At 60.5% G+C, this 110428-nt stretch overlaps 19 protein-coding genes across 48 annotated transcripts; 9 read left to right on the top strand and 10 right to left on the bottom strand.

The window, feature by feature from the left end:
• Positions 1 to 3900: 3900 nt before the first annotated feature.
• Positions 3901 to 10124, bottom strand: RETSAT (retinol saturase). Its single transcript, XM_079328862.1, has 11 exons — positions 9815 to 10124; positions 9362 to 9544; positions 8554 to 8798; positions 7867 to 8068; positions 7194 to 7391; positions 6982 to 7101; positions 6295 to 6433; positions 6038 to 6147; positions 5595 to 5761; positions 5084 to 5243; positions 3901 to 4696 (listed from the first exon to the last, which is right to left on the bottom strand). Exons 1-11 carry the CDS (start codon positions 9999 to 10001, stop codon positions 4551 to 4553), a joined length of 1857 nt encoding a protein of 618 aa, XP_079184988.1. The 5' UTR covers positions 10002 to 10124; the 3' UTR covers positions 3901 to 4550.
• Positions 10125 to 10703: 579 nt separating this feature from the next.
• ELMOD3 (ELMO domain containing 3) lies at positions 10704 to 17069 on the top strand. Of its 3 annotated transcripts, none has more exons than XM_079329004.1 (11): positions 10704 to 10844; positions 11215 to 11274; positions 11548 to 11617; positions 11875 to 11937; positions 12187 to 12278; positions 12400 to 12523; positions 13118 to 13240; positions 13833 to 13963; positions 14465 to 14541; positions 15034 to 15161; positions 15754 to 17069. In XM_079329004.1, the coding sequence occupies exons 2-11, from the start codon at positions 11218 to 11220 to the stop codon at positions 15915 to 15917; spliced, it is 1029 nt and encodes a 342-aa protein (XP_079185130.1). In that variant the 5' UTR covers positions 10704 to 10844; positions 11215 to 11217; the 3' UTR covers positions 15918 to 17069. The 3 variants fall into 3 exon arrangements, with proteins under 3 accessions (XP_079185130.1, XP_079185128.1, XP_079185129.1); XM_079329002.1 differs by lacking the exon at positions 10704 to 10844 and adding an exon at positions 11007 to 11079 and having other exon boundaries at positions 11215 to 11460; positions 15034 to 15404; XM_079329003.1 differs by lacking the exons at positions 10704 to 10844; positions 12187 to 12278 and adding an exon at positions 11007 to 11079 and having other exon boundaries at positions 11215 to 11288; positions 15034 to 15404.
• Positions 17070 to 18401: 1332 nt separating this feature from the next.
• On the top strand, positions 18402 to 26212 carry LOC306813385 (glycerol-3-phosphate acyltransferase 2, mitochondrial-like). 2 transcript variants are annotated; one of them, XR_013776980.1, is made up of 22 exons: positions 18402 to 18423; positions 19096 to 19175; positions 19803 to 19919; positions 19991 to 20064; positions 20910 to 21020; positions 21183 to 21311; positions 21954 to 22053; positions 22125 to 22255; positions 22332 to 22416; positions 22500 to 22706; positions 22920 to 23027; positions 23237 to 23322; positions 23408 to 23502; positions 23602 to 23672; positions 23921 to 24179; positions 24596 to 24807; positions 25149 to 25260; positions 25338 to 25463; positions 25543 to 25663; positions 25766 to 25816; positions 25929 to 25984; positions 26066 to 26212. XR_013776980.1 is itself a non-coding variant. In XM_079328781.1 (22 exons), exons 1-22 carry the CDS (start codon positions 18622 to 18624, stop codon positions 26180 to 26182), a joined length of 2355 nt encoding a protein of 784 aa, XP_079184907.1. In that variant the 5' UTR covers positions 18597 to 18621; the 3' UTR covers positions 26183 to 26212. The 2 variants fall into 2 exon arrangements, 1 of the variants encoding a protein (XP_079184907.1); XM_079328781.1 differs by lacking the exon at positions 18402 to 18423 and adding an exon at positions 18597 to 18628 and having other exon boundaries at positions 24596 to 24744; positions 25182 to 25256.
• On the bottom strand, positions 26210 to 28718 carry LOC306813386 (oxaloacetate tautomerase FAHD2B, mitochondrial-like). Of its 4 annotated transcripts, XM_079328785.1 has the most exons (8): positions 28684 to 28713; positions 27835 to 28016; positions 27240 to 27456; positions 27108 to 27167; positions 26878 to 27037; positions 26577 to 26685; positions 26420 to 26507; positions 26210 to 26340 (listed from the first exon to the last, which is right to left on the bottom strand). In XM_079328785.1, the coding sequence occupies exons 2-8, from the start codon at positions 28011 to 28013 to the stop codon at positions 26278 to 26280; spliced, it is 876 nt and encodes a 291-aa protein (XP_079184911.1). In that variant the 5' UTR covers positions 28014 to 28016; positions 28684 to 28713; the 3' UTR covers positions 26210 to 26277. The 4 variants fall into 4 exon arrangements, with proteins under 4 accessions (XP_079184911.1, XP_079184910.1, XP_079184908.1 ...); XM_079328784.1 differs by having other exon boundaries at positions 27108 to 27456; positions 28688 to 28718; XM_079328782.1 differs by having other exon boundaries at positions 27108 to 27456.
• Positions 28719 to 29080: 362 nt separating this feature from the next.
• Positions 29081 to 33712, bottom strand: LOC306813359 (calsenilin-like). Of its 19 annotated transcripts, XM_079328728.1 has the most exons (8): positions 32679 to 33712; positions 31512 to 31636; positions 31356 to 31425; positions 31183 to 31253; positions 30802 to 30909; positions 30619 to 30723; positions 30474 to 30536; positions 29319 to 30128 (listed from the first exon to the last, which is right to left on the bottom strand). In XM_079328728.1, the coding sequence occupies exons 1-8, from the start codon at positions 32779 to 32781 to the stop codon at positions 30081 to 30083; spliced, it is 693 nt and encodes a 230-aa protein (XP_079184854.1). In that variant the 5' UTR covers positions 32782 to 33712; the 3' UTR covers positions 29319 to 30080. The 19 variants fall into 19 exon arrangements, 18 of the variants coding, with proteins under 18 accessions (XP_079184854.1, XP_079184853.1, XP_079184851.1 ...); XM_079328727.1 differs by having other exon boundaries at positions 29319 to 30536; XM_079328725.1 differs by lacking the exon at positions 32679 to 33712 and having other exon boundaries at positions 29319 to 30536; positions 31512 to 32359.
• Positions 33713 to 33849: 137 nt separating this feature from the next.
• Positions 33850 to 35282, top strand: COX5B (cytochrome c oxidase subunit 5B). The gene is made up of 4 exons (XM_079329054.1): positions 33850 to 34000; positions 34105 to 34178; positions 34772 to 34871; positions 35081 to 35282. The coding sequence occupies exons 1-4, from the start codon at positions 33907 to 33909 to the stop codon at positions 35191 to 35193; spliced, it is 381 nt and encodes a 126-aa protein (XP_079185180.1). The 5' UTR covers positions 33850 to 33906; the 3' UTR covers positions 35194 to 35282.
• A 1348-nt stretch (positions 35283 to 36630) lies between these two features.
• PURB (purine rich element binding protein B) lies at positions 36631 to 41522 on the top strand. The gene has a single exon (XM_079329039.1). It carries the CDS (start codon positions 36785 to 36787, stop codon positions 37784 to 37786), a length of 1002 nt encoding a protein of 333 aa, XP_079185165.1. The 5' UTR covers positions 36631 to 36784; the 3' UTR covers positions 37787 to 41522.
• Positions 41523 to 44252: 2730 nt separating this feature from the next.
• LOC306813559 (histone H2A.V-like) lies at positions 44253 to 50113 on the top strand. The gene is made up of 5 exons (XM_079329051.1): positions 44253 to 44456; positions 47291 to 47368; positions 47867 to 47980; positions 48048 to 48177; positions 48408 to 50113. Exons 1-5 carry the CDS (start codon positions 44268 to 44270, stop codon positions 48467 to 48469), a joined length of 573 nt encoding a protein of 190 aa, XP_079185177.1. The 5' UTR covers positions 44253 to 44267; the 3' UTR covers positions 48470 to 50113.
• MAT2A (methionine adenosyltransferase 2A) lies at positions 49979 to 55001 on the top strand. Its single transcript, XM_079329038.1, has 9 exons — positions 49979 to 50113; positions 51512 to 51589; positions 51667 to 51789; positions 51870 to 51982; positions 52057 to 52200; positions 52279 to 52497; positions 52860 to 53042; positions 53148 to 53281; positions 53618 to 55001. Exons 1-9 carry the CDS (start codon positions 50023 to 50025, stop codon positions 53718 to 53720), a joined length of 1188 nt encoding a protein of 395 aa, XP_079185164.1. The 5' UTR covers positions 49979 to 50022; the 3' UTR covers positions 53721 to 55001.
• A 503-nt stretch (positions 55002 to 55504) lies between these two features.
• On the bottom strand, positions 55505 to 61859 carry GGCX (gamma-glutamyl carboxylase). 3 transcript variants are annotated; one of them, XM_079329016.1, is made up of 15 exons: positions 61824 to 61859; positions 61508 to 61720; positions 60683 to 60841; positions 60311 to 60476; positions 59821 to 59899; positions 59652 to 59758; positions 59026 to 59189; positions 58502 to 58761; positions 58151 to 58282; positions 57633 to 57784; positions 57021 to 57190; positions 56606 to 56736; positions 56391 to 56538; positions 55751 to 55940; positions 55505 to 55683 (listed from the first exon to the last, which is right to left on the bottom strand). In XM_079329016.1, exons 1-15 carry the CDS (start codon positions 61843 to 61845, stop codon positions 55530 to 55532), a joined length of 2247 nt encoding a protein of 748 aa, XP_079185142.1. In that variant the 5' UTR covers positions 61846 to 61859; the 3' UTR covers positions 55505 to 55529. The 3 variants fall into 3 exon arrangements, with proteins under 3 accessions (XP_079185142.1, XP_079185141.1, XP_079185143.1); XM_079329015.1 differs by having other exon boundaries at positions 61815 to 61855; XM_079329017.1 differs by having other exon boundaries at positions 59652 to 59725; positions 61815 to 61855.
• A 296-nt stretch (positions 61860 to 62155) lies between these two features.
• VAMP8 (vesicle associated membrane protein 8) lies at positions 62156 to 65371 on the top strand. Its single transcript, XM_079329055.1, has 3 exons — positions 62156 to 62292; positions 63408 to 63596; positions 65173 to 65371. Exons 1-3 carry the CDS (start codon positions 62260 to 62262, stop codon positions 65314 to 65316), a joined length of 366 nt encoding a protein of 121 aa, XP_079185181.1. The 5' UTR covers positions 62156 to 62259; the 3' UTR covers positions 65317 to 65371.
• Positions 65372 to 66692: 1321 nt separating this feature from the next.
• On the top strand, positions 66693 to 68796 carry LOC306813471 (uncharacterized protein). The gene is made up of 3 exons (XM_079328937.1): positions 66693 to 66823; positions 67534 to 67665; positions 68257 to 68796. The coding sequence occupies exons 1-3, from the start codon at positions 66821 to 66823 to the stop codon at positions 68479 to 68481; spliced, it is 360 nt and encodes a 119-aa protein (XP_079185063.1). The 5' UTR covers positions 66693 to 66820; the 3' UTR covers positions 68482 to 68796.
• Positions 68797 to 69924: 1128 nt separating this feature from the next.
• On the bottom strand, positions 69925 to 71780 carry LOC306813560 (UPF0561 protein C2orf68 homolog). Its single transcript, XM_079329052.1, has 4 exons — positions 71573 to 71780; positions 71335 to 71453; positions 70829 to 70968; positions 69925 to 70144 (listed from the first exon to the last, which is right to left on the bottom strand). Exons 1-4 carry the CDS (start codon positions 71680 to 71682, stop codon positions 70022 to 70024), a joined length of 492 nt encoding a protein of 163 aa, XP_079185178.1. The 5' UTR covers positions 71683 to 71780; the 3' UTR covers positions 69925 to 70021.
• Positions 71781 to 71800: 20 nt separating this feature from the next.
• On the top strand, positions 71801 to 77293 carry USP39 (ubiquitin specific peptidase 39). Its single transcript, XM_079329030.1, has 12 exons — positions 71801 to 72171; positions 72608 to 72677; positions 72764 to 72858; positions 73395 to 73531; positions 73856 to 74008; positions 74544 to 74769; positions 74984 to 75061; positions 75136 to 75203; positions 75714 to 76045; positions 76496 to 76631; positions 76713 to 76799; positions 76937 to 77293. Exons 1-12 carry the CDS (start codon positions 71838 to 71840, stop codon positions 76982 to 76984), a joined length of 1764 nt encoding a protein of 587 aa, XP_079185156.1. The 5' UTR covers positions 71801 to 71837; the 3' UTR covers positions 76985 to 77293.
• Positions 77294 to 77420: 127 nt separating this feature from the next.
• On the bottom strand, positions 77421 to 80368 carry SFTPB (surfactant protein B). 2 transcript variants are annotated; one of them, XM_079329042.1, is made up of 7 exons: positions 80234 to 80368; positions 79597 to 79721; positions 79203 to 79271; positions 78536 to 78634; positions 78085 to 78441; positions 77581 to 77685; positions 77421 to 77509 (listed from the first exon to the last, which is right to left on the bottom strand). In XM_079329042.1, the coding sequence occupies exons 1-7, from the start codon at positions 80328 to 80330 to the stop codon at positions 77474 to 77476; spliced, it is 888 nt and encodes a 295-aa protein (XP_079185168.1). In that variant the 5' UTR covers positions 80331 to 80368; the 3' UTR covers positions 77421 to 77473. The 2 variants fall into 2 exon arrangements, with proteins under 2 accessions (XP_079185168.1, XP_079185167.1); XM_079329041.1 differs by having other exon boundaries at positions 79597 to 79730; positions 80234 to 80349.
• Positions 80369 to 81602: 1234 nt separating this feature from the next.
• Positions 81603 to 90162, bottom strand: MXD1 (MAX dimerization protein 1). Of its 3 annotated transcripts, none has more exons than XM_079328984.1 (6): positions 89640 to 90154; positions 89460 to 89556; positions 86651 to 86680; positions 85510 to 85624; positions 84496 to 84655; positions 81603 to 84417 (listed from the first exon to the last, which is right to left on the bottom strand). In XM_079328984.1, the coding sequence occupies exons 1-6, from the start codon at positions 89956 to 89958 to the stop codon at positions 84230 to 84232; spliced, it is 909 nt and encodes a 302-aa protein (XP_079185110.1). In that variant the 5' UTR covers positions 89959 to 90154; the 3' UTR covers positions 81603 to 84229. The 3 variants fall into 3 exon arrangements, with proteins under 3 accessions (XP_079185110.1, XP_079185109.1, XP_079185111.1); XM_079328985.1 differs by having other exon boundaries at positions 82815 to 84414; positions 89640 to 90162; XM_079328983.1 differs by having other exon boundaries at positions 81603 to 84655; positions 89640 to 90161.
• A 1311-nt stretch (positions 90163 to 91473) lies between these two features.
• SNRNP27 (small nuclear ribonucleoprotein U4/U6.U5 subunit 27) lies at positions 91474 to 93826 on the bottom strand. Its single transcript, XM_079328945.1, has 6 exons — positions 93679 to 93826; positions 92959 to 93079; positions 92662 to 92771; positions 92463 to 92542; positions 92305 to 92369; positions 91474 to 91784 (listed from the first exon to the last, which is right to left on the bottom strand). Exons 1-6 carry the CDS (start codon positions 93713 to 93715, stop codon positions 91730 to 91732), a joined length of 468 nt encoding a protein of 155 aa, XP_079185071.1. The 5' UTR covers positions 93716 to 93826; the 3' UTR covers positions 91474 to 91729.
• Positions 93827 to 94390: 564 nt separating this feature from the next.
• On the bottom strand, positions 94391 to 106161 carry ADD2 (adducin 2). The gene is made up of 15 exons (XM_079329022.1): positions 106088 to 106161; positions 104334 to 104508; positions 103573 to 103711; positions 102847 to 102998; positions 101790 to 101870; positions 101569 to 101718; positions 100932 to 101075; positions 100752 to 100850; positions 99811 to 99990; positions 99459 to 99716; positions 98711 to 98830; positions 98531 to 98620; positions 97841 to 97991; positions 97670 to 97759; positions 94391 to 96867 (listed from the first exon to the last, which is right to left on the bottom strand). Exons 2-15 carry the CDS (start codon positions 104505 to 104507, stop codon positions 96689 to 96691), a joined length of 2007 nt encoding a protein of 668 aa, XP_079185148.1. The 5' UTR covers position 104508; positions 106088 to 106161; the 3' UTR covers positions 94391 to 96688.
• Positions 106162 to 106249: 88 nt separating this feature from the next.
• On the bottom strand, positions 106250 to 110192 carry FIGLA (folliculogenesis specific bHLH transcription factor; the record flags this gene model as incomplete). Its single annotated transcript, XM_079328969.1, has 3 exons — positions 106250 to 106586; positions 108489 to 108632; positions 109422 to 110192. The coding sequence occupies 3 exons, from the start codon at positions 110190 to 110192 to the stop codon at positions 106455 to 106457; spliced, it is 1047 nt and encodes a 348-aa protein (XP_079185095.1). The 3' UTR covers positions 106250 to 106454.
• Positions 110193 to 110428: the final 236 nt, after the last annotated feature.

Here is a 110428-nt window from a genome sequence, read left to right as displayed (position 1 = left end):
CAGCAACAACTGGGAGATGGGAAAGAAAGTGGTGTGGCTGCTGCTGCTGCTGCCAGCCAGCTGTGGAATGGGGAAGAAGAGGTGCCCAATCCCCAGTGGGTGGTGAGGGTACTTCTGCAGAATGTTTCCTGCAGAGGATGGAAGAAACTCCCTCCTTTTCCCTAAAAGGAGGAAATCCCACCTTCCACTCTCCTCTCCAGTCCCCACAGTGGCCAGTAGGTCAGGCTGGGAATAGGGGAGGGCACTGGTTTCCCTGGGGGTGGGGTTACTGTCAGATTACAGGAGGAAAAGATTCCCATGGGCGTGTGTGGTTACACACCCTCCAGTTCCAAGCCTTGCTGCAAGGAGCTCAGAGCACTGCTCTGCTCTGTGTCCTTGGGGTGATTTCCCAAAAAAACCTCACTGCATTGTGCTCCAAGAGCTCCCTGAACCCCTTGTCTGATCTGGCCCTGATCTGAGAGGGCTGGAAAGGTCCCAGAATACTTTGGCAGGGCAGGAACAGCCCCTCGGGTCAGATGCTGTCCCTGGGTGCAGGAACCAGTGGGAGTATGCCCAGTGCCCACGGGGTCAAAGTCCACGAGTGGAAATCAAGTCAGATACAATCAGAAATGCTTTGCCAGCTGGGCTGGGCTTCCTTATCAGGGCTGGATTGCTGAGACATTCCAGTAGAGGCAGTTCAGCAGAGAGGCCCAGAGGGTGCAGGAGGTTTCATGCATGGGAAACTGGGCAAAACTGGGCACTGAGCTGGGGGCTGGGCTTAGGTCTGTGCCCTTCAACACTCCTCCTCCTGCACTGGAGGGTGCTGCCAGCTGGGGATTGTCCCAGGGAACAGGGACAGGACAAGAGGAGATGGCCTCAAGCTGTGCCAGGAGAGGTTCAGGTTGGATATTGGGAAGATTCCTCTATGGAAATGGCAGTTCAGGCCTAGCACAGCTGCCCAGGGCAGTGCTGGAGTCCCCATCCCTGGGGGGATTTAGCAGCTGTGTGGATGTGGTACATGGGGACATGGGACAGTGGTGGCTTTGGCAGTGCTGGGGGAGCAGTTGGACTTGATGGTCTCAGGGCTTTTCTCACCCAAATGATTCCATGATTCTGTGAAATGCTGCTACATCCACTCCCTGACCCCAGTGAACCCAACCTGCAAACCCTGATAACCACCCTGGGTTTATTTGATCTTATTTTGCTGGAAGCTTTGAATCTTGCACGGTCTCCTGAGCAAATAATGTGAATAAGCTAATCTCACAGCAGGTATTTTCCTTATGGGCAGGGCACCAGCCAAGCACACACATCAGCTTTGCCTCTGCAAGACAGATTCCTTGGTATGGGGAGGTTGGTTTGGATTTTGAAAACCACCAAAATGACTGAGATGGCATTTGCAAGGTTGGAGCTTTTTGGGTTGAGAAAAAGCAGGAGGAGAGGCAGATCTGGGTTTCCTCAGAACTGTGGGAGCCATGGGGATGCTGCTGGGGGGAAGGTTGAGTGTCACTGCAATGTTGTGTGCCTAAATCAGGTGGTTTTGCTCTGCAGAGGTCCCTGGAAAGAGGACCTGGCTTGTTAAACCCTTTCCCCAACAGCTCTGGTGCCTCCAGGTTGAGCTGCTCACCTTTCCAGAGAAAATTTTGGTTGGTGTTCCTGTAACTTGTCCCTTTCTCTCCAGGGGCAAGGAACAAGCTGCTGCTGGTCACCCTTCAGATTTTCCCCCTCAAGACTCCTCTGTCCTGAGGAGAAGAGATGTTTCCAGTAGGCTGGTAGTGAGGCAGGGCCTTGGTGCCCACCCTCCAGCACCCTGCAGGAGCATGGATCCCCAGGGACTGGGAAAGGATGCACAGCCTGCAGGGTGAAAGGAAGGACAGGAACATTGGCTGTACCCTGCTCCTGCTTTGTCCTGCTTTATGACAAAAGGAAACTCTTCTGGCTGATACTGGTGCATCAGGGCCTCTTCCTTACCTGGGCTGCAGGTGAACATCCCTGGGATTCAGGGAGGGATGGGAGGGTAATCAGAGGTTCCACCTGGATCAGCCTCCAGGTCTGCACTGTCATGCTCCACAGTGTATGGGGGAAAGGGCCACCTTGAGCTCCCCCAGTTCTGCTCCCTGGGGGCTTCTAACTCCAAACAAGAATCCATGACTTAGGAGAGACCTTACAAACCACCCAATCCCACCCCTGCCTTGGGCAGAGACATCTTCCACTGTCCCAGCCTGCTCCAAGCCCCATCTAGTCTGGCCTTGGACAATTCCAGGGATCCAGCAGCATCCACAGTTTCTCTAAGCACCCTGCGCCAGGGCCTCCTCACCCTCACAGTGAAGAATTTCCTGCCAATATCCCATCTATCCCTGTCCTCTGGCAGTGGGAAGCCATTTGCTGTGTTCTGTCCCTCCAGCTCTTGTCTCCAGTTCCTCTCCAGCTCTCCTGGAGCCCCTTTAGACCCTAGAAGGGACTCTGAGCTCTCCCTGGAGCCTTCTCCAGGTGAACATTCCCAGCTCTCCCAGCCTGGCTCCAGAGCAGAGGGGCTCCAGCCCTTGGAGCAGCTCCATGGCCTCATCTGGACTTGTTCCAGAAGCTTCACATCCCTCTGGTGTTGGACCCAGAGCTGGAGGAAGCTCTACAGGTGAGGTCTCAGCTGGGCTGCAGGGTTGCAGCTGCTGGAGGTGCCCAGAGCAGCCTCCCCAGTTTACTGTTGTGCCCAGGGCACTCCAGCATGGATCCCCAGGGGGTTGACTCTGGGTGATCTCTTTGCAGAGCTCACCTTCTCTGCTAATTCCATCCCATCACTGAATTATCTCTTTGCACAGTGATCTAATCCTCTTTGCCAGATCAGCCTTCAAGCCTCTTTCCAGGGCTCCTTTCCAGCACGGTCACACTATTCCCTGCTCGGTCACCCTGCTCAGCAACTAGCTCTGGGGTTTATTTTTCTCCTACTCCACCAGCAGCTCACAGCTGGGCTTCTCCCAGCCCTGCCCTGGGGGGTTGCTGTCACCAAATGTCACCATGATGGGACTTCAGGTCACCTTTTATGAATTCATTGACATCCAGTTGGTGTCTGGGAGGAATATTTGTTCCCAGTCATGTCCTGTGTCATGGCACACATTGTGATTTTAGCCCCAACAGTTCAAAGGGTACAAACCACTGGGTGAAATGGGGACATTGGGGATGACCAAGGCTGTATGCTGAAGGAGAGACACCTGTAGGGATGGTGGGAGGCTGCAAGAGGGGGCTGCAGTGAGCAAGGAGATTTCAGGATCTGTGAAAGCATCAAAAAGGAGGCATGGAGCATAAAAGAATTGGGATGGAGGGCTGTGGTGGGAAGCTGGGAAGTGAGGAAAGTATCAAGGAGGGACCAAAATCCACAATTGAACCAGATCTATACTGGCAGCAGTTCAAAACCTCATGCTGTGCCAGTCCAATGCTGCCCAAACCCAGCAAAGTGTGGGGAAATTCTTATCTAGCAGCTGCTTTGCCTGGAGAAAGATATTTCAGGGCATTTTGGTGAGCACTGAGCACTTCTGTGATCAAATCTGGAAAACCTGTGTCAGTTTCTTGAGCTTTGAGCCACAGCCCAAGGTGCCCTGATGCCCACAAATGGCTCATGTGCTCACAGCAGTATCCCCCAGTATTGGGAATTCCTTCTTGCCATGGCTGTCAACTCCAAGGAGGTGGGAGGTAAATCCACGTTGGCCAACTGGTTTTTCTCACTTGAGTTCCCAATTTATGGCTGTTTTGCCATTATTTCTCCCCAAAACTTGGCTGGTGCAGGACAAACCCCCAGCAACATGTTCACAACGATTGGGCTGTTGTTGGCTTCCCCTTTCTCTTCCTGTTCCACTTTCTATTCTGCTTTCCCTTCCCCTTCTTTTCTCCCTCACAAACCCCCAGCCCCACTGACCCATCACGAGGCACAAATTCCAGGATCATTACCACTATTTTATTACTTCCAGTCTCACGTGCTTCCCTTCCCATCTGGAGAGGACTTTGATCCTTTTCCCAGGCTTTAACCAGCAGACAAAAGGACTTTGTTGCTGCTAAAGGAGCATGTGCTTGCACCACTGATGCCTTGGGGCAGTGGGGGGAGAGCAGCACCCAAACACTGGGAATACTGTGGGGCTGGGGTCCTGCTGCTCCCAGGAATGACTCTGGAAGTCCTGGACAGCCTGCAGGCACTGCTGCTCTCAGACAGCTCTGGGGCTGCAGGTGGAGCACAGTGATCCTGATGGGATCAAGCAGCTATGGGTGCTGCTGGGACCATGGGTGCTGCTGGGCCATGCTGATACCTGCTGGAGCCACCTGTTTTCACTTCTCTCCTGGCCACAACAGCTCTTGGGGATTCCCTTCATGGCCAAGGACCAGCACTGGACACGATGGTGGAAGGGGATGCATTTTTTTGGTGGGGGTGAGGTCCAACACATCTGTCTGGGAATGGGAACAGCATCTTCCTGGATTGAAATCCCTTGGCATAGCATAGAGACAGATCTGCTAGAGGTGTGCGAGAGCTGAGAGTGAGGTGGGGGTGATGTGGTGGGGAGCAGGGGTTCCTGGAGGTGGGATGGTGAGCTTTAGTCTCCCTTCTTGGAGTTGGTGGCCTGCAAGCGCATCTTCAGCCGCACCACGTCCGCGTAGAGGTTGCGCTTGAGGATGGTGCTGGCACAGATGAGGGCTCCTTGCAGGGCTCCCATGAAACCTCCCAGGCACAAATCCTGCCCTGAAAGGAGGGAGCAGCAGATGTGGTCCCCTTGTAACTCCCCATTCCGTCTCAGCCAACCATCAGTGGTGGTTTGGGCTACACTTTCCTCACCTTCCAGCTGCCCCTGGGGTCTGAACCCACAGTCCCCTCCCTGTCTGACCTTTCCTTGTCTCCAGCAGGAAAAGGGCCTCATCCTGCCCAATCATGCATTGGGCAAGGAGACAAACTCCCAGAGCTGGAGGAGCACAGCCCTTTCCTCCTCCCCTTGGGCCTGTGGAACTCTGCTTTTGCAGGTGTTGCCCCACAGCGGCTCTTCCCTTTATTCCATTTCAGGATTGAAGGTTTTCTCCCCGCCACCCGCTCCCCCAGAGCTGTCCCCATCCGAGGCGCTGGTGGCCCTGTCACCTGTCAGGTAGAGGTTGGGCACAGCCGTTTCTGCCCGCATGGCAGCAATGGCTTCAGCCTGCAGGCGGGGCATGCCGTGGTCGATGCCGTAGAATTCGCCGTGGGGACTGGCGATGTAGTGCTGGTTGGTGAGGGGAGTCCCACCCGACAGGTACTCGATCTGCAGGGGCACAGGGACAGGGTAGTCTGCAGGGGCAGCAGGACGAGGGGCCATTGCAGGAACCTAGGTGGGGGGGGGGGTTCCTCGCAGACCCTGGGGTGGTGGTTCTGGCCAGGTTTTGTCCCTGGATTGTTCTGGAGGATCATCCTGGGAAGGTCATGCAGGTCTGCCAAGGTTGGATGGAGAAACCTGATCTAGCTCATGATGGAGTGCAACTGGATGAGCTTTAAGCTCTTTTACCCAAATCATTTCATGACTCCGTGGTCATTGGGTAGGTGGAGGGGGCCCAGAGAGGAGCTGGAGGACCCCTGAACCCCGAGTTTAGGACCCCTGAACCCTGTGTTTCCTCACCCGGCCCTCAATGCGAGGGTAGAGCTTGAAGACAGTCTGCATGATGGCATCCACAAAAGTCTTCTTCAGGTCCTCATAGTCATCCCCCCGCTTGTGGACCTGCTTGTCCTTCCACTCCTCGAACCACTCATACCTGGCGAAGGTGACGATGGCCAGTGTGGATTTACCTGCAGGAGGACAAGGCTGGGCTGTTTGTCCCTCTGCCCACCCTCATCCTGCCCTGTCACTGCTCTAAACCCTCCTCATCCACACCCAGAATGTCCACTGATCTGTGGGGTTCCATGTCCTTCATCCAGGTATCCCAAAGACTGTATTCCATGACCCCTGTGCTCAGCACCTTTGATAATGAATAGCTGAGTAGAAACTCCTTGTTTGGGATCACCAAACCCCAGCAAGAGTTTTGAAGCCCCTCACAAGCATTTGTGGCTAGGTGTCAGCCTTACCTGGGTGCCTCATTTGCCAGGTGGGGTCCTTGGACGATGGCGAGGTGACAAAGAGGAGAGGGATGTTGTTGGCAGCTTCATCTCTGGATGAAGCCAGGTAGTGCTTCATCCTGCATGAGAGGAAGGGCTGAGCTGGGATTCAGTGCACACCTTCCCCTCAATCCTCCTTATGGCCAAATCCCCATTTTCTGAGTCACTGACCAGGAATTCATCTCCTTATGCTCAATGAGGCACATCCAAAGTAAAGTCAAACCTACATTCCATCCAGGTCGTTCCCTGGGAACATGAAGTAGTTGGTGGGTTCCAGCCCCAGCTCTTCCCTGGAGCCGTTGAGACCAACGAAGACGGTGAAACCGCCCTCACCAGGGGTCACCATGCGGAGCTGGGACTGGATCTCTGCAGTGCGGAGGGAAAAAGGAGAATTAGGCTGCCCTGGGGGAAATAAGGCTTTTCTGGGATCCTCAGATACAAAGAAGTGGTTTCTCCAATCCTGGTCCTTTCCCACCAATCCCTGACCCTTCCCACCCACACAACCATCCCCCTTCCACCTAGCTGGGACCCTTCCCCCTAACTGTGCCCCTTCCCAAGTACCTTCCACTCAACTATTCCCCTTCCCCCCATCCCTGCCCCTTCCAGAAGACTTTCTGGCAATCCAACTTGAAGTGACCATTCCATCAACTTCCACAAATTTTAGGGCCCAGCACTGTGTTTTCTACAAAATCCTCACACAAAGCCAGGACTTTGCAAACTACAGCCAATTTGTGCCAATTAATTCAAGCTTAATAAAACTCCTGTGAAGAAAGGAGCGGCCAGGGCTGGGTTTTGAGGGCTGTGGCACAGGAGCGACAGAGGCTTTGCCTGTGCTAATTGATAAATCTGCTTTCTGATGTGGCTCAGGATGGGATTAAGGGCGGAACCCGCCGGAGCCCGCGCTGACGCCGTACCCGGCAGAGCCCGCGCCTCCGCCGGCAGCAGCCTCTCGTAGGTGTTGAAGATCCCAGCATCCGAAATGACCACGGGAGCGAAGATATCCACCGAGTCTTGGCCTTTTTTGACACTCACGCCTGGAAGGGAAAAGCCAGAAGGAGAAGAATGAGGTGCTGGTGAGAGGAACCCCACTTTGGGGAGCAGCCCCATGTCCCAGGCTGGGGCTCACCGCAGGCTCTGCCCTGAGCATCCAGCAGGATCCTCTGCACCGGCGCCTTCCCAAACACGTTGCCTCCGGCCTTCCGAATCACGGGAATGGTGTGGAAGGCGATTTCTCCGGCCCCACCTTTGGGGTACCAGGCACCTCCGAGGAAGTGACTGACCAGGATGCTGTGCATGGAGAAGCTGGCCTTAGAGGGGAGCACACCTGGGAAAAGAGGCAGTCAAGGTGGGTTTGGGCAAATCATGGGTTTGGAGCTTGTCCTAAGTATTTTAGGATGAGGAACACCCTGGACACAACAAGAGAGGAAGGTGAGGAACCTGGAGGAGTAGGGAGGATATCAGGTGTGGGTGTCCCCATGGCAAAGCCCATGGTCACCAACCTGACCAAGTTATGGGGAGCTGTGAGTAAGCCCAGGGGATGGGGTGGAGGGAAGGGGGAGGCTCAGGAACATTCCCTTGTACAGGAAGGATGTCACCCCATGAGGAAGAAGGAGAATGCAGAAGAAAAGACATGATCACTGGGGACATGTCACCTGCCAATGATTTGGGGACAAGGATGCTGGCCAAGCATTCACCCCAGCATCCCTGCAAACCTTCCAAAAGATAAAACAGGGATTTCTCACCTTTTTTTTCTGTTTCTAAAGGGTTTAGTATCACCCCAGGGCCTCCTGGTCACCTACCATAGGTGGGGAAGATGTAGCTGAGGACAGCCCGGAGCTCAGGGTTGGTGGTGAGACCATCCACCACCTCCTTGACGCTGCGTGAGGCCAGGTGGGAGAAGGAGCAGAGACGTGGGAGCAGCCTGGAGCAGACCAGGAGCCTGGCCAGGAACTGTGGGAGCATCTTCAGGATCCCCAGCAGCACAACCCCACGGCTGGCACTCTGTGGGGAGATCCAGGGGCTCAGACATGCCCCAAAGAAGCTCCAAAGCATTTTTTCCCCTTAAATTCACTGCTAGGCGTCCTGGGGAGCAGTGGGTAAGGGGAGTACTGGCTCCCTCAAAAAGCTTCCCTCAAAAAGCTTCCTTTAAGAAAAGCTCCCCCACCAAAACTCCCCCAAAAACGTCTTCCCAAAAAACTCCCCCAAAAAGCTCCCTAAAAAAAAAATGGTTCTTCAAAATAACTTTCTTAAAGAACTCTGCCCCAATTCCTTAAAGAACTTCCTTATAGAAATCTCCTTCAAAACACCATGATGCTGCATTTTTGAGGCAGAAAGGAGCAATTTTACATGAGTTTCCCAACACTTTTGGGGTGATGCCATTATTTCCTGTGGGTGCCCAGTATCCAAGTGCCAGGGGGTTTCCCCTCCATGTGTGACTCCCCAGATCCAAACTCCCCTGGTTTTATCCCACCCAGATCTGCCTCTACCTTCACCAACCGCTGGAACTCATCAATGGCCGCTGCCTCCCCGGGGAACTGCTCCTTCAGTCTCTGGAAATACTCCCTCTTCCCAGCATGGATGTGGAAGGTCTTGCCAGCACCCTGGGGGTCCCCCAAAACCACAGCATCGTAGGTGGCTGGGAGTGGGGCCCACTCCAGCTGCCCATCTGTCAGCTGGTCCACCAGGAACCGCATCAGGGAGCCCTCCTCCATCTGCCCCACATAGTGGATCCCTAAAAGAGACATTTCTTCCTTTATTTTCATTTTTTTTCTTTTATTTTCACATTTGCTTGGGTTTTTTTAAATTTTCCTACCCCAGGATGCACCAAACCCACCTCTTATTTATCATCCCCAACCCATAAGCTCCATGGGAAAGGGAAAATCTGGGATACACCCACCTCCAAACTGAGGTGAATAGCACTGACCATAGTGTTTTTAGCTGGCAATTTTGGCATTTGTCACAGTTTGCAATTTGTCTCTGCTGTAAATAATTAATCCTGGAAATTCAGAGGCATGCAGAGCCAGACTTTGTCTTGTCACAAGAAGTTTACCAGAAAGATGTGTCCTGAGGTGGCATCCCCCACACAGGGAATTACAGGTGGGGCTGGATATGGGGAATTTGGGGTGTTTGCTACCCTATACCCAGAGGATTTTGGGGTGAAGAGCAGGGAAACGGTTTGTCTAACATGAGGTGTGTGCTGGGGAGTCCTGGTCCTCACCCCAATGGGTGCAGTTCCCACTCGGAGGGTATCCCATGCCCCTCCCTTGGACCTGGGGGGAATCTGGGGGATCGTACCAGTGTCAAACTCAAAGCCCTTCTCGGTGAAGGTGTGGCAGCATCCCCCCAGCTTCCCGTGCTGGTCCAGCACCAGCACACGCCAGCCGGCCTTGGCCAGCAGCGCCGCAGCCGCCAGGCCACCGATGCCGCTGCCCACCACGATGGCATCGAGCTTCTGGGGCACCTTCTCTGCCGAGAACACTGCGGGGAAAGGGGGGGGGGGGGCGTCACTGCGGAGGCACCCCACAGCATGGGGGACCCCCGAAACCACGGTGAGCAGATGGCACCGCGGGGGTGACACTGGGGGGGACGGTGTCACGGCGGGGGCTGATGAATGCTGCCGCAGGTGGAGATGCTGTCCTGGGGCGATGCCGCCCCGGGCTGTTGATGCCACCCCGGGGTTTAATCCCGCCGGGGGGAGGGGGGGGGTTGATGCCCCTGGGGGTCCCGATGCCCCCGGGGGTCCCGTACCTGTCTTGACGACGGTCCTGCGCACAGCCTTGTCGGTGACGAGCGGGGCGGGCGGGCGGCGGGTGTCGGTGGCGAAGGGGTTGCGGCTGCTCGAGAGCAGCGGGAGCAGGAGGAAGAGGAGGAGGGGGAGGAGGACGACGAGGAGGAGGAGAAGGAGGGCGAGGAAGAGCAGCGCCTGCAGCCACATGGTGCTGCGCCCTTCGGCTGTGGGAGCCCCGCGGAGCCGGGAACAGCGGCGGGACCGGCGGGGACAGCAGGAACGGTCACGGCGGGGACAGGGGGTGGCTCCGGCACTGGGCGGGGGGACCGCGGGGAGGGGCGGGGAGCGGGGGCGGGAACTGGGAACTGGGATCTGGGAGCTGGGACTGGGCACCGGGGGCGGGCACTGGGAGCTGGGAACTGGGCACCGGGGCGGGCACTGCGATTCTGGGAGCTGGAAACAGGAAATGGGAAGCAGGCACTGAGCGCTGGGAGCCGGGACTGGGACCTGGCACTGCTATAGTGGGAGCTGGTAGTGGCATAGAGGGACCTGAGACTGGAAAGTGTCACTGGGCACCGGGAGCTGGTCCTGGGCACTGGGAGTTGGGACTGTGCAGTGAGAGCCGACACTGGGCACTAGGAGCTGGCACTGGGAGCTGGCAAGAGCGGGGATTGGCACTGGGATAATGGGAGCTGGGAACTGAAACTCGGCGCTGGCAGCTGGCACTGGGCGCTGGGAGTGGCCGTCCCGGTGCAGATCCCGGAAGCTCCGAGTCCCGCTCCGGGCACCGGCCCCGTTCCAGCTCCGCCGCTTGGGCCCCGCCCCGCCCCCCGAGCCCAGCCCCGCCCTTCGAGCCCCGCCCCTGCCCCTCCCCTCGTGCTGGCTCGCGCGCGCCTGCGTCTCCGGGCGCGCGGTGCACGCTGGGAACTGTAGTCCCGTGTCCGCTCCCGGACGGAACGGCGGTGCTGACAGAGGTACGGACTACAGCTCCCAGTGTGCAGCGCGGCCGCGCCTGCGCAGTGTGGCGGCCTCGGACAGGGAACCTCAAGGGTCCGAGGGGTCTGAGGGGCTGAGCGGGAGCTGGGACGGGCTCCTGAGGAACTGGGGGATGCTAAGGGCAGCAGGAGGCTCCTGAGGGCTTGGGGGGCACTGGGAGGCTGGGGCGCGCTGAGGGCAGCAGGAGGCTCCTGAGAGGGGCTGGGAGGTGCTGAGGGACCAGGGGGACCCTGAGCGGGCTGGGAGATTCCCGAGGAGCTGAGGGAGGCCTGGGAAGGGCTCCTGAGAGGTGGGGGTGCTGAGAGCTTCAGGATGGGGGAGCCCTGAGTGGCCCAGGGCGTTCCTGAGGGCCTGGGGTGGTTCTGGGGGTGTCAGTCATCGGGACACCTCCATTTCCACCAGCTGATCCCCTCCTCTCCCGCAGGCCATGAGCGGCGCCGCGGGCTCGGAGCGGCCGGAGGAGCAGCAGCGCGTTGTCCCCCCGGCAAGTCCCCGCCCGTGCGTGTCCGGCCGGAGCTCCCCCAGCCGACACCCGCGGGGTCCCTCACTTCGGGGGTCCCGGCCTCCACTTCCCCTCATTGCTCCGTTTCTACTGTTACAGCCACAGAAAATCATCTTGGGGATACAGACCCCCCTGAAGGGGCTTGAGCCGCTTTCCCGCGGGGCACAGGTGCTGTTCCCTGGGGGAAAAGCTTGGAGTTCGGGGTCTGTTGATCTGTCGCGGGGGGTGACGCTGTGTTCCCTCTGTCCCACTCAGATTCCAGCTCTGGGGCAGGAGGGTGTCCTGCAGGAGCTGCTGCTCGGAGCGGGTCAGTGCCCAGACCCTGGTGAGCTTTTCCTGCTTCCCTTGGATCGGTCGTGGTGTTTCCTGGTGGGGAGCTCACCTGCGGCGCTCGGAGGGACTCCAGGGGTCAAGTCGGGCGGGTGTCTCAGTCAAATGTGCTAGTTTATTCCCCAAATTCACCCAAGATAAACGTTGTGGTGCCCCGGGCGTCACCAGAAAAATCCCGGTTGGGATTTTCCTTGGATAAGAAAAAATTCAGCCCCATGGTGTACTGACTCCTGTACCCCTTCTCTTGGGCAGGGATCAGCGAGGAGCAGCAGCAGGCTCGGGAGGAATGGGAGGCTCTGGAAGAGATCCAGTCAGGTACTGAGACTAACAGGGGCCTGGAAGCTGGAAAGGTCCCGGAAGGGGGAAATGAGCTGGAGGGAGGACGGGTTGGGGGAGAAGCTGGGAGCTTTATTTGCGGGGGACAGGAGAGAGAGAGGAGACAAGAAGTTCCATTTTCCCCTTGTTCCCCTCGGCTTCATTCTCCTGGAATCAGGGATCATTCGGGGTGGGGGGGGGGGAGTCAGAGCTCAGTGGGGGTCTGACCCATTCCCTGCCTCCCTGCAGGGTTGGGGGGCACCTCGGGAGCGTCCCCTCCTCCGATTTCCTTCACTGAGGCGCTGCAGCACTTCCAGAGCGCGGAGCTCTCCGGGAGCCGGGTACGGCCGGGCTCCGGCTGCCGCTCCTTGCCGAGAGTGTAGGAAGTAGGAGCGGGCGGCACCAACCCCCTCCCCCGCCTGTGGCCGCGCTCTCTGAGGGTTTGGCCTGTTTATCCTGCAGGGGAAGGTTCGGCCGCCGCGACGCCGGGGGATCCTGGGTGCCCTGCTCCGCTGCCTCTGCGGGCCTCCCCGGCTCCAGCCGCAGCTCCGGCAAGAACAGGAGCTGGTGCTGGCCATGGCACACTGTGAGTGGACCCGGGGTCCCCTTTGTGCCTTACTGGACACACTCCAGGGGGGAACCCTCTGCCTCCCATCAGTCCAGGGGCAAATGGGATGGGAATCACCTGAACCCTTGGTGTGCAGGGGTCACACACACATAGAAACCCAGGGCCTGTGGGTTTGGGGGCCCAGTGGCCTTTTCTGGGCACCGAGGTGATTTCTAAGATACTGAGCTGCCTAGGTGCTGCAAGGGCATTTTTGGAGTGTATGGGTTTGGTTTTGGGCACTGAGGGACATTTTCTGGAGCACTGTGGGTTTTTTAGGGTGCTGAGGGGTTAGTTTGGGGTCTTTTGGGTCCTAAGAGGCAACTTTTGGGTGCTGAGGGGTGTTTTGAGATACTGAAGGGATTTTTAGGGGGACGTGGGTTTTGCTGCTGAGGGTTTTATGGTGCCAAGGGGCATTTTTAGGTAACAAGGAGGTTTTTTGGGGGATGTGAGGTTATTTTTTTAGGTGTCAAGGAATGGTATTTGGGACCAAGGGGTGTTCTTGGGGCACTGAGGGCCATTTCTTAAACCCCCAGAGTGTTTTCAGCCAGCTGGGTGTTGGCTCCCTCCCTGCAGGTGCCCTGGATGACTCGGAGCGGGTGCACATGCGGATCCTGCAGACCATCTACCAGCAGCTGACATGCTCCAGGCTGGGCTGCCCACGCTATGGAGCACACTGGGAGGAGCTGGGCTTCCAGGGTAGGAGAGGGAGCAACCCTCTGCCTGGGGGTTTCCCAGGATTCCCAAAATCCGTTCAAACCTCCCCTGGAGCAACTCTGTTCTGTCTCAGCTCCTTCAGCCATTCCCTGTGCTCCAGACCCAGCTCCACTGGCCTCCCTTGGGCATTCTCCAGCACCTCAATGTCCTTTTTGGACCCTAAAACTGATCCCAGGTTTTGATCATCCTAATCCTCCCACTCCTCTTAATATCCCTACAAAATTCCCAAGGGCACTCTAAATCCCTTTATCCCATAGAGGAATTAAACCAAACTGGCCCCAGTACAACATCTGGACTGGGTCATCCTCGTACCATGTTCCTAAAAAAGCTGGTAATTCCTGGAAAAGTGTGGGAAGGGAATAGGAGGAGTGGAGTGGAGCAGGGCCTGGTTAATGCCCAGATGAGTGAGGTGATGACCCCATTAGGGAAATTGCCTGAAAGCTTCCCCTCAGGAAAGGGAATGCCCAGGATTCTTGGACTCTGGAAGTGCAGTGGCAGGGAATCCAGGGATAAACAGCACGTGGAAGTGGGAAGGTGACAGGAAGTGACTCCATGTTGTCGCTCACCTTCCCAGGTGCGGATCCCGGGACTGACCTGCGTGGGACAGGAATGCTGGGGCTGATGCAGATCCTCTTCTTTGTCCTGGATGCCCAGCTGCTGCCACTGGCACGGGAGATTTTCCAGCTCTCCCAGCATGAAACCCAGGCATGACCTTCCCCCTCCTTCCTGCCAGGGGGTTTTCCTTGGAATTCCTAACACTCTGGGAAAGAGAAGAACAAAAACCTTCTGAGGTTTTTTTTGGAATGCAGAACCACCTAGTGTTTGTGTGGGGAAGAAGGAAATGCTCAAGAGCCCTGATGTAGGCTGGAGCTGAGCTCCAGGTGCTTTGTTTATGCTGGGAATGGGATTTTAGAGATTGATACTGGCTTGGAGTAGGATAAACAGGCTGGAGAGTTGGGCCACAGGAAAATGGCCTGTCTTCCTAAATTTTAGTCTGTGTTTAAGCATGGGTACAAGATGGGCTCAACCCTCAGCATCCACCCAAGCCTGGATCTGTAGGGCTGTTATCCCAGTGCACGGATCCCATGGATCCATCCCATGGATTTGCAGATGCATGGATGCAGTGTCAAAGGGCTGGAGGTGCCAGAAGCGAGGAGGATTTTCCAACTGAGCTTCCATAATGCTGGAATTGTGGTTGTTTTCCAGAATTTTCCCTTCTGCATCATGTCTGTGAACATCACCCGGATGGTCATCCAGGCGCTGCAGGAGGAGCGGCTCTCCCGGTGAGGAGGGTTGGTTTGGAGTCTCCAGCTGCATCCTGGGTCCTTGCCCTTCCCAGAAGGTGGCTGAGCCCTCTCCTGTTGTAAAATTAATCAGACAGGACTCAATTTCTTCATGCCCATTCTTTATTCACATAATTCATTTTATACAGTTTTCACAGACCTCCAATTGGCTTAGTAGTTTTCTTGCTAATTAATTAATTGGTTAAAAAGTGCTTATGTGTGTACGTGTTAAGACTCTCCATCTACAAGTGTTTACACATTTCCTTAATGGATTCTTGTGGGACAGATCTATTGTTTATGCAGGTAAATTATGCAGACTTATTTTTCTTTCCAAGAATGGGTTGCTCTATTAACAGACTTTTCACTCCCAAGATTATTTCACATGGGAACTACAAGCAATTGCTAGCCTAGCCAGAGTAGCAGGGCCTAAACTGTATTTTTAAAGACTTGTATAATATCTTTACTTGTCTGCAATACTCTGCCCCTTTGCAGGGAGTGCAACCGGCGGCAGCAGGTGATCGGGGTGCTGAACGACCTGTACGCTGCTGCCTTCCTGCGCCTCTCCTGCCTCTGGAAGCAGCAGCACGGCACTGTCACCAACGCCAGCTTCTTCCTCAAGGGTTTGTCTTCCCAGGTTTTCCTTGCCCAGCTTTCCCTGGGGAGACAGCCCCAGGACAACAACCTCAAAACACCCCCCGCTGTGTTCTCAGCACATCCCAGCCCAATGGCAAGGGCTGTAATGCCAAAGATATCCAGACATTCCCAGTTTGGTCCTCTCACTGAGGTTTTCATTATCTCAGTGGTTCAAGGGGTGTTCCTCCCATTTTCTACCCCAGAGGGATGCTGTGATGGGATGGCTCGAGGTAGGTGATGGATGGGGACATTCCTGGCTCCCCAGGCTCACAGGGAGCCATAGCTTAACCCCTGTCCATGAATTACCTATTCCAGAGAGGATTGCTGTCAGTGGGACTAATATATCCCTCAGAAATCCGGATCCAGCTGGCACTGCTGGGCTCCAGCTTTGCCCTATCTTCCCTGCATTCCAGTCTCAGGGTGCTCAGGCTGGCACTGAGCTTTCTGTGCTCCCTTATCCCAAGGAAAGGGCAAGCATACCCTTTTCCAAGGAAAAATGTGGGGACACCGGATGTATTGGACCCTTGATACCATCCAGGCCCTGCTCCCCTCAACCTTTTCCTCCTCTGACACTTCCAGAGCTGGAATTATCCACGAAAAAGAAGCCAAGGCAGCTGCTGAAATCCTTGGAAGCCTACCTGAGCTGCAGCCGTCGGCCTCCCTCCCCTCCCTCCTCCCAGATCCACTTCAGCAGCATTTGTGACCCTGGGGTGGAGCTGGAGGGAGATTCCCAACTGATCTGACACAGAGTGGGATACTGCATAGAGAATTCTGCTGGTGGATCAGCCCTTGGAGGGAGACACACTGGTGTTTCCCCTGGTTTGGGGCTTGGGAAGGGCTGGGAGAGGTCATGGAGCTGGGATTTTGCCTGCTCCAGGTGGAACTCTCAGGAAGCAAAGGAGGAAAAGGTGGTGGAGCAGGGGATTCCATAAGCCATCCAGCCTGGCACTGGGATAGTCCCTCTGTCTGTCCCAAATCCAGGGTCCCACCTGGGTTCTTACCCTCCCAGGTGGAGCTGGAAGGTGGTGCTGGGTTCCTGCATCCCACCCTGGCCCCAGTAGTGCCTGGAATGGGTAACCCCCCACTTTGGGCTGGGAGAGACCCCCCAGGGTCCATGTGGAGTGTCAGCACTCAAAAAAGTTATTAAAGGGGGAGAGATGAGGGATCTGGTAGAAAAGAGTTTTGGATTTGCCACTGGACTCTGTATCTGAGGGAAGGAAAGGCACACTGGGGTGCCCAGAGTCCACTTTGGGGTGAAAAAGGTGCTGTGGAGGCGAGAAATGAGGGTTGAGAGCTCCGAGGAGGAGGGGAAGGGTTATTTCCTCTGGGAGCAACTCAGGGCCAATGCTTGGGAGTGTTCCCACGCCTCTAAAAATGGGGAAGAGCAGCCCCCAGAGTCCAAATTTGGAGAGAAATGAGGGGTTTGGAGGAGGGAAGTGGGAGCTGGAGGGAGAATGGAGTGTTGTGGCCCTAGCCCCCCTGAGAGGACAATGGGGCTGGGAATGCTTCTGGATGGAAAAAAATAAAATAAATGGAGAAAAAGGAGCCTGGAGTTGGGGTTTGCTCTGCTGATCTTGAATTATTGTGGAAATTGAAGTGGGAATACTTTTCAGGTGTTTTGGGGGAACAAAAATGTGGGGTGGGGATGGAGGTGGTGGGGGGAATGTGGGGGATGCAGGGGGATGGGGAAGTGCAGGTGGGATGCAGGAACCAGGGGGGATGAGGGGAAGAGGTGGAGGTGTCACCTGTTGGGGAGGTCGGGGGAGTCTTGCACCTATGGGAACACATTTAGGAGTGGTATCTGAGATCTGGGATAAGGGGGGGATAGGAAAGACAAAAAGGGAAACAAGAAAGGATGATAGAAAAAGAACGAAAGCAAAGAGACAAGAAAAAATGGGAGGATGGGGGGAAACAAGAAAGAAATAGAAAGGACGAGGGGAAAAGGAGGAAGAAAAAGATGAGATAAAAAGACAAGAAAAAGGAGGGAAAGAGGCCCCATTCTCCTTTTCCTAGTGTCCTGGTTTGAATGACAGGTGTCTGCCAATAAAGGCAGAAGCTTCTCTTTGAAATGGAGAATGTAAACCCCCTCCCTCAAATTATTATAAATTTGAAATTAAGGGGCTCTCAGGCAAAGATATGAATTAAGAATAACAGTTCTTTACTGGGAAAATTAAAATAGAAATACAGTATTACAAAAAACAATCCCAACCCTGACAGAGTCAGAATCCAAGCTGACACCCGTCAGTCAGTCAGGGTGTTGGTAACAGTCCGATCAAATGGTGGCCACAGTCCCCCTGCAGCGGCAGGTGTGGCTCCTGTAGAAGGGTGCCGCCTTCCTCCAAAAGTCCCGGGATGATGTGGAAAGGTCCGGCTTCTCCTCTGGAATCCAGTGGAAAGAAGGAAACGTGCCATCCAAGAGCTCCGTTTTTATCTGGGTAGGAAAGGCTGGGTTCCTCCCCCTGGCTGGAGCATCTCCCAGTGGGGTGATGTAATTTTATCAGTCATACAATGGGATTTAATGGGCCAGCAGGAGATGGTATCTTCCTGGAGGGAGGATGGGCTGTGGAGAAGATAAAGGCGACTGCCCCATCTTAAAGATGGACCATTAGCAGATGGTATGTGCCACGGAGATAAAGGTCACTGCCCCATCCGGTTTTAACAGATGGTGATAGAATACACATTTCTGGCCACATCAAGCCAACACACCTAGTTTGATTGGTTTTGTTTGGGTTTTGTTGTGGTTTTGGTTTTTTTTGTTTTGTTTTTGGGTTTTTTTGGGTTTTTTTGGTTTTTTTTTCTCTCTCTCTTTGCTTGTTTTCCCGCTTTTGCTGCCATTCCCATCCCTCCCTTTCGCGGCTCCCAGGGGTGGTCGCGGAGGTGCCAAGGGCCGCGCAGGTGAATCGGGGCCCTGCTGGTGTCTGCAGGCCGCTGCAGCGCCGCGGGTTCGGGGCGCGGGGTGAGAGCGGGGCGGCGATGGGGCTGGGCAGCGGGGCAGGGGAGCGATGGGGCTGGGCAGCGGGGCTGGGGAGCGATGGGGCTGGGCAGCGGGGCAGGGTGATGCTGGCCCTGGGGGGACAGGGCCAGGGCCCAGGGCGGGGATGGCGCCGGTGTCCCCAGCGGTGTGGTGACCAGGCCCAGGGTAATGGGGTGGCTGAGGTGGGGCCGGGGCTGTCCCGGGCCGGGCCCGGTTCCGGCCGGGCTGCCCGGGGGCGGAGCGGGGCCGGGGCCGGGCCGGAGCGCCGGGCTGCGGTGAGCGGGGCCGGGGGCCGGGGGCCGGGGGCTGCGGCTCCCGAAGCTCCGCAGGGGCGGTGGGGCTGCGCCCCCGGGCCAGGGGGCGTGCGGCCGGTCTGGGGTGACACAGAGGGGCTGTGAGGCCTGTGCGGGACCCGCACCTCGGGCCTGGCGGGCCCGTGTGGGGTGTGTTACTGCCCTCAAACCCTGCAGGACATGTGGGGTGTGAGGGGTCATGTGGGGTGTGTTACCCCCCAAATTCCCTGTAGGGGGTGTGAGGGGTCATGTGGGGTGTGTTACCCCCAAATTCCCTGTAGGGGGTGTGAGGGTCAGTGTGGGGTGTGTTACCCCCCAAATTCCCTGTAGGGGGTGTGAGGGTCAGTGTGGGGTGTGTTACCCCCAAATTCCCTGTAGGGGATGTGGGGTGTGAGGGGTTGGTGTGGGATGTGTTACCCCCCAAATTCCCTGTAGGGGATGTGGGGTGTGAGGGTCAGTGTGCTGCCCCCCCAGATTTCCTGTGGCACTTGTGGGGTGTTACCCCCCCCAGTTCCATAGAAGCTGTGGTGTTTTCCTTCTCTTCCCAAGGTCACTCCAGGCTCTGTGGGGCTCATGTAGGGTCTCTTTACCAGCCCCTGTTCTGTGTGTCCCAAACCTCCCAAAACTGCCCTTTCCACCTGTTTGTGTCTCCAGGATTTTTCCCAGGACCCTCGAGCACCAGTGCCTGTTCTCCCCAGTTTGGGGGTGTCCTCCCAGCCATGACACCCCCCAAGGTATGTGACACCACAGGGGCCCTCTGTGCCACCAGCCTGCTCCTCCTGAATCCCTCCCCAAATCATACTGGGGTCTCCTTATTTTCCCCCTTCTTTTCCTCTCTCTCAACTACATTTTAAACCAAATTTGGATTTTTTCCCCCACTTTTATTTTAGGAAATAAAATTGGTTAACCCCACCCATCAGAAAGAGAGGGGGGGGAATCCCAGTTTGGGGGTGAAGGAATTGGAATCCCAGTGTTCCAGGATATCCCCTGACTCTGGAAGTTGGGGTGGAAAGGGCTGGTGAGGGGTCTGGGGTCTCCACAGATTCCACTGAGCCCCCTCAGGCCCATATTTCCCTGCTGATCTCAGTGGATCTGGGTTAATCCCACTGAATCTGTGTCTGTGAGGGAGAGAAAACCCAGTGCCTGATCCTGCCAGGGTGCTGATCCCCCCGAACCAGGCTGGTTCTCCTGCATCCAGGTTGATCCAGGTCTACACAGTCACCAAAATGTGCCACCAACTTGTCCCAGCTAAAATTCCTTTATTCCTTGCCAAAACCTCCCACTTGGCAAGCGCATTTTGGGATGTATCCACCCACATTTGCCATTCCAGTGCCCTTCCCCGTGTTTCTTTTCCCCCTCAGATTCAAACACGGATCAGCCATTCAGGCCCAAAGCTGGAAGTTTTCATCCCATTCCTGGGCAAATACCACCGGCCAGTTTCGGGGCGCTGCTGCCAGACCTGCACCCCCAGGAGCTGGGTAGGAGAGCGGGGGGTCCCGGGGAGCCCAGGAGCCGCTCTGGCAGGGCTTGATGCCGCTTTTCCTGCCAGGATGGATTCTACCCCGAGCGTCTTGCTGCTCTCGGCTCCCGCGACGTCAGCCGTGTGACGGAGACAGACACGCGGTGAGGATGGATCAGCTCTGCAGAAAACACCTGGAAAAACACTTCCCCCCTACATTTCACCAAAGTGCCTGTGGGGATCTCTCTCCATCCTCCCTGTTGCTCATTATGCAAACCGAGCTCATGAATCAGTTTTGGGAAGCTGGAAGTGGCATCTCCGAAGGCTTGGGCTGTGCTCTAGTCATGGAACTGAGGAGTTGGGGTCATGTCTTTATTTGTTTGAGCAAAAATTGGAATCTTTGTGGGGGAGGTGGAGGTGGAGGGTTGTTCTTCTCTCTGGCTCACAGGGAAAAGGGACAGCCAGTTCCCCCTAGAAGGAAAAATACCAGGAAAGGCAAAATTGTGGTTATCCTCCCTTTTCCTTTTTCAGGAGCTGCCACAGAGCCATTTCCAGATATTTTCATTTTTGAGGTGCCAGATCACTTTAGCTTCACTCCCCTTTAGGGAGAAATCCCTGGATTATCCGTTTTTTGCTTTTTTTCTTCCCAATTCAGATCATTATCCTCCATTCAGTTTCAAGTCTTCCTAGCTTCAGCTTTGAAATGCTTGGAAGAATCCATTGGGATCATGGGGATGTCCTACTCCAGGCTATCCCAAAGCTCCTTCCCACCCTGCCCTTAGTGCAGATTTGGGGATAGATTGGGAAATTTCCATGGTTTGGGAATCCCAGGTTTGAGTCTCAGGTTTCCTTCCTGCTAGGCAGCCTGAAGCATCAATCCACCAGTGCCTCAACATTTCCAGCTGTAAAATGGGGAGAAATGTCCTGAATTTGGCAGAGAGGCAGTCTGGGGGGGCTCTGATCCTGCTGGAAAAGCCCCTGCCAGGATGTTATTGTATGTCCCCTCCAGGTTCCGGGGCTGGCTGGTCCGGAGGATCTGTGGGTTCCTTGCAGCCTGGGAATGGAAAATTCCAGCAGAGACTCCTGGGGAGCTCCTGGTGCGGATCTGCAGCAGCAAGAGGTGGGTGGGAGCAGCTGGGCCATCCCAGGACCACCCTCACTGATCATGGGGATCCTGTTTGGTCCCTGGACCCCAGGTCGGTGTGATCCTGGAATCCCCTGAGGCTCTCTGGACCCCAGCATGTGGATTCTGGGGTGCTCCCTGCTGCTGTCCTCTCCCCAGGGTGCAGGGTGCTGCCTCTGCCCCAGAGCCTGGGTCTGAGGGGGATGAGGGATCCCGGCAGCGCTGGAAGGAGAAGATCTGCCAGATCCTGGGGGAAATCCAGGCCCCGCTCTCTCCTCTGCTGCTGAGGTCATGGATCTTCTGGAGAAATATTCTGGGATTCTCTGGGGGATAAATACAGGTCCTTTTGGAGATATTCTGGGATTTTGGGAGGATGCACATGGATCTCTTGGGTGGTTCTCTGGGATCCTTTGGGGGATGTGCTGGCATACTTTGGGGGATATTTCAGGATCCTTTGGGTGGCTGCCCTCGGGGTCCTCTGTAGGTCCTGGGGCCATTCCCCCAATTCTTTCTGAGGAGCTGGAGCGGGAAAATCCAAACCCCACAGGAAGGAGGGAAGCAGAGAAAACTTTGCTTTTCCCTTTCCCATCTCTGACAACTGGGAATCCAGGGTTTAAGTGCTTGTCTAATCCAGTTGGAATAAAGAGTACTTTTGAGCTGTTAAAGGGAAAGTATTCCCTGGGAATGCGAAATTCCTCATGGAATAAGAGCATCTGGGGATCCCAAAGCAGGACAGGGAGATTGAGGGAATGCAGGATTCCCAATGGCAGCTCTGGTTGCGAATGGAAAGGAGGATGTCTCATCACCTGTAGCCTTTCATGTGTGATAATTTTGAGCAAGGATGGGTTGGTGAAACTGAGGCAGGGAGGATTTGGGGGTTTGGGGGAGCCCCATGCATGGTAGAGTTTCTCATTCCCAGTTTTCCCACAGGCTGTGCCACTGGCTGCTCCCCAAGTTCCTGACCCGTCTGTTCCTGGGCGTGCAGCTGCACCGGGGGCAGCTGGAGATGGTGCTGCGAGCTGCCAGGACGGTACGGAGCCCGGCCGGGCGCTCCCAGCCCCGGCAGCGCTGGCAGTTCACCCCAGGATCCCTTTCTTGCAGCCCGAGGTGCCGCTGGTGTTCCTGTGCAGCCACCAGTCGCAGGTGGATGGGCTGCTGCTGTCCTTCATCCTCCTGTCCCAGGGGATCGGGCTGCCCAGGGTGGCAGTGGGTGCCTGCACCAGCCCCCTTCGGTAAGGCAGCGTGTGGGATGTTCCCAGAGGATCCAGGGGGATGCAGGGGTTGCCCACAGTGTCCTTCCCTCACCAGATCCCTGCTCCAACGCCTGGGAGGGATTTTCCTGCCGTCGTGGAGTGAGCTGGATGAGGGGCTCTCAGGGGCTGTGCTGGATGCGGTGGGTGCAGTTTGGCCTGAAAAATCCCTCTGGAGTGCTTGGGGAAGTGCTGGCAGCTCTCAGCATTGCCAGTCTCCCCGCAGTATGTGCAGGAGGTGCTGCGGAGCCGCCAGCCCCTGGTGCTGTTCCTGGAGGAGCCCTGGGCTGCCCTGCGGCTGGCAGACCCCGCGCGGCGCTGGCTGCTCCGTGTGCTCCGTGCGCTGCAGGACGGAGCCGTGCCCGACGTCCTCGTTGTCCCGGTGGGAATCGCCTATGACGTGGCTCCTGGCAGAATGGAGCAGGATGGAGCGGTGAGAGGAACTCAGGGGGGTCACCTGTGCTCCCCCAAATCACTGGGACTGTCCCTGGCAATCAGTGTTCCCCAAAATCTCTAGGAAGCACTGTTCCCCTAAATACCTGGGAAGATCCCTAGGGAGAGGCATCTCCCCAGATCTCTGGGAGCATCTCTGGGGAGTGACATCTCCCAAAGCTGCCACGAATCCCTCAGTGCAATCTCTTGGCAGCCCCCTCAGCCCCTTGGGATCAGCACGTGTCTCCAGGCAGCATTCCAGGCCCTGCGCCGGCACCGTGGATGTGCCCAGGTGGATTTCTCTCAGCCCTTCTCCTTACGGGTACGGCAGCTGCGGATGCCCCTGGATCCATCCCAGCACTGGGAGACTATTCCTGGGATATTGGTGGGGTTTGAGGTGCCTGGGGGGATCGAGTGAATCCATCCTGGGGAAATCTGCATTCCTCCCAGCCTTGGGGATCCAGGGATCAACTGAGCTTGTGGTGCTGAGGGGGTGTGAGCACCCACAGGCTCCTTCATCCTCATTCCCAGGAATTTGTGAACAACAACCTTGTCAGGCCAGTACTCACAGAGAATTGTCCAGAGCAGCTGCTGCTTCCCACTATCCTGGGCAGGCGGTGAGGAGATGGGCCCTGGGCAGTGTTTCTCCTTGGATCTCTGCTCCCTGCTTCTCTCCTCACCCCTCTCATCCTGACTTCACAGGCTGCTGGATGTTGGGAATGTGGGGACTTTGAGTCCCAGTTTGGGGACTGAAGAGGAGATTTTGGTGACGGCACTGGGGCTGCATGCACTGAGTGGTGAGGGAGGTCCCTGCATCCCTTGGGATGGCAATCCCTGCTCGGGAATGGGGTGGAGATTAATCCCCCCAGATAACAAGTCCCTCTCTCCCACTGCAGATTCCAGAGCTTGCTCTGCCATCATGGCTGTGGGAATCACTGCGGCGCTGCTGCTCCACAGGCATCAGGAGGTGGGATAAGTTTTCCATCTTTCCCTTTCCTCAGAACACCATTCCCAGCAGGACTTCCCCCTCCCCATTCAGCCCAGTGGGAATCACTCTTCTTTCTCTGGGAGCAGCATTCCAATAGCAATCACCCTCCTTTAACAGGAAGTAGTAGTCCTAATGGGAATCACCCCTTCTCAGAGCAGCATTCCCAGTGGGAATCCCCCTTTCCCTCAGAGCAGCACTCGCAGCAGGATCCCCCTCTGTTCCCCCAGGTTGTGCTGCTGCCCCAGCTGATGTGGGATTTCTCGGAGCTGCTGGAGCAGCTCCTGCTGCGGGGCTGTGCCGTGGGGTTCTCAGGGCAGCTGCGGGCACTGGTGGGGCACAGCCTGCGGCAGCTGCAGCCCCCCCTGGCCCTGCACCTGCTGGGGCCCCCCAGGGCTGCCCTGGGGCCCCCCAAGGCCTTGGCTCGGGCACGGCTGGGGCGGCTGGCGGGGGGCGTCCGGCACCACCTGGCTGGGGAGGCCGTGGGCGGTGAGTGGGGACATCGGGGTGGGGATGGGGTGACACTGCTGTTACTGGGAGCAGGGATGCTGTGGGATTCAGTGACACCAGGGCTTAGAGGCACTGGGGGAATTGGGGACACCAGGAATGGGTGATGGCTGCACTTCAGAGAACACCAGGGGTATTGTTTATATTGTGGGGGTCAATGGCATTGGGATTTGGGACACCAGGATCAGTGATGCCAGGGAGATTGGTGATATTGGGAGATTCAGTGACACCACGGTAATGGCACTGGGGAAGTTGGGGAAGCAGGAGATTATTGACACTGGGGAATGGGGATTGGGGATGGAAGAGGTCAGGGACACTGGGCGAGTTGGGGACACTGGGGATTGGGGATGCTGGGGTATTTGGTAACTCTAGGATTGGTGACAGCCCTTTCCCATCAGCCTGTGCCATCCGTGCCCTGCTGCTGGAGGTGCTGCCAATCCTGGGGCACCCCTCCAGCCTCACCAGGATCGTGCTGAGCCGGGACGAGCTGCTCCGCAAGATCCTGGAGCTGCTGCAGCTGCTGCCCCCGACCCTGCTGGGGCTCCAGGTGGGGACACGGGGGTGGCCTGTCATCCCCAACCCTGCTGGGGCTCCAGGTGGGGACATGGGGGTGGCCTGTCATCCCCAACCCTGCTGGGGCTCCAGGTGGGGACACAGGGGTGGCCTGTCATCCCCAACCCTGCTGGGGCTCCAGGTGGGGACACAGGGGTGGCCTGTCATCCCCAACCCTGATGGGGCTCCAGGTGGGGACACAGGGGTGGCCTGTCACCCCCAACCCTGATGGGGCTCCAGGTGGGGACACAGGGGTGGCCTGTCACCCCCAACCCTGATGGGGCTCCAGGTGGGGACACAGGGGTGGCCTGTCATCCCCAACCCTGATGGGGCTCCAGGTGGGGACACAGGGGTGGCCTGTCACCCCCAACCCTGATGGGGCTCCAGGTGGGGACACAGGGGTGGCCTGTCACCCCTTTCCTGTGTTCCCAGCCCTGCCAGCCTCCTGACTGCCACAGCCTGGACATCCTGGACAAGCTCATCCTTGGGGGACTGCTGGAGGAGGAGGTGGGTAACACCTCAAGACCTCTCCTGGAGCACAGGGACAGGGTGGCTTCGAGGTGAGGTGACACCCTGTTGTGCCCATAGCTGGAGAGTGAGCGCTGGGGTTGTGATGTGGCCCCCCGGCGCTTCTTGTGGGGACGTTCCTTGGGATCCTTCTCTGATGACAGCGACAATGACAGTGAGCACGGGGTCCCCAAGCAGTGCTATAAGGTACTGGGGGCTTCCCCCACTGCCCCCCAGGCTGAAGGGAGGGTGGTCTCCCCCAACTCTGACCATCTATCCCCCACAGCTCACTGAGCCCCAGGGCTTCCCTGGCTTCCTCCTCTTCCTCTGCCGCCTCCTGAGCCCCATCCTGCAGACCTACGGCCGGGCTGTGGAGTTCCTGCAGCGACCCCCCTGGCCCCAGCCTGGTAGGAGCCCCCTAAGTGGGGAACCCCTTGGGACTCCCTGGGGCCACTGAGGCAGGGCTGCAGCCCTGAGAAGGTGGGATCTGACACTCTTCCCCATTGCAGAGGCAGACTGTGTGGAAGCACTGCTGGAATTTCTGGCCGAGGATGAGGGTGGTGAGTCAGGGTTGGGGGGTTCTTGCTTTTAGGAGTCAGTGACCCCCAAGCCAGGCTAAGAATTCTGAAGATGTGGCATTTGGGGATTCCCTCGGGATCTCTCTCCACACAGGATATCCCGACAGGAGCCTGGCCCTGAACTCCCTGCAGAGTTTCAAGGACATTGGGGTAAGCACAGCTCCCCCAGCCCCCCACATTTTACTGCCCCCTCTCTCCCCTCCTGACTTCCCTGTGGCCAACCCCCCCCAGGTGCTGGAGGAGCTGCAGACCCCTACTGGACGCCTCCTGCAACTCTCCCAGCCTTTCCAGTCTGCTTCCAACCGGGAGAAGCTGGCAGCCTTTATCCACCAGTTCACTCAGCCATAGCCCCCCAGATCCATAAACAGGGCACAGTGACCCAATGGCTCGTGGATTTATTGACCCTGTGAGGGGGAGGTGGGATCTGGGGCATCTCTCCACTGTCAGACCACTCGGTTGCAGATGGTGCCCAGCTCTTCAATTTCACACTGCACCTCATCACCGCGCTGTAAGGGGGGGACATGGTGGCATCTGTCCCCAGTGGGGTCCACCATGTCCCCCACCTGGGCCCCCATTTCCCCTCACCTTAAGGAAAACAGGCGGTTTCCGAAAGAGCCCCACTCCCGCAGGGGTCCCTGTCAGCAGGATGTCCCCAGGGACCAGTGTCACAAACCTGGAGCACATGAGGTGTCAGCCATGTGGCCCCCTGGGCTTTGGGGGTCCCCAGCTCTCCCATTCCTACCGGGACACCCAGGCGATAAGGGTGGGCACCCTAAAGATGAGGTGGCTGGTGTTGCTGTCCTGCATCCGGTGCCCATTGACACTGCAGCGGATCCACAGGTTGTGGACATCTGTGGGAGGTGACATGAGGGGATGTGGCCACTGTGATAGTGCCACCATGACCCCACCTTGGGGAAAAACACGGGGGAATGGGGAACATGGGGCTGTGGTGGCACCAGCGGCAGCTGAGAAAGAGTCATCATTGCATCCCTGCCTTTATCTCATCCCATCTGTGTCCTGTCCTTATCCCATTACTGTCCCACCTGCCACTGCCTCCCTGGTGACAATGGCCGGCCCCAGGGGACAGAAGGTGTCGAAGGTTTTGCTCAGCAGCCACTGCCGCCCATTGCGCTTCTGCCAGTCCCGAGCGCTGACGTCATTGGCCACGGTGAAGCCCAGCACGTGCTCCAGCGCTGCCGCCTCCTGGGGACAGGGACCCGCTTACAGGGGACACTCACACGCACCCCCCGAAGTGGGACGGGGCCAGGGGTACCTCAATGTGTCGCCCCCTCTTCCCGATGACAGCAGCCAACTCCACCTCCCAGTCCAGCTCCTGTGGGGACAGAAGGGGGGCTGGGAGGGCCATTCCTTGGGGGACTGTGGGGGTGGGTACCAGGCTACCCACGCTGGTGTCCTGGGGGTGCACAATGTCATCAAAGGGCCCGGTGATGGCGCTGGGGAACTTGCTGAAGATGATGGGCTCCTTGGGGACCTTTACAGCCTGCTCCTGGCAGTGGTCGTGGTAGTTGAGCCCCACACAGATCACCTTCTCGGGGTCCCCCACCGGTGCCAGCAAACGTGCAGTTTCCCGGGGCACCCGGTGCTGCCCTGACTCCAGTGCTCTGTGGGGACAGATCCACCCTCAGGATCACTCATATTTTGGGGCACCAGTTTCTCAGGGGATGCACTCTTTGGGGGTCATTTAGAAGGGTCAGCTGTGTTTTAGGGACTTTCCTTTTTGGGGATGTCCACAGTTGAGGGGACCCACTTGTTGGGCTCAGCCATTCTTGGAGGTCACGCATCATTGGGGGTCACCCATGATTTGGAGTGCCCAACTTTTTGGGGGGCCAGCTGTTGGGGGTAAGCCACTTTGGGATCATCCAAAGCAGCATGCAGATTTGGATGGCCACTCTTGTGGGGGTCTATGAGGATACCCCCTTTTGGGGCTCCCTCTTCTTTTGGGGCACCCAGCTTTGGGACCCACCCTTGGCCTCACCCACCTCCGGGCGAGCGCCAGCCCTCGGGGGCCGATCTCCAGGAACTCCCGCATCGATCGGGGCAGCTCCGGCTCCGCCGCGCTCAGATCCACCAGGTCGCCCCCGGGCGCCTCCTCCAGGCCGAGCCGGGGCCCCCCGCCCGCGGCCCCTCGGAACCGCACCAGCCGCAGCGCCCCGCGCATCCCCTGCGGCACCGCGGCTCGGGATCCCGCCGGACTGGGCTCGGATGAACCCCGGCACCGGGGGATCCCTCCCCTCGATCCCCGACCCCCGGGGGATCCCACCCAACCCCAGGGCCCGAGGGTCGCTCCCTCAGCCCCACACGGCCGCGATCCCCAGAATCCCCCCAGTGCCAGGGGTTGCCCTCCTGACCCCGCACCGCTCCGGTCCCCGAGGACATTACCCCCACTCCGACTCTGCTCAGCCCAATCCTAGCGAATCCCCCGATCCTGCACAAACCCAGACCCGAGGGGTTCCCCTCCATTTCTCGCCCACTCAGTCCGAGCCCAAGGAATGCCCCGGTTCCGTGGGACTCTCCACCGACCTCACGCTCCCCCCACCCTGAGTTCCGCACAGTCCCGATCGCGCACAACTCCGACCCCAGGGATCCCCACATTTATCCCACACAGTCCCGATCCCGAGAATGCCCGCGACTCCAGGGATATCCCCCCAGTCCCACAGAGCCTGATCCACGGGGTTCTCCCCGTTCCCAAGGTCACCCCCCAGTCCCACAGAGCCCCGATCCAGGGGGTTCTCCCCGTTCCCAGGGTCCCCCCAGTCCCACAGAGCCCCGATCCAGCGGGTTCTCCCCGTTCCCAGGTTCCCCCCATCCCGGGGTCCCGGGGGTCTCACACACGGCTGTTCCCCCGCTTCGCTAGGGGGCGCTGGCACCACCCACGTCACGTGCCGTGCCGCCCCCACACGCTTGGAGGCCGCAGCGCCGAGACCCCGCCCCCTTCGGGCCGACCAATGGGATCAAACAGGGGGCGGGGCCAAGCGGCCAACGAGAGCGAATGAGTGGCCAGGGCTGAGGGGCGGGGCTGGGACCGGGAACGGGATCGGGAATGAGAGAGGAAACGGGAACGGGAACTGGAATAGGAACGGGACTGGGAGTGGGAATGAGAGAGGAAACGGGAACGGCAACTGGAATAGGAACGGGACTGGGAATGGGCATGAGAGAGGAAACGGGAACTGGAATAGGAACGGGACCGGGACCGGGAACTGAAATAGGAACGGGACTGGGAGTGGGAATGAGAGAGGAAACGGGAACCGCAACTGGAATAGGAACGGGACCGGGAGTGAGAATGAGAGAGGAAACGGGAATAGAAACGGGACCAGAAGTGGGAATGAGAGAAGAAACGGGAACCGGACAGGGAACAGGAACGGGACGGGGAGAGAGAATGAGAGAGGAAACGGGACCGGGAACTGAAACGGAAACGGGAATAGGAACGGGACCGGGAGGGGGAATGAGAGATGAAACGGGAACGGGAATATGAAGGGGACCGGGAACAGGAACGGGAATATGAACGGAACGGGGAGGGGGAATGAGAGAGGGAACGGGAACGAAAACGGGAGAGGCACGGGAGTTCGACTGCTAGCCGGACAAGGACAGGGACTGGAAGACGCACGGAGAATAGGACTGGGAGCGGGACAGGGGCTGGGAATGGGAGAGGGGACTGGGACACGGGCAGGGACAGAGACCCGGACAGGGACCGGGACTGCACATCCCTCATGACTCCATTTCACCCCTAATTCGTCGCTATTTGGTTTATTTATAAAATCCCCCTCTCTCCACGCTGCTGGGGGAGGGGAGTCTGTGGCTTCATGGGGAGGGCACCCCTGAGTGTTGGGGGGAGGAGGGGCTGTGCTTTCAGTTGGTGTTTGGGGGTTCCATTTCATGGCTGCAATACGAAGACTCCCACCTGAGGGGACCCCCCCACATCCTGAGGGGTCCCATCTCTGAGGGTCCTCAGGCAGTCCCCGTGTCCCACCCTGGGGAATCTGGGGTTGGGTGTGTGCTATGTCAGGTCCCTGCACCGCCAAGGGCGGGGGGTCCGTGTCGAGGGGAGGCTCAGCCCCCCAAAATGGGTCTGTCTGGCAGGTGGCAGAGCCATCCCCCGGGGGGCTCTGGTGGCAACGTCGTCCTTGTCCTATCCCACCTCTGGGAGCCACATGCTGGATTTCTTCTGCCTTTGAACTTCTTGTTTGTCTGAAAGAGTAGAAAAACTCCGGGGGGGGGTGGGCAGGATCTAGAGCACGTTATGGAAGATCTGCATGGAGCTCATGATGTCCTTGTCCTGGGGGGGAGAGATCAGAGACCCCGTGTCCCCCTCCTTCCCCCCCCCCCCCAGCTCTCCTTCTCTTGTCATCTTTTTGCCATCTCCCTCCTGTTCCCCTCATCCTGTCCCCTCATCTGGTCCCTCTCATCCCCAGCCCTGTCGCCTGCATCCCACACTTCCCATCACAATCCTTCTGTCCCCCCAGCATCCCTCTCCCAGCCCCAGCTCCTGTGCGTCTCCTGTCCCACTCCCATCCCTCCCGGGGTAAACCCTTTGTTCCCCTCTCTCCTCATGTCCCCAGCATGTCATTTTGGGACAGAACAAGCAGAAGGAGGAGGACGGTGCCCCTCCAAAGCCCCTCACCTCCTGGCACGTGGCCAGGAACTCCTCGAAAGTCACCACGCCGTCCCTGTTCCTGTCCATCTTCTGCAAGGGAATGGCCAGGGCTCAGCGGGGCCACCCCTGGCGGCAGAGTGGCCCCGGGAGGTGACAGTGGGGACTGTCTCACCTGGAAGAACAGCTCCACGTGCTGGGCCGGCGCGCTGGCTCCCAGGGCGGGCTCGGTGCAGCGGCCCATCATAGCATAGATGGATTTCATGATCTCCAGCATGTCCTGGGGGACACAGGGCACTGACAGCTCCCCGTCTGGGTGTCCCCACCCCACCAGCCCCCCAGTGTTCCCCACTGTCACCTCCTTGGTGACGTAGCCGTCCTTATTCACGTCGTAGAGGTCAAACGTCCACTTCAGCTTCTGCTGCTCCGTCCCCCGCAGCAGCACCGAGAGTCCCACCGCGAAATCCTGCCGGAAGGGTCGTGGCCGTGAGCGGGGAGGGACCCTCGCCCCCTGCCCCTCCCTCCCGCGGCCACATCGATCCCGGGCCGCCCGAGGGATTTCATTCTCTATCGATCCTGTTATTTTTACCCCCCGCTGCCGCAGCGCCCGGCGCTCCCGGCACCCGCGAGGGAGAGTTTGGCCACAGCCTGGGAGGGGGAAGAGGAGGAGGAGGAAGAGGAGGGGGAAGATGTGATGAATCACGGTGCTGGCACAGCCATTCCCACCAGGATTTCCCACCTGGAAGCAGAGAGCCCCGTTGTGGTCGGCATCGAAGGCGTCGAACAAGAAGTGGGCGTAGGAACTGGCGTCTGCGGGGAAAGGGGGGCAGTGAGTCCCCAGAACTGGGGTAGGGGGTTTCCCGGATGGGCCCCCCAGACCCTCCTGCCGGGTTTGGGGACCCCCCCACTCACCGCCTTGAGGGAAGAACCGCGAGTAGATGAGCGTGAAGGTTTCCTCATCCACGAGGCCACTGGGACATTCCTGGAAAGGGGAGCGGCGCCGGTGACCCCGAGGAAAGTGTGGACCCACGAATTCGGGGCATCGGGACGACGGACCCCCAGACTCACGTTCTTGAAGCCACGGTAGAGGGATTGAAGCTCCGTCTTGGTGAACTTGGTCCGAGCCAGCAGCTGCTCCAGCCCCTCGGGCTGGTGCCGAATGGTCGGGAGCTCCACGTCGGCATCGCTGCTGTCTGCCAGGAGAGACCCCCGGGCACAGACCCCCCTTAGAAACACCCCTCCACCCCTAAACCCGGCCCCTAAACCCACCGCCCAGCGCCTCGGCGGAGCCCGGATCTCCCTCGGGACCCTGAACACCGCGGGTGTTGCATCCCGAGGGGTTTCCCACATTCCCAAGGCGCAGAAGATTCCCGAGCCGCCTCTTGGCCACCGCTGCTCCCGCCCGGCCCAGCGGAAGGTAATTAATAAATGATGGTTCATTAATAATTTCAGCCTAGGAAGCCCCTGTGGAGCCGCTCAGCACACTGGGGTGTCAGCAATTTTGGGATGGGGTTGGGAGCCCGAAAAATTCCCAGGCGCTGTCAGAGCGGGGAGAACCCTCAGCGCCGGCTGTGAGGGGTCTCAGGGAACTTGGGGGTCCCTGGAGTCCATCTCAGGGGGTCTCAGGGGGCAGTGAGGGACCCTCATGGCCCCTCTGAGGGGAGGTTCAGGGGCTGATGCAGGACTTGGGGCTCCTTGTGTCCCACCTCAGGAGGTTTTGGGGGTCACTGTGGAGTCGAGGTCCCCCAGCACCCCACCTCAGGGGGCTTGTTGGGGGTTAGCGCCAGCTCAGAGCCCTCTCGGCCCACCTTGGGAAGGTTTGGGGGACATTGGGGGTCCCCGTTATCTGCTCCTGGGGGTTGGCAGGGCACGGGAGCCCTGGGAGTGGGGGAGGTCTCTGGGGTGAGGGTCCCCACCCGCCCGAGGGTTTGGGGGCCTCTGGCAGCGCAGCCCCTCGGAAGGCTGGGCCGTGGCGCTGCTGGGGGTGTTGGGAGCCTTGCCCACTCCCCCCTTCCCCCACACTCCCAAATCCTCCCAAAACCTTCACCCCAAACCCTCCCAAGGGGGAACCCCAAAACCAGCCGGTTCTACTCCACATGGGCCAATTAGAGGCTAACAGGTCATTTGGTGCTTGGGGAGGGAAGGGGACACCCCAGGATGGGCGGGGGGGGGGGGACGACAACAACTAATTTATTTAAATAATTTGAATTAATTAAGGTGGGGGGAGGTGGGTACCTTCTACAGAGATGGGCTCCAGGATGCCAAACTGCTTGAGGACGGCGATGAAGAGGAGGATGACCACGGCCACGGCGCACAGCTCCATGCCCTGGATAGCCATGGCCCCCGGGGGGGGTTGGGGGCGCCCCCCCCAGAGCCTGCGGGGGTGCGGGCGCTGGGTGCTGCGGGAGCGCGGGGCGGGAGCTGCCGCCCGTGTCCGGCTGTCCTGCTCTCATCCTCCTCCTCCTCCTCCTCCTCCTCCTCCTCCCTTGGCACGCGCCCACCCCCGGCCCCCCCGGCGCTGCTTGCCCATAGTTTATTTTCAGTTTCCCAAAGAAAGTTGAAGGTCGAGGGGAGGCAGGGGTGCCACCCCTGCTCCGCGCAGCACCCGTGGGTGCTGAGGTCACAGCCGAGGGGGGTCAAACCAGAGCGGGCCTCAAAATTGGGTGAAAAAAACGTTGTTTCACCCCCCCCCCCCCCCCGCCCCGCCACCGGTGGGATCGATGGGATCGATAGGGATGAGTAAGCAGCGAGGGGAGGGGAAACTGAGGCAGGGAAAGCGGCGGGGCTGTCCCTGTTCCCCAGAGCTGTCCCCACCCCACTGTGGGTGTAGGGGACATAGGCCCTATTCCCTGACGACTGTCCCTGTCCCCTGGGGGCTGTCCCTGTGCCCCTAGAGGTGCCATCTCCCCCCATGACCATCTGTACCCATCGCCGCCGGGATGGCGTTCCGCAGTGTCCTGGGCTGGCCTTGTCCCCACGTCTCCAGAGACACCGTCCCTGTCACCCCGGGGTGTCCCCAAGGCCCCAGGAGCATCTGTCACCATCCCGCCAGGGGTGTCCCATCCTCATGGTCCCAGGGACATCACCCCTGTCCCCACGGGGGTCACCACGGGGTGTCCCCGCCATCGCCAGGGTATCCCAGGCTCCGCTCCAGTCCCGAGGTGTCCCATCCCCACCGCCCCCGGGACATTGTCCTTGTTCCCACGGGGGTCCCATCCCCCATCCAAAATCTCAGCCTCCCCTCTGCCCCGCCCACGGCGACCACCGGGCCCACGGGGGGGCGGGGCCCACAGGGGGGCGCACGGGGCGGGGCTCTGCGAGTGTGGGCGTGGTTATGTGGGTGTGGGCGTGGTTATGTGCGTATGGGCGTGTCCGGGGCGGAGCTCACGTCAGTGGCGCGAAGCTCCATCGCCCCGGCAACGTCACTTCCGCCCGTGCAGGAAGTGCCGCTACTCTCGCCGCCATGGCCTCAAGGTTACTGCGGGTGAGCGCGGCCCTGCGGCTCCTGCCCGCGGCCTCTGCCCGCGCCGTGCCCGTCCGCCAGTTCGGCGTGCCCGGTGAGCGGGGAGCGGGGAAACGGGGGGGAGCGGGGGAGGAACGAGCGCGGCCGGGGGAGACCGGGGCGGTGTGTCTGCGCGCGCAGTGTGACGGCTCCCCGCAGGGAACCTGGCCAGCGATGAGGAACAGGCGACCGGGATGGAGCGGAAGGTGATGGAGGCCATGAACAAGGGTCTGGTGAGTGCCGGGGATTGAGCCCGTGGAGGGCTCGGGGTGGGCTGTGGAGGGAGGGGGTATTTCTGGGGTAAGGTGGTATCTCTGCGGGTATCTCTGGAGCATCTGGATGGGGGTATCTCTGGGGAACCCCGCGGTTTCTCGAGGGATGACAGGAGGCTCTGGGGCGGTTTCAGGTTTGACTTGCCATGGAGCGAAGGAGTTTATTGGATGAGTGTTTGGGGAGTTGGAGGGTGTTCTGGGGGGGCTGAGGGGTTCGGGGTTATTTCAGGGTTCTGCTGTCCTTGATGGGGGCAGGGTCTGAGGGGTGAGAAGCTCTGGGGATCCCAGAGACTTTGGGGAGTGCTCGGGTGGTGATGGGGTCATCTGGAGGGGGCGTTTCAGGGTTTTGGTGTCCTTGGAGGGTTGCTGGGTCTAGGGTTGGGGAGTTCTTGGGAGAGTCTGGGGGTGGAACTGGGGGACTACAGAGTGCCTTGGTCAGTTTGGGGTTCTCAGAGACAGGCTGCCCTCAGGGGGTGTTGTGGGTTTGAGGGATGCAGCTGGGGGTTCTGGGGTGCTCACATTCCGGGGCTGTCCCTGCTCCCCCCGTGCCACAGGATCCCTACAGCATGTTCCGGCCCAAGCGCTACATGGGCACCAAGGAGGACCCAAACCTCGTGCCCTCCATCAGCAACAAGCGCATCGTGGGCTGTGTCTGTGAGTGCCCCCACCCCTGCTGTGTGTCTGTGTGTCCATCCTTGCACCCATGCTCGTGGTGTTTGTGTGTCCATTCATGTCCCTTGTCTGTTTGTCCATCCCCTTCTGTCCTTCTGCTTTGTCCCAACCTGTCCATGTCCCCTGTTCCTCTCTGTGTGTCCCTCCCTGTCCCACACTGTTCCTGACCCACGCTGTCCCTGTTCCCCCAGGTGAGGAGGACAACAGCTACGTGGTTTGGTTCTGGCTGCACAAGGGTGAGGCTCAGCGCTGCCCCTCCTGTGGTGCCCACTACAAACTGATCCCCCATGAGCTGCCCCACTGAGGGGGCTGCAGGACCCTCCCCCCTCACCTCCCCAGAATGCCGGGGCCCTGTTGAACCCCGCTGAGCCACCCAGATAAAGATGTTGTGTGGAGAGCCTGACTCTGTCTGTGCTGGGGAGGCAGTGGGGTGGGGGGATCAGGCCACGGGGTGTCACTATGAGTGGGGAGGGGACATGGGCATCTCAGGGGGACACCGTGGCCTAGGAGCAGTATTTGGGGTGGGGGGAGCCCATTTCATTGTCCCTGTGCTCTGGAACTGGGGGGCCCCTGGGGAAAGCCTACTGGGTCCTGTTGCTGCTTTGTCCCTGAGCACTGAGGGGGTGTTGGGTTGATTCCACAGCCTCCTGGACAGACCACCACCCCCCACTCACACAGGGTACAAAGAGAACCTCCCCAGTGTCCTGCTGGGGGCCTGTTAGTCCCCTTGGACATGATCTTGCCTGTCCCATGGGTGACACCCCTATGGCCAGGAGCCTCGTCCTGCTGCTGGAGGGTCCCAGAGTGCTGGTCCTGCCAGGCACCTGAGGCTCCATCTTCCTCTGATGGGACTCAGAAGGTCCCACCAATCCCTAGAGGTTCCCAGGAGATTCTCCTGGGACCTGAGGAAAATTCCCAGGTGATCCCAGTCAGCTGCAGGAGATCCTCACAGGGCCATTTGAGGTCCCCAAAGGTTCCCAGAAGATGCTGGGAAGTCCCTGTTGGTTCCCATGAGATCCCCAGGCACCCTGCATGGTCCCAGGGTGTCCCTGAGGGGTTGCCACATCCCCAACAGGAGCGCTTCCCTCAGGTGGGTCATCCCATACTGCAGGAGAGTATGGGTTCTGCCCTCCAGGCCCTGCTCAGGGGTCTTGAGGCCCAGGGAAGACCGGGAGGCTACCTGTCTGAAGTGTGGCCCCAGTGCTACTGACTAGCTGTGATGTCATTGATGACATCATGCTGACTGCTGATGACATCATGCAATCCTGGCTGGAGGGGGTGGAGCTGTGAGTCTCCCTGGCCAATGGGGGCTGTGCTAATGGTGAATGACAGCTGCGGGCGGGTGGGGCATTGGCGCTCCCGGAGCAGCCGGGGCTGCGGGAGGCTGTGACTGACAGCGGGGAAGGGCGGGAATTGCGCTCAATGGCGAGGGCGCCGGGAAGGGAGGGGCTGGGGGCGTGGCTTCAGCCGTCTATAGGAGCTGCCGGTGCTCGTGACTGACAGCTGAGGGGGCTCTGCCGCGGGAGGGGGTGCGGGGCAGGGCTCATGGGGCGGAGCCCTGGGCCGAATTGACCAATAGGAGCCAGCGATGGCCGCGACTGACAGCCAGGCTGCAGCTCTGCGCTCAAAGACGAGGGGGTCTGCGGGGCGGGGCCTGGGCCCACCGACCAATGGGCGGCATTGCGCTGGTGACTGACAGCTGGGGCAGGACTCGGAGCGATGTCATTGGAGGGGAGGGGCTGCGGGGCGGGGCTTGAGGGGGCGGAGCTTCACCGGGGGCGCGCGGGGACGCGGCGGGCGGGGCTCCGGCGCACGTGACGGCGGCGGTGCGGCGGTGACGTCAGCGGTGTCGCAGCGGGGCCGGAAGCGGGCGGCGCGCGGGGCGGGCGGACAAGATGGCGGACGGGGACAGCGGCAGCGAGCGCGGCGGCGGCGGGTTCGGGACCGCCCGCGGCGGGGCGGGAGGGGCCGGCCCGGCCGCGGGGCCCGGCGGCGGCGGCGCGGCCGGCCCCGAGCAGGAGACGCAGGAGCTGGCGTCCAAGCGGCTGGACATCCAGAACAAGCGCTTCTATCTGGACGTGAAGCAGAACGCCAAGGGCCGCTTCCTCAAGATCGCCGAGGTGGGCGCGGGCGGCTCCAAAAGCCGCCTCACGCTCTCCATGGCCGTGGCCGCCGAGTTCCGCGACTATCTGGGCGACTTCATCGAGCACTACGCGCAGCTGGGCCCGTCCAGCCCCGAGCAGCTGGCCCAGGCCGCGGGGCCGCCGGGCGAGGACGGCGCCGGGCCCCGCCGCGCCCTCAAGAGCGAGTTCCTGGTGCGGGAGAACCGCAAGTACTACCTGGACCTGAAGGAGAATCAGCGCGGGCGCTTCCTGCGCATCCGCCAGACCGTGAACCGCGGCCCCGGCGGCCCGGGGGGGTTCGCGGGAGGCCCCCCCGGGCTGCAGAGCGGCCAGACCATCGCGCTGCCGGCCCAGGGCCTCATCGAGTTCCGCGACGCCCTGGCCAAGCTCATCGACGACTACGGAGGCGAGGAGGACGAGCTGGGCGGCCCCGGCGGCGGCGGCCCGGGCGGTGGGGGGCTCTACGGGGAGCTGCCCGAGGGCACGTCCATCACCGTGGACTCCAAGCGCTTCTTCTTCGACGTGGGCTGCAACAAGTACGGGGTGTTCCTGCGGGTCAGCGAGGTGAAGCCGTCCTACCGCAACGCCATCACCGTCCCCTACAAGGCCTGGGCCAAGTTCGGCGGCGCTTTCTGCCGCTACGCCGAGGAGATGCGCGACATCCAGGAGCGCCAGCGGGACAAGCTCTACGACCGGCGCGCCGGCCCGCCGGGACCCGGCAGCGGCAGCGGCGCCGGTGACGACTCCGACGGCGACGACGTGGACGACGACTGAGCCGATCCCCCCAGCCCTCGACCCCGACGCCGGCCCCCCACCACCCCCTCCGAGCCCCGGGGCGAACGGGTCCCCAATCCCCACTCCCAGTGATGGGGGCAGAGGGGTCCCTGACCCTCCTCCAGCAGCGATGGGGCAAAGGGGTCCCTGAGCCCCCCTACCCCCTCTCAGTTGAGGGGTGAAGGGGTCCCCAAACCCCTCACGTCCCCACTCCCAGCAACGGGACAAAGGGATTCCCGAGCCGCCCCCTCCCCCCCCAGAGCAGCGGTGGAGCACGGGGGTCCCTAAGCCCCCCGAGCCCCCCCTCCTGCCGCCACCGGAGAGAGAGAAACCGGCCCGACCGTGCCGCCCCTCGCGGCTTCCTCGCCCCCTCCCCTGCTCCCACCATGGGACCCCCAGCCCCCGGGACTCGCTGCTTTAGAGGGGGCAGGGGGTCACCCGTAGCCCCCTCCCCTCCCGGTGCCCCCCCATCAAAACCAGCACCCGTGGGCCCCGGAGCCGAGCGGCAGCGACAGAGCCTGGGGGGGCAGCGGAGGCACCTTGGACCAACGGCCGTTCCCTCGGCTTGTGATTTTTCCTTCATTTTCCCTTTTTTTTTTTTTTTTTCCTTTTCTCCTCTTTCCACGTTTTTTTCTGGTTTTTTGGGTTTTGTTTTGTTTGGGGGGGGCTTTTATTTGTTTGTTTGTTTGGTTGGTTTTGGGATGAAAACTCCGGGTGCCCGAACTGGAACCCGCCCCGAGTTGGCGGCTCCCTGATAATTAGGGAAGATTTCCTCGGTTTTGCCGATTTCTGACCGTTTTTCCCTCCCCTCCCCGTTTCCCGCCGGGAAGGGGGAGGCGCCGGCACAAAGCACAAGGAAAAACTCGACGGGGCGAACCATCTTCCCCTTCTCTCCAAATAAGGAGCCTCCGGCCCCGTTTCACCAGGACCCGCCGGAATCCGCCCCTTGGCTTCACCCAATTTGGATTTTCCGGTCCCAAATCCGTGGCCACGCCCGGCCCCGGCACCTTGGGGGTGGATTTTGGAGGTTTATTGTTATTTTTTGCCTCCTTTTGTCTTTTTTTTTGCCTCCATGGGTCTGGCCCTGGCGCCGCCTGGTCCCTCCAGCCACCTCCTATTAAACACATTTTTCCACTCTCAAATAGTCTTTTTTTAAAATTCTTTTTCACTCCCTCAGCTCAGTCCTGCCCTGTCCAGAATTCCATTTTTTCACCCTGTTTTCCCATAACTCTGAACTCCATCGCTCTCATTCCAGGGTTTTGCCTCTTCTTCTCCAACGGTTTCACCACTTCTAGGACTTTCCTTTTTTTTTTTTTTTTTCCTCCCTTTTAATCCATTTTTGGGAGCCCAATGAGCTGTCTCTTTAATTTATTACCACGGATCCGGCATCTCCCTCTCTCCGTATTTATTGGGAAGTGAGGAACAGCCACAGACCCCTGGGGGACCCCCCGCGCCGCAGGGACGCCGCTGTCCATCCGTCCATCCGGCCCCATCCCGCTGCTCCCGCTGCTCCCGCTGCCGTCGCTCTTTTTAAAGGGATTTTTAAAGCGAATTTCTTCCATTTATCCCGTTTTTAAGCCTTCTCCGTCGCAAAGGACCTGGATCTCTCACTCACTCACACGGGAGCAATAGTCCTTCCTCGATGGCCGATGTGTCCGTACTGTATTTTGTACCCTCAGGCAGCTCTTTCCGGTGAATTCCTGCTGTATCCACCCATCCTCCTGGTCCTGTGTTCTTTGCCACGGAGAAAAACCATAAACCACGACGGCGACGATGGATATGGGGGGAAAAGGCTCCCAGCTCCGCGGGACTCACCGGCGTCCAGCCGCGGGACCTCTCCTTTTATTTTTGAAGAGGATGAGATATATATATATATATATATATATAAAAATATATATATATTCCTTTGGGTTTCTTTCTTTTGGCTGAATTACGGTGATTTGGCCTTATTTCTACTTCGGGATAGCGGCGGAATTGCTGCTGGCCCAGCCCAGCTCTGAGGAGCTGGCTAGAAATACATGGAAGAGGAAAAAAAAAAAAAAAAAGGCAAAACCACCAAAATCCAGTAATAAACCCAAAAAAGCAGCTCCCAGCGTTGGCTCAGGGAGCCTTTCCTGGCCAGAGAAGCGCTGGATCCATGGACACAACCTCCCACAGCTCCATTTGGGTGGGAAGAGCAGAGCCCGTCGGGGGAAGACAGCGGAAAAAAGAGCCAAAATGAGATAAAATGGGAAAAAAGGGGATTTGAGGTTCCAGCTGGAGCGAGGGGACCAGCCATGGGGGCTTTCATGGGGAAGGGGATCTTGGGAGGCAGTTTTGGGGTTTTTTTCTCTTGCAGCCTCCTAGGAGCCGTTGGGTGTTTCCCAGGAAAGTGGGACAATGCCGGCATCTCCCCTGAACCCTCTTCCCATCCCTGTGTGTATAGACATGGCTGTGTGTACATAGCTCAGATTTGGTTGGGTTTTGGGTTGAATTCTGTAGAAAATGGGCAAATTGTTTTTTTTTTAATTATTATTATTTTATTTTTAAACCACAAATAGGGGGGAAAATATCCCAGATTCCTGGTACTTCCAGCTTTGCTGCCCCAGAGGGGCTGATGTAGAATGTGATGATGGCTATACAGACATAATATTGGAAGTCTCATACAATGCCCCAAAACCCACTGGAAAATACCCCAAGTGGATGGGTCTGGAGCAGGTGGTGCTTCCAGGGCAAGTTCAAACAGCTTCAATTCTTTTTGCCCTAAAAAATATGGAAGAAAATTTGGATTCTCCTCCCTTGTTTCCAGGCAATTTGGGGGCAGTGAGGGATGGTTTGGGGGGGCTGTGCCAGTGGCGATGCCTCACATTGGTGACAAAACCAACCCAATCCCTCACTGGCCTCTCAAAAAAAAAAGCAAAAAGTGGTAAAAAATCGCACAGAAACCTGGAAATGATTAAAAACAAGCAGCTGAGGGGGCACTGGGGGTATGCAGGGTGGTGCACCATGGGAGCTCAGCAGGTATTCCCAATGGGAAATCCCTGCTGGCTCCATGGATGTTCCCAGATCTTCCTGCAGGGCGGGGCCTGGCCGCGGGTGCCATCGCCCTCCTCATCCTCACGGAGCCGGTAGAGCCAGCGGCAGCGGGGCCAAGCCATGCAGGGCTGGGGTTGGGTGTGGGCAGGAGAACCCAGATCCGGGCGGGACGGCCAGGGAGGAGCGCGGCACGGCCTGGAGCCCCCGGGGGGTCTGGCCTCAGAGCAGCAGCTGGGAGCGGGTCCAGCACGGGTGGCTCAGCACATGGGTCAGCCCAGCCAGGAGGCTGGGACAGCATCAGTGGGGAGAGCACTGGATCTTCCTCCAAGAGCCAGGCCCTCCCAGAATTGGATTATCTGACAGCTGGGTCCTTCAAGAATTGTATCCTCCAAAAGCTGTGTCCTCTGAGTGCCCGATCCTCCTCCAAGAGCTGGATCCTCTCAGCACCAGATCCTTCTCTGAGTGCTAGATCCTCCTCCAGGAGCCAGATCCTCCTCCAAGTTGGATCCTCTGAGAGCTGGATCCTCCAAACACTAGACCCTCCTCTTCGAGCTGGGTTCTTCTGCAAGCAGCAGATCCTCCTCGGAGAGTTGGATCCTCTGAGAACTGGATCCTATGAATGTTGGATCCCCTCCGAGCACCGGCTCCTCCTCAGAGCAGCAGATCCCGGGAGCGCCACCTCCCTCCCCGAGCGCTCGCCATGATGTCCCTTTGCCGAAAAGAGAAAAAAAAAAAAAAAAAGTTTTATTCCTGTTATTTTTTTAATGAAAGAAAAACAAAAACTAAAGCAAACCTGCACTTTAGGCGGCCGGGGGGGCCGGGGCCCCCGTGTCCTTTCCCTGCGGCCGGCGGGGCGGCTCCAGGGGCCGGAGGCAGGTCCTGGGTGTTACCACTAGCGCAGACGAGGCCGACGCGACGAACTCCTCCTGCTCCGAGCACTCCTGACGTAGCAGATTTTTGCAAATGGAGTTTTACAGTCTATATTTAAAGAATTGTATGTTTGTAACAAATAAAGTATGCGGAAAAGTGAATGAAAACCAGCCCGGGCCTGACTTGCTCTTTGGGGGTGCCATGGGGGGCTCTGGAGGGTGGAGCTGGTGCCACCATTGTGGTGAGGGGTGGGGTGGTCACCCTGCGGCATTGCAGGGACATGCAGAATGTCGTGAAGGCATCGGGGGCACAAAGAGGGAGCGTGGAGTCCCTCACCTTGTCCTGAGGGGAACGCCTGAGTCAGAGGCGTTGGGAGTGTGAGGTACCGGCACGGTGGGGAGGGAAGGGGTTTGGTGGCTTAGGCGTGTTGTGTCACGGCTCAGGCTGGTGTGTGCACAGGTATAATGTGTGTGTGGGCGTGTGTGAAGTGAGAGTGAGGTGTGCGTGCCAACACACGGCTGCCTGGTGTGTGTGTGTGTGTAAGGCGTGTGTAAAGTGAGTATAAGGCATTTGTGCCATCACATGGCTGCCGGTTGTGGGGGTGTGTGTAAAATGTGTGTAAAGCATGCCTGCCATCACATGGTTGCCTGCTGTGTGATGGTGTAAGGCTGGGAGGGTTTTGGCGTGGCCAGTGTGTGCCATGGCACGGGGAGGTTCCTGCGCAGGTGTGTGTGCGCAGGTGTGAAAGGGTTGTGTGCCACACACACGACTGCGTGGTGTGTGTGCCATCACACGGCTGTGCCGCACGTGCAGGTGTGCGTATGGTGCTTGTGCACGGTGCCGTGCCCGCCAGGGCTGTGTGCCGAGTCCCTACCGGCGGTGCCGCAGCCCCCGCCCCCCGCGCTGCGGCTCCCTGCGGGCTCGGGCTCATCTGAGGACACGCGGGGACCCGCCTGCGCATGAGCCGCCGTAACCGCCATCACTGTCACCGCCGCCGGGGACTGGCGCGACCCCCGAGACCCCCGCGGCTCCTTCCCATCCCGAGTCCCCGGCCCGCCTATCCCTGAGGCCGGAGGGAGCGGCTCCTCCGGCCCCATCCCCGGCCCCATGCCACCCCGCAGCTGCTCCGGGGTCTCCCCGGCTGGACCCGGGGGTCGGGGGAGCTGGGGACAGCTGAAGGGGCCCCGGGGACAGCCGGGGGGCCCCTGGATGGAGCGCGGGGGGGCGCAGCCCGCGGCAGTTGGTGCCCGGGGCAGGTGCGGGCGGTACTGCCCGCCCGGGTGCCGGGAACAGCTGCGCCGTGAGGGGCTGGGGGCACCCTGAGCCTCCACGGCAGCTGCAGCGCGGGGCGGGGGATGCGCGGTGCCCCCCAGCCCCTGCCCGGAGCTGGGGCGAAAGCCGACGGGGAGGCACCTCGGGAAGGACAGTGACAGATGCCTTCGTCATCCTCCTGCTCTCCCTCCTGCTCCTCCCAGCCCGTGCTCAGCCGTGGTGCAGCCGGGGCAGGGAGGGGGACTGGGGGCCGTCTCAAGGTCCGCGGCAGCTGCAGCGAGGGGCCCGGGCTGCACGCTGCGGGGAAACCGCGACACCGAGGCCGGGACAGCCGGGGGGACCAGGAACAGCTGCCTCCCTCTCGCAGGCAGTGCCTCAGCCTGGAGCAGAGTGGGCGTGGGGCTGGGACGGTGCGGTGCCATGCACCCCGCTCGCTGCTGGAGGGAAAGTGAGGCCCGGCAGCCGGGACAGCCGGTGGCCGTGGGGACAGGGACCGCCGGGTGCAGCCGGGCAGAACGGCCCGGGCTGCGCTGTGCGGGGCCCACCGGCTCCGCAACCGCTGCCCTGTCACCGACCCTCGCTTAGGAATCCCCAGTTCCATTTATAAACCCAGCTCCTCATGCAGTCGGGTTTCATTTGATCTTGAAAAGGGCCCGTTGTAAGAAACTGAGTTTTTATTTACTGTGACATGTTTGTTCGGAAAACGGGCTCTTTTTCCCCCCTAACAGTGCCGTGAATTTTTGGGCTTTTGGGCCACATTTGACATCTGCCGTCACCACTGAGAGTCCTTCCAGCCACTCAAGGTCCGTCCCAGCCCCCAGTTCGGCCCGGGGGCTGCGGAGTCCATGTTACCTCACTACAGCTGCCCTTAGCACTCATCCTACGGGGCAACGCCGGCTTATTTCTGAACCGCCCCGAAGAAACACACGGAGGGTCAGAGGCACCGGCGGGCCTGGGTTTCCCCGGGTGGGCTCCCCTCACGTCGGGGCCTCTCTCAGCCACCTCAGGAGCGAAGTCCCTGACCCCGCGGAACCCTTCCGCAGACCCGCGGCCCTCCCGGGCCCGCCAAACCCCCACCCCCCCACCGGCTCCCCACACAAACACGACACGGGGCGGAGCGATGAAATGGGCGGGAAACAATATCCGCCTTCTAGTGGCTCAGCCCGCTGTCCATCATCATAACACCGCCTCACGTAGCTGGGCTCGTTATTGCTATTCGCCGGGCGGTGACGTCACCGACGCGAGCACGCTCCGCCCTCACCGCGCTGCGTGCCGTGTGCAAAGGCAACACAGCCGTTAAACGAGCCGCGGGGCGGAGCCAGTGATGGACTGGGAAAGAAGCTGGTCGCCCATTGGGTGCCGCGGGATGTTCAAACTAGTATGGGAGGCGGTGATTGGTAGCGACGCGGCGCGGCCCGCCGCCCCTGCCCGGGCGGGTCATTGTCTGGCGGCTCCTGAGGCGGGTCGGGCGCGGCGGTGGCTTTGGGGTTCGGACGGCGGCAGTGATATCATGGTGAGGGCAGGGGCCACAGTGGGGCTCGGGACTCGGGGGGCCGGCCGGGACAGCGTGGCCGGGCTGAGCCGGGCCCCGTGGGGCCGCCAATGGACGCCGCTGTCAGCACAGGCCAGGCGCGGGGAGGGGGCCGGGCCCCGGTCCGTGACCTTGGGTCCGGCCCGGCACTCCCCCGTTGCCCCGTGGCTGCTGCCGCCTGGGTCCTGGGGAGGGGGTTTGTCCTGCCCTCCAGTTCCGGCTCCGCCGGTGCCCTCCAGCGCTGTCAGAGCGGCGCAGTGTCGGCCGGTGTCTGCTCGTTCGCGGTTTGCTCCGGTTGCGGGTCGGTTGGACGGGAGGAAGCGGCTGTCGTGGGGGAAACGTCAGTCGAAGGGCCCGAGCGGCTTCTGTCAAACGCCTGGCGCCTCCTCCGGGGTTACGCGGAATCTAGCTCAGCCCGCTTCCCGGGGAAACGGCCCGGTCCGTGGGGGAGAAAAGGGGGTCATTGTCCCCGGTGCCCCGTTCCTGTGGCCCCTTAGCGGGGACGGGAGGAGCCGGGTCTGAAGCTGTCAGCGAAGGCGGGCAGGGAGAGGTTGATTAACGGGGTTCCGTGGATCTGTGAGAGGCTCTGTGGTTCTGCAGGATGCTTTAGGAGGATCTGAGGATCGATGAGGGGGTTCCGTGGATTCGCAGAGGGCCTGGAGGACTCCACGGATCCGCGGGAGGGTTCTCTGGTTACATAGGGGGTTTCTCTGGGTTTGTAGGGGAATTCGGGGGGTTCTGTGGATCACAGGTGGTTTCCAGGGGGTGCCGTGGGGGGCTCCGGGACCGGCGTAAGGGCCCCGATCCCTCAGCGTTGATGGAAACACCGTTGGATTATGCAACTCATGCTGCCGCCAAGAACTTGTGTTCGGGGATGGCTGGGAATGTGCGGCAGGAGATAAAAAGTTGTTGCTTGGAGGGGTTTTATCCTGTTTGAAGCGATAAGGACAAAACAAAAATAGTTTGCCCACTGTGAAAGATCCAGTGGGTCAGACCCTAGGAAGATTTAGCGTGGGAATGTACTCCCACGGAGGGACTTTGGTGGAGAGATGTCACGAGGATTGTCTGAGTCCCTGGGAGCCTTCACCCGGAGAATGAGGAGAGAATTCCTCGGGATTGCCCCCTCAGGAGGTAGAAGTCCAGGAGCCCTCACTCCCAGCACAGACTGGGATGATCTCCTATAGGGAGCCGGCGGCAACGGGACTGGGGGAACTTCCCACGTTCCCTCTGCAAACCCTGTGGAGGGTTGATGGAAATTGGGACAAACTTCAGGATTTCCATGGCAAGACCTTTCTTGCTCTTCTTGGCCAAACCCCCCGTGAAGATGTATCAGGCATGCAGCTCCAAGCTGGAAAACCTGATGGGGCAGTGGGAAAGTTCACAGCTGGCTGATAAAAGCCCTCAGTGGGAACAGCCAGTGCTTTTCCCAACACTGCCTTTTATTCCTAGAGCAAGGAAATATCCACAAATCCCCCTTGCCTCCCCCTTTCTTTCCCATAAATCTCCTTTTCCACCCCTCTAATCCTCCCTCCTTCCCCCTAAAACACTTTCCCTGAGTTTTGCAGGGATGTTATTTTCTGATTAAACTGTTTTTCCAAGTCATCTCTGAAGACCCTTCCTGTTGCGACTGCCAGGACACAGAGCGGATTTGCTGGGTCCCCCATGGGCTCACCCAACACCCTCTTCTTGTTTTAATCATCTCGGGATTAATTAATGCCTCCTTGTGACTAATTTCTTTTCCAGTGTTTGAACTGAACCTTGTTTTAACTCCTACCTGGCTGGGATGGGGCACAGATCTTGGACATTCCCAGGTTAACCAGCATCTCGTTTTAAGGATTAACATGCTCCACTTGCTCTCCTCGTGTTTCTGGATCCTTTCAGCTCCCACACCATTAGCCAAAATTCTTCCTTTTTAGAGGGGATGGGGATTGTGGAATCAATATATGCTATAAAAACAGGGATTGTGAGTATCCATGGTGTTTTCAGGCTCCCATCTCCTCTCCTGTTGTTTCATGTCTCTCTGTGAGCTGGAAAACTTATTTTTGGGGATTGTTATCCCTGTTTTGTGGGGTTTTTTTTAACCTGGAGCAGATTTTGGATTGCTGGCATCTTTCCTGTGGGGAAGATGCAGCTCCCTCTGCTTTCCTGCGTCACCCGCAGGCCTCACCTTCATTAGGAACAGCTCTCATTAGTGATTACTGACATCATGGGGTCTTCCCATATCCCTGGAACCCATGGATTTCCTGACAGCGGATGGGAGAGCCCAGCAAACCTGTGCTCGGCTCTTTTTACTCAGCAACTCCCAAACTCTTGGATTTGGCATTCCCCCCCCCTTCCAATGTGAGTTTTCATTACATCCACAGTTTCTGGGAGTCCTGGGTGATTTCCCACACTGGAGTAGGAAGAGATTAACCCCTGAGTCCTGCAGGATTCACATTCCCATATACAGGAACTGTGTCCTGCCTAGTGCCCAGTGTCAGCATGTGGAGAAATCGAATCTGAAAACAAACTGGGCTCACAACTGCTGGGAAAAAATGCACATGAATGGGATTTTGGGCTGGTTCCCCCCCCATTTGGCATTTTCTGGAAAGTACTGGGAATAGTGGCAGCAGGAATAATATACCTGGGTGAGGGAGCAGCTGCTGCACCTGATAACCTCCCTTGTTTATCCCTTTGAATCCGCACTGTTCGAGAGGCCCTGAGTTGCCAGGGAGCTGCAAGATTATCTTGCAGCAGGTCCCTCTGGCTTAGAGTTAACGAGATTGTTTGGATTCTGGGATTAATTAGATTAATTAACAGGCCCCTTTCTCCCCCAGGCTGGTGGCAAGGCGGGCAAGGACAGTGGCAAGGCCAAGGCCAAGGCTGTGTCGCGCTCCCAGAGAGCCGGGCTGCAGGTATGGCACAGGGAATCACCAGGAAATGGAATGATGGGCAGCTGGGGGGCCCCAGTCCCTTTTCTTTGGGATCAAAACAGAGTGTTTTGGCATTTGGAGGCTTATGGAGCAATGAGGAACCCTGGGCTTGCAGAGGGGGTTTGCTGTCAGATGGGACAGAGAGGTTGGGAGGATTAATTAGGAGAATGAATTAGTTGATATTCTCTAGTTAATAATTACAATAATTAAAATACAATTATTTTATACTGTACAAGATATAACTACCTTTTACTAAATTATATGATAGCAATATACAATATATATGATAACAACATAATGTATTATTATAACATATGTTACTATTATATATTAATTAGTAATAGATAAATTGGATAATGCACATTAAGTCCTCTGTTTGGAGCATTGCTCCTGGAAGCTGCAGCCCAAATCAGCAGCGTAGGGTGCAGTATACACATCTGGGGGGGCTGTCTGTTAACAATGTTGTTAATTGCTCCCCAGTTCCCAGTCGGCCGCATCCACAGGCACCTGAAGACTCGGACCACCAGCCACGGGCGCGTGGGAGCCACGGCAGCCGTGTACAGTGCAGCCATCCTCGAGTACCTGACCGCTGAGGTAAGACCCCCTCCCCAGCCCCAGCAGCCTGCCCTTGGCATTCCCACCTCTTGCTGCTGTCCTGCAGGTGCTGGAGCTGGCTGGGAACGCTTCCAAGGATCTCAAAGTCAAGCGGATCACGCCCCGGCACCTGCAGCTGGCCATCCGTGGTGATGAGGAGTTGGACTCCCTGATCAAAGCCACCATTGCTGGCGGAGGTAGGCATTGTTCCCGTGTTTCCAGCCTCGAGTGGAAATTTTAGCAGGAAGGGGAAGAAAGGTGGGAAACAGAATAAGAATTTGGCAGTTGCATGGGAAATGCATGCTTCCCTTGATTCACACTGAGGGGGATCCACTTGACATTCAGAAATGGGGTACTGAGGATTTTTTTGTTGTTCCTAGGGAATTCTGTGAGTGATTTGACAGGATTTCTCCCCTCCTCTTTGCAGGCGTCATTCCCCACATCCACAAGTCCCTGATTGGAAAGAAGGGACAGCAGAAAACAGCGTAGAGGGAGTGTGGCACCGGATCCCCCGTCATCGTACTGTACCTGGGCACAGGAACATCTCGGGGTTACGAGCAATTTTTTCTAAGGAATAGTTAAAAGGAAGAGCATAGAGGATTGACTGTAGAGGAAATATTGGGATGGGGTTAGATTCTGAGTAGGACACACCGCGGGCTGTGGGGTGGCAGCCAGGGTTGGGCGAGTGGCTCGGCTGCCCCCAAGTTTTATACAAAAATGGAACCCATAAACAATTTTTTACAAAAATCCAGAGTGTTGTCTCCAGTGGTGGTGAGGGAAGAGGTGTGGGGATGCCCCCAGTACCAGAGCATCCCATCAAATAAGCCCCTGTGCAACAACACTGTGAGTGACGAGCCCTGTGCAGATGGTCCGTGGGGTGGGGCGTGTTCCAAGGCCCAGCTGGGAGCACGTGGCTGGGTCTGTCCGTCTGTCCTGACCTGGACACAGGAGTGTTTGTGTGTGTCTGTCCCACCCATGGGGGTGTCCATCTGAGCTGTGCCTGGGAGTATCTGCATGTCCCTGTGTGGCCGGGCCGGGGGTGCCAGTGATCAGCAGCCCGCAGCAAATGGCAGCTGGGAGTCCGTGTGTCTGTCAGATCTGGCTGTGTGAGGGTGCCAGATCTGTCTCTGGGGCGTCTGTCTGTCTGTCTGTGCTTGTCAGGGTATGTCAGTCCTGGGTGTCGCTCTGTCCTGGACACAGGGCTCCTGCCCAAGCTCCCGCCGAGCCCTGTATGGAGCAGCTGGATACGGGGCTGCTCCGAGCCGGGCCCGGAGGCGGTGGCGGGGGGAGCCGGACCGGCGGCGGCTCCTGCACTGGCAACACCGGGCGCTGGTTGCATCAGGCGTCAAGTGGCACCAACGGCACAGGGCACCATCAGGGCCGTGCCCGGGCTCAGACCAGCCCCGCCGAGCCGCAGCGCCTGGAGCAGCCGTGGGACCGGTTGCGACTGGGGCCGGGGCCGGGACCAGGCCGAGTCCGGTCCCGGCGGGCCCGATGTCGCACAATGGCGACGCCGGTCAGCGCAAGATGGCGGCGGGGGGCCGGGCTGTCCTCGCTGCCCGCGGGCTCTGTACTGCGCATGCGCTCTCCATGCCGTCGCCGGGCGCATGCGTGTGCCGCCGCGCGCCTCGAGCAGCGGGGCCTCGCGGGAGGCACCATACGGCCACTACGGGGGAGTACGCCGGAGGCATCAATGCTCGCCCGCAACGTTGCACGATGCTGGGCAGAGGAACCGGCCTGACTGGCGCTTTAGCTCCCGTGAGTGCCCGGCTGGAGTCGGGTTGCTACGGACTGCCCCGGGCGTTGAGCCCAAGCTCCGCGTTACGTAACGTGCTCCCCCTGCCTGACTGCAGTGGTTCTGGACCCCCGCCCCCGTGGCGCGTATTACGCTCGCCATTGGCTGGGCGCAGCAGCGGGGCGGGGCGAGAAGGCTATAAATAAAGGCGCTGAGAAAGGGGCCGCGTTCAGTCCATCACTGCTGTGCTTGGGTTTCGTTGCCCTGGTGCTTTCCCCTTCCGCCTGTCGCCGCCCATCGCGCCGCCATGAACGGGCAACTGAACGGCTTCCACGAGGTGTTCATCGAGGAGGGCACCTTCCTCTTTACCTCGGAATCTGTGGGCGAGGGGCACCCAGGTGCGGGCCGAGCGGGGCTGGGCGGGGCGGCGATCGCGCAGGCGCGGCCGGGCGGGGGGGCGCGAGGAGGAGGATGGTGAGGATGAAGACGAAGGAAGTGAGGATGAGGATGGAGGGAATGAGGGTGGGCCGGGGGCGTGGGGGGGCGGTGACGCGGGCGGGAGCGCGCGCAGTGTGAGGCGGGCGCGCGCTCGCCGCATTGCGGGCCCGGCGCGCACGTGCTGCCCGCGTGGGGCGGGACACGGGGGTGACGGTGGGGCGGGCGGGGGGAGCCGGTGCCGCCGTGACTCAGCCGTGACTAAGCAGCTCCCAGTGCCCCCGTACCGCACGTGACCCGCCCCGTCCGCTCCCTCCCCGCGTGGATGCCGGGGGTAAGACAGGCCTGGTCACCCCCACGCACCCCCCCCAGCTCCCGCCGGAGCGTCGCCCTCCCCACGCCCCCCGACTGTGCCGCCGATGTCGCCCAGCCGGTGGTGAAGTCTCGTGGGTCTCCCCAGATGTGCTCTCCCGCCGCTGCGGAGGGTTACACTTCTCCCGGGCGGTGGTTGGAGCCCTCCAGCTCGGTACCAGCCGGTGCCGGTCCCTCCCGGGCTTTGTCCTCGCCAGTCCGGGGCACATGACTGTTAATCTGCGGAGGTGGCTGTCAACGGCCAGCGTTCGCTGCCTGGGCACACCCAGGACTCCCGAACCCTCTCACTCTCACATCGCCTCTCAGGGCACACTCAGCCTCCTCCAAGTTCCCATGAGCTCTGGATCCCACTCGGGCCCCACAGCACCCCACAGCTCTGCTTCTGGCACAAGACCCCTCAGCCTGATGGCACAAACTGCGGCTGTTTTGGAGCTCCCCCCAACTGCATAACAGTGGAGGCTTTGAAGTTCATTTCCTCACTCATTCCCACCAAAAAGCATCCGGGGGATCCTCCTCCCCACACCCTGCCTGGGCGCTGCCTTGTCCTTGCCCTGATCCTGCCCGGAAGGTCGCTGCCAAGGACATCTGCAGTCCTGGGGACACGGGTGGCTCTTGGACACCCCAGACACCCCCCACCCACACAAAACACCCTGAGTGCAGAAGGGAGCTGGATGTCTGGTGAGGCATGGCTGGAGCAGCTTTGGCTGGAGACAGAGCTGCTGGAAGCTGATGTGCTGCAGATTTAGGAAGCTGGGATACAGGTCTGATCCCCTCAGTGGTGCCACAGAGCTCAGCCCTAGTTGGAGTTGAAGCTTAGCTGGGACATGCCTGGAATTCTGGACTGGGGACAAGGCAAGGGCTGTGTGCACCCTGGGAGGTTCATGGATTATGGGGCTCCGATCCCTGTGCTGGAGGCTCCGGAAGGAAGGGCTGTGCCGTGTTGGGCTGTCCCACGCCACCATGACGTCTCTTGCTCTCTGTGTCCCCAGATAAAATCTGTGACCAGATCAGTGATGCTGTCCTGGATGCCCACCTCAAGCAGGACCCTGATGCCAAAGTGGCATGTGGTGAGTAAGGGCACCAGGGGACAGTAGGTAGGTGACGTGGAGGTAACACCCTGCTGACATCATTCTTGTCCCTGCAGAGACGGTTGCCAAAACCGGGATGATCCTGCTGGCAGGGGAGATCACCTCCCGGGCCAACGTGGACTACCAGAAGGTGGTTCGGGACACGATCCGACACATTGGCTACGACGACTCTTCCAAAGGTATGTCCTGGGGCTGCCACTGCCTCGGTGACAGCACAGGGCTGGCACTGGGCTCACCAGAGCTCCCTTTGTTCCCCCAGGTTTTGACTACAAGACGTGCAATGTGCTGGTGGCCCTGGAGCAGCAGTCCCCAGACATTGCCCAGGGCGTGCACCTGGACCGCAGTGAGGAGGACATTGGTGCTGGTGACCAGGTGAGACTCGGCACTGTGGGGTCACTGTGGTGCGCCCAAGGGTTGCGTGTGACCCCCTTGTCCCTGTGCCACAGGGGCTGATGTTCGGTTATGCCACGGATGAGACGGAGGAGTGCATGCCCCTCACCATCGTCCTGGCGCACAAGCTCAATGCCAAGCTGGCCGAGCTGCGCCGCAGCGGAGCCCTGCCCTGGCTGCGCCCTGACTCCAAGACACAGGTGAGTGCTGGTGGGTGCACGCAGCCCTCAGGAGCCCCGTGTTCCCCTGCCTGGCCTCTGACTGGTGTCCCTTGGCAGGTGACAGTGCAGTACATGCAGGACCGCGGGGCGGTGATCCCCATCCGGGTGCACACCATCGTGATCTCGGTGCAGCATGACGAGGATGTGTGTTTGGATGAGATGCGTGATGCACTCAAGGAGAAGGTCATCAAGGCCGTGGTGCCCCCCAAGTACCTGGATGACGACACCATCTACCACCTGCAGCCCAGCGGCCGCTTCGTCATCGGCGGGCCCCAGGTGCATCCGAGGGCACTGTGGGGGCAGCATGGTGGTGGCAACAGTGACACTGGTGGTGGTGACAGTTGGGATGTCATGGTGGTGGCAATGATGGCATGATGGCAGCAGTGATGGTGTAGTGCTGAGGACATGGTGACGGTGGTGATGGTGACACTGAAGGTGGCACACTGGTGGCAATTACAAGGGTTTGATGGTGGTGAGAATGGCACAGAAGGAATAGAGACAGTGTGGTTATGGTGGTGATGACAACGTGACAGTGGTCACAGCATGATGTGATGGTGGCAGGGACAGCATGGTGATGGCTCGGTGATAATGGCAATGGTGAAATGTGGGCAGGGTTGTGACGCTGCTGTCCCCAACAGGGTGATGCAGGGCTGACAGGCCGCAAGATCATTGTGGATACCTATGGGGGCTGGGGCGCCCACGGGGGCGGCGCCTTCTCGGGCAAGGACTACACCAAGGTGGATCGCTCGGCCGCCTACGCCGCCCGCTGGGTGGCCAAGTCCCTGGTGAAGGCTGGGCTGTGCCGCAGGGTCCTGGTCCAGGTGGGTGCTGCTCTGGGTAAAGGCTCGTCTGGGTGGGTGTGGGGGCCCCCCACCCCAGGCTCTTGGGGCTCCTGCCTCACCTGCAACCCCGCCTCCCCCCTGCAGGTCTCGTACGCCATTGGGGTCTCGCACCCCTTGTCCATCTCCATCTTCCACTATGGCACCTCTCAGAAGAGTGAGCGGGAGCTGCTGGAGATCGTCAAGAAGAACTTCGACCTGCGGCCCGGGGTCATCGTCAGGTAACGGGCGCGTGGGTCTGTGCCGGGGGGTGGGGGCGGGCGGGGGTCCCTCCCGGAGCAGCCTGGGGACCGCCTGGCGCCTGGACCCGGCGCGGAGCCGCTTGGCCGAACGGAGAAGGCGCAGACGGGGTAAGTATCCGCCGGGGCCGAGCGCTTGGAGCTTCCCCAGCGTCGGGAGCGTGCCGCAAGTTTCGGGGGAGCGGCTGGGGAAGCTCCAACCGCCCCGCGGGGTGGGGAGGAGGCAGAGGCGCCGCTGCGGAACCCCCAGCCAGGCAGGGAAGGGGCGAAGGCAGGAGCCCGGGGCCGCCTCACTGAGTCGGGAATTGTGTATTCCAGGGATCTGGATCTGAAGAAGCCCCTCTATCAGAGGACCGCAGCCTATGGCCACTTTGGTAGGGACAGTTTCCCTTGGGAAGTGCCCAAAAAGCTAAAATACTGAGAAAAAAGAGCATTGTTAGGGCTTTTCCCCCCACTCCCGCGGGCGTAGGATACAGAGAAGCCCGTGGGCTCTGGGGGAAAGAGCTCCCAGCCCACCCCCAGGCTCCCCAGCCCCGCCATTGTCTCTCACCATCGTTTTGGTTGTGTGGGGACCATGTGCCTGTCCTAGAGCCCCCCCCACCCATGTCCCTCCAGATCCCTCTGCATAGTTTTTAACAAATCTGTCTTTACTCTGAGCTGTGAGATGGAGAAAAAGGCCCAAGTGCCCTCTCTCACCCTTCCCCATGCCCCCACAGTCCCACTGTGGCAAGGGCCACCCCATTTTGGGTCCCAGCAGTCCTGCTGTGGGGGAATACCCCATTTTAACACTCTCCGTTCCCCCTTGACCCCAAATTCCACTACATTAGGGGGACACCCCCATTTTGGCTCCCACTGCCCCCCCTATCCTGCTGCGCGGGGGGGCACACAAACCCCTCACTCTGGCTCCCTGTGTGTCTCCCCAGCAATCCCCATTCCACTGGGAGGATACTCATTTTGGCTCCCCCAGTCCCACTGGTGGAGAAGACACTTCCCATTCCATCTCCCTGCCCCCCTGGGACCTCACTGGTGCTGTGTTTGGTTCTTAACCCTCATTTTTAATCTCTTTTTTTTTCCAAAAATGCACATTTTTGGGGGACATGCTAAAACCAACATCCAAACCCCCCCCTGAGGGTTCAGTACCAGAGGAAAACATTTTACTTTTTTTTTTTCGGGGTTTTAATCCAAAAGCTGAAGCGACTCCCCAACTGCACAACTCCTCCACCCCCCAACTTTGTCCAAATTTTGGGGGGAAAGGGGGGGCATTTGGCGCTTGATACTTGAAGGTTTGGTGTATTTATTGTGCGCCGAGGCGGGGGCGTGAGTACAGAGAAGTCCCCGCACTCAGCCGGCAGCTCCTGATCCCTGAAAGCCCCCCCTTCCCCTCCCCCTGCCCTCCCCCCGCCCCCAGTTTGGGGTGAACGGGGGGGGATTGGGTTTGTTGGAGCGCCGGGGGTGCCCGGGCGCGGCGCTGGTGGCCGGTGTGGTACAGAGAAGCCGGCTTGTTTACTGCCCGCCCAGGCTCCGGCCCCCAGAGTGCCTTGGGTGGGGGCAGAGGGGGCTTTCTCCTGCCCTTGAGGATTTTTTTTTTTGTTTTTTTTCTTGGTTTTACTATTTTCGGGAGGTTTCGTCCGAATGTTTTGATCCACTGAATCCAAAAACAAATTTAAAAAAAGATCTCAATAAAAGTGATGAATTAGATGGAGCCACCTCGAGTGTGTGGAGGAAACCGATGCGGGGGGCAGCTGGAGGATTTTAGAAACTGAGGCACTGGGAGATGGAGAAATTGGGGTACAAGGGGAAGTGGAATATGGGGGAGTAGATAGGGAGAAAGTGTGTTGGGGGGAACAGGTACCAGGGAAACTGAGGCACAAGGTCCTGGGATGGGGGAAAATAGGGGTGGGGGAAGTGGAGTATAAAGCAGCAACACATGGGGGGAAGTTGGGGTTTGCAGAAATATGAGGAATGCAGAAACAGATACAGGAAATTGGGGTTTGGGGGAAAGTGGGGTGTGAGGGGAAGTGGGCACAGGGTAGACTGGGATGGATGAACCAGAAAGGGAATGGTGCTGGGGAGCTGGTGCATGGCAGGAGCTGAGGGAGGGAAGGAAATGGATACAGTGGGTGGGGAATACACAGGGCATGGGGAGCAGGTTACGGGGAGAATCTAGGGCATGGGGGAAACTGAGGCACCAGAAGATTTCTGGCTAAAAAACAGCATTTATTTGGGGAGTTCAGAGCTCGGGGCCCCTCTGGGCCCCGCCGTCGGACTCGGGCCGAGCCTCCTCCTCCCCACGCCAGTTGGCGAAGGCCACCTCCTGTGCCAGGCGCTCCGGGGACGGGCGGCCCAGCGCCAGGTTCCGCAGCGCGATCAGCGTCATCAGGGCACTGCGGGGACAGCCGTGGCAACGGGGGGGCAGCAGGGGACAAGGGGACAGGGGGCTTTGGGACTGACCTGCGTCGGAAGAGGAAGAACTTCCTGCGGAGGAAGCGCTGGAGGCGCTGGGCCAGGCTGGATTCCCGCTCGCGCCGCTGCTCCCGCTGCTCCCTCCGCAGGAACAGTGACACCACCGGGTCCAGCGGGACCCCCGCAGGCAGGGGCTCCCCCAGGAGGGGACGCAGCTCAGGGGGCAGCGGGGACTGTTCTGGGGGGTGAAGGTGATGGGGGTTTTGGGGTGTTTGTGATCCCTCCAGTTCAGTGCCAGGGATTCTGGAGGTCCCCACAATTCCCCCAGTCTGGTGATGGGAACTAGGGATGTTGCCATCATCTCCCCACATGAGTGACAGGGTGGCCCTGTCATCCTCCCATTGTATTGCTCATCAGAAAATGAGGTGATGAACTGGGGGGCCCTGCTGCCCCCCCCATCACAGTGACAGCGACTTCCATGATCCCCTCAGCCTACTGCTCACTAGGGGTTGAGGTTATAGAGCTTTTGGGGTCCCCCAGTGCTACCTGAGGGGGTGAGGCGATAGGGATTTTGGGGTCCCAGGAAGCTAGGTGTCAAGGATTTTGAGATTCCCAGGTGAGAGGTGTCAGGGGTACCAGGGTCCCCAGGGATGAGGTGCTGGGTGTGTGGGTCCCCACGCTCGCTCACCGGTGCCGTTGCGCACGCGCTCCCGCAGCTCCCGCAGCCGGGTCAGGTTCCGCTCCAGCTCCAGCGCTGTGGTGTTCACGTACAGGTACATGTAGCACGAGGGCTCCGGGGACACCGTGTGCACCTTGTGGTACTGCCCTGCTGGCAGCTGGGGGAGCAGGGGTGTCAGCACCCTCAGGCACCCCCAAGCCCCCCGGGGTCACCCCGATTCTCACCTGCATTCCTTCACCCTCCTGTAGCGAGTAGTTCTGCTGCTGCTCCACCAGCTCTACCAGCACCTTCCCCTGTAGCACCCGCAGGCTCGTGTTCCCCAGGTCCTCACTCACAAAGTTCTCCAGGTGCAGGCCTGGAACACAGCTGGCTCTGTACCCCCACCCCGAACCCCTGGGACACCCCTGTGCCCTGTACCACATCCCTCCAGGCCCTGAACTACCTCCCATGTCCTCTACTCCACCCCTTCCACTGACTGCAGGTCAGTACCCCAAAAGCCACCCTCAACCTCAGGATTCCCCCATGCCCTCTAGCCAACCCCTGAACCCCTGGGACCCTTTGTTCCCTGTACCCACCACTGACCCCTCTCCATGCCCTGAAACCCCTGTACCCCACCCCCAGGACCCCCCTGGGCCGCACCAGGGAAGTCTGCAATGAACACGGTGTCCGTGTGTCCGTCCAGCTGTGCCTCCAACTCCTGCAGCCGCTGGCGCCACGGAGAGAGATCCACTAGCAGTGGGAGCAGCCACGGCGTGGGGGTCCATGGGGACCATGGGGCACGCACCAGGTCCACCCGGGGGTCCACAAGTCTGAGGAGACAAGGTGTCAAGACCCTGCAGCACTCCCAAATCCTGACCACTGCTGGAAGTGCTCATAGCATGGGGGACCATAAGTACACACCACAGTGTGGGTCCACCCGCCTATGGGGACAAGGCACCAGCACCCCACATGTCCCTAACCTCAGCTGAAAGCACCAGCTCCAGCAGCAGCTGCAGCACCCACAGCTCCCAATCCACACCCACCCGCGGGTCCCCCATGGCCCCTGTCTCCCCTTGGCCCGTCCCCCACAGCCCCTGTCCCCTGTCCACCCACAGCCCCTGTCCCCCACAGCCCCTGTCCCCTGTCCACCCACAGCCCCTGTCCCCCACAGCCCCTGTCCCCCATGGCCCCTTGTCCCTCACGGCCCCTGTCCCCCATGGCCCCTGTCCCCTACGGCCCCTGTCCCCTCACAGCCCTTGTCCCCCACGCCACCTCTGCTGGAAGCGCTCGTTGATGGACACCCAGACGTCGAAGTAGATCTGGGGCTGGGTGACGTTGTAGCGGGGCAGGAGGCGGCTCAGGCAGGCCGAGTACTGCTTGAGCATGTCCGCGTGGTCCCGCCAGCGCCGGCTCTGCGTGAATGCCTGCAGGGAGCCAGCTCAGCCAGGGGACAGGCCAGGGGAAACTGAGGCACAGCAGAACGAGGGAAGGGGGCCAGGATGAGGAATAGGGGAAAAGGACCAATAGGGAAAAATGACACACTGGGGTTGTACCATGAGGAGGAGGTGATGGGGAAACATGGGGAGAAATGGAGGTATAGGGGGAAAATGAGAGATAAAGGAAACTGAGGCCGTATTTGGGGGTGATGGGGGGTTACTAGGAGGAAACTGAGGCCTGTGGGGGTGTTGGCAGAAACCACTGAGTTTATCTAAACTGATCAGAGCTCCCCATCCCTCTGTACCCCTGGGCCCAGCACACCCCAGTCTCAGGTCCCCACTGGGCTCACTCACCCCTGGTTTCAGGTAGCCCACCTCCCCCGTGAGCCCGTCTCTGTAGGTGATTTTGATGTGCTGGTGGAAGCGGGAATGGACCATCATGTCCCAGGAGTAGCCGTAGAGCCCGTTGGTCCAGTTGTTGTAGCCCTGGCGAGACATGGGGGGGTCACAGAGTCCCCATGGGACAAGGAGGGGACCATACCTACCACCAGCCCCCACTTACTACCCTAAATGTCCACTCCCCAAATTTCCCTTTACATGCCCCCAGATGCCCTCCACATCCCCCGGTCCCCTCCGTCTCCCAAACTCCTTCTTACTTCCTCAGATCACCCCCTTGTCTCCCCAGTCCCTCCCCCCCGTGCCCACCTGAGTGATGAAGTGGGAGTAGGGCAGGAAGAGCTGCTCCAGCACGTAGAGGATGGTGAAGGCTGCGGCCAAGTGCTGGCGAGGCCGAAGGCCCCCCCGTGCCCCCCGGCCCCCGTAGTGGCAGTCGGGGCTGGGCTGGGGGGGCTTTGTGCTGGGAAGCCACCTCTGCAGCCAGAGGGGGCAGCGGGCCACGAGCCCCCGTGGCCACTCAGGCCGGCAGAAGAGCCCATTGGTGGCCAGCATGGTGTAGGAGAACATGCCTGGGAGGAGGACACTTAGGGAACCCCCACTGCACCCAGGGGTGGGGGGGGCCCTGTCTGGGACTGGTGGGGGGCCCTGCACAGTGCCAGGATGTTTTAGAGTGTCTGAGCACCCCTGTTCAGGACTGAGGAGTTTTTGGGGGCTGTGGTGGGGGGACCTTGCCCTGATTGGGGGTGTTTTGGGCTACCCAGGGGTCCCATGTCCAGGCTGGGGATGCTCTGGGGGTGCCCTGGGCACACTGGGGGTGTCTGGGGGTGCCTCACCGATGCTGAAGAGCTGGGAGTTCATGCAGTGGAAGTAGGTGACGAAGACAAGGGCAAGGGGCCGCGTGGCATCGAAGAAGAGCAGGAAGCCGGCGGAGAGGTCGAGCACCAGCCCCCCTCCGTGCACCACCAGCCGGCTGGTCAGCTCCTCTGACAGCACCAGCCTAGCCATGGAGCCTTCCTCGGCATCAGCCTCACCCCAGCACTGGCCTCAGCCTCACCCTGCCCCCTCCATTCCTCATCCTCAACCCAAATCCATCCCCTGTACCCTTCCACATCCCAACCCCATCCTAACCCCGGCCCTTCAGTCCCTCTCCCTTCTCCATCAAACCTCCTTAACCTCATACTCCAACCCCCATCACTCTCCCCATCCCATCCCGTCCTGTCCCATCCTTCATCCCCTTTCACCCTCCTCACTGTGCCCCATTCCTGTCACCCCATCCCCATCACCCCCTCCTCATTTCCACCTTGGATCCCTCAATTCCACTGCACCCTCATCAAACCCCTTCACCCTCCTCATCCTCACCCCAATCCACCTCCCACTCCCCTCAACCTTATCCCATCCCCACCCCACCCCTGTCCCCCTCCTCACCCTCCCAGCCCCTCACCCCTTCCCCTGCCCTGACCTGAAGGGTGCAAAGAGCCAGTGCCGGGCGAGGGTCCCCATGGAGAACCCCCCGACCCAGTCGGCGTCCAGCTTCTTCAGCCCCGCGATGAAGTACACGATGAACACCTGGGGGATCAGGGTCAGAGGGTGCTGGGGGCCCCAGGGGGTCCCGGGGGAGGGACACCCACCTGGGCACGCAGCAGGGCGTAGTTCCACAGCGGCACGTGGGCATTGCGCTTGCGGGGACGGAAGAGCCCATCCACGGACCTGCAGGGAAACCCCCGGGCGTGGGGGGACAAGGCCACTGTCACCCACTGCCAGAGACGTGAGGACATGTGTCACTGCTCCACAGGGACACATTGGGGACAGAGTGCCAGGGCTGCTATCAGGACCTGTCCCACCAGGTGGGTACAGAGTGCCACAGGGATGTCCCTTGGGGACACAGCACCACGGGGACCCCAGTACCTGTGCCACCTGCTGGGGACACCATAGGCTATGCCACCTCAGGGGGGCCCAAGCTACAAGGGACCTCAAAACCTCTGCCAGCCTATTGGAACCCCAGCCCCATGTCCCCACCCTGCTGCCCCTGCTGCCTTGCAGAACCCCAGAGCTTGGGATCCCCAGTGCCCCCCATGTCCCCCTGTGTTCTGGGGTCCCTGCAGCCCCCCAGGTGCCCACCCGTAGCGGTCAGCACCCAGCAGTGCCAGCTGGAAGCCCAGCAGCCCGTAGAGGTAGGAGTGGTTGTTCCAGGAGGTTTTGTCCAGCAGAAACAGGTACCAGTATGGGCACAGGAACGCCACACAGCTCAGCCGGTAGCAGCACCCCAGCATGATGCCCAACGCTCCTGTTGGCACAAGACCCCCAGTGTATCCCCTGTTCCCTCCTGGTGCCTGTCCCCAGCCACCCTCAGCTCCCCTTACAGTCCCCATGCCCATTCCCACCCCAGTGCCAGACCCCACCATGATTCCTGCCTGCATCTCACCCCTGTTCCTGCCCCAGTGCCATGCCCAGTGCCTGTCCCATTCCTTCCTGGCCCCATCCCAGCTTTACCCAGGAACATGATGGTGTAGAGCAGGTACATCCAGTCCAGGGGCAGGGGCTGCAGGAAGGGCAGCAGTGGGAAGCGACACACCTCCAGCCCGTCCAGGTACCGCTGGTCCAGGTGCCCCAGGCCCCGCTCCTGTGGCACATCCAGGGCCATCAGCAGCCCTGGGGGACGTGAAGGGGGGGGTCAGTGACCCCACCGGGCCGGGGGAGACCCAGGTGTCCGTCGGTCCGTGGCCGTGTTCCCTCCATCCGGCCTCAGGGGGCCCCGGGTGTCCAGGCGGGCACTGACCCTTCCACCCCCCCAGGCCATTGCCCAACCTTTGCTCTGGTGCTGACGTGTCACGGCTGGACATTGCCGGCCCCTCTCGGATGGAGGGGGGACCCCGAATCTCAGCCCCTCTCCCCAGGCCCCTGAGCACCCCCGCCAAAGTCCCGGTGCCCCCCGAACCCCTGGATTCCCTAAGACGCAGCCTCCCTGCCCGCACGGAGCCCTGCAGAGCCCCTCCAGCCCGCCGGAGCTCCCGGCCCCGCAGCCACTCGGGCCCCGCAGCCTCCCTGCACCTGCTGCCCCTCCTGCCCTGCTGAGGCCCCTCTGCCGCCAGCGGCCCTCGGTCTCCCTGTCCCCCCGAGCCCCTCCGGACCCTCCCGTTCCATCCCGGGGCTCTCCGTGCCCTCGAGCTCCCCCAGAACCCTCCCGTCGGTCCCCCAGACACTGCTCGCTCTATTCCCTCGCAGTCCCCGCGGTGTCCACCCGCTGTCCCCAGTGTCGCGGTGCCTCCGAGCCCTGCGGTCCGCCCGGAACCCGCCCTGGGTCCCGTCCCGGCTGACCGAACGCTGCGCGGAAAGCTCCGAGCGCAGCGGGATCCTGCGGCCGGTGCAGCAGCCGCACGAAGCGGTGCCATCGCGTCAGGTCCCGCAGCTCGAACCCCAGCAGCCGCCGCGCCAACCCGGGGCCGGTACTGGACGACTTGGGGGACGCGGTGGGGCTCGGGGGAGGCCCCTCCGCCTCCCCGCGCTCCGGCCGCCTCCGCCGCGCCGGGCCTGCCGTGGGTCACAGGTCAGGCGTCACGGGGCTCCCGGGGCTCCCCGGCGGTTCCCGGGGTTCCGGGGGGTTCCGGGCTCCCCGCCCCGCCACGCTCCGTACCGGCCGCCGCCGCCGCCGCCATCGCCCCAGCCCCGCCCCGCCCTACCGTCGTGACTGACGGCAGCGGCAGCCAATCAGAGATGAGGGGCGGGGCTATACGGCCACACCTCAATCGAGCCCCGCCCCTTTCCCCTCAGACTGCGAGCCCCGGCCCGTGACCCGTGACCCACGACCCCGGCCCGTGACCCCCGGATCCGGCCGCGACCCCCCGCTCGCGACCCCTTCCAGGCCCTCCCGCCAACCCGCCCCGACCCCCCGAGCCCGCAGCCCCGGCTCTGCAGGACCCCCGAGCCCGCCCTGACCCGGGCCCCGCCGCGCCCCCGGCCCGCCCCCGGCCCGCCCCCGCCCCGCGGGGCCGCAGCTCCCGGAAGCCCCGGGCAGGCGGGGCGGGTCCGGGGCCGCCGCGGGAGCCGAGCCGAGCGGGGCCGGACGGACCATGATGGGACCGGGACACGGGGGGGCCCCGGGGGTGGGTGCGGGGGTCCCCGTGGGGGCGCCGGGGTGTGTCGGGGCTCCGGGGGTGTGCGCGGGGAAGCAGCCGGGGTGCTCCTGAGGATATGTGGGGTGCCAATGGGGGGTCCATAGGGGGTGAGGCGTGCCCTTCGGTGCTTAGGGGGTCTCTTCGGGGGCTCCAGCGCACGTGTGAGGGTCTGGGGTGACCACAGAGTGCCCAGGGTGCCGTGGGGTGCCCATAGGGGCTTATAGGGTTCCTCTGGGGTATCTGGGGTGTGTATCAGAGCCTGGGGGGTGCCAAGGGGGTGCCTATGGGATATGGGGGCGTGCCCGGGGGACCCAAAAGCAGTCTAGGGAAGCGCCTGTGGGGTGATTGGGGTGGACATGGTGCACCTGTGAGGTGCTTTGACATGGGGCTCTCATGGGGTGCCCAGGGCGCATACGAGGTGCCAGGTGGGTTCACAGAGAGTGACGGGATGTCCATGAAGTGCTTAGGGGGTCTCTTTGAGGCTTCTGCGGCTCATATGGGGGTCTTGGGTATGTGTGGGGTGCCAGTGGGTGCACGTAGGCTGCTGGGGACTTCACACTCTGCCTGCAGTTGCTTGGGGGCATGCATACCTGGAGGTGCTCAGAGGGTGCTGTGGGGTGCTGCAGGTGGTGGGGGTATGTGGGATGCCTGTAGGGGCTTGACGAAGTGCCCAGAATACCCATGGGGTGCTCAGCAGATGATTGGGGTGGCCCTGGGCTGCCTGTGCAGGACTCAAGGCACTTTAAGGAACTTGGAATATCTAGGGAGCATATGGGCTGTCTGAGATACATATGGTATGTCATGGAGGTGCTTGTAGTGCTGGGAGAGGTGCCCAAGGTGCACATAGGGTGATTGAGGTGGACATGGAGTGCCTTGTGGGTACTGTGGGGGCACCTTTGGGGTAACCTGTAGGGTGTATATGGGATATAGGAAGTGCACAGGGTGTATATGGGGCTCCCATGGGTTGCTAGTGCCCATGCGGGACTTGGCGGGTACCTTTGGGGTGCCTCGGGTGTCTGTAGGCTGCTGTGGGGTATTGTGGAGGTGTCCAGGATACATGTGGGTTGCTGGAGGTGCCCCCTGACCCCTGCCCTGTGCTGCAGGCGGGGGTCCCAGGGGGACACCCAGCAGATGTCGCGACAGAGGCCATGACGGGCGAGGGACGTGTGCAGGCACTGCAGAGGGAGGTGCAGGGGGTCACCAGCATCATGACCCAGAATGTGGAGCGGATCCTGGCGCGGGGCGAGAACCTGGAGCAGCTGCACAGCAAGAGCCAAGACCTGGAGGCCACGGTGAGGGGGAGCTCAGAGTCCCCAGGGTGGGCGTGGGGTCCTCAGGGTGGGCAGGGAGTCAGCACGTAGGCATGGAGTCCCCAGTGTGGGCAGGGGGTCACCAGTGTGGGCATGGGGTCACCAGTGTGGGCACAGGGTCCCCAGGGCAGGGACAGGGTCCCCAGGGTGGGCACAGGGTCCCCAGAGTGGGCACGGGGTCAGCAGGGCAGGCACAGGGTCAGCAGGGTGAGCACAGGGTTCCCAGGGTGGGCACAGGGTCCCCAGGGTGGGCACGGGGTCAACAGGGTGGGCACGGGGTCAGCAGGGTGAGCACGGGGTCACCAGGGTGAGCACAGGGTCAGCAGAGTGGGCACGGGGTCAGCAGGGTGAGCACAGGGTTCCCAGGGTGGACACAGGGTCCCCAGGGTGGGCACGGGGTCAACAGGGTGGGCACGGGGTCAGCAGGGTGAGCACGGGGTCACCAGGGTGAGCACAGGGTCAGCAGAGTGGGCACGGGGTCAGCAGGGTGGGCACGGGGTCAGCAGGGTGGGCACGGGGTCAGCAGAGTGGGCACGGGGTCAGCAGGGTGGGCACGGGGTCAGCAGGGGGAGCACAGGGTCAGCAGAGTGGGCACGGGGTCAGCAGGGTGGGCACGGGGTCCCCAGGGTGGGCACGGGGTCAGCAGGGTGAGCAGGGGTCCCCAGGGTGGGCACGGGGTCCCCAGGGTGGGCACGGTGTCAGTAGGGTGAGCACGGGGTCAGCAGGGTGAGCAGGGGTCCCCAGGGTGGGCATGGGGCACCCACATTGGGTATGGGGTCACCAAGGTGGCCATGATGTCACCTTGGGTGGGCACAGGGTCCCAAAGGTGGGCACAAAGCTCCCTGACTAAGGTGGCACGCTGTCTCTGAGGTAGTCCCAAACCCCCCAAGGTGGTGCAGGGCTCCTGAGGTAGCATTGGGTCCCCAGGGTGGGGGCTGGAACCCCAGGTCAAGGAACACAAATTCCCCAAGGGCAAGCAGTGTCCCTAAGGGGACTGCAGGGTCCCCAGTGGGGTGGCATGGGACCCTTGGGTGGCAGGGGTGTCCCTAGGATGTCTGCAGGGGTCCCTAGGGTTGCAGTTGGTGTCCCCAGAGTGGCAGCAGAGGGTCACCAGGGAGGGCAGGATTGTCTCCAGGATGTCCCTTGGGGTGCCCAGGGTGGCAGGGCTGTCCTCAGGATCTTAGCTGATGTCCCTGCAGTAGCAGTTGGGGTCTCCAGGTGACAGAGGTGTTCCCAGGAAGTAAGGGTTTTCCTTTGCATGGGATTTGGGTTCTCCAGGGTGGCATGGGTGTCCCTGGGGTGGCAGTGTAGTCCCTGGTGTACAGCAGCTGAGTGTCCTGAGTGGTAGTGGGTGTCAGGGATGTCCCTGATTGTCACTTGGGATCCCCAGTACATCAGGAATGTTCCTGGGGTCACAGGAGGTGGCCCTGGGATGGCTGTGGGGTGCCCCTGGGGTGGCAGTGTGTTGTCCCCAGGGTGTGAGGGCTGTCCCTGGGGGGCAGTTGGGGTTCCCAGGGTGTCAGGGATGTCCCCATGTCTCTGAGCACTGTCCCTGCAGTCAGAGCACTTCCGCACGACGTCCCAGAAGATGGCCCGGCGCTACTGGTGGAAGAATGTGAAGCTGCTCGTCATCCTCGGCCTCGTGGGCGTCGTTGTCGTTGTCCTCATCATCCTCTTGGCCACTGGCACCATCCCCACCTAGAGCCCCTGTCCTCACGGAGACACAGCCACCCCCAGGCCCAAATACAGATGGGGGGGAAGAACCAGCGGGACTTGTCTGTCTGTGTGTGTGTGTGGTGGGAGGGGGACACGGGGACATGGTGAGATGGGCATGGGTCTGTGACATGGGGAGGACACAGGCATGCAGACACAGGAATATGCACGGGGACATGGGAGGACATGGTGGGGGACAGCCCCAGGGACACTCACGTGGGGTAACAAGGGGGACGTGTGGGGACACAGGCATCAAGGGATGCATGGGGGGGGGTGGATGCCGTGCCAGGGTGCCAGGGGCTGTGCCAGGCACCGAGAGACAAAGGACACTGAGATGGCACTGCCACCCTTGGAGGCAGGGGTGAAGGGGGGGGGGAAGGGGGAAGGGCAGTGTCAGGGACATGGGGGATCCCCAGAGATTCGAACATGGGGGTCCTGGTGTTGCCCCATATCTACAGGGACTTGGGAACTCTGACATGTGTCTGTGAATGTGGCTGTGGGACCATTTTTGGGACAGGGCAGTCCCAAGGCACACATGTCTGGGTATCTTGGGGACATGGGGAACTTGGGGGGCTGTAGGGGTGGGGGCTCTATAGGGACAGGGGGGCTATAGGGACAGAAAGCTCTCTGGGCACATGGGGGGCTGTAGGGACAGGGGGCTCTCTAGGGACGGGGCTGTAGGGACAAGGAGCTCTCTGGGTACAGGGGGGCTGTAGAGAGAGCTCTATAGCGACAGGGAGGATGTAAGGATGGGGGTCTCTCTGGGCACAGGGCGATTGTGGGGACAGGGGGCTGTCTAGGGACACAGAGGCTGTAGGGACAGGGAGCTCTCTGGGCACAGGGGGGCTGTAGGGACAGGGAGTTCGCTAGGGACAGGGGAGCTGTAGGGACAGGGAGCTCTATAGGAACAGGGGGGCTGTAGGGACAGGGGGTTCTCTAGGGACGGGGAGCTGTAGGAACAGGGAGCTCTCTAGGGACAGGGAGGCTGTAAGGATAGGGAGCTCTAGGGACAGGGGTGGACTGTAGGGACAGGGGGCTCTCTAGGGACAGGGGAGCTGTAGGGACAGGGAGCTCTCTAGGGACAGGCAGCTCTTTAGGGACAGGGGAGCTGTAGGGACAAGGAGCTCTAGGGACAAGGAGGCTGTAGGGACAGGCAGCTCTCTAGGGACAGGGGAGCTGTAGGGACAGGGAGCTCTCTAGGGACGGGGCTGTAGGGACAGGGAGCTCTCTAGGGACAGGGGTGGACTGTAGGGACAGGGGCTCTCCGGGTACATGGGGGTGCCCGGGACCCGGCAGCTGGGGAGAGTTTAGACCTGGGGAGCCGCGTCCCGGGGGTTGCGGGCCGGGGTGTCTCAGGACTGGACACTAGAGGGTGGGAGGGGGGGCGGTCCTGGTCCCTCCCGTCGGGGGCGGCCGCTGGGGCCCGAGGCGAGACGGGTACAGGAACGGGCGCAGCGGTACCGGCACCGATACCGACCCGCGGTACCGGGACCATGGTGAGTCCCGGGCCGCGCTGCCACCGCTTTCGCTTTCGCTTTCCCCGGGGGCAGACCGGGATCAGAGACATGGAACCGTGGGACATGGTGCCTGTGTCATTCCCGGTCCGCTCCCCGGGCTCTTCCTGCCGAAGGGAGGGACGCGGCCCCGGGGGGTGGTGGGAGGTGGCCCGCGCGGGACTCCCCGTGTCCCGGCCTCGCGTGTCGCGGTGTCCCCCACCGTGCCCCGTGGTCCCGGTGTCCCCGAGTGTGCTCTGGCCCTGCAGTGCTCGTGCCCCCTCGGTCCCTATCCTCAGGTGGCCCTGTGCCGACGTCCCCACGGTTTCCTGTCTGCGTGGTCCCTGTGTGCCCCCCTCGCTGTGCCAATGTCCCTGGCGTGCCCTTGTCCCCATGGTCAGGCTTTGTCCTCAGGATGATAGTTTCCTCATGGTCCCTCGCGTCTCCATCGTCCCCATGATCCTCATGTCCCCTGGTCCCTACAGGGCCCATCCCTATGGTTCTTGAGTCCCCACGTTCCCCCAGTCCCTCTTCCTCATGGTGCCCATTGTCCTCGGTGTCCCTGCCTGTCCCCGGTGGCATCTCCGTGTCCCCATGGTCCCGATATCCCCATGTTCTTTTGTTCCCTCAGCCAACCTTCGCCACAGCGCCCGTATCCCCAGTGTTCCCATAGCATTCCCCCATGTCCCCACGTTGTCCCCCCGTGTCCCCAGGCGGGGCTGGCGCAGTGCCAGCGGGAGGCCGAGGAGGTGGCGGAGCTGATGCGACAGAACGTGGCGCGGGCGCTGGAGCGGGAGGGGCACCTGGAGCAGCTGCAGAGCCGTGCCCAGGACCTGCGAAAAGCGGTGGGATCGCGGGGACAGGCTGTGACACGCGGCCGTGGGGGAGTAGCACTAGAGGGGACACCTGGAACAGCTGCAGAGCTGGGTCAGGGTCTGGAGACACACATGGCCTGGGTTGTGGTGCTATAGGGAGATGGACAGGACCTGCAACACAGGATGAGACAGCAGGGACACACGGACCGAGGGACGGGGAGTGGGGCTGTATGGGGACATGTAAATCTGGGGACACTGCAGAGGCATAAAGCCCCAGGGAAGACATGTTTTGGGGACATTATAGGGACATGTAGCTCTATGAGATACATACAGAGCCCTGGGGGACACTATGCGGACATGAGTCTCAGGGCTGGACTTGCTCTAGGGACATCAAGCCATGTGGGGGGAACGTACAGAGCCCCTCTAGGGACAGAGAATTGGGACATAGAGCCCTGGAGTGACCTATAGGCCTCAGGGACACTGTGGGGGCATAGAGTCTGGAGAGGAGAGACTCCAGGGCCATAGAAGGGCTGGGGGGTGTCTGTCTGTTCCAGTAGGTCCCCCCAAGCCCTCTGTAGCCCCTGGGGGAACTGTCCCCTGTCCTCCTCCACGTTCCCACAGAGTGAAGCCTTCACCCGCACCACACAGACGGTGACGCGGCGCCAGCGCAGGCGACATCGGCGGTGGCACCTGGTGGCCCTTGGCCTCGGCCTCCTCCTCCTCTTCATCCTGGGTCTGGCACTGGCACTGGCCCTGGCACGGTCATCCCCTGGGACTGTCACCAGCACTGTCCCCACCCCGCAGGGGGGCACCAAGCACCCCCCCAGCACTGCAGGGACTCCATGAGAAAGCAACGGGGGACAGAGCCTGAGGGGCTCCATGACAAATAAACACTAGGACTTGCTTGGGGAGACCCTACAATAACAATAATGAACCAGTGGGATGAGCTTCAAGGAGACCCCACAATAAATAAACCCCAAGATCTGCTTTGAAGAGTCTCTACAATAAAAGCCCAACAAGATCCTGAAGGGAAACACTACAATAAACACCAAGAGCTCTTTGGGGAGACCCTACAAGCACAAACTCTCCTGGAGGATGAACTTTCAGGAGACCCTAAAACAAATAAATATTAGGATTTGTTTTGGGTTGACCTTACAGTAACTAAGGCTCCAGAATCTGATTTGGAGATACCCCAGGATAATAAACCAGCAGGATGAACTCCTGAGAAGATTCTACAATAAATGAACACCAGAATATGTTCCACAACAACCAAGCCTGCCGGATCTACTTCAGAGAGACCCTATGATAAATAGACACAAGGATCTATTCTGGGGAGACCCTACAATAAACAAATACCAAGAGCTCTTTGGAAGACCCCACAAAAACAGAGCAATGGTATCAGCTTGGGGGAGATCCTACAATCCCAAACCAATGGGATGATTTCCCACTGAAGAAATTCCGTTCTGTCCTGGGAAGATCTTAAAATAACAAACATGCCAGAACCTCCAAGGAGACCCTACAATTACTAAATGTCAGAATCTACTTCAGGGAGACCCTATTGTTGTTTACAATAACAAACAACCGGGATAATCTCTGGGAAGGGTCTACAATAACAAACATGCTGGATCTCCTCTGGGGAAACCTTATGAGAAATAAACACCCCAACTTTTGTTTGGAGAGACCCTACAAAAACAAACCAGGACCAGGGAGAACATTCTGGACCCTCTCTGGGGAGACCTTACAATAAATAAACACCAAAATGTGCTTGGGGTAGATCCTATAATAACAACCCCTCTGTGCCTTGCTGCTGGGAGACCCTACAAAAACAGCGCAGTGGGGTGATCTTCAGGGGGACCCTACAATAACAAAAGGCCCCAATTTGGGGACCCCCACCATAAACAAACCATCCTGGAAAGACACTACAACACTACAGTCATGGCACCTGCCCTGGGGACACCCTGGGCACACCTGGCCTTGGCCAGAGGTGCCACCAACCTGGGCTGGGGGCAGGAGGGAGCTGTGATCGCGCTACCAAGATGGGGGAAGCAGAGGGGACCCTGGGGACACAATGGCACCTAAGGAGGGGACGGGGACTCCAGGGCGGGGACTGAAGGTCCCCAGGGACATGGTGACAGCTGTGAGGACTGGGGGGACTTGGTACCCAGTGTCACTGCATGGGGCCACCCTGGCATAGGCTGCTGCAGGCGACAAGTGCGAATGTGACGCTCAGGGACGCAGGAGCCGTGTCACTTCCCCGCTCAGTTTCCTCGAGCAGTGAAAGACACCAGAGCCTCGCAGCACCTTTATTGACACCGGGGGGATGGCACCAGACCCCGGGGTGGCACAGGTCCCATGGGGGTGGCAGTGTCCGGGGGGCCTGGCAGCGTCACCCGGTGCCCCGGCGCTTGCTGAGCTCGTCCTGCACGCGCTGGCACAGGGCCCTGCGCAGGGCAGGCTCCAGCGGGCTCCGGGCGCACACCCGGCGTGTCACCTCCTCAGCGCTGTCCCCCTGCGGCACTCGTGTCACCCGCGGGGCCTGCCGGTGCCCCACGGCCCCCCCAGTGCCCCCCAGAGCCCCAGCCCCATGGTACCCACTGGGCCCCACAGCAATGCCCCCTATCCCATGGGACCCCCACCAACAGCACCCCATTGCAGCTGGGACCTGTGGCACCCCCATGCCATGGCAGCACCCCCTGGCCCATGGGCACCCCTCCGACGGGCACCCACTGCACCCCCAAACCCAGGGCAGCGCTGTCTGTCCTTCAGAACTCCCAAACCCCGCACCCCACACGCCCAGCCCCACAGAACCCCCATACCCCACACGCCCAGCCCCACAGAACCCCCATACCCCACAGAATCCCCATACCCCACACGCCCAGCCCCACAGAACCCCCATACCCCACAGAACCCCCATACCCCACACGCCCAGCCCCAGAGAACCCACACCCAGCACCTGAAGCCCCACAGAACCCCCATACCCCACAGAACCCCCATACCCCACATGCCCAGCCCCACATGCCCAGCCCCACAGAACCCCCATACCCCACACCCCAGGCCCACAGAACCCCCACACCCCACACCCCCAGCCACACAGAACCCCCATACCCCACACCCCCAGCCCCACAGAACGCCCCCAGCCCCACACCCTCGTTCTCCCACCCCCGTGCCCAGCCCCGCGGTACCGGGGCCGCACCTGGTGCACGATGACGGCCGTGACCTGCCCGTCGTCCCCCTCGTACTCGAGGCAGAAGAGCCGCGGCCCGCGGGCGGGGTCCGGGGGGGCCCCGCGGCTGTCGGGGGGGGGCCCCGCGCTGGCGTCGCCCCAGGGCCCCCCTGCGGCACCTGCACCCTCAGGGGGGTCACCCGCGGGTGCCCCCAGCCCCGGGTGACCCCCATCCCCTCCCGCAGGCCCCCTGTGCCCCCCCATCCCTGGATGCCCCGGCAGTCCCAGACCACCCTGAGGTGTTGCCCCTTCCCCTCCCTCCCCAGTCTCCTGGGTGCCCCCCGTGTCCCCCCGCCCCCGTGTCCCTCCCGGTCCCAGCCCCCCTGCGGTGTCGGCCCTTCCCCCCAGTCTCCTGCGGTCCCCCCAGCCCCGGATGCGCCCCGATCCCTCAGGAGCCTCCGCATCCCCCGGTCCCGGAACTCCCGTCCCCATTCCACCTCTCGGGTCGCCCCTCTCCGCCCCCCGGTGCCGCTCACCGCCGCCCCGGTGCGGCCGGTACACCTGCTGGTCGGGCCGCCGGGGCCGCGCCGGGGCCGGGGTCAGCCGCGTCCGCGCTCGGCCCCGCGCCTGCCGCACCGCGCGGTCGTACGCGTCCCTGGGCACCGGCGGGGCATCGGGGTTACGGGGTGGGGGGACCGAGGAGCACCGGGGCCAAACCGGCCTGGGAACGAGCGTCCCCGGGGGTGGCCGGGGGGCCCGCACCGCAGCCGGTACCTGGCGAGCTGGTTGCGGCGGATGTGCCGCACGAAGCCGTGGCTCATGTCTAGCCGTCCCCCCGGGCGGCAGCGCCAGCCCGGGGCCGCCGTTGTGGCCGCCGCCTCCATCCCGCGCCGGGGGCGGGGGTCGATACCGGGATGCGGCGCCTTTAAGAGCCCCGCGGGCCCGGCGCGCGCGCCGGCAGGGCGCACATGCGCAGAGTGACAGACTGGTCGACCGGTTCCCGGCGCCCGCGCATGCGCACTGCGCCCGCGCCGCCGCCATGTCGAGCCGCGGGCGGCGGGACCGCGACTCCCGGGACTCCCGCGGGGCCTCCTCCTCCTCCTCCTCCGCCGCCTCCTCTGCCCGCGGCTCCTCCCGCAGCCGCCGCGATGCCGACTCCGAGCGGCCGCGGGGTCGGCGGGACGCGGAACGGGAACGCGCGCGGCGGGAGGCGGCGGAGGCGCTGCCGGTGGATCTGGCGCGCGTCAAGCGGGAACCGGGCACCGGCACCGGCGTCTGGGGGGGCTCCGGCACCGCCGCTCCCGCCGCGCCCGTGCGTGTGAAGCGAGAGCGAGAGCCGGACGGAGACTCCGACCCTGAGCCCGAGCCCGCCGGTGCGGCTCGAGGCGAACTGATGGGGTCGAAGGGCTGAGGGGATGCGGGGGACCGGGGGAGTGAGGGGAGCACCGGGATGGGCAGCGGGGAATGGAGGGGGGGGTGCCGGGGTGTGCGTCTAGGGACACAGCAGGGTGGGGGGCAGCGCTGGGGACCCGGGGCTGTGAGGGGACACTGGGGTGTGAAGGGACACTGCGGGCACTGGGGCGGGGGGGCGGTGACAGGGATGTCCCGGCGGACACCAGGGGGAGGAGAGGGATGGGGAATGGAGTGTCCTGGGCGTCCTGAGCTCAGCTCTCAGCAGGATTTGGAGCCAACGCAGGGAGCTGGGGCTTAGCCCCAGGCAGGTGTATCGGAAGGATGGCTGGAGGGGGCGTCACCCTCCTGCTTTTGGGGTGCTTCTGCCCCTCTTGTTAACACCATCCTGTCCCCCAGTGCGCTATGGGCGCTTCGATCCCGAGGACCAGCGCAGCCGGCACTGCCCCTACCTGGACACCATCAACAAGTGGGTGATGGGGGTGTTCTGGGGTCCCTCTGTCCCTGGGGGTGCCCCCCAGCCCCCCACAACCCTGTGACACTGCCCTCCCCCAGGAGTGTCCTGGACTTTGACTTTGAGAAGCTGTGCTCCATCTCCCTGTCCCACATCAACGTCTACGCCTGCCTCGTCTGCGGGAAGTACTTCCAGGGTGAGACCCTCCCCAGGGCTGCTGGGGGACACACAGGGGACATCAGGGACACCCAGAGGCTGCTGGGGGACACACAGGGGACAGCCTGGATTGATGTGCTGCCCTGGGGAACGCACATAAGCAATGGGATGCTGCTGGAGGGCACGGGGGACACCCCAGTGCTGCTGTGAGGGACACCTGGGGATAGGGGTGGTGATGAGGGGAACACCCAGGGACTGGGGTGGGGCACAAGGGATCTGGGATGTTGTTGGCGTACCCCAGGGCTGCAGGGACACCCAGGGACAGGGATTGTGCCTGAGAAGGTGACAGGGAACAACAAGGGCCAGGGTGCTGGCAGGGGATACAAAGAGAGGAGGGACACCATGGGGACACCCAATGACAGGGTGGTTGCTGGGGGAGTTTAGGGACCCTCCAGTGGGCACAACCTGCGTGTACATGCATGGGGGATCATTTCTGTGCCCCCTCACTCTTCTCATGGCTGCTCTGTGTCTGTCCTGGTGCCCTGTGTCCCCCTAACCCTAAGCTTGTCTCCGCAGGCCGCGGGCTGAAGTCACACGCCTACATCCACAGCGTGCAGCTGAGCCACCACGTGTTCCTCAACCTGCACACGCTCAAGTTCTACTGCCTGCCCGACAACTACGAGATCATCGACTCCTCGCTCGAGGACATCACGGTGCGAGCTGCTTTTGGGGGCACCCTGGCTCCAGGGGCACCTCTGGGGGCTCTGTAGGGCTGGCTTTGCATCTCTCCCAGCTCTGAGGGCCGTCAGCTGTGGGGTACCGCTCTCTGAGGAGTCAGGGTGGGGTCCCCCAGATCTGAGTGCCCCTGGTTCAGGTGTGGGATCCTCCAGCTCTGAGGTGTCATGTTGGGATCACTCTATTTCTGAGGGGTTTGGGGTGGGGTCCCCCTGTTTCTGAGAGGTTGAGGTTGGGGTTCCACTGCCTCTGAGGGCTTTGGGGTGGGGTTCCCCAGCTCTGAGGTCTCTCTCTCCCCACAGTACGTGCTCAAGCCCACCTTCACGGCCCAGCACATTGCTCACCTGGACAAACAGGCCAAACTGTCCCGGGCCTATGATGGCACCACGTACCTGCCTGGCATCGTGGGGCTCAACAACATCAAGGCCAATGACTATGCCAATGCTGTGCTCCAGGTGACACCAGGGCTAAAGGCTTCTTCTTGGGATTTTTGCCCCCCCCAAAACAACACTGAGGAATTGCCCCTTTTCTCCCATGGGCTGTACACCTTTGAGGCTGTTCAGGCTTCATTCTGGGGTGAAACCCTCCCAAAATCCTCCTCTGGGGTGTCAGGGATAAGTCCCACCTCTTTTCCCATAACATGCACACCTGGGGGATGCTGGCTTAATTTTGGGCTGAATTGCCTTTGAAATCCTTCTGAAATCCCACTCTGGGGGTCCTGTGGGTGTATCCCATCTTCTCTTCTACATGCATTACAGCATTACACCTGGGAATGCAGGTGACCTTTTAGGGTGAAAGCTCCCCACAACTCTCCCCAACCCCTTGTCAGACTGTCAGGGATCAACCCCAGCTCTGCATCCTTTTCAGCTCAGACTGTTCTGAGCAGGCTTCACTCCCGTGCCATTGCAGGGTTTACATAACTGCCCCCAAACCTTCCCAGATCACCCCCTGGGGTGTCCCGGGTCTGAATCTGCTCTGCTCTGTCCCCAGGCCTTGTCTAACGTGCCTCCCCTGCGGAATTACTTCCTGGAGGAGGAGAACTACCGGCACATCCAGCGCCCGCCCGGGGACATCATGTTCCTGCTGGTGCAGCGCTTTGGGGAGCTCATGAGGAAGCTCTGGAACCCCCGGAATTTCAAGGCACACGTGTCTCCCCATGAGATGCTCCAGGCCGTGGTGCTCTGCAGCAAGAAGAACTTCCAGATCACCAAGCAGGGTGGGGTTTGGGGGCAGTGCTGGGTTTGAGGGGAAGCGCTGGATCTGGGGCCTTTGGATTTGGGGGGGGCAGTGCTGGAGTCGGGGCTCTGGATGTGGGGGGCAGAGCTGGATCTGGGGGATGGGGTTGGGTTTGGGAGGCAGCACTGGGTCTGTGGGCTCTGGTTCAGGGGGCAGAGCAGGATCCAGGCTCAGCTCCAGCTCTGCCCTTCCAGGGGATGGGGTGGAGTTCCTGTCCTGGTTCCTGAACGCGCTGCACGCGGCACTGGGCGGCACCAAGAGGAAGAAGAAGAGTGAGTGTGGGGAGGTTCTGGGGGGGCCCTCAGGGGCTGCTGTCCCCCTGCTGAGCACCTGCTGTCCCCCCCAGCCATTGTCACCGACGTGTTCCAGGGCTCCATGCGCATCTTCACCAAGAAGCTACCACACCCTGACCTGGTGGGACTGGGGGGGGACTGGGGGATGTTGGGATCCAATGAGGGATGTCAGGGTATGGTGGGAAGTGATGGTTGTTGAGATGCCAGTTTCCAGTGTGATCTGGGGGGGGAGTTGGGGAACTGTGGGAGTTGGGGTATAATGTGAATGGCAGGGTCAAAAAAAGGGATGTCTTGGTCCAGTGGGGGAGTGGGGAGGTCAGATATGTGGTGGTGGGGTCGGGTGGGGGTAGTTTAGGAGTGCTGGGAGATGTTGAGTGTAATGGAGGTGGTGGAAGAGGTAGTTGGGTATCGTGGAGTGCCTGGGCCAGGGGATTAGAAGGGTCTAATGTCCAGGATCTAATGGGGGGCATTTGGGTCAAATGCGGGCTGGGAGGTGTTGGGATATGGGGGAGGTCTTTGGGTTCAGCACAGGGCTGTTAGGTTGCAGTGGGGGTGTCAGAGTCGATGAGTGGGGGCAGGGTGCAGTGGGGCTGACTGTCCTCGGGGCTGTCCCGTGGGTGCCTCGTGGCAGCCGGCCGAGGAGAAGGCCCAGCTGCTGCAGAACAGCGAGTACCAGGAGCGCATGGTGGAATCCACCTTCCTGTACCTGACCCTGGACCTGCCCACGGCGCCGCTCTACAAGGACGAGAAGGAGCAGCTCATCATCCCCCAGGTGCCCCTCTTCAGCATCCTAGCCAAGTTCAATGGCAGCACCGAGAAGGAGTACAAGACCTACAAGGAGAACTTCCTGAAGCGTTTCCAGCTGACACGCCTGCCCCCCTACCTCATCTTCTGCATCAAGCGCTTCACCAAGAACAACTTCTTTGTGGAGAAGAACCCCACCATTGTCAACTTCCCCATCACGTGAGCCATGGGAGGGGGCTAGGGGGGCTGGGAGCTTGTGGAGAGGATTAAAAACATCTAAGGAGATTGGGGGCATCTGGAGGGAGTTGTAAACATCTGGGAAGCCTTGGAAACATCTAGAGGGGCTTTGGAAGCACCTGGGCTAGGGGATAGTCATCTAGGGTGGTATGTGGGCACATGGGGGAGCTTTGTAGGCATCCAGGAGGGCTTTGAGGTTTTTTTAGGCATCAAAAAGGGGTTTCAAGGCACTTGAGGGGCGTTTCTGGGCATCTGGGGCTGTCAGGGAGTTTGCAACACCTAGGAGAGGGATGTAGATTTCCAAGGGGGTGTTGTGGGCATCTGGACGGGATTGCAGTAGTCCAGGAGGGACTTGGAAGAGCTTGGAGGTGTCGGTGGGTGCAGTGGGGTCCCCCCTGGGCAGTGCCCCCCTGAGTGTGCGGGGGTCCCCAGGAACGTGGACCTGCGGGAATACCTGTCGGAGGAGGTGCAGGCTGCACACGCACACACCACCTACGACCTCATCGCCAACATCGTGCACGACGGGAAGCCCTCGGAGGGCTCCTACCGCATCCACGTCCTGCACCACGTGAGTGTCCTCTCCTCAGAGGGCTTGGGGGGGCTGTGGGGACCCCCCTGAGTCACCCCCTCCTCTCTTGGGTCACGGCAGGGCACAGGGAAGTGGTACGAGCTGCAGGACCTGCAGGTGACCGACATCCTGCCCCAGATGATCACCCTGTCCGAGGCCTACATCCAGGTAAGGGGGGCAGGGGGGTGAAGGTACCCCCAGAATGTCCCCTGACACCCTCTGAACATCCACTGACAGCCCCTGAATGTCCCCTGATACCCCAGAATGTCTCCAGTGCCCCCCAACCCCCTTCTGCTCTCCTGCAGATCTGGAAGCGACGCGAGGAGGATGAGACCAACCAGCAAGGCGCCTGAGACCCTTGGGGGCACCCAGAAACCCCCCTGGGGACACCCCCAGCTCCCCCTCAGTGGTATCCCCAGCCCCTTAGGGGTACCCTGAGACCCCTTTAGGAGCACCTCAAGCACCCTCATGGACAGCCAGAGACTCGCAGGGACATCGTGGCCCACCTGGAGACATCTCCATCCACCCTGGGGTCACCCAGAGGTCCCCAGGGAACAACACCCAGACATGCCTGGGAGCACCCAGAACCCACCTGGGAACACCCCCACTGCCCCCTGGAGTTGTGTCCCCCAGTAAATGCTGCCCACTATTTTTGTAACTCATTTTCACATTTCCTCCTCTTTGGATTTGGGGGAATTTGTAGTTTCTGCTGTTTCCCGTGATACCTCCCAGCACCCTGTGACCCCCCCCAGCCCCCATCATGCCCTGAAACAGACCAAAACACGAAGGCAGAGTTGCATCCAAGCTTTATTGGGCAGTGCTGGAGGGGTCCTGGTGCCCCACTATAACCAGACGTGCTCCTGGCAGTGCTGCAGGGCCTGCAAGGGGTGGAGGGGTCAGCTGGGGGTGCAGGGGGTGGCAGCTCCCCTGTCTCCATGTCCCCACTCACCTGGCAGCGCCGGGCGGCCTCGGGGCCCGAGCACCAGAAGGTGGGGCCCAGGGCACAGGGGCCCAGGGGGAGGGACAGCGCAGGGACACCGACACCTTTGGGGTCCTGTGGGGGAGACACAGGGATGAGCAGTCCCCCAAGGGTGGGGGGGGCACCCCCAGGACCCCCCAAAGCCCCCTCGCCGGGGCTGTGCCTTGTGGAGTCTGGCACTTGCTGGGAGCTTCACTGTGTCCCCAGGGGAGATGGGACTGTGACACCCAGGATGTGTCCCTAATGACGGTGACACACAGGTTATATCCCCTTGGGGCTGTGCCGGCATTTGCGTCCTTGGCATGGCTCCCGGGGACTGAGGCATTCAGGGGTGTGTCCTTGGGGCTGTGACACTCCCGGCCGTGTCCCCTCAGTCGTCTGTAACCCTTGGGTGGATGCCGTGTCACCTCTCGGGGACCATCCCCCCCAGCCATCCTCCCCGTGTCCCCCTCGTGTTCCCCCATCCCCCCTCACCTCCTCACTGACACACCCCGCCAGCCGCACCACGATGGCCTCCAGCACCCAGGGCGGTGGCAGCGTCCCCACGTCCTCGGTGTCCCCGCTGCGGCAGGCGAGGAGCAGGCGGCAGAGCAGGCGGGGGTTCAGGCGGCCCAGCAGCCCCTCGAGCGCCAGGGCCGCGTAGCGCTGGGCCAGGCACTGGCACGCCCCGGCCAGCGGCAGCGGCAGCGCCCGGCACAGCCCGGCCACGGCCGCGGCCACCGTGCCCACGGGGACAGCGGCCTCGGCCCGCGCCACCAGCGAGCGGCACAGCCAGCACATCGGCAGCGGCAGCGGCATCGCCCACGGGGACAGCCCGGCCCCGCCGGAGTCCTGCGGGAGGCGACACTGCGGCCGTGCTGGGGACACTGGGGCTGTGCCACCCCAGCACCTGTGTGCCACCCCCCGTGTCCCCGTGTCCCCGTACCTGCAGGTGGGTGCCGGGCGCCTCAAGGATGGGCGCGGCCGGGGCGGCGCCGGGCTCTGGGTGGCACAGCTTCAGTGTGGCGCAGACCTGCCAGGGCTTCTGCAGGGCAGCGCAGGGTGAGCGGCTGTCCCCAAGCCCCCAGCCAGCACCCGGGGTGCCCGTGGGTGCCGTGCTGTGCCACTGCTCCCAGCAGCCCCCATGTCCCCCAGTGTCCCCAACCCCCCTTGCCGTGTGCTCCCCCCGCCACTCACGACGGGCTGGATCTGCCAGAGGAGGTGATGGACAAGCACCCGAACCACGACTGGCACGGGGGCACGATGGCAGGGACATGTGGGCACAGAAACCCTCCCACCTGATCTAGCACCACCTGTGCCAGGGCACTGACAGTGACAGCCACAGCGACAGCCACAGCGACAGCCACAGCGACAGCCACCACTGCCGTACTCAGCCACGCCTGTCACCACTGCACCACTGGGTGGTGCCTGTGGCATGGCACACATGATGGCCTCTGTCCTGTCACCTCACCACCATGGCACCCGCTGATAGCTGCCACCACTTCAGCCACCACCCCAGCCCCCACAGTGGCACACACTGCCGTGGTGGCATCTGTGCCCGTGGCCCCACGGTGACACCCGCAGTGGCACCCGTCCCCCATCCCCGCAGGCACCTCCATGGCCGAGTGGTTGGAGGCCTGGTGGAGGAAGCCGAAGAGCTGCTGGCACATGGCACAGACGTCCTGCAGGGGAGGACAGTGAGGACATGGGGACATGGGGACACAGCAGTGTGAGACATTGGGGAGTGTGAATACATGGGGCTGTTGTGGCACAGGGATGTTGGGAGGTGGGACACAGGGACATGGGGATGTGGGATATGGGGAAATGGGGACGTGGGGGAGTGGGGACATGGGGACCAAAGGGGATGCATGTGGACATGTTGCTATGCCACCATGGTGGGAGTACTGGAACCCCTGTGGAGTTTTGGGGACGTACAGGGAGCCCAGGGACAGAGGGAAGGGTGGAGTGACATTAGACGGTTGATGGGGACACGGGGAGGTCTCTCACCATGTCGGGATGTCCCTGGGCGAGGTGGGGGCAGCGCCCCAGGGCCCCACAGCGCAGCGCCGTCACCCAGTCCTGGCACCAGGCAGAGGGGGGCACCCCACAGCCCCCCCCCGGCGCCCCCAAACCTATGGCCACTGTCAGCACCCAGCCAGGGGGACCTGGAAATCCAGGACCCCCCATACACCTCCCCCAAGTCACCCCACCCCAACACCAGCCCTCTTGAGGGAATCTGGCCTTGGGGGACCCCTTCAGTGAGCCCTCCCACCCCAATACCCCTCTAAACACATACCACCCCCCAAACTCCACTCCTGCCACCAAGGGGGACCTGGGTGGAAGGGAACCCCCCGCCCCCACCATTGCACCCCCTGATACCACAGCCTGCCCCCACCCATTCCTTGTGGGGCACATGAGGAACATGGGTCACACCCCCCTCACACCCCATCCTAGCTGAGACCCCCAAGAGGGATCCCAGGAGTCTGGACCCCCACCCAAGGGCCCCCTTCTCCAGGGGCAACCAGGCGCTGTGCCCCTGTCACTTCACCACAGGGTCCTTGAGGGGGGCACCCAGCTCTGGAGGTGCCAGCCCTGCAGGCACACTCAGCTCTGGGGCTGCCCCCAGGTGCAGGGGGGGCCTTACCTGGGCTGGCCCCGAGCAGGGCGAGGAGCAGCAGCAGGGCCATGGGGGGGGACAGCGCCGAGGGCAGGGACAAAGACAGGGACAGTGGCTGGGCCATGGCGGTGCTGGCAGGGCCGGGCCCGCGGCCTCTTAAAGCCCTGTGGGTGGGATGTGGCCACTGGGACTGTGCCAGCGCACGGGAACAGGTGTGTCACAGCCACGGGGACACTGCGGGGCCTGCCACCCCTGCCCGGCCACTCTGCTGCTGGCCCCATGCCCCTGTCCCCACAGCCACATCCCCCTTTCAAGGGGCCCATGTCCCCAGCAGGGATCCCTTTTAATGTCTCCGTGTCCCAAGTCCCCATTGCTGTCCCTATGTTCCCTGTTGGGGTCCCATGTTCCCACTGGGGTCCCCATGTCCGCCTACACTTCTTCCTGTCCCAGCCCCCCCATGTCCCCCCCACAATATCACCATCTCCCTCCCCTCTGCCGTGTCCCCACACCCCCATGTTCCCATGTCCCCGTTGTGTCACCCTCAAATCCCCCCCCCCCCAGGTCCCTGATTCCCCCTGTTCCTTCATGTCCCCCTGTGTTCCCACCCTGCCCTGTCCCTCTGAAATCTCCACTGCCCCCATGTCTCCAAACCCCCACGTTCCTGTGTCCCCCGTGTGCCCCATGTCCCCCGGTGTTCTCATGTCCCCTCTCCCATAGCAGTGTGTCCCCTCCCTGCCCTCCTGCTCACGTCCCACACCCCCACGTCCCCAAGAGTCCCCGTATCCCCCCACGTCCTGCCCATCCCCCCGGCCTTGTGCCTCGCACCCCCTGAGTGTGGCCCCCTGTCCCCCTCCCCCCCGCTCCTCTTCCCGGCATGTCCCTCCCTGGTCCCCACCCTGACCCCACTTGTCCCTCGAGAGCCCTCGGCGGGGCGCGGCCGGAGGGCGGGGCCCCACGGGGGGGCACCTGCGCCAGGTGAGGCGCTGGGACGGGTCCCAGGCTGGCCCAGCCCCGCCCCGCGCCCCTCTGTCACCCTGTGCGCCACTCCCCGTGCCACCCTCCCACCCGGGGCCGCCCTGTCCTTGTCCCCCCGTGCCATGCCCCAGGTCACAATGTCACCCCGGGCAGCTCTGGGGACACGCGGGGCAGGGGCTGCTCCAGGGGTGACAAGGGACAAAGCCCCCAGCCCAGCCCGGGGAATCCCAGAACCAGAAGCAGCACTGGGATAAAGCAGCTGGGAGGGCTCAGAGATGAGAATGTGGCTGAGGGAGCCCGGGGGGCTCAGCCTGGAGCAAAGGAGGCTCAGGGGGGACCTTCAACCCCCCCCAATCTCCATCCTCACTGTCCCCAGGCCCTTCCCACTCCCTTCCCGCAGCAATTCCAGCTCACGCCTCTCTTTCATAACGAAATAATTTATTTCCTAACAATCAAACAAGACGGAAATATCCATGGACACAGCAAAGATCTCCTAAAACACGGAATTCCTAAATAAAAAAAAAAAAAAGCACCATTCTATTGGCTTGACACGGGGTTGAGCCCAACAATGGGATATTTACAGCAGGAACGGCTGGAAATGGGATCCGTGTCGTTCCCAGCTGCCCAATGGAGCCGAGACCGGGGTGGATCCACTTCTTGGGAAGCAGAAAGAATAGAAAAAATGATGGAAAAGCACAAATAGGAGGTGTCCCAGAGAATAATAAAGGAAAGGTTGAGTGGAGATGGAATAGCTCCACTGGAAAAATTAAAGATGAAACAAACATTTTGGTGCTTCCCTGGAGCTGGTGGTTCGGGATCTGCCTTCCATAAGGAAAAAGAAAGGAAAACCAGCCCCAAAATGGGTGGTTTTGATTCCCACCCATCCATGCCCCGACCCGACTCCCCCCACTCCCTGGATTTTTGTCACAACCTATAAAAAAGTCCTTCCTGCAGCTTATTTGATAGGAATGCTGGTGGATCAGTGAATTCCAGGAAAAGGCTGGCACCACCATTGGGGACCTGGAGATTCCGGGTTAGTGCAGCATTCTGGGGTTCCCGGAGCACAGCCCAACAGTGCAAAGGGCTGGGAAGGGTCAGTCTGGGATAGGAAGGAAAAAAAAAGGGGAAAAAAAAGGCATTGGGAACTCAAAAAGGCACAAACCTGCCAAAACCCCTCATTTGTGCTGAGGCCAAACCTTCAGAATGTCTAAAACCAACCAAAAATCCATGTTTTGTACCTCTGGAAGGGCTTTCCCAATGCCGGGAACCACCTGCCCACAGGGTTCTGCTGGGATTCCCCAGGTGAAGGCAGCAAAAGCCACCTGAGCCACCTGTCCCCACGGGCTGATATTCCTGTTTTCTCTCGGCGTTTTCCATCTTTTTGCCTTTTTTTCCCTCTTTTTGACAGTGCAGGGGGTTGAGCTCAGGTGCCCATGGTCTGCGGCAATGCCAGAGGGAGGAAAATTCCAGCTTTAAAGGAAAATTCCTTGTGGTTTGTTTTTTGTTTTTGTTTTTGTTTTTTCCCTTCTCTTAGGAACCAGCACATGGAAAAAGAGCAAGAACCTGGGGGATTTGGGCAACTTGTGGGGCTTGTGGGTGGCTTCCCACTTGCCCATATGAGGGTGTTGGAAAGGAAAAGGGGAAAATGAGAAAGGAGGAATGGGGAACAGAAAAAGAGAAAAGAAGGAAAGGAAAAGCAGGAAAGGAGGAGAAGGGGAAAAGAAGAAAAGGAAAACAGGAAAAGAAAAAGAGGAGAGGGGTAAGAAGAAAAAGGAAAAGGGAAAGGGAAAAAAGGGGAAAGAAAAAAGGAAGAGGCGAAAAGACAAAGGAAAGGAAAAAGCACTGGAGTCTCCTGCTGCTCATCCCCTTGCACTCCGTGGAGCATCTGGATGCCTTTCAGCACCTGTGTTTCCTGAAAGGGACCAGCAGAGGGTCAAGGTTTGTATCCCAGCGCCAGGAATAGCCCTGGAGAGCTCCTTGCTGATTCCTTACCAGGGCCTGGCCGGCTCCGTGGGGCTGGAAAAGCCCTTGGAGCAGCTCGAGGGGAAAAGGAAGGTGTTGGAAGCAGAGCTATCTACATGTCAGCATTCCCAGAGCATCTCTAAAATCAGGAAGTGATAGGAATGCTCCCTCCTATGCACTGGGAAAGGAATCCACACCACGGACAGCTCATGTGTGCTCTGGCTCTGAACCCCCCTGCCCCCAGCGCTGCCCTCCCTGTGGTGGCTTCTGGAATCCTCCACGAGCCTGGAAACATCCCGGATGGATGGACACGATCCGGGGAGGCCCGTGGGGTTATTGCTGAGCAGAGGCATCATCTTTGTGCTGAAGGGGTGGAGAGAGTCTGTGGGCTCCCTCCGAGGTAGAAAAAATTGTCCCCGAGACTAGAAGCGTGGAAAGGGAATTCCAGGAGTCTGGAATGCCGTGCCACGGCAGGTGGGACGTCCCCTTTAGGTTTAGGGAGCCCGGAGGTGGCCAATCCAAGGGGGGAGGATGGCTCTGAGCCCCCGGGGCGCTGTTCCCCATGCCAGGAATGCTCTGGGAGGGCTGGGATGGGGTGTCCCTGAATATTTAGAGTCGGGGGAAGGAACCCCCGACTGAGGCTGATCCCTGTGCCTGAAATGCTCTGTGTTCCCAGCCTGGCTCCACTCTGTCATGGATGGAAACTCCACAAAGGATCGGTTCTCTCTTCGGATCTCCTCCCAAAAACTCAGCTTTTTGGGTCCTGAGGATCAGGAACGTGATGTCAGCACCCAAAGTAGAGAAGATGGGGAATACCGGGCAGTGACAGCCTGGCAAAGAAGCCAGGGAAGGCTCTTGAGGTGGCTGTTATTGCCAGGATATTCCCGGCGCTTCAGGCGTGGCTGGAATGTAGGGCCTGGCGGAGGAGGCTGTGCCGGGTGAGCGGCCGGCGATGGCACGGAGCCCCGGGAGCAGCTGGGGCCGGGACGCTCGGGTGATTCCGTGCAGGGAATGCTGGCAGGGTCGGTGCTGGCTAACGGGAGCCCACGGGGACGGCGGCGGTGCCACGGCCACGGGAGGCGCTTCCTAAATGCCGACAGGAAGCTTCCGGCTGCCGGCCAGCTTCGCCCTGGTCCCGCCGGAGCTGGAATATCCCTCATCGCTGCCCAGGCTCTGGAGGCTCCCGCGCTCGTCCGAGTCGCTGGGGCTGCTGCTGCTCCAGTCCAGGTCGGCCGGCAGGTCGTCCGTGCTCTCCACATCCACGTCCATCTCTTCTGCCGGAGGAATGGGAATGGTTGGAGTTCCAGCACGGCCAGGCCTCTCGGCGGCCGTGCCCCAGCGCGGGCTCTCACCTTGATCCGAGTCGGAGCGCTCGGAGGAGAGGCTGGAGCCGATGCTGTCTATCCTGACCCGCTCCATTCCCAGCTTCTCCAGCTGCCGCTGGAGGTGCCGCTGCTCCCGCTGCAGCTGCTCGATCTGGTGCAGGGCCCGGCGCTCCTGGTCCTCCAGCTTCTGCAGGGGGGACACGGCACCCTGAGCTCCAGGATTCCCTCAGAACCACTCGGCATTCCTGGCACCCTGAGCTCCAGGATTCCCTCAGAACCACACAGCATTCCTGGCACCCTGAGCTCCAGGATTCCCTCAGAACCACTCAGCATTCCCGGCACCCTGAGCTCCAGGATTCCCTCAGAACCACTTGGCATTCCTGGCACCCTGAGCCCCAGGATTCCCTCAGAACCACTCGGCATTCCTGGCACCCTGAGCCCCAGGATTCTCTCAGAACCACTCGGCATTCCTGGCACCCTGAGCCCCAGGATTCTCTCAGAACCACTCGGCATTCCTGGCACCCTGAGCTCCAGGATTCCCTCAGAACCACTTGGCATTCCTGGCACCCTGAGCCCCAGGATTCCCTCAGAACAACTTGGCATTCCCGGCACCCTGAGCTCCAGGATTCCCTTGGAACCACACAGGGGACACAGCACCCTGAGATCTGGGATTCTCCTGGAACCACACAGGGGACACAGCACCCTGAGATCTGGGATTCTCCTGGAACCACTTGGCATTCCTGGCCCAAACCACGCTGGTGCAGCCACCCCCAGCTCCCAAGGGGCTCCTGTCTTCCATACGAATTCCAACTCTCCCACTCATCCCAGCCCAAAACCAGCTCTCTCCCAGTTATCCCTGCCTGACGTCAGTGCACTCCCAGATGCTCCAGCCCCATCCCAGTTCTCCCCCCATTATCCCATCATGATGTCAGTGCTCTCCCAGTTATCTCAGCCCAACCCAGCACTCTCCCAGCCCATGCCCCGTACTGGGATGTTGCTCCCAGCTCTGATCCCAGTGCTGGATGCAGTTTTTGGGCTCACCTGGATGTGGAGCCTGGCCCTGGTGAGGAGGCTGAGCGTCGTGTGCCTCCCAGCCGACGCCCCCAGTGGCACCAGCCCCTTCAGCCTCTCCAGGCACAGCCGGAGCTGGGCACGCCTGGAACAGGAGCACACAGCTGCATCAGCTTCCCACCCCACTGGAGAGGAAAAATGGGGTGGTGGGAGCTAAACCCCACCAGGAGTCTTCCCAGCCACCACAGGCTTCCAGAAACTGCGAGAAAATTGCAGCCAGGCAAAAGGATGCCTTGGAAAAACCTCATGGATAAACCTGCTGGCATCCTGGGCTGCTGGATGCTGCAATGAGATGCCAATGACCTCAGAATTCTGGGTGAGAATATCCACTTTTGGTCATTCTCTTCCCAAAAAGGTTCCATCTCAGGAGTGCTGTTTGATTTCTGCTGACAGCTGAAGCTGTGCAGGGTAGCACCCAGCTGCAAATCCTTTGGAAGTGCTTCCTCTCCCTATTTTTAGTAGGAACAGGGTGGTTTTGGATACCAAAAACCCAGATCCCTGCAGGAGCTCTGACCGTGCTCCAGGGATCCTCCCTCTTCCTGTAACATCTGGCCTTTCTCTGCTTTACCAGGTGGGATGTTAATGCTGGAGGGAAACTCCAGCTCCTCGAGCAAATCCCTTTTTCTGCTGAAAGCAGGGATGCTCCCAGCACATCCCAGTTTCCCAGTGTCCATTACTCCAATCCCAACATGTAGGTCAGATCCTTGGGAATGGGCTGTAACACCCAGCTGCCTGATCCTGGGCAGCTCCAAACGGATTTTGCAATGACCTGCTGGTCTTGTTTGGGATACACTGGGAGTGAACAGGGATTTCCTCACACAAAGGACCTCAGGATGACAACACAGGCAAAAAAACCTGGGATTTACTTGGGATAAATCCCAAACTCCAACTGGCTCAAAGATGAGACAATTTTTCTGAATAAGAGGCGCAGGAGCTGGCTGTGGAGATGGATATCATTCCCAACAACCAAGGACAGGGAATGCTTTAATCCTTGTTGTCCTTTATCCCATTCCTTCCCTCCCTCTCTCCCTTGAACCCATCTCGGGTGGAATACTCCTGGAAAGGCAGTAATTCCCCCCAGTCCAGCTCCTGTCAACCCTCTGGCACTCACCTGTTCTTTTCCATTTCATTGTGTGTCGACCTGGAAAAGAAGGAAGAAGTTATTAATTCCTCTGTCTGATTAGGGATTAACAGTTGGGATTAACATGTAGGAATTAGCAAAGGCTCCCTCGAAAAGATGCAAACCCAGGGGGCTTCCAGAGCTCCATACCCAGGGATGGTGAATGGTGGGATGCAGATGCAGAAATTGCTGGATAAGTGGCAAGAGAAGGGACAGGAAAACCATAAAATGAGATTTTAAACCAGAGATTCATGTTTTAGAGCTTGGATGGGATCAACAGCTCATCCCTGCCCCTCAACCTGACAGGAACACAACACAAAAAAAACTTTCCCTGTGTCCACAGGAGCAGCTCTGGAGAAGACCCTGACCACCCCCACAAATCCCCCCCAAACCCCCAATTTCCACAGAGCTGGGGAAAGGTGAAAAACACAAGCTATGAGTGACTTTCCCTCCACTGAAATCCAGGAGAAAGCCACAGGAGGCCACGCAGCTCCTATTCCCAGGAATGGGGCTCAGGGAAGAGCTGCTTCCCTGCCTGCTGACTTTCTAAAAGCTCCAGAGGCCTCAAGAAGCCCCACTCTAATTTGGGAAAATGTTGTTATGTGCCTGTAAACATAAACATGGGAATAACCCAGAGGCTGTTTGGATGAGGATGTCTACTGGGATGACCTCATGGGATCTGGGAGTGCTGGAAAAACAAGGGATGTCACTGAAGGGGAAATCAGGGATGTCACCAAAGGGAATAGGGATGTCACTACCACAGCAGTGGAAGCTGCTCTCTGAGGTCTCCTTTGCTTTCCCAGCAACATTTCCTGATGGATCACCCTGCTCCAGTGGCTCTGGCAAGGTTGGGGCCACATCTCCCACATTCCCAGAAATGGTCTATCCCAGCAGAGACACTTCCCACACCAATGGGATTGTCCTGACACAATGGAAGTGCTCAGCTCTGGCTCCTGTGCAGTCTCCCCATTACATTTTTCTCTGGATAAATCTGCATGTTTCACACCCAGCCCTTTACCAAGGGGTTGCCATGGGCTGCAGTCTTAGGAGTTTTTTCCTTGATTCTAAATTATCCAAACACTTCCTGAGCACTGGTACAGAGAAAAGTGAAGCTGCCATCAACCCAACCATTAATTACAAATCCATCCTCTTTTCTGCCTGGATCCTTCCTGGAACAGTTGTTTTCTCTTTTGGACTTGCATTCACCATCACCAATATGTAGGAAAAAATGAATTGATTGATGGATTTTAATTGTGAATAAAATAAGCAGGGACAGAGGGGATGGCAGCTTCAACCCAGGGCAGGTGGAGCTCCCATATCTGTGGCTCCCACATCCTCTCCAGAGCGATCTCATGCCCACAGAGTCACTGATTTGGATTCCCACCAGTTTGAACCTCAGCTGATCTCCAGCTTTCCCTTCGGAATGTGTTTTCTATTCCTGAAAACTGTAACAGATTGGCCCGAGGCAAACAAAATATTTTGAGAAGCGTGTCCAGGCAGGAGAAATGCCCAGATTCACCTGGAGCCTGCTTGGTTGGAGCCCAGCTGCCCCCCGAGGGGCTCCTGACAGCCCAGAAGGCTGCGTGGGAGCCGCCCTGGCAAACCCGGTGGATTTGTTCCAAAGGTCGGCCGCCGTGGCGTCGCGCAGACGGGATCGCTCCCGACCAGGAAAGGAGTGACAGATGTGGTGCCATCGGGACCTGCCTCCTCCCTGGCACTGCCAGTGACGTGTTGGGATGGACCTGCTGCCCCTCACAGCGTCCCCTCGGCTGGGGGCACATCCTGCAGCCAGCCCTTCCCAAAATCAGCTGAAGGGTCCCCTCAAGAACGAGTGGTTTTAAGGTTATTTTAAGGGATGGAATAAAGCCTCCAGGATGTGGCATTGGCTCCTGGAATTCAGTGTGGGTGCTTGGAGCAGACTTCGGCTTAGAGAAAAGGTGGTTTAGGATTTAAAATCAGCGAGGAGAAAGATGGAGAAAATACCGAGGAGGGATAATGGAGGCTCTGGGTGGGTTTCAGGGTGGATAACTTAGAAGGTTACAGGAGAGTCTCCTCCAGTCCTGCCAGGGCACTGTGACAGCAGGACCTCTCTCGGCCAGTCAGCCCGGGACTGAAAGGTCCCACCCACGGTGTCACACCCGGTGACAGGAGGACTTTGGTGACAGCAGAGCCCCACCCAGTCCTGTCACACACCCAGTGACAACAGGACCTCACTGAGTCGGGTCAGCTGATGATAGGAGGATCCCCCAGTGCTGTCACACACCCAGCGACAGCAAGACCTCCCTGTCCCCCAAACACCTCGAGACAGGGGGGTGCCTCCGGCCCTGTGACCCTCCGGAGAGGGCGGGGGGGCCCTGCCAGAGCCCGGGGAGAGAGGAGTCACCCTGGCCCGGCCACAGGTCTGTGACAGCAGGGCCTCCCCGAGCCGGGACACCTGGGGACAGGAGCCCCCGGGCCTGTCACACACACAGAGACAGAGGGACCTCAGCAGAGACTGAGCAGCGCCATGCCAGCGCCCTGTCGTACACCCGGTGACAGCGGGGCCGCGGGGTGGTGACCCCGGCTCGGCCAGAGGCCCGGGAACAGCGGCCTCAGCGGGCCCGGACACACGGACACGGGAGCCCCCTCGGGCCTGTCACCCACGGGCGGTGCCAGCGGCGGCTCGCCGGGCCCGGCCGCACGCTGCCGGGAGCTGCCCCGGTCAGGCCGGGCTGGGCGGAACCCGCAGCCCCACAGCGGCCGGGCCCCTTCGCTCCGGTCCGGTCCGGCCCCCCCCGGCCCCGCCCGGTGCTGCCGTCACCTGCCGCCGCCGCCGCTCCTCCGGGCCTTGGCGCGGCGCCGCGGGGCCTCCCCGTCCTTCCCGCCGGGCCACAGCGAAGCGTAACCGTGCTCGGCTTCTGCGGAGATACAACGGCGGGCGCGGGTCACCGCGGGGCCCGGCCGGGCGCACCGAGGGCACCAGGGGGGGCGCGGGGGGTACCTCGCTCCCGCCGCTCCAGGAACTCGGCGGCCTCCAGCAGCATCTGGATGCCGAGACGGGGGGGGGCGGCCATGGCGGGGCCGGGACGGGCCGCGACCGGCGGCGGGGGGGAGCGGCGGCCTCTGCCCGCCCCGAGCGCCGCTCCGCCAGACCCCACGCGCGCCACGCCCCCGCCTCCTCTCATTGGCGGAAGCTGAGCGAGGCCCCGCCCCACCCTGCCGTTGATTGGAGAACAAGGGGAGGCCCCGCCCAGCGCCTCCACGAGCGGCGGAGAGGGAGCGTGGCCGCGCTTGAATACACGCCCTCCGCACGCTGCCATTGGACGAGAGCGCCACGCCCTCCTGCCATTGGTCCGACCCTTCCCCGCGACGCCCCGCCTATATAGCAGGTCCCGCCCCGCTAGCTGCACGCGCTGCCCTGACTCACTTCCTGCCGCTTGGCCAATGGCGAGGCCGGACCGCGAACGGGGCGGGGCCTCGGCTACGTAGGGCACCGTGAGCCCGGCGGGGAACCCCCCGAACGGAGACAGAGACCCCGGGATGGGGACACAGTCCCGGGAACGGGAACCCCCCCCACCCCCGAACGGGGACAGGGACCCCCGGGATGGGGACACAGCCCCGGGAACGGGAACCCCCCCCGAACGGGCACGGAGACCCCGGGATGGGGACACAGACCCGGAACCCCCCCCCAGAACGGGGACAGGGATCGCCGGGATGGGGACACAGCACCGGGAACGGGAACCCCCCCCGAACGGGCACGGAGACCCCGGGATGGGGACACAGACCCGGAACCCCCCCCAGAACGGGGACAGGGATCGCCGGGATGGGGACACAGCACCGGGAACGGGAACCCCCCCCGAACGGGCACGGAGACCCCGGGATGGGGACACAGACCCGGAACCCCCCCCAGAACGGGGACAGGGATCGCCGGGATGGGGACACAGCCCCGGGAACGGGAACCCCCCCCCCGAACGGGGACAGAGACCCCGGGATGGGGACACAGACCCGGGAACGGGAACCCCCCCCGAACGGGCACGGAGACCCCGGGATGGGGACACAGACCCGGGAACGGGAACCCCCCCAGACAGGGACCCTCGGGATGGGGACACAGCCCCGGGAACGGGAACCCCCCCCGAACGGGCACGGAGACCCCGGGATGGGGACACAGACCCGGAACCCCCCCCCAGAACGGGGACAGGGATCGCCGGGCTGGGGACACAGCCCGGGAACGGGAACCCCCCCCAGACAGGGACCCCCGGGATGGGGACACAGCCCCGGGAACGGGAACCCCCCCCAGACAGGGACCCCCGGGATGGGGACACAGCCCCGGGAACGGGAACCCCCCCCCGAACGGGGACAGAGACCCCGGGATGGGGACACAGCCCCGGGAATGGGAACCCCCTCGGACAGGGACAGACACCCCCACACAGACGGGACCCCCACTCTCCTTGGGAGGGGACCCCACAGCTGGGCAGTGACACTCTCGGGCAGGTCCCCCCAGGGAGCACCCTGGGCTTCCCAAATCAGGAACCACCCCTGGAGAGAGCACCCCCATCCCAGGCAAGCCTCAGGCACCCAAAGCCCCTCCCAGAACTGGGAACACCCCAGCTCCCACTGTCCCTCGGGGGGCAGGTGATGGGGGGGCCTCCCAGCCCCAAACTTATAATCGGCTGGGGTCGAGGGAGAAATAAAGACCAGCCCTGCCAAGCACCTTCATTTTCAGCCCAGCCTCAAATGGGGCCCCACAGGACTGAGATGATTTGTATCAATTCCAAGGATTTGTGGGAGGGGGAATGGAGGCCCTGCTTTATCTCTGAATGATAAAAATTAGAAGAAAAGAAAAAAAACATCTGGGGTTTTATTAACAGGGAAACAAACCAAAATTGGGGAAAACACAGCAAAATCCCAGCCAGAAACTGACCTTTGTTGTGAACAAAATAACGACAAAAATCTGAGAAATGCCAACTCATGGCGGCTATGGCTGCAGGATTTGTTGGGAATAACCCAAATTCCACTGGAATCCAGCACTGGAGCCACCCAGGAGAGTGCAGGGAAGCGAAATCCTTCCGTGCTGGGAACTGTGTCCCAGCATCAGGCGATGAAATCCAGGGGCCTGTTGAATCCTCCTTTTCTGTTCATGTATTGCCTGGGCAAGGATGGAGGAAGACTCAGTACCCCCAGATCCAGGGAAATGCCATGGATTCCAGCTGGGGGGAGGCTGGGAACAGGGCTCACTGGCCATAGATAACCAAATTCCCTGTGGACTTGACAAAAAAAAACGTGCAGGAAGGCTCCCAGCGAGGAGCTGCTCCTGAGCCTGGCTGTGTGAGGATCCCAGGTTCCCATCAGAAAGGGAGCAGAATTGACAACCTGGGTATATTTTGGGAACAAACCAGATGAACAAACAGTGTTGCTTCCTGCTGCTCCAGTCCTGTCCAGGCCTAACTGGGCACATCCCACCTGCTCCTAACGTGCTCCTCACTCCTTCTCCTCCTGATTTCCCCATTCCCAGGGGGATCTGGAGAACTCTCACCTCTGCTTTTGAGTCTAAACCTCACAAAATTTCCATTTTCCCCAGGCTTGGAAGCCAGATCACTGTGAGACACTGGCCACAGTTACCTCACAAAACAAAATCCTCTTTCTATCCCAGAGGAGAGGGGACACACCTGTACTTCCTCTTCTGAGACACGTTGATGGCGTAGGCATTGGCAGCGCCGTCCACCTTCTTCCCCTGAGGAGAAACATCCCAAAATCTTATGGATTATCCCCAAACAGGGCAGGTGACACTGCAGAGCCCCTGGAGTGACCTCAGGCCTGCGCTCACCTTGGTGGTATCAAAAGAGGCAAAACCCATCATCTTCATCATCTCGATCTCCTCCTCTGTCTTGCCCTGCAAATCCTCCTCTGATGGAAGAAAATCAGGGATTGAGCAAACACGGATGACGGGATTCTCAAAAATTCCTGGGATGGTCCAGACCCACAGGGCATCTGGGGATGTTCCAAGAGGAAAATCCCCCCCTTACCTGTGATCTGTCGCTCTTTCTTGGAGTCCTTGAGCTCCTTCTTCTCCTCATCGCGGCGCTCCTTGGGCCGCGCCGGTGACGAGGAGCTGGAGCGGTGCCGGCGTGGGGACCTGCTGGGGCACACCAGGTTGGGCTGCAATTCCCACCCGCGCTCCCACTGCCATCCAGGGTGTCCTCACCTGTCCCCACCCCTCGCTGCTGTCCCTGCCCTCACCTGGATGGTCCCTGCCCTCACCTGGATGTCTCTTCCTGCATCTGGACAGTTCCCACCCTCACCTCGATGGTTCCTGCCCTCACCTGGATCGTCTCCGGTGTGGGGAGCGGGACCGGCTCCTCCTCCTGTCCCTGTCCCGGGACCGCGATCGCTCCCGCCGCCGCCTGTCCCTGTCCCGGGACGTGGAGCGCGAGCGCCGGCGCTCTGCCCGGGGAAGGGTCAGCAGCTGCTTCACTGCCCGCTCCCCAAAGGAAATCCCACAGAAAATCCCGAACCGAGACCGTGCGACAGACCCTCCCACCCCTCCAGGACTGTTCTGGGCTCAGGGACCTCTCTGGGCACCCCAGAAGTGAAGGAGCAGCAGGAAAAAAAAAGAGCAGGGGAATCATCCAGGGGGAAATCAGCCAGGAGGGGTATGGTCCCCAAAATCCCGAGAAAGGTAGAGAAGGGTGGAAAGAGGAGCAGAAGAAGAGAAGGAAAAGAGAGTAATGGGGAGGGGGAGGAGGAAAAGGAGGGGAGGAAGAGGAGGAAAAAGAAAAGAAGGAGGAAGAGAAGGAGGAGAAGAAGAGAAGGAAAAGAAGAAGGATATAGAAGGATGAAGAAGAAGAGGAGAATGAGGGAAGGAGGCTCTGCTCACCCGCACAGCGAGGAACCGGGGCCTCCCCGCCCGGGTGGGTCTCAGTCCCCCCTACCCCCGGGCCCTTCCACCTGGATCTCCCCGGGCCCGGTCCCCGCGTGCCCCCTGACCTCCCCCGGCCTTCCCGTCCCTCCCCGGGTCCCCCAGCGTCCCGGTGTCCCCTCACCCCGCCGCGGCGGTGACCGGGAGCGGCTGCGGCCCATGGCCGCCGCTCAGCCCCGCGCTGCTTCTTCCCCGGCGCCGCCGCCCGGCGCGGGCACCGGGCCTGAGGGCAGCGGACACCGCTCAGCACCGCATCGCGAGCACCGGACGGTGCCGCTCGCCTAGACTCCTCCCGGCCCGGACGTGCGAGGGACGGCGGCAGGAAGGGGAGGGGAGGAAGAGGAGGGGAGGAAGGCGGAGCCGTCACCGTTTTCTGCTCGTTCTATGCGGGCCTGCAGCGCTCCGGCGTGGCCGGCCCATCCCTTCCCCGGCCCGTCTCGTCCCTTCCCCGGCCGCTGGAGCCGCAGCCTCGGTTCGGGCCCCGGGTTCAAGCGGGCGGGCGCGGTCGGTGCTGGCCCTTCAGCCGGGGCTCGCCCGGCCCAGCCTGCAGTCCGAACGTGCTGCGGCTGTGCCTGGGTTCGGTAGTGGCTTCTCTGAGAAGCGGCTGGAACCCTCCCGGTGTCCGGCACACGCAGTGCCAGCGGCTCCGGCATGTCTCAGTGAGGGCACTGGATCGGGGAGTCCCATTCTTGAACCATGACACCATGCCATCCTCCCCGAGCCCCATTCCCACCTCCACCCCCATCCTATCCCATCCCTATCCCCATCCCATGGATCCCATCCCCATCCCCTCAGTCTCGGAGCGCTGCCAGGTGCCAAACATGGGGTTTATTTACACACCGGCGTTCCACGCGCTCCCGGCCGCGATTGTCCCACCGGGGATGTGCCACACCCCGGCCCCTCCCGGTGCCATTCCAGGGGCTCAGCACCTGCCCCGCCACCGGGGCCTCCCCGGGCAGCCCCAGGTGCGCGGAGCGGTGCTGAGCCCACCTGGACTGGCCCTTCCCCGTTGCCTACATGGGATCAGCCTCTGTCTTGCAGTGGAGCTGCGGATGTGGAGGCCCCGGATCAGGGCTTTGCCCTGGAGAGACCCCCACCCTGAGCCTTGCTGGAGCGAGGGGAGGGGGAGGTGGGGTGGGGGAAGTACCCCAAGGGTGGTCCTTGATGTGATCTTGGCTCTGTTTCCTTCCTGCTGCACATTCAGGACCCTCATCATGGTGATGATGGTGGCACTGGAGGCTTTGTCCCTTTCTACCTGGAACTCCCTGGAATTTCATGAAAGGGGATGTCAATCCCAGGGTCCCCTGAAAAGCCAGTGGCCCTTGGAATAAGGGGTGACAAAGGCCCTTGGGGACAGACCCCAAGGGGAAAAAAGATGACAGAGCCCCCAGGGACAAACCCTTGGGGAGAAATGGGTGACAAAGGCCCTGGGGACACACCTTTGGGACAACAGGGGGACAAAACCCCTGGGGGAGCCCCCGTGTTGGGCTGGGGGCATGGCAGTGCTGTCATTGAGGAATTCCCCCCAGGTCTGACAGTGCTACCCCAGGAAGGTGACACATCTGTCTCTGCAGGCTCTGCTGCCCTGGCCCACTCAGGGGAACAGGCCCAGGGACAAAAATGGCCACAAAGAGCCTTAAAATCAGTGGCAGTGAGGAATAGCTTCCCCCAGTGACAGGGTTGGGGAAGCAGAGGGGGTTATGGGCCCAGAGTGTCCCCTTGGTGCCCCCCATCCTGCAGGAGTGGGATGGAGACCTGTGGGGGGACACTGGCTCTTCCCAAAATCCATGCTCAGAGTGGTCATGGGGCTCTGGCAAGATCCCAGTCTGGGGTCTCTCTGCTGTTTCTACACTGCAATCCCTGCCTGCACCCCACATTCCATGGGCTTCCTGCTCTTCCAGAGGGGATCCAACCTCCACAAGCTGTCTCACAGCTGTGAAAAGGTTTGAAACCACAGTGATGGCACGTGGGAAAATCCTGCTGGGGTGAGGGAACCCCAAACAGGGGATTCTGAGGCATTCTAGATCTCCTGGACAGGCACCCATGGATACAGGCAGGCTCAGGGTGAGCACCCCAGGAAATTGGGAGACAGAGGGGCTGATCCCATTGATTGATCCCCAGATCCCAGCGCTGGAATGGCTATGGGGAACACTGGCATGGCTGGGGCTCTTACTGGGAAGGAGTTGGCCAGGAGGGTGTAACGCTGGGAGGGAAGGGAACGCCAGGGAAGGATTGAACTTGTGCTGGGAATCCAGAGCTGGGAAAAGCAGGGATCCGACGTGGGCGGGGTCGCTGTGAGCGGAGGCCGGCGGGAATTGGCAGCGTGTGTTCATCTCGAAGTAGCACTTAGTGAGTGAGTTTTGCTCAGTTTTAAGTAACACAGACAATTCCCGGAGGTTGTTTTTCCCTATTTTCCCAGGTGTGGGTCGTGCAGTGAGGTGGGGACTCTTCCAGTGGTGGGAAATCCTGCTGCTCTTCCTTGGGTGGAGAAAACAGAGTGGGAGTACCAGGAAAAGGGGATGTAGTGGTTCTTTTGCCCAAGGAGAGGAAGATGACAATCTGGGAAGGAAAAACCTCAGCTTCTTCAGGAAAAGCAATCCCCCACCTTCAGCTCGATCCTGTTCTCCTGGCAAAGCGATGGACAGTTTTCCCTGGGGATGAAGGCAGCGCCATTCCAGCAGAGCTTGAAACAGAAGGTGAAGAAAATAACCACAAAACACCCTTTTCTTCCTCAAATCAAGCAGATCTGGGCTGTGGCGGAGAAGATTCAACCCTCGGCCCATGGTGGGAAGGGAGCCCAGGAGGGAAAGGCAGGAGGGAGATGCAGCGGGAATTTCCCCAAACAGGGACCACAGTCTCTCTAAGCTCGGTGACCACCTCCAGAGGAGGGTGACAAGGGGGTGAGGTGCCCTGTGCCGGGAGGACCCGGGACACAGCCGGGTTCGGGGGCTTGGGGCCGCGCCTCGGCCAGACGCACGAGATCCCCGGGATGGCCACGCAGGGCCTTGGGAGACTCAGGATTCAATCTTTTCCTTCTTTTTGCCTTTTTTTCAGGAAAGATGGGGTCCGGAATTTCTTCTTCTTTTTGGAGGGTGATTTGGAGGGTGAACCGTCAGGGGACACAGGGTTGCTGGTCACTGTTTTCCTTCTCCTTGGGGCATCCTGGTCAGCGTTGGTTGTTGTCCGGTCTGTCTCCCCTTTTCCAAGGTTTCCTCAGTGCTTTGCTCTTCATCCTTCCCATTCACCACCGCTGGTGGCTCCTTCTTGGCAGTGGAATCAGGGGGGGCTTTGCTGCCATCATCCTTCTTATCACCTTGGGAAGGGGAGAGAGAACAGGGAATTGGGGCAGCAGCACCGGATTTGTGGGGGGGTTTATCCCCCCAAATGTCCAGTGGGGCCTGGGCAGGAGCAGGATTTGGCCTCCATGAGTGGAGAACGTTGGGGTTTGATCCTGTCCTGCCACAGGCACCAGTTCCCTGAGCCACCCCCTCCCTGCGGGACAAGCGATGTGGGATGGAGAGCCGGGAGGAGGCAGCAGGAAAAAAGGAAGCAACAAGGAGTGATTCCCCAAGGGATTTCCTAAGGGATTTCCCCCGAGTGGGGCTGGAGTGGGCCATGGAGACTGAAGATCCCCCCGAGCCCATGTCCCTCGTCCAGGGTGGCCTCTCCGTACTTACTACGGTGCCAGGGATTCAGGGGTAACTCCTTGGGTGACAGGCACACGGGGAGGAAAGAGAAAGGAGACGTTGTGGAGACAAACAGACAGACAGACAGACACCACGAGACACCATGGCAGAGCCAGCAGCCCCGAGCCGCGCCCCGGCACGCGCTGTGGATGGGAATAACGGGAACACCACACCCGCCAGAGTGTGCAGTTGGGATGGGGTCAGGGGTGTCCCCTGCACCCACAGACCCCCAGCAGACACTCACATCTCCTGCTGTGAATCCCCATCCGTGCTTGGCCCCTCTGGAGCAGGGCCCTGGGACAGGCCGGGGGACACGAGGTGACAGCGAGCTGTGTCTCAGTGTGGTTTGGCCAAGCTGCCCTTGTCCCCCCCTCCTGCTGCTCACTGGGACCCCACCCCTCGTTTTGGGGCATTCGTCACCCCACTCACCCTCCGTGGGCTCTGTAGGCGCCGGGGGCTCTGGAGGGGGTGGCTCTGGTGGGGGAGCCCCACTCTCCTCCGCTGCTGCATCCTTCTCACCTGCCATTGAGAGACATGCTGGCCCCAGGTCCCCTCAGTGCTACCTGGGGGTGTCTGAGGGCTTTGGGATGTCTCTCCTACCCTCTAGGCGCTTCTTCCTCTCCACCTCCTGTTTGTACTCCTCCAGCTCCTGGTCTGTGAGCTGGCTGAAGGGGTTGGGGGGCTCTGGCTCAGGGGGAGCCTCTTCCTGGCCCTCCTTGGCCTCTGCATCTCCCAGGTGGCTCTCGGTAGACTGAAACAGACCCCCAACATGATGTCACTCCCCTGGAGCAGTGTGAACCCTCCTGGAGAGATGTCACCCCTCCAGAATGGTGTCACACCCTCTGGAAGTGTGTCAACACCCCCACCCCAAGCAGTGTCAACTCCATTGGAGCAGTGTCTCCTGCTCTGAGCCCACTCTACCCTTGGAGTGGTGTCACTGCCCCTGGACCCGTGGAATTCTGGGGAACCAGGGAAGGGCTGGATGCTCTAGGAAGGGGGACTTGGGGCTGGGGATGTGGGGTGATGTGGGGCCTGGGACAAGAGGTGACATGGGGTGATATTGGCCTGGGGATACAGTGGGGACATTGGATGACAGGACTGTGGTCCCAGCAACAACATGGTTAGCAGCTGTGACTGGGGACATGGGGACATGGGGACATGGAGTGTCATGGGCTGGGGACACAGGGTGACATGTGCTGTGGACGGGACTGGGGATGCAGGGCTGCAGGCATGGGGTGTCTGTCACAGGGCTGTGGTGCAGGCTGGGGACAGGGGACACCGGTGCCATACAGGGCTGCGGCTGGTCTCAGCGATGACACTGGCCAGCAGCTGCGACTGGGGCCCGGCCGACTTCACGTCCTGGCGGTTTTGCTCCCGGATCTGTGGGTGAGGACAGGGATAAATCCCTCTCCAGGGATAAGCCACTCCAGCACCCCAAGAGCCCCTGTCCCCCAGCCCACTCCACCCCACCTTGTTGCGCATCTCCAGCACCTCCTGCGGGTCCGTGTAGAGCGGCACAAACTGGTTGGGGTTCTCGATGCGGATGGGGGTCCCACTGCTGCCCTTCTCCACCTCGTCTGCTCGCAGCCACTGGAAACCCAGGAAAGGTGTTTTGGGAAGCAGGAGACCCCAATGATAGAAGGGAAGACCCCAATGGTAGAGGAGGAACACCATAAATGCAGGAAGAGCCCAATAAACTCTCCTTGCATAGAAGGAAGACCTGACTAAATGCATCATACATAGAAGGAGGACCCCAATAACAGAGGAAGATCCCAAAAAAAAGCATCTTGTATAGAAGGCAGACCTTGATAAACAGGTTTTACATGGAGGAGAGACCCCAATTATAGAGGGGGGGCCCTTATAAATTGGTCTTGTGTAGAAGGGCGACCCCCATAAAGGGGAGACCCCAACAAAAGCATTTTACATAGAGGAGAGACTCCAGTCAACACATCTTGCATAGAGGGGATACTACAATAAATACATCTTCTCAGACCCTGATAGTAAAGCAGGTCCCCAGTAAATGCATCTTGCATGGAGTGAAGACCCCAGTGAAGCCGATAGCACTCAGGCCCACTAGAATGGGGTTGTGGGATTTCAAAATAATCATTGTTACAGGATCCCCCTACACCCCAGATTTTAGCAGGATCCACAACCAGGACACGTTCCACTTCCCTGGCTGTGGATCCCCAAGCTCCTGTCTGCCCCATCTGTCCCTCACCGTGGTCTTTGTCCTCTGGCTGCCGACGCTGCCCTGCGGCTCCTCGGCCAGGTTGACCCTGGTGTAGGTGTTGGGGGTGTTGAGCCACCTTGTCTTCTCCTTCTGCTGCTTCTGGGCGTGCTGGCGCAGGGCAGGGGTCCCGGCAGGCTCCTCCTCGAACACGAAGGCAGTGACAGTGGCGGGGATCAGCACATCGCTCTTGGGCTTGCTCTTCTCCTGCACGAAGGGGTAGCGGTACGTGTAGCCCGTGCGGTATCCCTGCAAGAGCACAGAGCGGGGTCAGGCACACAGCCATAACCCCAGGGGTCGGAGCGTGTTCTGGGGGGGTTGTTGGGTGGGTTCTGGTGCTCACCAGGTTGTCCAACATCCTCATGAGGGCCTCGAACTCGTGCTCGCCCAGGCGGCTCTTGTGCAGGGGCCCGAAGGTGGTGCCGGCGCGGCGCACGGCGCCCAGGCCGTGGGGCACGCGCTGCTGCGCCCGCTCCAGCACTATCAGGTTCTCCGCGCCGCCCGCGCTCGCCAGCGCCGACACCTGAGGGGAACCAGCACCACTGAGCGGGGAACAGCCCAGGGCAGCCTCGGAGCCAGGGCTGGCACACGGGGATGGGGCTGAGAGCTGGCACAACTCGGTGTATGGGCATGGAAATGAAGGGCTGAGAGCTGGCACAGCTCGGTGTATGCAGATGGAAATGAAGGGCTGAGAGCTGGCACAGCTCGGTGTATGGAGATGGAAATGAAGGGCTGAGAGCTGGCACAGCTTGGTGTATGGAGATGGAAATGAAGGGCTGAGAGCTGGCACAGCTCGGTGTATGCAGATGGAAATGAAGGGCTGAGAGCTGGCACAGCTCGGTGTATGGAGATGGAAATGAAGGGCTGAGAGCTGGCACAGCTCGGTGTATGGAGATGGAAATGAAGGGCTGAGAGCTGGCACAGCTTGGTGTATGGAGATGGAAATGAAGGGCTGAGAGCTGGCACAGCTCGGTGCATGGGCATGGAAATGAAGGGCTGAGAGCTGGCACAGCTCGGTGCATGGGCATGGAAATGAAGGGCTGAGAGCTGGCACAGCTCGGTGCATGGGCATGGAAATGAAGGGCTGAGAGCTGGCACAGCTCGGTGTATGGGCATGGAAATGAAGGGCTGAGAGCTGGCACAGCTCGGTGTATGGAGATGGAAATGAAGGGCTGAGAGCTGGCACAGCTCAGTGTACAGGGATGGAAATGAAGGGCTGAGAGCTGGCACAGCTCAGTGCAGGTGCAGGGCCCATCCTCAGCTCACCACTCACCCCGCACTCACCTGCACCTCGCAGGCTGCCTGCAGGTGGAAGATGCTGTAAAAAGCCTCCTCGGCCGTGTCCCCCAGGGCCAGCACGCCGTGGTTCCGCAGCACCAGGATCTGCAGCGCCCATGGGGGATGTCAGCGGGGTGGGCAGGGGATGGCAGGGTTACCCCCGTGTCCCCCCAGGTGTCTCCTCACCTTGCAGGTGGGCCCGAGGCACTTCTGGAGCTCCACACGATCGGCCTCATCCTCCACCTCCCCGCGGAAGTCGAAGTAGGCGACGTCCCCCAGGAGAAGAGCAGCGCGGGAGATGGGCAGGAGCCCGCAGCGCATGGCTGACACCTGGGCATGGGGGGAACAGGGCAGGGGGCCAAGGAACACCCCAAAAAACAGCAACAGCTCAAAAGAAAACATCTACACCCCCAAAAAACCCCAATCCTTCCACAGCTTCACAACCTCAACCCTTCCCAAACTCCTTTCCAAAAATCCCATAATCCCCTCAAAAAAATCTGCCCAAAAAAATTCCAAATGCCCCACACCCTTCCATAACCAACTTTCTAAATTCCTCCAAACTCTCCACCTCCCAAACTCCAAAATCCCCCGCAAAATGAACTGCCCCCAAAGAACCCCAAGCCCCCAAACCCCCATCATCCCAATCACCCCAACACTTTCAAAACCTCCCAATGCTACCACATCCCCCAAACCCCTTCAAGCTCCCAATGAACCCAAGTCCTTCTCAGCTCTCCCAAACCTCCAAGACCCCTTTGTCCTCCCAAACCCCCCTTCCAAATGCCCCCAAACCCCACACCCCCGTGCCCCAGGCTCCCAGCCCTACAGCAGCAGCAGCAGGGGTGTGCAGCCGCACGATGCAGCGGATGTCGGGGCGCGCGGCGTAGATGGCGGCGTGCAGGCTGAAGCTGCGGGCGTCGGGCGCGAAGCCGGTGCTGCCCTGCTCCACCACGGCTCCCAGCACGTTCACCTTCACCTGCAGGCACAGGGGGCTCAGGGGGGGCTGCTCCCCACGGGGAGCCCCGGGGAAGGGGGTGGGGAACTCACCAGGCTGGCCGCTGTCACCTCGCTGCACGCCAGCCCCTGCGGGGCCACCAAGAAATGCTCCTGCTCCTTGCTGACCCGCAGCTGCCACGGGGGACAGAGTGGGATGAGAAATATGGCAAAAAATCCCCAAAAGAACACCCCCCCACTTCTCCAACCACCCCTAAGCCATTACAAAACCTATGAAACTCACTCCCAAACCAACACCCTGAAGGAACTAAAAAACAACCCCAAAATCTTCAACCTCCACAAATTCCCCTCCAAAATAACAAAGCACAAACCCTTAAAATCCACACCCACCTCAAATGTCCAAAATCTTCCAAATCACCGACATCCCTCTAAGAACCCAACAGCTCCCGGCCTTCCAAAGTCCACCAAACTCCCCCAAAATCCCACCAAAAATCCTAATTCCTAAAACTCCCCCAATCTCAACCATCCAAAACCCCCCATTCCCCTCAGAAAATCCCAGAACAGCCACCCCAAATCCAAAATCCACCCAGAACCCCATCCCTCAAAACGCAACACAATGTCCTCAACAAACTCGAACCCCAAACACCCCCAACCCTCCTGTCCCCCTGTACAGGTTTTGGGGTGCTAATGGTGTGCCCTAGCTGTGCCCACTTGAACAGGCCCAGCAGGTCCAAACAACACCAAATCCCACCAAAATAACCAAAACACTTCCCTACATCTCCCTCAAATAACCCCAAACCTCCTCTAACTCCCCCAAAACCCAGATCTCCCCTGGGGTTTGGAGGTGCTCACAGTGACATGAGATGCCCCAGTTGTGTCCATCTGTAGAGGTCCAGCAGGTCCCAACCCCCTCTCCCAAAAACACATAAAACCCCTTTAAATCGCCTCAAAAGAATCCTGGATATCCTTGAAATCCTTTCCAGGCCCCCCATGCCCACTGTGCTGCTTTTGAGATGTTCATGGTGATGGTGGCATGTCCCACTTGTGCCCACCCTGTACAGGTCCATCAGGTACCAAAGACCTCCTAATCCCAAAAATTGCCCCCAGAAAAACCCCTAACCCCCCGAGACCCTGATTTTGGGGTGCTCACAGTGACGGCGGCGTGTCCGAGCTGTGCCCAGCCGTACAGGTCCAGCAGCCGGTGGATGCTGCCCACCTTGCAGCGCATCAGCCGCTCGCCCTTGGCCAGGGCCGGCCCCTCGGTCCCGTGCAGGTCATTGATGGGGGTGACCGACGCCAGCCCTGGGCATTGGGGACCCCCATCAGTGATGGGATCCCCCCCAAACCACGGGGGGCTCACCAGGGATGGGGGGGCAGAGGGTTGTGGGAAAGGGTTTGGTGGCTGTCACGGTTTGGTGGATCCAAAGGTTTGTTGAACATCAAGGTTTGGGGGCCTCAAAAGCTTTGGGGGTCACCAAGGCCTCAAAGGTTTGGTGGTCCCTCAGTTTTGATGGCCCCAAAGATTTGATGGGTTCGGAGGATCCCAGGGGTTTGGTGGCACCTCAAGATCTCAAAGAGTTGATTATTCCAAAGCTTTGGAAGTCCCCAAGATCTCAAAAGTTTAGGCACCCCCAAGGTCTCAAGGTTTTGATGACCCAAAGGTGTTTGGGGTCCTCAAGTTCCCAAAGGTTTGGTGGTCCCAAAGCATTTGATGTCCCTGAAGGTCACCAAGGTTTCAGTGGCACCAGAGGTTTGGAGATTCCAAGGTTGCAAAGATTTGGTGTCCCCCAAGGTTTTGGGGCTTTTCCCACCCCACCTCCCTTAATTAAACCCCTCATGAGCATCCCCAAACCGCCGTGTTCCCCAGCCCACATACCCATGGGGGAGGTGGGCAGGGTGGCAGGGGACGTGGTGGCCATGAAGTCGGCGATCTGTCGCAGTGCCCACACATGCGAGGAGTTGTTCCCCTTCTTCATCTGCTCCTGGATCAGGCTCTCCAGCTCCTCCCGGAAGGACTGCAGCACAGGGGACAAGGTGACAGCAGGGTGGGTGGCACCGTTGGGGACATCGGGGCAAGGAGCAGCACTTGGTGGCACTGGCAGTTTGATGTCAGGGACACTATTGCCCTGGTGGCATGGCCAGTTCAGTCACGTGGTGATAAGTGACAGCACCAGCTTGATGACATGGGGATGGTGGCGCTGCTGTCTTGGTGTCACCAGTACCAACAGTTTGGTGGCTCACTGGTGGTGCCAGCATCACCAGCTTGGTGGGAGTAACATTGCCAGCTTGATGGCACAGTGGTGACGGTGGCACCACCAGACTGGTGGCATGGCGATGGTGGCGTTACCATCTTGGTATCAGTGACACCACTGACTTGCTTGGCACAGTGGCAGCAGTGGCACTGTAGCTCAGAGACAGCGGCACCGTGGTGGCAGTGACATCGCCAGGTGGGGACATGCACCACCATGTGGTGACATCTATTAGCTTGGGCACAGGAGGGATGGGGCCAGGGACTAGAAGGCCGGGGCTGGCGACAGGAGGGACGGGCTGGGGGACATAAAGGAAGAGGCTGGGGACACGAATGACAGGGTTTGGGGACAGGTGGGAAGGGATGGGGACACAGGGCCGGGGGCTCACCGGGCTCTGCAGGATCATTGTCACCCGCTTCTTCTGCTCCATGAGGTTGAAGTCCTGGCGCAGGTCCCCGGCCCCGCTCCGCGCCCGCAGGAACTCGGGGTCCTCCTGGGGGGGGCAGCGGGGCCCGGGGGCCGGGAGCTCGGGCAGGGGCTCGGGGCTGGCGGCCGTGCTCATCCTGGGGACACGGGGACACGCGGCGTCACCCCCAGAGTACAGATTGGGGAAAAGCACCGAAAACACGGCGCAGCTGTGGCCGGCAGATAAGGGCGGCGGGGTCCCCGCCCCGCGCGGCGCCTCGCGGGGACAGGCTGGGGACACTCGGGCGGCACCGCACGGGGAGTCCCCCGCGGGCAGCACTGCCCAGGCTGGGTTACACCGCTCTGGGGCGGCACAGCGGAGACCGGGCACAGCTCAGAGCAGGGGTGGGAGCTGAGAACGGGCACAGCTCAGAGCAGGGATGGGAGCTGAGAACGGGCACAGCTCAGAGCAGGGATGGGAGCTGAGAACGGGCACAGCTCAGAGCAGGGATGGGAGCTGAGAACGGGCACAGCTCAGAGCAGGGATGGGAGCTGAGAACGGGCACAGCTCAGAGCAGGGGTGGGAGCTGAGAACGGGCACAGCTCAGTGCAGGGGTGGGAGCTGAGAACGGGCACAGCTCAGAGCAGGGATGGGAGCTGAGAACGGGCACAGCTCAGAGCAGGGGTGGGAGCTGAGAACGGGCACAGCTCAGAGCAGGGGTGGGAGCTGAGAACGGGCACAGCTCAGTGCAGGGATGGGAGCAGAGAACGGGCACAGCTCAGAGCAGGGGTGGGAGCAGAGAACAGGCACAGCTCAGTGCAGGGGTGGGAGCAGAGAACAGGCACAGCTCAGTGCAGGGGTGGGAGCAGAGAACGGGCACAGCTCGGAGCAGGGGTGGGAGCAGAGAACCGGCACAGCTCAGTGCAGGGGTGGGAGCTCCCCCGCGACCCCAGTCCCGAATTGGGGTCACCCGCTATTGGGGGCTCGGCGCCGCGCTGCCGCCGCACGTGGGGGCGTTCCCGGTCTCCCCCCCGGCTCGCGGACCCCAACGGGACCCTCCCCTCTCCTCCAAGTCACCGCCACCGAGCGCTGTGAGGATGCTGCTGTCAAGGGACCCTCAACCCAGGGCACCCCCAAAACACGGGGGGGGCTGCTCCCCCAAATCCCGGGGGTGCCCTCCAGTTCCCCCCTCCCTCAAGGCAGAAGGGGAACCCCAGATTTTGATGCTCGGGGCCCACCTGTCTCAACGGGCAGGGGGGCCTTGGCCGGGATAAATTCAGGGGGGGCCCGGTGACCCCCGGCCGCAGCACCCGAGGGGCTCTCGGAGAAGGCGGGGGGGGCTCCGGGGTCCTGGGCCGGGACCCCCCAACGCTTCCCCCTCACACCACCCCCCCCCCCCCCCCCCCCCGCCTCCGCCCTCGCCGCGCCCAGCGCCGCTGCGGCAGCCGCAGGGCGGGGGGGGAGAGAAAACCGGGCTGGAAACCGGGCTGGATCGGGGGGGCCGCAGCATCGCCCCCGCCGGGGCGGGCATGCGGAGGGGTGGGCTCGGGTACCACCGAGGGATGGAGGCCTGGGAAAGGGGGCAGGGCGGGATGCAGACCCCCACACCTGCATGCAGCCAGCTGGGCGTGGGGGGAGGAAAAGGGGGGGAAATCACCCAGTTCCCCAAATCCCCCCTCCCCAAATCCCCCCTCCCCCGAGGGATGCTGCAGCCGGGGGCTGCTGCCATCACCCACCTTCCTCCTCCTCCTCCTCCTCAGAGCATCCTGACAAAGGGCCGCCCCCCCCCGACACACCACGCGTGTCCCCGCACCTCCCCCCGCCCCGCCCTCTCCCCGCACCCCCCCCGGATCTCAATCCCTGCAAATAAACAAGGGGGAGACCCCCAAACCCAGCGCTGATGCTCCGACAATCCCTTTTTATTGTCCGATTAATTTGGTTTATATTAACAATCGTTAATAAGCCCTTACCTGGGGGGGCGTGGGAGGAGCAGCTAATTACTAATTACAATTTCATAAAGCAATTAATTACAGCTCTGCACGCGCCCACCCCCCAGCCCCCCCCAACCTCCCCGTTTTAGGGGTGACAGACCCCCTGCCCCCGCTATTTTGAGGTGCTGGTTTCATGAGGTGTAGGGCTCCAGGACAGGAGTGTGACCTCGAAAATGGGGGCTGGAGCCTTGAACTTGAACATCGGGAGGGGTCCCCCCGGATTTTTAGGGATGTCAGGAGAAACCTTAAAAGGAAAAAAAAAAAAAAAAAAAAAAAAAAAGAGAAAAATAAATTTTCCCATAGATTTTTCTCACCTTTGGAATATTTTTGGGAAAAAGGTGATTTTGAGCCTCCCTTGTTGATGTTGCTATTACCCAGATGCTCCCCTAAACCTGGACCCCACGGGTGACCCTCCCCCCCGGGCAGATCCACCCCCATCCAGGTGCTCACCCAAATTCCCAGGGTATCCCCCACTCACCATCCCCCCCTTCAGCAGTGGCCCAGGGTGGGGGGGCAGGAGGAGAGGTCCCCACGGGCATGGGGGGCACTGTCAGGCCAGGTCTTAGGTGGCCCCCCAGGGACACCCCTGCAAGTGTCCCCCAGCTCTTGCTCAGTGCTTGGTTCCTGGGAAAAGCAGAATTAGAAATATATATTAGAATTGTGGGATCGCCCCCCAATAATAACACTCCTCCCCCTAATAATAAATCAATTTAATTATTAAACTAATTCCAACCTTAAAAACATCAAGCAGGAAAATCCCCACCAGGCCCCCACATTATAGGGGGGTTGTGGGTCAGTTTTGGGGTTTACCCTCTATAATAATTCAATTTATTTCTTAATTTTTACATTAATTCCAACATGTAAAATAAGAATAAAGGTCCCCCAAAACCCACTTTATAGTGAGTCCCCAGAGGTGGAGGGTCAGCTTTAAGGTCCCTCCTCAAATAATAATTCAATTTAATTTTGATTACTAAAGTAATTCCAAATTTAAAAATATAAAGAAAAATCCCATGAGCCTCCCCAAACCCCAACATTATAGGGGAGGCTGGAAATGGAGGGTCAGTTTTGGCATGTCCTCCCCCAGTAATTATATTTATTGTTAATTGCAAACTGAATTGCAAACTAAAAATTCAGAAGAAATTAGAAGAAATCTGTCCCTCCTCCTCCATCTATGATCAGGCAGTCTCCTCACTAGCCCCCCAAATTGCAATTATAAGGGGGTTTGGAACCCAGGGGTTAGTTTTGGGGTGCCCCACAGAAACTTAATGACTAAAAATAAATTAAATTATTGATTCCAAGATGAAAAAGAAATCTCCATCAGCCTTCCAAAAACTCACATTATGGGGGAATTTAGGGGTCAGTTTTGGGGGACCCACCTGGCAGTCTCACAGCAGTGGGTGTTTGAGGGGGGCTTGGGGGAACCCTCTTGGCAGTCCCATAGCAGTGGGGTTTTGGGGTCAGTTCTGGGGTCCCACCTGGCAGTCCCGCAGCAGTGTGTGTGTCAGGGTGCATTGGGGTCAGTTTGAGGGTCCCACCTGGCAGTCCCGCAGCAGTGTGTGTGTCAGAGTCAGTTTGGGGTCAGTTCTGGGGTCCCACCTGGCAGTCCCGCAGCAGTGTGTGTGTCAGAGTCAGTTTGGGGTCAGTTTCAGGGTCCCACCTGGCAGTCCCGCAGCAGTGTGTGTGTCAGAGTCAGTTTGGGGTCAGTTTCAGGGTCCCACCTGGCAGTCCCGCAGCAGTGTGTGTGTCAGTGTGTTTTGGGGTCAGTTTTAGGGTCAGTTTGGGCCCCACCTGGCAGTCCCACAGCACTGTGTGTATCAGTGTGTTTTGGGGTCAGTTTCAGGATCAGTTTGGGGTCAGTTTCAGGGTCCCACCTGGCAGTCCCGCAGCAGTGTGTGTGTCAGTGTGTTTTAGAGTCAGTTTGGGGTCAGTTTCAGGGTCCCACCTGGCAGTCCCGCAGCACGCCCCGCAGCAGTGTGTGTGTCAGTGTGTTTTGGGGTCAGTTTCAGGGTCCCACCTGGCAGTCCCGCAGCAGTGTGTGTGTCAGTGTGTTTTGGGGTCAGTTTCAGGGTCCCACCTGGCAGTCCCGCAGCACGCCCCGCAGCAGTGTGTGTGTCAGTGTGTTTTGGGGTCAGTTTCAGGGTCCCACCTGGCAGTCCCGCAGCACGCCCCGCAGCAGCCGGATGTACTGCGCCGCTGCCCGCAGCGTGTCTGCCTTGCTGGGCCGGCGGTCCCGCGGCACCAGCGGCACCAGCGTCCGCAGCTGGGAGAAGCCACTGTTGAGATTCCGGATCTGCGGGACACAGGGACCCCAAAGGGACCCGGTTAGAGTCTGAGAGGAGACCCCGAGGTTACACCAAGAGCCCAGAGTTTGACCAAGATTTCCCCACATTCAAACTGGGATCCCTCAAGATTAAGCTGGGACCCCCCAGGATTCAACTGGGTTTACCAGGATTAAACCAAACCCACCCACTGCCAAAACTGGGGTCCCCCCAGAATTAAACTGACCCCAATCCAACTGCTGCCCAAGAGTTAAAGTAGGTCCCCCACAAAATCAAACTGGGGCCTTTAAATCTAGATTAAACTGGGCTCACCAGGACTAAACATGACTCTCCCAGAATTAAACTGAGGCCTCAGAATTTAACTCAGCCCTATCTAGAATGAGGCTGGTACCTCCTAGATTTAGCTGGGTTCACCAGAATTAATGAAGCCCCTTCCAGGATGAAATTGGATCACCCCAGAATTAAATTTGGGTACTTAGGATTAAACCAACCTCTCCAGGACTAAATTTGGACCTCAGGGTTAACCCGGGGCTCCCAAGATTGAACTGGGGTTTCTCCAGGATTAAACCAGATTTAGCTCCATTAAACCAAGCCCCTCTTCCCCAGGATCAAACTAGGCTCCTCAGAATTAAACTCAGCCCTCTTAAAATGTAACCAGGATTAAAATGACCAATATAGGATTAAACCAGACCCTCCTAAAATTCAACCGGGTCCCCTCTGGACCAGCTGCCACTGCCGGCGTCCCCTCCCAGAGCAGCCCCGGGTGCGATTTGGGGTTCAGCAGGTTTTAGGGTGCTCACCCGCTGCCTCTCCTTGGCGTTGGCCGCCTGCCGCCGCTCCAGCACCTCCGTGGGGTCGCCGCTGGGCTCGTAGCCGCCGCCGGGGCCGCGCCGCAGGCGGGCGATGGCGGCCAGGCGGGGCAGCGGCCCGAAGCGCTGGCTCAGCAGCCCCTCCAGCAGCTCGGGGGGCGGCGCGGGCTGCAGGGCCCCCGGGGCATCTGGCACCCCTGAGACCCCCGAGGGCTCCGAGATCCCCAGGGGAACTGAGAGCCCTAAGGGCTCCGGGGCCCCCGAGGGCTCCAGGACCTTCAGGGGCTCAGGGACCCCCAGGGGAACTGAGAGCCCTGAGGGCTCTGGGGTTCCTGAGTGCTCCAGAACCCCCGGGGAATCTGGGACCACCAAGTCCCCTGAGGGCTCCAGGGCCCCCAAGACTCCTGAGGGCTCTGGGAGATCTGAGGGCTCCAGGACCACCAAAAGCCCAGAAGGATCTGGGACCCCTGAGGGCTCCAGGACCCCCGGGGAATCTGGGACCACCAAGAGCCCTGAGGGCTCCAGGACCCTCGGGGAATCTGGGACCACCAAGAGCCCTGAGGGCTCTGGGAGATCTGAGGGCTCCAGGACCCCCGGGGAATCTGGGACCACCAAGAGCCCTGAGGGCTCCAGGACCCCCGGGGAATCTGGGACCACCAAGAGCCCTGAGGGCTCCAGGACCCCCGGGGAATCTGGGACCACCAAGAGCCCTGAGGGCTCCAGGACTCCCGGCCACCCCGCAGCTCTGCTCGGCTCCCCCATCCACAAAAGGACCAAAGCTACACCTGCTGAGCTGGCTCTCAAAAGGGGAGGAAGCTGCTGAAAAAGGGCCTTAAATATCCGAGACCAAACGAGGCACAGGTGGGACCCATCTGGGCCTGACAAGCTCTAACTGTGCCTCAGTTTCCCCACCCGCTATCCCAGCCTGGTATCCCTAAAATTCTGATTCCTTTTTGTTCCTCAGTTGTTCCCATTCCCCATCCCAATCGAGTATCCAC

This window comes from Erithacus rubecula (genome assembly GCF_903797595.1).
Source record: "Erithacus rubecula genome assembly, chromosome: 29".
Lineage (NCBI taxonomy): Eukaryota > Metazoa > Chordata > Aves > Passeriformes > Muscicapidae > Erithacus > Erithacus rubecula.
The sequence above is the reverse complement of the archived record's forward strand: the minus strand, read 5'-3'. Positions and strand labels throughout refer to the sequence as shown.

Excerpts from the sequence above, each read along its gene's own strand:
- MXD1 (XM_079328983.1), bottom strand. The coding sequence starts at position 89,958 with ATGGCAGCGTGCGGAGGGCGTGTATTCAAGCGCGGCCACGCTCCCTCT. Across the intron at positions 89,557-89,639 it reads CCTGGAGCGGCGGGAGCGAG|AAGCCGAGCACGGTTACGCT; the intron begins GTACCCCCCGCG and ends GTATCTCCGCAG. Across the intron at positions 86,681-89,459 it reads AGGAGCGGCGGCGGCGGCAG|GTCGACACACAATGAAATGG; the intron begins GTGACGGCAGCA and ends CTTCTTTTCCAG.
- PURB (XM_079329039.1), top strand. The coding sequence starts at position 36,785 with ATGGCGGACGGGGACAGCGGCAGCGAGCGCGGCGGCGGCGGGTTCGGG.
- LOC306813560 (XM_079329052.1), bottom strand. The coding sequence starts at position 71,682 with ATGGAGGCGGCGGCCACAACGGCGGCCCCGGGCTGGCGCTGCCGCCCG. Across the intron at positions 71,454-71,572 it reads CGCCGCAACCAGCTCGCCAG|GGACGCGTACGACCGCGCGG; the intron begins GTACCGGCTGCG and ends GCCGGTGCCCAG. Across the intron at positions 70,145-70,828 it reads CGGCCGTCATCGTGCACCAG|GGGGACAGCGCTGAGGAGGT; the intron begins GTGCGGCCCCGG and ends CGAGTGCCGCAG.
- ELMOD3 (XM_079329002.1), top strand. The coding sequence starts at position 11,218 with ATGAGCGGCGCCGCGGGCTCGGAGCGGCCGGAGGAGCAGCAGCGCGTT. Across the intron at positions 11,618-11,874 it reads GGGTCAGTGCCCAGACCCTG|GGATCAGCGAGGAGCAGCAG; the intron begins GTGAGCTTTTCC and ends TCTCTTGGGCAG. Across the intron at positions 13,964-14,464 it reads TCTCCCAGCATGAAACCCAG|AATTTTCCCTTCTGCATCAT; the intron begins GCATGACCTTCC and ends GTTGTTTTCCAG.
- ADD2 (XM_079329022.1), bottom strand. The coding sequence starts at position 104,507 with ATGAGCACGGCCGCCAGCCCCGAGCCCCTGCCCGAGCTCCCGGCCCCC. Across the intron at positions 100,851-100,931 it reads GCCTCGGGCCCACCTGCAAG|ATCCTGGTGCTGCGGAACCA; the intron begins GTGAGGAGACAC and ends TGGGCGCTGCAG. Across the intron at positions 96,868-97,669 it reads GCCTACAGAGCCCACGGAGG|GTGATAAGAAGGATGATGGC; the intron begins GTGAGTGGGGTG and ends CCCCTTCCCAAG.
- SFTPB (XM_079329041.1), bottom strand. The coding sequence starts at position 80,330 with ATGGCCCAGCCACTGTCCCTGTCTTTGTCCCTGCCCTCGGCGCTGTCC. Across the intron at positions 79,731-80,233 it reads CCTGCTCGGGGCCAGCCCAG|TGGCCATAGGTTTGGGGGCG; the intron begins GTAAGGCCCCCC and ends GGGTGCTGACAG. Across the intron at positions 79,272-79,596 it reads CCCAGGGACATCCCGACATG|GACGTCTGTGCCATGTGCCA; the intron begins GTGAGAGACCTC and ends CCTCCCCTGCAG.
- LOC306813359 (XM_079328718.1), bottom strand. The coding sequence starts at position 32,896 with ATGAGAGCAGGACAGCCGGACACGGGCGGCAGCTCCCGCCCCGCGCTC. Across the intron at positions 31,637-32,678 it reads GGAGCCCATCTCTGTAGAAG|ACAGCAGCGATGCCGACGTG; the intron begins GTACCCACCTCC and ends CTCTCCTGGCAG. Across the intron at positions 30,537-30,618 it reads ACGTGGAGCTGTTCTTCCAG|AAGATGGACAGGAACAGGGA; the intron begins GTGAGACAGTCC and ends ATTCCCTTGCAG.
- LOC306813471 (XM_079328937.1), top strand. Across the intron at positions 67,666-68,256 it reads CCCAGGACCTGCGAAAAGCG|AGTGAAGCCTTCACCCGCAC; the intron begins GTGGGATCGCGG and ends ACGTTCCCACAG.
- LOC306813385 (XM_079328781.1), top strand. Across the intron at positions 23,503-23,601 it reads GGGGCTGCATGCACTGAGTG|ATTCCAGAGCTTGCTCTGCC; the intron begins GTGAGGGAGGTC and ends CTCCCACTGCAG. Across the intron at positions 25,464-25,542 it reads TCCCCAAGCAGTGCTATAAG|CTCACTGAGCCCCAGGGCTT; the intron begins GTACTGGGGGCT and ends TATCCCCCACAG.
- LOC306813386 (XM_079328784.1), bottom strand. The coding sequence starts at position 28,013 with ATGCGCGGGGCGCTGCGGCTGGTGCGGTTCCGAGGGGCCGCGGGCGGG. Across the intron at positions 27,457-27,834 it reads GGGCTGGCGCTCGCCCGGAG|AGCACTGGAGTCAGGGCAGC; the intron begins GTGGGTGAGGCC and ends CTGTCCCCACAG. Across the intron at positions 27,038-27,107 it reads AGAGGGGGCGACACATTGAG|GAGGCGGCAGCGCTGGAGCA; the intron begins GTACCCCTGGCC and ends CCCTGTCCCCAG.
- USP39 (XM_079329030.1), top strand. The coding sequence starts at position 71,838 with ATGTCGAGCCGCGGGCGGCGGGACCGCGACTCCCGGGACTCCCGCGGG. Across the intron at positions 74,009-74,543 it reads ATGCCAATGCTGTGCTCCAG|GCCTTGTCTAACGTGCCTCC; the intron begins GTGACACCAGGG and ends CTCTGTCCCCAG. Across the intron at positions 75,204-75,713 it reads AGCTACCACACCCTGACCTG|CCGGCCGAGGAGAAGGCCCA; the intron begins GTGGGACTGGGG and ends GCCTCGTGGCAG.
- RETSAT (XM_079328862.1), bottom strand. The coding sequence starts at position 10,001 with ATGTGGCTGCAGGCGCTGCTCTTCCTCGCCCTCCTTCTCCTCCTCCTC. Across the intron at positions 6,148-6,294 it reads GGGAACGACCTGGATGGAAT|GATGAAGCACTACCTGGCTT; the intron begins GTAGGTTTGACT and ends CCTCTCATGCAG. Across the intron at positions 5,244-5,594 it reads ACCCTCGCATTGAGGGCCGG|ATCGAGTACCTGTCGGGTGG; the intron begins GTGAGGAAACAC and ends GTGCCCCTGCAG.
- COX5B (XM_079329054.1), top strand. The coding sequence starts at position 33,907 with ATGGCCTCAAGGTTACTGCGGGTGAGCGCGGCCCTGCGGCTCCTGCCC. Across the intron at positions 34,001-34,104 it reads CCGCCAGTTCGGCGTGCCCG|GGAACCTGGCCAGCGATGAG; the intron begins GTGAGCGGGGAG and ends GGCTCCCCGCAG. Across the intron at positions 34,179-34,771 it reads AGGCCATGAACAAGGGTCTG|GATCCCTACAGCATGTTCCG; the intron begins GTGAGTGCCGGG and ends CCCGTGCCACAG.
- SNRNP27 (XM_079328945.1), bottom strand. The coding sequence starts at position 93,715 with ATGGGCCGCAGCCGCTCCCGGTCACCGCCGCGGCGGG. Across the intron at positions 93,080-93,678 it reads CCGGTCACCGCCGCGGCGGG|AGCGCCGGCGCTCGCGCTCC; the intron begins GTGAGGGGACAC and ends TTCCCCGGGCAG. Across the intron at positions 92,543-92,661 it reads GAAAGAGCGACAGATCACAG|AGGAGGATTTGCAGGGCAAG; the intron begins GTAAGGGGGGGA and ends TTCTTCCATCAG.
- GGCX (XM_079329015.1), bottom strand. The coding sequence starts at position 61,845 with ATGGCGGCGGCGGCGGCGGCCGGTACGGAGC. Across the intron at positions 57,785-58,150 it reads TGGGCTACCTGAAACCAGGG|GCATTCACGCAGAGCCGGCG; the intron begins GTGAGTGAGCCC and ends GGCTCCCTGCAG. Across the intron at positions 56,737-57,020 it reads GTTCATTGCAGACTTCCCTG|GCCTGCACCTGGAGAACTTT; the intron begins GTGCGGCCCAGG and ends GCTGTGTTCCAG.
- LOC306813559 (XM_079329051.1), top strand. The coding sequence starts at position 44,268 with ATGGACTGGGAAAGAAGCTGGTCGCCCATTGGGTGCCGCGGGATGTTC. Across the intron at positions 44,457-47,290 it reads ACGGCGGCAGTGATATCATG|GCTGGTGGCAAGGCGGGCAA; the intron begins GTGAGGGCAGGG and ends TTTCTCCCCCAG. Across the intron at positions 48,178-48,407 it reads AGCCACCATTGCTGGCGGAG|GCGTCATTCCCCACATCCAC; the intron begins GTAGGCATTGTT and ends TCCTCTTTGCAG.
- VAMP8 (XM_079329055.1), top strand. The coding sequence starts at position 62,260 with ATGATGGGACCGGGACACGGGGGGGCCCCGGGG. Across the intron at positions 62,293-63,407 it reads GACACGGGGGGGCCCCGGGG|GCGGGGGTCCCAGGGGGACA; the intron begins GTGGGTGCGGGG and ends CCTGTGCTGCAG. Across the intron at positions 63,597-65,172 it reads GCCAAGACCTGGAGGCCACG|TCAGAGCACTTCCGCACGAC; the intron begins GTGAGGGGGAGC and ends CTGTCCCTGCAG.
- MAT2A (XM_079329038.1), top strand. The coding sequence starts at position 50,023 with ATGAACGGGCAACTGAACGGCTTCCACGAGGTGTTCATCGAGGAGGGC. Across the intron at positions 51,983-52,056 it reads ACATTGGTGCTGGTGACCAG|GGGCTGATGTTCGGTTATGC; the intron begins GTGAGACTCGGC and ends CCTGTGCCACAG. Across the intron at positions 53,282-53,617 it reads CGGCCCGGGGTCATCGTCAG|GGATCTGGATCTGAAGAAGC; the intron begins GTAACGGGCGCG and ends TGTGTATTCCAG.